The following is a 144,179-nucleotide window of genomic DNA, read 5'->3' as shown; positions in this document are numbered from 1 at the left end:
GGAGTTGAGAGTCCTGACTGCCAAGAGAGGAACTGTTGTGAAATCCCCAGGAAATTCGGTACAAAAAGACATGTACATGTCAAAATGTTTGGCCTGAGATCTTACACCACTACCGGTACTTACACCACTACCGGTTATACAATAGGTGCTACAGTCAAATGTGTCCAGATTAGAGAGTACACTGCACCTACCATACTGACAATCTGGAAGAGCAGCTACTTCCTGGACAACAACTTTAAGATGCTTACTGTTACTGTATGTGAGGTCTCCTCCTCTACAATCCTCCTCCCTGTGTGTGTGTGTCTATGTGTGTGTGTCTGTGTGTGTGTGTGTGTGTGAGTGTGTGTGTGTGTGTGTGTGTGTGTGTGTGTGTGTGTGTGTGTGTGTGTGTGTGTGTGTGTGTGTGTGTGTGTGTGTGTGTGTGTAAATGCTGGTAGCCAGGGCCTTTTCCCCTCTGTACCTCTCTGCTCTGTCACAGCTCATTTAGTGTACAGTCACAGACAGACCTTTCCTGTCCAGACATATCTGACATTTAGATTTGCCCTCTATCACAAAGAAAGGCATGGTCCTGACCCCCGCGGATCACGGTACCCATCATCGAAATCTCATTTACATAAGTACTCACACCATGAGTTTTTGGCGGCGATTACAGCTTTGAGTCATCTTGGGTATGTCTGTATCAGCTTTGCACATCCTGATTCTGGGATTTTCTCCCATTTTTCCTTGCAGATTTTCTCAAGCTCTGTTAAGTTAGATAGGGAGCGGCTGTGAACAGCAATCTTCAAGTCTTTCCACAGATTTTCAATGGGATTCAAGTCTGGGCTTTGGCTGGGCCACTCAAGGACTTTCACATTCTTGCTCTGAAGCCATTCCAGTGTTGTTTTGGCTGTATACTTGGGGTCATTGTCCTGTTGGAATGTAAATCTTCGCCCTAGTCTAAGGTCTTTTGCACTCTGAGGCAGGTTCTCTTCAAGGATTTGCCTGTATTTGGCCCCATTCATTGTTCCCTCTATCCTTACCAGTCTTAGTCCCTGCCGCTGAAAAGCATCCCCATAGCAGGAAGCTGCAACCACCATGCTTCACAGTAGGGATGGGGTTAGACGGGTGATGAGCTGTGCCTGGTTTTCTCCAGACAGCACTTTGCATTTAGGCCAAAGAGTTCAATTTTTGTTTAATCAGACCACAGAATCTGTTGATCTCAGAGTCTTTCACGTGCCTTTTTGCAAACTCCAGGCGTGCTGTCATGTGCATTTTTCTCAGGAGTGGCTTCCGTCTGGCCACTCTCCCATAAAGCCCAGATTGGTGGAGTGCTGCAGAGATGGTTGTCCTTCTGGAAGGTTCTCCCATCTCCACAGAGGAACTCTGGAGCACTGTCAGAGTGACCATCAGGTTCTTGGTCACCTCCCTGACCAAGGCCCTTCTCCCCCGATTGCTCAGTTTGGCCGGGCAGCCAGCTCTAGGAAGAGTCTTGGTGGTTCCAAACTTCTTCCATTTAAGAATGATGGAGGCCACTGTGTTCTTGGTGATCTTCAATGCTGTAGCATCATACCCAAGAAGACTCAAGGCTGTAATTTCTGCTAAAGGTGCTTCAACAAAGTACTGAGAAAAGGGTCTGAATACTTATGTAAATGTTATATTTCTGTTTTTTATTTTTAATACATTTGTAAAAATTTATAAAACCTGTTTTCACTTTGTAATTATGGGGTATTGTGTGTAGATTGATGAGGAAAAAAACTAATTTAATCCATTTTAGAATAAGGCTGTAACGTAACAAAATGTGGAAAAAGTCAAGCAGTCTGAATACTTTCCGAATGCACTGCAAATACACTACCGGTCAAAAGTTTTAAAACACCTACTCATTCAAGGGTTGTTCTTTATTTTTGAAGACATCAAAACTATGAAATAACACATATGGAAGCATGTAGTAATCACAAAAGTGTTAAACAAATCAACATATATTTGAGATTTGAGATTCTTCAAATAGCCACCCTTTGCCTTGATGGCAGCTTTGCACACTCTTGGGATTCGCTCAACCAGCTTCATAAGGTAGTCACCTGGAATGCATATCAATTAACAGGTGTGCCTTGTTAAAAGTTCATTTGTGGAATTTCTTTACTTCTAAATGCGTTTGAGCCAATCAGTTGTGTTGTGACAAGGTAGTGGTGGTATACAGAAGTAGCCCTATTTGGTAAAAGACCAAGTCCATATTATGACAAGAACAGCTCAAATTTACATTTCAGTGATTTAGCAGACGCTCTTATCCAGAGCGACTTATAGTTAGTGAGTGCATACATTTTCATACTGGCCCCCCGTGGGAATCGAACCCACAACCCTGGCGTTGCAAACGCCATGCTCTACCAACTGAGCTACACGGGACTACAAATAAGCAAAGAGAAACTACAGTCCATAGAGAATACCAAGAGTGTGCAAAGCTGTCATCAAGGCAAAGGGTGGCTGTTTGAAGAATCTCAAATATAAAATATATTTTGATTTGTTTAACACTTTTTTGGTTACTACATGATTCCATCTGTGTAGTTTTGATGTCTTCACTATTATTCTACAATGTAAAAAATAGTAAAAATAAAGAAAAACCCTTGAATGAGTAGGTGACCAATAAAATCTGATTTGATTTTGATACTGTTCTCAAACATTATGCAGAAAATGACATTTTTTTCACCTTATGAAAATAGCGTGTCAGCTTTTAGTGATAGTGTAGAAATGTAAGGAGTGTGTGGATAAAACAGAGAGAGAGAGAGAGAGAGAGAGAGAGAGAGAGAGAGAGAGAGAGAGAGAGAGAGAGAGAGAGAGAGAAAGTATACAGATCACAATTCATCCATAAAGTACAGTGAGAAATCAACAGTGTTGCCCCGCGTGTGAGCGTCAACAGAGCCGAGCCGAGCAGCCCTGCGGAGAGGACAGCACATACACTATATATACAAAAGTATGTGGACACCCCATCAAATTAGTGGATTCAGCTATTTCAGCCCCACCTGTTGCTGACAGGTGTATAAAATCAAGCACACAGCCATGCACTCTCCATAGACAAACATTGGCAGTAGAATGGCCTTACTGAAGAGCTCAGTGACTTTCAACGTGGCACCGTCATAGGATGCCACCTTTCCAACAAGTCAGTTCATCAAATTTCTGCCCTGCTAGAGCTGCCCCGGTCAACTGTAAGTGCTGTTATTGTGAAGTGGAAACATTTAGGAGCAACAATGGCTCAGCCGCGAAGTGGTAGGCCACACAAGCTCACAGAACGGGACCGCTGAGTGCTGAAGCGTGTAGCGCATAAAAATCGTCTGTCCTCTGTTGCAACACTCACTACTGAGTTCCAAACTGCCTCTGGAAGCAACGTCAGCACAATAACTGTTCATCGGGAACTTCAAGAAATGGGTTTCCATGGCCGAGCAGCCATGGACAAGCCTAAGATCACCATGCTCAATGCCAAGCGTTGGCTGGAGTGGTGTAAAGCTCGGCGCCATTGGACTCTGGAGCAGTGGAAACACTTTCTCTGGAGTGAGGAATCATGCTTCACCATCTGGCAGTCCAACTGACAAATCAAATCAAATCAATTCAAATCAAATTTTATTGGCCACATGTGCCGAATACAACAGGTGCAGACATTACAGTGAAATGCTTACTTACAGCCCTTAACCAACAGTGCATTTATTTTTTTATAAAAAAGTAAAATAAAACAACAACAAAAAGTGTTGAGAAAAAAAGAGCAGAAGTAAAATAAAATAACAGTAGGGAGGCTATATATACAGGGGGGTACCGGTGCAGAGTCAATGTGCGGGGGCACCGGCTAGTTGAAGTAGTTGAAGTAATATGTACATGTGGGTAGAGTTAAAGTGACTATGCATAAATAATTAACAGAGTAGCAGCAGCGTAAAAAGATGGGGTGGGGGGCAGTGCAAATAGTCCGGGTAGCCATGATTAGCTACACGGGACTACAAAGGAGTCTTATGGCTTGGGGGTAGAAGCTGTTGAGAAGTCTTTTGGACCTAGACTTGGCACTCCGGTACCGCTTGCCGTGCGGTAGCAGAGAGAACAGGGTGGCTGGAGTCTTTGACAATTTTGAGGGCCTTCCTCTGACACCGCCTTGGATAGAGGTCCTGGATGGCAGGAAACCCAAATCTGGGTTTGGCGGATGCCAGGAGAGCGCTATCTGCCAAAATGCATAGTGCCAACTGTAAAGTTTGTTGGAGGAGAAATAATGGTCTGGGGCTGTTTTTCATGGTTCAGGTTAGGCCCCTTAGTTCCAGTGAAGGGGAATCTTAATGCTATAGCATACAATGACATTCTAGATTATTCTGTGCTTCCACCTTTGTGGCAACAGTTTGGGGAAGGCCCTTTCCTGTTTCAGCACGACAATGCCCCCTTGCACAAAGCGAGGTCCATTCAGACATGGTTTGTCGAGATCGGTGTGGAAGAACTTGACTGGCCTGCACAGAGCTCTGACCTCAACCCCATCGAACACCTTTGGGATGAATTGGAACGCCGACTGCGGGCCTAATCGCCAACATCAGTGCCCGACCTCACTAATGCTCTTGTGACTGAATGGAAGCAAGTCCCCGCAGCAATGTTCCAACATCTAGTGGAAGGGGGGACCAACTCCATATTAATGCCCATGATTTTTGAATGAGATGTTCGACGAGCAGGTGTCCACATACTTTTGGTCATGTAGTGTAGTTTTGCATACTAAGTCTTGCATAGTTCGCTTTGTTTCGGTATATTGCATTGAACGTGGCTAATATCGTATTGATTCGATCACAATTCCCACAGTAAAGGGAAATGTTGATAGTGTTAACTAACGGGGAAAGTTGAGTGAAGTTCAATCTTGTGCTTCTCTGCGCGGGCTGATATTTATTCTGCGCGGCAGTTCCGGGGGAGCTGCTTGCCCGAGCACGCGCACAGTTTAGAGGGAACATTGCTGTTGATGCCTATTGGGATTTTTTGACCAGCTGGCATGCAACCTTGTGGCATGTCACTTTCCGCTTGTGGCATGTCTCAGAGTAGGAGTGCTGATCTAGGATCAGTTTTACATATTAAATTAATATAATGAATCAGATTGATATGGAAAGGGTGGACCTGTTCCTAGATCCGCACTGGCCTCTGTCTGTTTGTTGCCTGTGCTGAGCGACCGGTACCACCTCCTCGCCTGAAGTCAGCGAGCTATTATGTGCAGGCAGAGATAACACTGACAGCACGGTCCACAGATGTACACTACACACTACACTTTGTACACTCTTGCCCCTGCACTAAGTGATTACAGTACTGTGTTAGTTCACTTCCCAAAGCATGCAATGCAATCATGCCACATGGCATGCAATCGCAAAGGTGCAGCCAGGTTATAGGGATCATAGTGATGTGGTCCCTAATCTTGGTGTGCTGTGTGGAGAGAAAAGGAGATTCATCTATGCTCTACAAATAATACGTTGTTAAAGCATGTTAGTGGGTCATATTCTACATTCATTTTTTGAGCAATCGCTAAGCAAGCGTGTCTGTCCCCACACACGCACACTCTTCTACCCACAAACACACACACAAAGCCCATCCTAAATACCACCGCCAACCGCCATCAGCTCTCTGGCACCAAAATGCATTAATGAGGTAATTTCTCTTCAGTTTATCCATCCTTAAACAGACAATATCATAGGCTGTTCTATAGCTAGAGGATAATAATTTTTGTTTTAATCTGTGGTTGTCTAGTAGTCTTGTTGCTAGCTAGGGCCATCTACTTTAAGTGCTGCCTGTCTTCCCAGTAGCCTACTTGGTGTGTGAACTGCTGACTGCTCATAACTTGCAGATGATTGTTGACACATCAACCAGGATCAAGGGGCAGGGCAAATTGTGACTGTTAACACTGGCACTTGACTATATTCCCCCTTACTAGCTCGGACTTTGCTGATAGCTACTTTATTGAGGGAAAATGTACTTACTATGACTGTGATATGTGGTTGTCCCACCTAGCTATCTTAAGATGAATGCAAGTCGCTCTGTATAAGAAAGAGTGTCTTCTAAATGACGAAAATGTAAAAATGTAAAAATGCTATTGAGCAGGGAGTAGCTTTAGCTGCTGTGTGATGGATGGTCCCGGGCCTCAGGGTGAACGAAGGCAGCGTGTGTGTGTGTGTGTTTGTCTGGCAGGAGAGGCTGGCTAATGAACTGTTACTGTAAGGCCTGGCTTTTATTGCCTTCTGTCTGGCTGCTTTATGGGAGAGGGGCAACACTTAAGGGTTGTTGGTTTTACACCACACACAAAAACACACACACACACACACACACACACACACACACACACACACACACACACACACACACACACACACACACTCTCTCTACAGGCAATCTCCTCCTTGACTCGACACCATGGTCTGCATGTACTGACACACCCTGGACCAGACCAATTCAATGGGAGTGTGTATGTGTGTGTGTGTGTGTGTGTGTGTGTGTGTGTGTGTGTGTGTGTGTGTGTGTGTGTGTGTGTGTGTGTGTGTGTGTGTGCGTGTGTGTGTGTGTGTGTGTGGTCTATGTATTGGTACAAAGCTGCAGCAGTTTGCTGGAAGTGGAAAACAATCTCTGTTCCCTCCTTGGAGAATAGTCCCCAGATAAGTGCTGCTCCTCTGGAGTTGTGTGCATGTTTTGAGCCTCCCATAGGCCTCCGGTCAAAAGTAATGCACTATATGGGGGATAGGGTGGCATCCGTTACAGGAATATCACATGAAATGTCATTTGAAATCATGTCAAAATATGTGTTTTTGGAACCCTTCACATGTGATCACGTTTTCACACGTGTAGTTTCATGTTATCAACTGTTGCTTTACATATTGTCTCATGTTATCACATTAACTTCCCATGAGATCACATGTTGTCACATTAACTTCACATAAGATCACATGTTGTCACATTAACTTCACATAAGATCACATGTTGTCACATTAACTTCACATAAGATCACATGTTATCACATTAACTTCACATAAGATCACGTTGTCACATTAACTTCACATAAGATCACATGTTATCACATTAACTTCACATAAGATCACACGTGATTACATGAAAACGTGTTTTGGGAACACTTCACGTGTGTGTTTTCTCCGTAAGGGATTTGGGATACACCCATTGATAATGGTAGATGGTGCAGACAGCGGTGAGTGGCTCACTCTGAGAAGGTCCCCCTCTTTGATTGGTCACTCTGAAAAGGTCCCCAACTGCAGTGACACCAGTGGTCAGAATCAATGGAGGTGCAGGGTTAGTGTGTTACAGTAACATGCTTGGGCTGTATCTACAATGGCACCCTATTCCCTATATAGTGCACTACAAAGCCTTAAGGGCCCTGATCAAAAGTAGTGCACCTCATAGGGAATAGGGTGCCATTTTGGACACATCCTTGAACTGTTTATAGTGGAAGGAGGCTCTGCAGTTTGACTGATTAAACACAAGGTGAGGATGCTGACAATAGTGCCACTAACCTGCTGTCAGGGACTGGTGTTTGTGGCAGTGCATTTACAGTTAGGACTAGTGCCACTAACCTGCTGTCAGGGACTGGTGTTTGTGGCAGTGCATTTACAGTTAGGGCTAGTGCCACTAACCTGCTGTCAGGGACTGGTGTTTGTGGCAGTGCATTTACAGTTAGGGCTAGTGCTACTAACCTGCTGTCAGGGACTGGTGTTTGTGGCAGTGCATTTACAGTTAGGGCTAGTGCCACTAACCTGCTGTCAGGGACTGGTGTTTGTGGCAGTGCATTTACAGTTATGGCTAGTGCCACTAACCTGCTGTCAGGGACTGGTGTTTGTGGCAGTGCATTTACAGTTAGGGCTAGTGCCACTAACCTGCTGTCAGGGACTGGTGTTTGTGGCAGTGCATTTACAGTTAGGACTAGTGCCACTAACCTGTTGTCAGGGACTGGTGTTTGTGGCAGTGCATTTACAGTTAGGGCTAGTGCCACTAACCTGCTGTCAGGGACTGGTGTTTGTGGCAGTGCATTTACAGTTAGGGATAGTGCCACTAACCTGCTGTCAGGGACTGGTGTTTGTGGCAGTGCATTTACAGTTAGGGCTAGTGCCACTAACCTGCTGTCAGGGACTGGTGTTTGTGGCAGTGCATTTACAGTTATGGCTAGTGCCACTAACCTGCTGTCAGGGACTGGTGTTTGTGGCAGTGCATTTACAGTTAGGGCTAGTGCCACTAACCTGCTGTCAGGGACTGGTGTTTGTGGCAGTACATTTACAGTTATGGCTAGTGCCACTAACCTGCTGTCAGGGACTGGTGTTTGTGGCAGTGCATTTACAGTTAGGGCTAGTGCCACTAACCTGCTGTCAGGGACTGGTGTTTGTGGCAGTGCATTTACAGTTATGGCTAGTGCCACTAACCTGTTGTCAGGGACTGGTGTTTGTGGCAGTGCATTTACAGTTAGGGCTAGTCCTAGGCTTGGACAAGCTAGTCTGAGGTTTCATACCTCACCTGTTTCAGTGTGCCTCTAGTGGATTGTCTAAACATTTCTCACCTTGTTTCGAGTGATGTGTTGAGAGTAAAAAACTAAAACAAAGATAACATTTGAAACCCTGAAATTGAGATCATTTTTTATCGCACATTAATTGAGCATCATGATATTCATGAAACAGTTTTCCATGTCTAATCCCTTATTCAGTCAATCTGGCAATCATCGTCATTAGATGATTCTGGTTCCTTCTGTGCAGATTCCTAGCCTTCTTCCAAATGCACACCATCCTCTGCCAGAAAGCAGATCTCTTCTATTGCCCAACTGTATTGATTTTATGACTAAAAACTGGAGGATGGCAGAAGGCCTGAAGCTTTTTTCCCTTTCCTTCTTGGGATATGTCCAAGGGAAAAGAATACCAGCACCACACGTTCTGCGTATGACTGTCTTCTCCAAGCATAAAATGGACATCATGTGTAGATAAAGATATGTAACCATCTGTACCTCTATTTCACTACCAATGGCTTGCTCTTAAAACCTATTTTTTTAAATCACTTTCTATTAAAAGATAATGGGCTCTTGATCAAAACACAGTATTATAGTAATTTCATCACTATGTCCCATTTTCAGTTGATTTCTTATAGTACTAGTATAGTCTCATGTTGCCATGCCAACAGCTCTTCCTTTATGGGATGTATGATTGGCGCTGAAGGATGCTTTGAGAACGAGCTCCATACAATTGTCACCGCCACCGCCAAAAACTACCAGTTGTTATATTGCCAGCCAGCGCCTTTTATTAAAATCTTTCATTACGCTTAGAATAGCAGGGGCGAAGGGCAGCCTAGGGACTACTGTAGAGCAAGCTATACCCACTCTCCCCATTATATAGAACACCATGACACAACATAGATCATTAAATAGCCTGGGTTATATAATCAGAGAGAAAGAGAGAGTGTTGCAGGAACGATGTATCTGCAGTATGGTCCAAAATGTCAGAGTTTGTTTTGGATGGTTTCCCACATCGCGTTGCGTGACAGGCAAGAATGACACCTCCATACATTTATACTCTCTTACTCTCCAGCTGCGATGGTTATTGGGCTGTCGTACGCTTTTATTGTCTCAGTTGAACATGATTGATAAGTGCAATGAAAGTGGGGAACGGTGGTGGTGCCAGTGGTGGTGGTGTATGGTGGGTTGGTGGGATGAAGGGATGGAGGGATGGAGGGATGGAGAGATGGTGGGGTGGAGAGATGGTGGGGTGGTGGGATGGAGGGGTGGAGAGTTGGAGGGGTGGTGGGATGGAGGGGTGGTGGGGTGGAGGTATGGTGGGGTGGAGGGATGGAGGGATGGTGGGATGGAGGGATGGAGGGATGGTGGGGTGGAGAGATGGAGGGATGGTGGGGTGGAGAGATGGAGGGATGGAGGGATGGAGGGGTAGAGAGATGGAGGGGTGGTGGGATGGAGGGGTGGTGGGGTGGAGAGATGGAGGGATGGTGGGGTGGAGAGATGGAGGGATGGAGGGATGGAGGGGTAGAGAGATGGAGGGATGGTGGGGTAGAGAGATGGAGGGATGGTGGGGTAGAGAGATGGAGGGATGGTGGGGTAGAGAGATGGAGATATGGGGGGATGGTGGGGTGGAGAGATGGAGGGATGGTGGGGTGGTGGGGTGGAGGGGTGGAGAGATGGAGGGTTGGTGGGATGCTTATCACTGTAATTCAATAGAACGGTGTCATTCAGTGAATGTTATTTCATTATTCCCTGTGTAGCAGATAATGTGGGGCCCATCTGGAAGAGATTTCTCTTTAGGCTTAATTTGGAGACTCCTTCATATCATCATATTCATATTCCCTTCTCACTAGGATGTCATTACAGCCTTGTGGTAATATGGAGTGTTATAGCCAGTAACAGGCTACTCAATATCGCATTACGTTTGCCATTCTGCATGTTACACATATTATCCCTGAGTGGGAGAAGACAGCAAGAGTGAATCACACGATTAAATAGAACAATATGTATGTATCTCTATTGAATTTTGCTCTATGGCATTTGAAATATTGTTGTAGAAATGGGCTGTGTTTCTAATGGCACCCTATGGGCCCTGGTCAAAAGTAGTGCACTACATAGGGAATAGGGTGCAATTTAGGATGCAAAAACAGTAGCAGTAATGGAACTGACAGGCACAACATAACTCCCCTCCACTCGGTCCCTCCTTCCTGTGACTGAGACTGAATAACAACTTTGGTCCATTCTGAGGTAGTCAGTCACCGCTCCACTAATTACAAACCTGATTAGTATTTTAGTGGTGCCTCAGAGATTAGCATAACCATTAAGAGCATAAAAGGTTTTCCCCCTACAAAAAAAACGAAACAAAACATGGCAACCGAAAAAATCCGACCTTTATCTTTGTTTTGCATTAGTAACAGATGGACCATCTCGGTCTAAATGGAATCCGGTGCTGCTATCTATTGGATATCAGCAGTTACACGACTGGAAAGTAATTGGTGTCCATTTCAATGTGCACAATTAGTTGTAATGTCTGCAGATACTGTGGAAAGGGAAGTCCAATTACGGCTGAGGATATGCATGTCCTGCCCTGTTCTTCATTAGCTTGGTAAAGATGCTGATTGTTTGTGGTGACATTCATCATGCATGCTCCTACTTAGATAGAGCAGAGGTCAACAAACACACATCATGCATGCTGCTACTTAGATAGAGCAGAGGTCAACAAACATACATCAACATGCTGCTACTTAGATAGAGCAGAGGTCAACAAACACACATCAACATGCTGCTACTTAGATAGAGCAGAGGTCAACAAACACACATCAACATGCTGCTACTTAGATAACGCACATGCACACCTGCAGCCCTACGCACGCATGTCAGCACACACACACACCATTACCCCGTAGAGCTGGATTTGAACCTAAAATCTGAATATAAGGCCCACAGAATCCCTGGGATGTGAACATCAATATTCCAAATGCCTCAACATGCTAAAAAATCTCCAACGCTAACCTGTTGCGTTACATATTCACATTGAATAAATTAACCGGTCTGATATTTACCAGATCATTGCTTTTAAAATGTACGAGTCAGAATTAAACATGGTCCCTAACGGTTGTTTGGAGCTGGCTGGTGTCGACCCGGTCAACATAAATATGATGTATCTACACTATATGACCAAAAGTATGTGGACACCTGCTCGTCGAAAATCTCATTCCAAAATCATGGGCATTAATATGAAGTTGGTCCCCCTTTTGCTGCTATAACAGCCTCCACTCTTCTGGGAAGGCTTTCCACTAGATCAAGGTTTCCCAAACTCAGTCGTGGGGGCCCCCCTTGGTGCACGTTTTGGTTTATGCCCCAACGCTACACAGCTGATTCAAATCATCGAAGCTTCATAATGAGTTGGTTATTTGAATCAGCTGTGTAGTGCTAAGGCAAAAACCAAAACGTGCACCCAAGGGGGGCCCCAGGACAGAGTTTGGGAAACCCTGCACTAAATGTTGGAACATTGCTGCGGGGACTTGCTTCCATTCAGCCACAAGAGCATTAGTGAGGTCTGGCACTGATGTTGGGCGATTAGGCCTGGCTCGCAGTAGACGTTCCAATTCATCCCAAAGGGGTTCAATGGGGTTGAGGTCACAGCTCTGTGCAGGCCAGTCAAGTTCTTCTACACCAATCTCGACAAACCATTTCTGTATGGACCTCGCTTTGTGCACAGGGGCATTGTCATGCTGAAACAGGAAAGGGCCTTCCCCAAACTGTTGCCACAAAGTTGGAAGCACAGAATCGTCTAGAATGTCATTGTATGCTGTAGCGTTAAGATTTCCGTTCACTGGACCTAAGGGGCCTCAACCATGAAAAATAGCCCCAGAACATTCTTCCTCCTACACCAAACTTTACAGTTGGCACTATGCATTGGGGTAGGTAGCGTTCTCCTGGCATCCGCCAAACCCAGATTTGTCCGTCAAACTGCCAAATGGTGAAGCGCGATTCATCACTCCAGAGAAGACGTTTCCACTGCGGCGAGCTTTACACCACTCCAGCCGACGCTTGGCATTGCGCATGGTGATTTTAGGCTTGTGTGCAGCTGCTTGGCCATGGATATCTATTTCATGAAGCTCCCGACGAACAGTTCTTGTGCTGACGTTGCTTTCAGAGGCAGTTTGGAACTCGGTAGTGAGTGTGGCCTACCACTTCGTGGCTGAGCCGTTGTTGCTCCTAGACGTTTCCACTTCACAATAACAGCACTTACAGTTGACCGAGGCAGCTCTAGCAGGGCAGGAATCTGATGAACTGACTTGTTGGAAAGGTGGCATCCTATGACAGTGCCACGTTGAAAGTCACTGAGCTCTTCAGTAAGGCCATTCAACAGCCAATGTTTGTCTATGGAGATTGCATGATTGTGTGCTCGATTTTATACACTGTCAGCAATGGGTGGGGCTGAAATAGTCGAATCCACTAATTTGAAAGGGTGTCCATATACTGTTGTATACAGTATATAGTGTAACTATGCAAGAGATGTTGTTGTAGGCAGAACACATCGGAGTAGGATTCTATTGCATTGTCAGGCACTACACAGCCCGTACTCTACACAGACTGGTGCGCCATAACCAATCAGAGCTGCAGTAGGCCTATATGCAAATAGACCATTGCCATATATGGATCTGTGCCATTCACTTTGAACTCAACTGTTTTTACAGTTTTGAGATCAAAGCGAGAGCTACATGTAGCGACGTGTGCACATTTCTTTGCTAGTTAGTGAGTTATTAGCCCAGTTATAGATAATTTGTAGTCAGCAATGGGGAATGATTGCTTCTTACAAGAGCACAAAACGCTTGCATTTCTAGACATATTTGAAAAGTGAGTCAGGTAAAGAGCTTTGTTTTTGTCTTAAAGGAGCAGTGTTGTATTTTAAGACAGGCTTGAAAAGCTAAGTAGCCAATTGGCAGACTGTAGCATAATTTGCCTGATTCTCTGTAATAATGGTATGGGAATAATGATGCATTTTATTTTGGTTTCTTACCTCAAACAACACAACAACATGTTCAGTCACCTCCTTGTCTGAAGGACAAGAGGATAAACAGGTTAATGTCAAGCCCTGCATATTTTTTTTCAAAAGTCTCATGGAATGTAGGTCTACATTGAACACCACACATTGGCTGCTACTGTAGGCTGAATGATAGAACAGCTATTTCCATGTTAAAATGTTATGGGATGCATTTTCTCAATAGTTTTTTATGGTATGCCACTCTGGTAGGCCTACATTATGATCAAATAGCCACAGTAGCCTACTTGACCACTATTAAAACTGTAACTTAATGCAGGTACAGCCTCAGTGTTCACAGTAAACGTGAAAAAAATTAGAGGGAACATTGATCAACAGCAGTGTCAGTTAGAGAGATAAAGTTAAGTGGTCTAATATCTCTGTCAACACAACAAGCTGAAAAGCACTTGCACTTTTTGATGAGCATAACATTCCAAATGGCACCAAGTAGAAGCAGAAAAACAACAGTTAATGTTGTCAGAGATTATTCTGTCATTGTATTTGTCAAGCTTGAAACCGTGTAAAGATTGCTCTGGGCAGCAAATCTATTTATTTTTATAGCTAGGATCGCTGCAATCCAATCCCCGAATGAGAACCGCAAAGGAAATGATTCAGGCACAAAGAAAGAGAGAGCAAGAGAGAGAGAGAGAGAGAGAGAGAGAGAGAGAGAGAGAGAGAGAGAGAGAGAGAGAGAGAGAGAAGAGAGAGAGAGAGAAGAAAGAGAGAGAGAGAAAGAAAGAGAGAGAGAGAGAGAGAGAGAGAGAGAGAGAGAGAGAGAGAGAGAGAGAGAGAGAGAGAGAGAGAGAGAGAGAGAGAGAGAAATAAAATGAATGGTCTCACTGCAGCACCTGCCAAATAATCTGTGCACTTCCCAGCTGTGACCAGGACAACCCTTTACCCTCTCCTTTGGGAAGACGTGATACACCCCAGGGACCCAGGCACTAAGAGACACACACAGTTATCCATGCAGAAAGAGACCAAGACACACCCCCAGTCCTCCACAGTTTACACACACATATGCCCTCCCCTACACACATACAGTACACACACACACTCCATCGCAAGGAGCAGGGGCTTCTCCATCTTTTCTGTCAAGGAATTAAACAGGCTTTAATGTAATTAGAGGAGGACTGACATGGGCAGACTTTCTGCTTGTTACTCTGTGGAGAAAGAAAGCAGTGTTCACATGGCATTTGGCAATCTCTAATGACAACACCCCACCTCTCCTCTCCCTCATAATCCTTTCATTTCAGTCCACTCAAGGGAGAGAGGGATGGTGGGAGGGATGGTGGGAGGGTTGTTTGGTGTGGAGGGAAGAAGGGAGGTGGGTGTGTGTGTGTGTGTTCGTGTGTGTGTGTGTTTGTGTGTGTGTGTGTGTGCGTGCATGTGTGTATGTGTGTGTGTGTGTGTGTGTGTGTGTGTGTGTGTCCCCCTTAAATGAACCAATCAACATTAAAAAATCATAAAGCCTCTGTTGTCTAGACAACAGTGTTGATTGACAGGTGGTTTGATCAGGTTCAAGGGTCAAAGGTCAGGTGTCATTATTCACAGTAGGCAGGCCCAGAACACATATGAAACCATAATTAGAATTCCCTGCCATGACAGCGGAACTTTCTAGATAATTTCCCCTCACGTGCAACAGCATGAAGGACATTCACATCCCCTGGGCAGCCAGGTGTAATCATAAGCAGAGAAATACAGTCCTAGAGATCGCTCAGGGGTGGTCATCCCTAGGTACAGATCAAGGATCAGCTTCGCCTCCCCCAACCCTAACCTTAATCATTAGTGGGGGAAACGCAAAACTGACCCAATATCAGCGTCTATGGGCAGGTAGACGGACAAAGTTCAATCTACAGACAAGAGGTAAATTGTGATTACCACCAACCCAAGCTACCTATCTATCTATTATAGGCCTTGATGAAATCTGGGTTGTATCTTTTATTTATTTGTGCCTACATCTGAGATAAAGATATCTATGTGGTCCCTCTACATTGAAACCAGCTTAGCAGAGTAAACATTAAATGTGTTAATTGACTGTGTAAATGGCTGGGGCAGCGATCGATGGAAGCTTTTGAAACACACGATCACAAGCCAGAGCCAGGCCGACAACAGCAAGGCTTCCATTTGACCCTCAGTAGTTTGGAGAGTGGTGCACACATAAACCTGAGACAGACTGTTATACTCTCTCCTTCTCCTTGCCCCCTTTCTCTCTCTCTCTCTCTCTCTCTCTCTCTCTCTCTCTCTCTCTCTCTCTCTCTCTCTCTCTCTCTCTCTCTCTCTCCCCTCTCCTCTCTCTCTCTCTCTCTCTCTCTCCCCTCTCTCTCTCTCTCTCTCTCTCTCTCTCTCTCTCTCTCTCTCTCTCTCTCTCTCTCTCTCTCTCTCTCTCTCTCTCTCTCTCTCTCTCTCTCTCTCTCTCTCTCTCTCTCTTCTCCCCTTCTCATCTTCCTCCCTACTCTCCCCCCTCTCCCCCTCTCCCCACCACTCTCTCTCTCGCTCTCTCTCTCTCTCTCTCTCTCTCTCTCTCTCTCTCTCTCTCTCTCTCTCTCTCTCTCTCTCTCTCTCTCTCTCTCTCTCTCTCTCTCTCTCTCTCTCTCTCTCTCTCTCTCTCTATCTATCTATCTATCCCCTCCACTCTCTCTCTCTCTTTATCCATCTCTCTCTCTCTCTCTCTCTCTCTCTCTCTCTCTCTCTCTCTCTCTCTCCCCTCTCCCTCTCTCTCTCTCTCTCTCTCTTCCCTCTTCTCCCCTTCTCATCTTCCTCCCTACTCTGTTAATTGACTGTGTAAATGGCTGGGGCAGCGATCGATGGAAGCTTTTGAAACACACGATCACAAGCCAGAGCCAGGCCGACAACAGCAAGGCTTCCATTTGACCCTCAGTAGTTTGGAGAGTGGTGCACACATAAACCTGAGACAGACTGTTATACTGAGGTCTGTTTCTCTTTATGTATTTACCTCCCCGCCTCTCTCCTTCTCCTTGCCCCCTTTCTCTCTCTCTCTCTCTCTCTCTCTCTCTCTCTCTCTCTCTCTCTCTCTCTCTCTCTCTCTCTCTCTCTCTCTCTCTCTCTCTCTCTCTCTCTCTCTCTCTCTCTATCTATCTATCCCCTCCACTCTCTCTCTCTTTATCCATCTCTCTCTCTCTCTCTCTCCTCTCTCTCTCTCTCTCTCTCTCTTGCTATCCCCTCTCCCCACCACTTTCTCTCTCTCTCTCTCTCTCTCTCTCTCTCTCTCTCTCTCTCTCTCTCTCTCTCTCTCTCTCTCTCTCTCTCTCTCACTCTCAATTCAATTCAATTTGCATTATTGACATGACGTAACAATGTACATATTGTCAAAGCATACTTTGGAGACGAAGTGAAACATTTACAATATTAACATCATTAAAATAATAATAATCAATATTGTCAACGGGACAACAGTAACAACAATAATCAAGGGTACAAATAACCATCCAATGGACAATAACAATAACAATGGCATAGAGGACATGTGCAGGTTGGTTGGTCTGTCAGACACTGTCCCTCATTTTATGGCAGGCAGCAATGTAGTGCGCTGCCAACCCACAGCTCTCTGCTTCCTCCCCCAACAGGATGGGTAGCCTATTCTCATTGGACAGGTCTTTGAATAAGGGTTTAAAAATTGGGTAAATGACACTATCTAATTGTTTTATCTTTTTTACATTTTGTCAGGAAATGCAGCTCTGTCTCGGGTTCTGCTGTGGTGCAGTGGTTGCACAGCCTTTCCTCTACAGGGAGCCAGGTTTTCCTGTGTCTACCCTTCTCAATGGCAAGGCTGTGCTAACTGAGCCTGTACTTTGTCAAGGTTTTTCTAAGGTTTTGATCAGCAACCATGGTCAAATAGTTTGCCATGGTGTACTGTCGATTTAGGGCCAGATAACACTGCATTTTGCTTTGTGTTTCCCAATAGGTCATGTAGTTTTGTTTTGACTGTGTTGTAATTTGGTTTATTCTGATTGATTGGATGTTCTGGTCCTGAGGCTTCAGTATGTTAGTAGAACAGGTTTGTGAACTCAGCCCCAGGACCAGCTGGATGAGGGGACTCTTTTCTTTGCTCAGCTCTTGGCATTGCAGGGCTTGGTAATGATATGAGAGGGGGTCACTGTATTTTAGATGTTTCCAAACTTAATTGCTCTTTTTTTAGTTTTTATTATTAGTGGATATTGGCTTAATTCTGCCCTGCATGCAATGTTTGTAGTTTTCCGCTGGACATGTAGAATCTTACAGAACTCTGCATGCAGGGTTTCAATGGGGTGTTTGTCCCATTGGGTGAAATCTTGTTTTGCAAGTGGACCCCACATCTCCCTCTCTCTCTCTCTCTCTCTCTCTCTCTCTCTCTCTCTCTCTCTCTCTATCCCCCCTCCCACCTCTATCTCTCCCCCTATCTATCTCCTCTCGCCACCTCTCTCTCACCCTATCTATCCCCCCCCTAACATGTATTCCTCAAAAGGCATCCTCCCTATAGCCCCTGGTAGCCTTGAGCGAATCAGAAAGCAAATGTTTGTTTAACGTTAATGGCAGCCAGCTGCTCGGTCCGGCTCCGGCACCTTTCAGAATGACTGTGGGTCTCATTTGTGGGCTAATCTAAGAGACAGACACACAATGGCTTTGTCCCAAATTGCAGCCTGTTCCCTACATAGTGCCATTAGGGTGACATTTGGGATGCCACTGTACCGCATCAGTACCAACAATACAATACTAGCAACAGTGTTCCAATAATAACATGCACAAATAAAGATGTAAAATTAATTTAAATCAAAAAGCCAGTGACAATATTGTCTTACCAAACATATCCCTGCTTCCAGTTTTTTTTCCATTCTTTAATAGCAAATCGCCAGCAGCGGTTCCGGTCAAGCCCAATCACACATTACATTCAAAACGCCTCCTGAGCAACAACAAACAGAGCATTTTCTTACAGTGTGAGTCCCAAATGGCACCCTATTCCCTATATAGTGGACTACTTTTGACCAGTGTCCTATGAAGGGAATAAGACGAAGAAAGAATGTTTGAACTCAAATTCAGCATTTCCTCCAGTCCACACGATTAGCCTTTGACTAGGTCTACACACCAGGCATCGCAGCCCTGAGGTGACAGCCAGCCGGGGCCAGGGACGCTGATAGCAGCAATATAGTCTCTCTTGCTACATAACCGCTAACAATCTCATTTTCTCAATTACTCCCCCACAACAACAACAAAAAGAGAGGGGAAAAATACAATCTACTCAAAACAGATACAATGTGCCCTGTGGAGAAACTGCTAGGGTAATTCGAAATGCTGTAGTCACACACATCACCTGTTGTAATGTACTGGACCCTATACATCACCTGTTGTAATATACTGGACCCTATACATCACCTGTTGTAATGTACTGGACCCTATACATCACCTGTTGTAATGTACTGGACCCTATACATCACCTGTTGTAATGTACTGGACCCTATACATCACCTGTTGTAATGTACTGGACCCTACACATCACCTGTTGTAATGTACTGGACCCTATACATCACCTGTTGTAATGTACTGGACCCTATACATCACCTGTTGTAATGTACTGGACCCTACACATCACCCGTTGTAGTGTACTGGACCCTACACATCACCTGTTGTAATGTACTGGACCCTACACATCAGCTGTTGTAATGTGCTGGACCCTACACATCAGCTGTTGTAATGTACTGGACCCTACACATCACCTGTTGTAATGTACTGGACCCTACACATCACCTGTTGTAATGTACTGGACCCTACACATCACCTGTTGTAATGTACTGGACCCTACACATCACCTGTTGTAATGTACTGGACCCTACACATCACCTGTTGTAATGTACTGGACCCTACACACCAGCTGTTGTAGTGATGTGAAATGGTACCTTATTCCATTTATCTAGGAATTAGGGTGACATTTGGGACGCAGCCTCAGTAAAAGGTCAGTAATTACAAGCTGCACTTTCATAAACACCTTTTTTTGGAAAACCACCCAGAGAAAATAGCTGTGAATTTATGGAGGACCAAAGTGCAATAAATGTAATATATAAATAAATGAATATATAAATGAATAAATATTTCAATACCACATACTTAGAATGAAACAAAAATGAACAAATAATAAATACATAATGAAATATACAAATATACTTTTTCATAATGTCAATTTTCAAAATAATGTTATCATATTTAATTGTATAATAGTACATTGTATTTCCCAAGGGCTTTTTTCATTAGAACATTTATAATTTCATAATGGCACCTTATCACATGATGTATTTCTAAATTTCATGGCCTTCTTCCTTTCATGGCAACTCTTTCCATAATCGCAATATGTCAATCAATGCAAGTGGGCAAGGTCAAGTAGGTCATTGGTTCAAAGCCCTTGAACAAGATTGCAAGGCAAAAGTAGTGGCCTTTTGTTTTAGGTAATTGTCCTGCTGAAAGGTGAATTTGTCTCCTAGTGTCTTTTAGAAAGCAGACTGAACCAGGTTTTCCTCTAGGATTTTGCCTGTGCTTAGCTCTATTCCGTTTCTTTTTATCCTAAAAAAAAACTCCCTAGTCCTTGCCGATGACATACCCATAACATGGTGCAGTCATCACCATGCTTGAAAATATGAAGAGTGGTACTCAGTGATGTGTTGTGTTGGATTTGCCCCAAACATAACACTTTCTATTCAGGACATAAAGTTACTTTCTTTGCCACATCTTTTGCAGTTTTACTTTAGTGCCTTATCGCAAACAATAATCATGTTTTGGAATATTTGTATTCTGTACATGTTTCCTTCTTTTCACTCTGTCATTTAGGTTAGTATTGTGGAGTACTACAATGTTGTTGATCCATCCTCAGTTTTCTCCTATCACAGCCATTAAACTCTGTAACTGTAAAAAAATAAGATATATATATATATATATATATATATATATATATATACAATTGAAGTCGGAAGTTTACATACACTTTAGCCAAATACATTTAAACTCAGTTTTTCAAAATTCCTGACATTTAATCATAGTAAAAATGCCCTGTCTTAGGTCAGTTAGGATCACCACTTTATTTTAAGAATGTGAAATGTCAGAATAATAGTAGAGAGAATGATTTATTTAAGCTTTTATTTATTTCATCACATTCCCAGTGGGTCAGAAGTTTACATACACTCAATTAGTATTTGGTAGCGTTGCCTGTAAATTGTTTAACATGGGTCAAACGTTTTGGGTAGCCTACCACAAGCTTCCCACAATAAGTTGGGTGAATTTTGGCCCATTCGTCCTGACAGAGCTGGTGTAACTGAGTCAGGTTTGTAGGCCTCCTTGCTCGCACACGCTTTTTCAGTTCTGCCCACACATTTTCTATAGGATTGAGGTCAGGGCTTTGTGATGGCCTCTCCAATACCTTGACTTTGTTGTCCTTAAACCATTTTGCCACAACTTTGGAAGTATGCTTGGGGTCATTGTCCATTTGGAAGACCCTTTTGCGACCAAGCTTTAACTTCCTGACTGATGTCTTGAGATGTTGCTTCAATATATCCACATAATTTTCCTTCCTCATGATGCCATCTATTTTGTGAAGTGCACCAGTCCCTTATGCAGGAAAGCACCCCACAGCATGATGCTGCCACCCCGTGCTTCACGGTTGGGATGGTGTTCTTCGGCTTGCAAGCCACCCCCTTTTTCCTCCAAACATAACGATGGTCATTATGGCCAAACAGTTCTATTTTTGTTTCATCAGACCAGAGGACATTTCTCACAAAAGTATGATCTTTGTGTGAAAAAAAAAAAGTGGCTTCTTCCTTGCTGAGCGGCCTTTCAGGTTATGTCGATATAGGACTTGTTTTACTGTGGATATAGATAATTTTGTACCTGTTTCCTCCAGCATCTTCACAAGGTCCTTTGCTGTTGTTCTGGGATTGATTTGCACTTTTCGTCTCCTTCCTGAGCAGTATGACGGCTGCGTGGTCCCATGGTGTTTATACTTGCGTACTATTGTTTGTACAGATGAATGTGGTACCTTCAGGCGTTTGGAAATTGCTCCCAAGGATGAACCAGACTTGTGGAGGTCTACACATTTTTTTCTGAGGTCTTGGCTGATTTCTTTTGATTTTCCCATGATGTCAAGCAAAGAGGCACTGAGTTTGAAGGTAGGCGTTGATATACACTGCTCAAAAAAATAAAGGGAATACTTAAACAACACAATGTAACTCCAAGTCAATCACACTTCTGTGAAATCAAACTGTCCACTTAGGAAGCAACACTGATTGACAATACATTTCACATGCTGTTGTGCAAATAGAATAGACAACAGGTGGAAATTATAGGCAATTAGCAAGACACCCCCAAGAAAGAAGTAGTTCTGCAGGTGGTGACCACAGACCACTTCTCAGTTCCTATGCTTCCTGGCTGATGTTTTGGTCACTTTTGAATGCTGGTGGTGCTTTCACTCTACTGGTAGCATGAGACGGAGTCTACAACCCACACAAGTGGCTCAGTTAGTGCAGCTCATCCAGGATGGCACATCAATGCGAGCTGTGGCAAGAAGGTTTGCTGTGTCTGTCAGCGTAGTGTCCAGAGCATGGAGGCGCTACCAGGAGACAGGCCAGTACATCAGGAGACGTGGAGGAGGCCGTAGGAGGGCAACAACCCAGCAGCAGGACCGCTACCTCCTCCTTTGTGCAAGGAGGAGCAGGGGGAGCACTGCCAGAGCCCTGCAAAATTACCTCCAGCAGGCCACAAATGTGCATGTATCTGCTCAAACGGTCAGAAACAGACACCATGAGGGTGGTATGAGGGCCCGACGTCCACAGGTGGGGGTTGTGCTTACAGCCCAACACCGTGCAGGACGTTTGGCATTTGCCAGAGAACACCAAGATTGGCAAATTCGCCACTGGCGCCCTGTGCTCTTCACAGATGAAAGCAGGTTCACACTGAGCACGTGACAGACGTGACAGAGTCTGGAGACGCCGTGGAGAACGTTCTGCTGCCTGCAACATCCTCCAGCATGACCGGTTTGGCGGTGGGTCAGTCATGGTGTGGGGTAGCATTTCTTTGGGGGGCCGCACAGCCCTCCATGTGCTCGCCAGAGGTAGCCTGACTGCCATTAGGTACCGAGATGAGATCCTCAGACCCCTTGTGAGACCATATGCTGGTGCGGTTGGCCCTGGGTTCCTCCTAATGCAAGACAATGCTAGACCTCATGTGGCTGGAGTGTGTCAGTAGTTCCTGCAAGAGGAAGGCATTGATGCTATGGACTGGCCCGCCCATTCCCCAGACCTGAATCCAATTGAGCACATCTGGGACATCATGTCTCGCTCCATCCACCAACGCCACATTGCACCACAGACTGTCCAGCAGTTGGCGGATGCTTTAGTCCAGGTCTGGGAGGAGATCCCTCAGGAGACCATCCGCCACCTCATCAGGAGCATGCCCAGGCATTGTAGGGAGGTCATACAGGCATGTGGAGGCCACACACACTACTGAGCCTCATTTTGACTTGTTTTAAGGACATTACATCAAAGTTGGATCAGCCTGTAGTGTGGTTTTCCACTTTAATTTTGAGGGTGACTCCAAATCCAGACCTCCATGGGTTGATAAATTTGATTTCCATTGATCATTTTTGTGTGATTTTGTTGTCAGCACATTCAACTATGTAAAGAAAAAAGTATTTAATAAGATTATTTCATTCATTCAGATCTAGGATGTGTTGTTTAAGTGTTCCCTTTATTTATTTGAGCAGTGTACATCCACAGGTACACCTCCAATTGACTCAAATGATGTCAATTAGCCTATCAGAAGCTTCTAAAGCCATGACATCTTTTTCTGGAATTTTCCAAACTGTTTAAAGGCACAGTCAACTTAGTGTATGTAAACTTCTGTCCCACTGGAATTGTGATACAGTGAATTATAAGTGAAATAATCTGTCTGTAAACAATTGTTGGAAAGATTACTTGTGTCATGCACAAAGTAGATGTCCTAACCGACTTGCCAACACTATAGTTTGTTAACAAGAAATTTGTGGAGTGGTTGAAAAAATGAGTTTTAATGACGCGAACCTAAGTGTATGTAAACTTCTGACTTCAACTGTATAATAATTTAAAAAACATTGTGGCTAAAATCAAAGATATCGCTGAAGTCGATTGTGCAACGGCAGGCTATCTCGTGTTGCCCTACTCTGTTCAACAATATATCAGAGCTTTGAACCAATGGCCTACTTTGAACCAATGGCATTGATTTACATATCTCTTGGAACGAGTGGCCATGAAATGAAAAAGGCCATGAAATTCAGAAGGTGCCATTATGAAATTATAAATGTTCTAATGAAAAAGGCCATGAAATTCAGAAGGTGCAATTATGAAATGATAAATGTTCTAATGAAAAAAGCCATTGGGAAATACAATTGGTTAAAAACAAAGTGACATTATGAAAAAATATTTCGTAATAATGCAGCACTTATTCTTGAATCATGTAAACATATTATATTATATTTAATTATGTATTCATTTATTTATTTTAAATTTAATTAATTAATTGGTCATTTAGCAGACGCTCTTATCCAGAGCGACTTACAGGAGCAATTAGGGTTAAGTGCCTTGCTCAAGTGCACATCGACAGATTTTTCACCTAGTCGGCTTGGGGATTAGAACCAGCGACCTTTCGGTTACTGGCACAACGCTCTTAACCACTAAGCTACCTGCCGCCCCAGGTAAAATGTTAAAATGTCATTCTGAGTATGTGTAATTTAATTATTTATTCATTTATATATTCATTTATTTATATTTAGTACTTTTATCCTCCATATTAATTAGCCAATGAAATGCCTATTATGGCATTCTGTGGACCCCCTGTAGCTCAGTTGGTAGAGCATGGCACTTGCAACGCCAGGGTTGTGGGTTCGATTCCCACGGGGGGCCAGTATGATTTTTATTTTTATTTTTATGCATGCACTCACTAACTGTAAGTCATTCTGGATTAGAGCGTCTGCTAAATGACTAAAATGTAAATGTGTGTAACCTATTAATTGACCATTAGTTAAAGTGGATTGTTTTCCCCACACAAAGACTGGTAATAGATTACTAATACACTACTTATAAATAATAATCAAGTGTTGGACTTGGTACTGCACCATTTGATTTAATAGTCGGAATTCCTCATTGAGGAAATACAATTGAAAGCTGCTGATTCTAACATCAGTAAATGGAATTGCCCCAGCAGTTCTCATACAGAAAAAGAATTGAAAGGATGCTAATTTCCTCCTGTTGAATAGGTTGTCTCTTATTACTGGTTGAGTTCTCCTACAGAACCTGTATTCATAAAGAATCTCAGGGTTGGAGTACTGATCCTAAAATGGCCACTTTCATCATGATAAGAAAATAAAAAATGATACAAATGTAAAAAGCATGTTAAACATCCTTCCTCCCAATGAAGTTTCTATGTGAGAATTGCCAGAACAACCTGAGATTGTATTTTCGGGCTGTCCTGGCGTGGAATCACCCTAGTGCACTATGTAGGGAATAGAGTCCCATTTAGGACATAGACAGTGCCAGCCTCAGCATCATAGTACACCTTTGCTAAGAAAGCACAAATCGTCACAAATCACAGCGGTTTCTCCCCAGTATCTCTTCCTATTTACCTTCCTCTCTCATGACAAGAGTTGACCTCTCAGGGGTCAAGGCTACAGCGTATAATGGACGAGAGATGTTTAAATGATATATGGCATGTGCATGTACATGTGAGACCCCTTCCGTGAAGAGCGTCGGAGAGAGCCGGTTTGAATTTGGAGGTTTAAATCGTTTCAGACAAGAGAGAGTGTTAGATGTGCTGGCAAACTGTACAAAATCGAACCATCGAAGATTCTCTATCCTGCCTAACAAATCATTCTGGATTCTTATGATGATTTTAGAAAAGTGTGAAAGTGTGACTGTTCCAATGCAGGCACAAAATGTGATAGAGCAAAAATATAAACTTTTTCCTAGATTCCTAGATACCTCAGAGTGGTTCAAAGTGCCACTACTATACTGAGGGCCTCAGAAACTGTCAACATTTTAAAGAAAAATCTTAAGCTTTTACTACCTATTTTATTTATTTGATCAATTTCTATATATTGTATTTATTTGAATGCAATAGTCATGTCCACTGCTATGTTATTATTATTTTACTATTTTAATTGTCGCCTAATTTAGAAAACATAAAGTAAAAATATAAATATTTCTCAGCTTTTATTTTATTTGTTAAGAACTTTCAAATGCATTCTCTGTAACAAATGCGCTGTGTAGTGCCCCCCGAGCGGCGCAGCGGTCTAAGGCACTGCATCGCAGTGCTAGAGGCGTCACTACAGACCCGGGTTCGATCCCGGGCTGTATCACAACTGCCCGTGATCGGGAGTCCCATAGGGTGGCGCACAATTGTCCCAGCGTCGTCCGGGTTAGGGGAGGGTTTGGACAGGGGGGGCTTTACTTGGCTCATCGTGCTCTTGTGGCGGTCCGGGCGCCTGCAGGCTGACTTTGGTTGCCAGTTGAGCAGTGTTTCCTCCAACACATTGGTGTGGCTGGCTTCTGGGTTAAGCAGGCGGGGGTTAACAAGTGTGGTTTGGCGGGTCATGTTTCGGAGAACACGTGACTTGACCTTTGCCTCCTGAGCCCATTGGGGAGTTGCAGCTATGAGACGATCAAAAAAGGGGGTAAAATTAAATTTGAATTAAACCCAATAGGCCTATCCTAGAAATGGAAAAGTATTACTTATTGTGACAAAAAGAGACCCCAAAGCATATATATGTCAAACATATCAAGGCCACATACTGTTGCACCATGGGGGCTCCTGCAAAGTGTATAGAACTGTGACATCACGCAGCATTAGTTCCTCTCAGAAGCACAGGGCCAGCCTATAGCTGGACTGTGGATTATCTTTCAAACACCGGTCATGTTGCTGTACATGGTTATATGAGGCCAATGGTATCTCATGACTACAATGGCCTCTTACTAAAAATAAACACATGAATAACTGGTTTACACAAGCAGGATCAAATCTAGCTAAATGTCTTTGTGGTAACATTGATCGGGTATTTAAACAACTGCATCTCTTTAATTCCTCTATTCTAGAAATACTAGAGACACAACAGAACAGATAAGAGATACTTACAGTATAGTACATTGATACAGTAGTTTTTCTATCCCAGACTGGGGGCTTATAATGAGCAACAACACACAACAGCTGGCTTGTTGCGCAGGCATTCAAGATGAAATAACCCCTTATTCTCCTATGTTAATCCTTTACATTTACATTTTAGTCATTTAGCAGACGCTCTTATCCAGAGCGACTTACAGTTAGTGAGTGCATTCATTTTCTTTCATACTGGCCCCCCGTGGGAAACGAACCCACAACTCTGGCGTTGCAAACGCCATGCTCTACCAACTGAGCTACAGGGGACCAACTACACTCTACCAACTGAGCTACATCCCCCATGAATGACAACACAAGGGGTTGAATCTCTGTAAGAGGGAGAGGAGTGAGATGTATAAATCACGGGTTGCATCCCAAATGTCACCCTATTCCCTACATAATGATTGACATAATGCATTACTGTTGACCAGAACCTTAGTCAAAAGTAGTGCACTATGTAGGGAATAGGGAGACATTTGGGACTCAGGCCACATCTCCTCTTATTCCTCCTGAGGGGGGCTAATGAATGGATTTAGATTCCGTGTGTCTCCCCATCTGTGAAGTCTCACTCCTGTTTCATCATCTCCTTATGTTAGCCCCAGCCTCTAACCCTGAGTAATACAACCCACCGGCAAGTCACCCCACATTCACCCCGCAGTTCCAATCCAGAAGGTATAGATTTCAAATCAATAGCGATCATTCACACCGCAGGAGAAAACAATGCTGTATGGGTTTGCCGTGTAAGACGAGATGCACATATTAATCCAATTTCCCTAAGAGGTATCCTGGCTAACATGTAAACATTGAAAGTCACTGAGCTCTTCAGTAAGGCCATTCTACTGCCAATGTTTGTCTATGGAGATTGCATGGCTGTGTGCTCGGTTTTATACACCTGTCAGCAACGGGTGTGGCTGAAATAACCGAATCGACTATTTTGAAGTGGTGTCCACATACCTTTGTATACAGTATATAGTGTACAGTGCCTTGCAAAAGTATTCATCCCTCTTGGCGTTTTTCCTATTTTGTTGCATTACAACCTGTAATTTAAATGGATTTTTATTTGGATTTCATGTAATGGACATACACAAAATAGTCAAAATTGGTGAAGTGAAATGAAAAAAATAACTTGTTAAATTTTTTTTTAACATAAATCACTAAAAAGTGGTGCGTGCATATGTATTCACCCCCTTTGCTATGAAGCCCCTAAATAAGATCTGGTGCAACCAATTACCTTCAGAAGTCACATAATTAGTTAAATAAAGTCCACCTGTGTGCAATCAAAGTGTCACATGATCTGTCACATGATCTCAGTATATATACACCTGTTCTGAAAGGCCCCAGAATCTGCAACACCACTAAGCAAGGGGCACCACCAAGCAAGCGGCACCATGAAGACCAAGGAGCTCTCCAAACAGGTCAGGGACAAAGTTGTGGTAAGTACAGATCAGGGTTGGGTTATAAAAAAATATCAGAAACTTTGAACATCCCACAGAGCACCATTTCCATTATTCAAAAATGGAAATAATATGGCACCACAACAAACCTGCCAAGAGAGGGCCGCCCACCAAAACTCACGGACCAGGCAAGGAGGGCGTTAATCAGAGAGGCAACAAAGAGACCAAAAATAACCCTGAAGGAGCTGCAAAGCTCCACAGCGGAGATTGGAGTATCTGTCCACAGGACCACTTTAAGCCGTACATTCCACAGAGCTGGGCTTTACAGAAGAGTGGTCAGAAAAAAGCCATTGCTCAAAAAATAATAATAAGCTAACATGTTTGGTGTTCGCCAAAAGGCATGTGGGAGACTCCCCAAACATATGGAAGAAGGTACTCTGGTCAGATGAGACTAAAATTGAGCTTTTTGGCCATCAAGGACAACGCTATGTCTGGCGCAAACTCAACACGTCTCATCACCCCGAGAACACCATCCCCACAGTAAAGCATGGTGGTGGCAGCATCATGCTGTGGGGATGTTTTTCATCGGCAGGGACTGGGAAACTGGTCAGAATTGAAGGAATGATGGATGGCGCTAAATACAGGGAAATTCTTGAGGGAAACCTGTTTCAGTCTTCCAGAGATTTGAGACTGGGATTGAGGTTCACCTTCCAGCAGGACAATGACCCTAAGCATACTGCTAAAGCAACACTTGAGTGGTTTAAGGGGAAACATTTAAATGTCTTGGAATGGCCTGGTCAAAGCCCAGACCTCAATCCAATTGAGAATCTGTGGTATGACTTAAAGATTGCTGTACACCAGCGGAACCCTTCCAACTTGAAGGAGCTGGAGCAGTTTTGCCTTGAGGAATGGTCAAAAATCCCAGTGGCTAGATGTGCCAAGCTTATAGAGACATACCCCAAGAGACTTGCAGCTGTAATTGCTGCCAAAGGTGGCTCTACAAAGTATTGACTTTGGAGGGTGAATAGTTATGCACGCTAAAGTTTTCTGTTTTTTTGTCTTATTTCTTGTTTGTTTCACAAAAACAATTATTTTGCATCTTCAAAGTGGTAGGCATGTTGTGTAAATCAAATGATACAAACCCCCCAAAAAATATATTTTAATGCCAGGTTGTAAGGCAACAAAATAGGAAAAATGCCAAGGGGGGTGAGTACTTTCGCAAGCCACTGTATGTACATAGACTGAGTTATGCTTATGTTACGGTGAATACATATAGATTTAAACATGGATACTCAGTTATGCATGGTGCATCGAGACAGACAACAGCAGATAGCAGCTCTACCTGCCTCTGTCGCTATAGTGAGTTTTTACCCAGGGGTCTGATGATGGTCCCTGTGACAATGAACTAGCAGCATTACCATGTTGTCTGACTCTACCACTCCATGTCTGAACCACAGTATATATATATGTTCTAAATGGCACCCTATTCTCTATATAGTGCACTACTTTAGACCTTTGGTCAAAGGTAGTGCACAAAAAGGGAGCCATTTGGGACTCAGCCTCTGTGTTCCTACTAGAAGATGGCTGCTCAGCACACAGAGGTCCTGCCAACTGCAGATCAGATCAGATCAGACCAGAAAACCCTCAATCCACTGACTACATCCTCATTCTCTCAGCTAACACTTTGAACCACAGGCCAGACAGCACCTCTTAGCTATACTCCATTTACCTCAGAGGTGTTAGGGGAGTTTGGACATGATCTCCATATCCCCAAGTTCACACTTCTCCTCCATCCCCAATGGCCATCTGATCCCAACTGCTTGCAGTGTAGTTCCCCATCCCAGAGCGACTTACAGTTAGTGCATAATTTTTTTTAGACTGGCCCCCCGTGGGAATCGAACCCACAACCCTGGCGTTGCAAGAGCCATGCTCTACCAACTGAGCTACACGGGGCCACACATACACGGGGCTACACGCACACCACACCATACCACATCACGCCACACCACGCCACGCCACGCCAAGCCACGCCACGCCACGCCACGCCACACCACGCCACGCCACGCCACGCCAAGCCAAGCCAAGCCACGCCACACCACACCACGCCACACCACACCACGCCACGCCACACCACGCCACGCCACACCACACCACGCCACGCCACACCACGCCACGCCACACCACACCACACCACCCTCCTGGTACTACTGCTTCTGCTGTGTGCATAAAACAGAGAGAGAGAGAGAGAGAGAGAGAGAGAGAGAGAGAGAGAGAGAGAGAGAGAGAGAGAGAGAGAGAGAGAGAGAGAGAGAGAGAGAGAGAGAGAGAGAGAGAGAGAGAGAGAGAGAGAGTTTATGCACGCACATGCATGCAAGTATCTGTGTGTGAGAGACAGAGAGAAAGAGGGAGAGAAAAGATGACGTAATTATGAACCTGTAACGTATGGTATTCCATAACACACCCTTCCCTTCACCACTCTGCTGAGTCTAAAGCTTAAACTGTGTCCACCGTCCTAACAGGTGTCCATCCATGATTAATAGAATTAAGACAGTCATAAAATCAATAACAGAGATACTTGCATGCATTCAAGTACACTAGATATACTGTTTATTCAGTCATGCTGATGCTCCCTTGTTTTTCTATTTTATATGTGTTCATTCTAAAAAATATATATAATTACTATTTAGACCATGGATAGTAATTTGCACTTTTGAGCAGTCTTTTTCCCCCCCTGTTGAATATCATGCGGTGGCAGGATTTGTGACAAATAAAAGGCTTCCAACTGCTTGTAAATGGCTGTCCTTGGCAAGAATCTTCATCCTGACAGCTGTTAATAACACCAATACACATGCTTCCCTTGTCTTGTTTTTCACTCATAGGAAATGTCTGAAATGTCTGTTAATCACTCCTCCATGACAATATTGCTTACTTAGATATATTTCCTGAGAAATATATGAAAATCTTATATCTTGATTAGTACATTCTGAATACAAAAATGTTACCATTTGAACTCAATGGGCACTTTGGCCATTATAGGATTAAACTCATCAATCATCCATCCATCCATCCATCCATTAATTCATTCATTACTTAATTCATCCATCCCCAGGATGGATGTCCAACTGACCGATCAACTGACCTCTCGTTTCAGCTCATATTTCACCCAGGGGAAATATGTCAGTAGTATATTTAATCCTATGGGAAGAGTGGATTCTAGGACTTGCATGCTGTATGCCATTCGTGACCACTTATCACTGTCCTGCTGCTGTCAGACAGATTATACTGTTGTTTTAACTTTTTTCACAGCAGCAAGGAAACACCTGTGCCTTTATGCATTTGAAAAAGCAGTTCGCTTTATAGTGAACAGGGTGTAATTTTGGAGTAAGGACGCAACCTATTTTTTGTGTTCTGTGACAGCATTCCTCCACTTTTCAACCTGACTAGAGTGCTTATCACCGAGATGGGTCTTATAAGTCAATAAATAAATAGTGCAATAACTACCTAAATGCTGGCAGCTATAGAATGCAGCCTGACAAATCAGTTGAAACAGATCAATTAACACCTGGGTAATTTTAACTGCTTAATTCACAACGGAATCAGTCACATCGATCGTTTTGCAAACGTGTTTCCTCAATGAAGATACCTGAGACCATTCACCTCAAACCTCATCAATTAAATCAGCTCGAGTGAACACCGCAGTTTTGGACTCTGACCTTCAACCTGCTTCTACGTTGACAAGGTAACGTGATTTTTATATCATATCCTCGATATCACCTCTCTCGCCTCCTCAATCAATGGCTGCTAGGCCATGCCCGTGCACCCAACCTGGTCCCAGAGCATTTCGTATTATTCTGTACATAAATCCGAGACACTTCATTTAGTATGATATGTTATGAATTGCAATTCGTACAATATTAATTATGTGAGAAATGGCGGTGGAAATCCCATTTAAACAGCTCAATACATTGGAGGTGCCGAAGAGGCATTGTTTTTTCGGTTGCTTGTACGTTTTTATTTAGAACTTTCTATATACTGGCCATAACGGGAGTAAATGAAGATAGTTGCTCAGTGAAACTCCATATTTGGTGATCAACGAACGTATTTTGATATTATAATGTTTGCAGAGCTGGTGAATGGGTGTTTGAATTGGAGCTTTCTGGGCGTTAGAGAAGTCCCTACCGCACAGATACTGGTTCAAGCTGTTTTATGATAACCTACCTTGTTCAGTTATTATAGCCATAATATTTATTTCAAATTTAACCATCAGCTAAATCAATCTTGATAGGCTCCTGTGCCCAGTGGTGTAAAGTACTTAAGGAGAAATACCTGAAAGTACTACTTATATCGTTCCGCTAGTTACCACAGCCACAACGTCAAAATTGGCTATAGCCTATTGTAAAAATTCATGAAAACAAAAATGGGTGTTTTAGTCTTAATTTAAGGTTAGGGTTATGCATAAGGTTAGCAGTGTGGTTACGGTTAGAGTTAAGATTAGGGTTAGGTTTAAAAACACATTTTAAGAAGATAGAAATATGCAGAGTTTATGACTTTGTGGCTAAGTTAACTAGTGACGACCATAATGACTGGCGTTCATTATGACTGGCGTTGTGAAGACGCCAGGTATGGAATATTGTTTTGATTTGATCACGAGCTTGTTGCACGTGCGCGACACCTACTCCAACCACCGCAAATTAACCTGAAATGTTCCTTTTGCTCATGAATTGATGATGACAAAATGTGTCAACATTTAATGACAACAAAATGTAATGACAACATCCGATAGTGTATGCTCCTGTGTTAATGCAACAGTAGCCTAACGTTGCAGGCGTAAAATAACGCAACAGCGGACTATCTCCAGGGATTATACGAAAATAAAAACAAGTTGTGGAACAATGCGCAGATGATGTAGGCCTACCAACTATTTCCAAATGGAAGCGCTGCCTGTGAGCGCTGCCTGCCGGGCTGTGTCGCCTACACCCCCTCACACCCCCACACACACACACGAACAAACACCCCCCAACCCAAAGCGAAAGCACATGTAGCCTATGCTACCAAGGACATGGGGCAGAGTTGATGAATGAGTTTACCTCGGTGTCGTAGATTTTAGTGATGAGTGAAAACTTGTAATTCTGTGACTCTCGTATGTGCTGGATGGCCAGTTGGACTGCGGGCTCGATGCCCTGACTAATGCTGCTCATCAGCGCCGACTCATTCATCGGCATGAGCACCATGATGGGCAACTTCTCATCATCCCCCGAGAACCAGCTGTTGTCCTGACCGTGCCTCGAATAGTCATTGCAGACCTTGGCTAGCGCAGGTTGAAACGCCAAGATGGACAGGAGCAGGCATCCCGACAGAGGCGTCATCTCCCATCCGCAGTGCCTTCGGGACGGGGCCATGCTACCGTGGCGTGCAGGACGACCAAATCAGATCCCACCGAGGTCTCACTGCTCAGGCATCGCAAATTCGGGGTCTTTCGAGGTGGTCAAACAATCCACCCGAGAGGGAAATATAGTAGTGTATATTAAAATGGTCCAAACAGTGAAACAGCAACCGTAGCCTAGGTAGGGGGTTCAACCGCAGCGAGCAACCTGAACCCGATTGTAGCCTATCACAACGAATTTAAAACAGATTTATTATCGATGACAGGTTTTCTGTAGGCTTATTCCGAGTGTCCAGTTTTGGTGTTGCACCATATATGGAAGAAACGGAGACCCGTTCTCTTGCAGAAGGTGTTATTGGCGCTGACGGTTCTCTCTCTCCTCCTGGTCTCCGTGATGCACAAGGTCTCCGCGTTAAAATCTCTCCAACTCAAACACTATCTTCAACCTGGGGAACCAGCGCGACAATGGCACAAGAACATCACAATTCACAGTCCGTAGGATGCTCAAAAACCCCAAATAAGACAACTTCAAGATGACAGAGGTCGACCAGAGTCATCCACTCTCGTTGACAGTTGGATACAAATTCACCTCCCGAGTATTTTCCCCAGCCAAGAGACAGCAGAGAAGCCTAATAGAACATCCGTGCCAGCGCACTACAATATGTAGCCTATTCAGATCGAAGAGAATACGGAAATTGTTCTGGTTAAGAGAGCCTAAATAGAGAATATTCAAAGCAATCTTGATTGCAGCGCGTCCAGAGTGTGTGTGCTAGCTGCCGACGACGCTGAGGCTGCGGCTGCCTGATTGCTTCTGAAAAAGGCTTCACTTATTTAGCGCTGTCTGCTGCTGCTCAGAGCGCGCACGAGTGGGAGCAGCGAAAGAGATGTGGAAAAAGCAAGACAGCGAGATAGAGAGAGAAAGGGAGGGAGGGAGGGAGGGAGGGAGGGAGGGAGGGAGGGGGACTCAGAGGAGGGAATGGATGGTGCAAGCTCTTGTGTAAGCATCAGCTGCCTGACAGGCAAAGGTGATTTAATGGGCGTTCGTGTTTAGCAGAGAGACAGGGTTTCAAACATACAAGAGTGTAGCCTGATTCACTACATGACCAAAAGTATGTGGACACCTGCTCATCGAACATCTCATTCCAAAAACATGAGCATTAATATGGAGTTGGTCCCCCCTTTGCTGCAATTAGTGAGGTCTGGCACTGATGTTGGGCTATTAGGCCTGGCTCGCAGTCGGCGTTCCAATTCATCCCAAAGGTGTTCGATGGAGTTGAGGTCAGGGCTCTGTGCAGGCCAGTCAAGTTCTTCTACACCAATCTCGACAAACCATTTCTGTATGGACCTCGCTTTGTGCACGGGGGCATTGTCATGCTTAAACAGGAAAGGGCCTTCCCCAAACTGTTGCCACAAAGTTGGAAGCACAGAATCGTCTAGAATGTCATTGTATGCTGTAGCGTTAAGATTTCCCTTCACTGGAACTAAAGGGCCTAGCCCGAACCATGAAAAACAGCCCCAGACCATTATTCCTCCTCCCACTAAACTTTACAGTTGGCACTATGCATTGGGGCTGGTAGCGTTCTCCTGGCATCCTCCAAACCCAGATTAGTCCGTCGGACTGCCAGAGGGTGAAGCGTGATTCATCACTCCAAAAGATGCGTTCCTACTGCTCCAGAGTCCAATGTCGGCAAGCTTTACACCACTCCAGCCGACATTTGGCATTGCGCATGGTGATCTTAGGCTTGTGTGCGGCTGCTCAGCCATGGAAACCCATTTCATGAAGCTCCCGACAAACAGTTATCGTGCTGAAGTTGCTTCCAGAGGCAGTTTGGAACTCTGTAGTGAGTTTTGCAACTGAGGACAGGCGATTTTTTACAAGCTTCAGCACTTGGCAGTTCTGTTCTGTGAGCTTGTGTGGCCTACCACTTCACGGCTGAGCCGTTGTTGCTCTTAGACGTTTCCACTTCACAATAACAGCACTTATGCAGAAATTTTACGAACTGACTTGCTGGAAAGGTGGCATCCTATGACGGTGCCACGTTGAAAGTTACTGAGCTCTTCAGTAAGGCCATTCTACTGCCAATGTTTGTCTATGGAGATTGCATGGCTGAGTGCTCAATTTTATACACCTGTCTGCAATGGGTGTAGCTGAAATAGCCAAATCCACTAATTTGAAGGGGTGTCCACATACTTTTGTATATATATTGTATGTGGCTCAATGGGCTAGCCTACATCTTAAAACCACCCTGGTCTCATAGAGTAGGCACAACATAATAAACGTAAATCCAGGACACTCAAATTAGTATGATATGTTACCTTTGGTATGGTTACAGTGGGGGAAAAAAGTATTTAGTCAGCCACCAATTGTGCAAGTTCTCCCACTTAAAAAGATGAGAGAGGCCTGTAATTTTCATCATAGGTACACGTCAACTATGACAGACAAATTGAGGAAAAAAAATCCTGAAAATCACATTGTAGGATTTTTTATGAATTTATTTGCAAATTATGGTGGAAAATAAGTATTTGGTCACCTACAAACAAGCAAGATTTCTGGCTCTCACAGACCTGTAACTTCTTCTTTAAGAGGCTCCTCTGTCCTCCACTCGTTACCTGTATTAATGGCACCTGTTTGAACTTGTTATCAGTATAAAAGTCACCTGTCCACAACCTCAAACAGTCACACTCCAAACTCCACTATGGCCAAGACCAAAGAGCTGTCAAAGGACACCAGAAACAAAATTGTAGACCTGCACCAGGCTGGGAAGACTGAATCTGCAATAGGTAAGCAGCTTGGTTTGAAGAAATCAACTGTGGGAGCAATTATTAGGAAATGGAAGACATACAAGACCACTGATAATCTCCCTCGATCTGGGGCTCCACGCAAGATCTCACCCCGTGGGGTCAAAATGATCACAAGAATGGTGAGCAAAAATCCCAGAACCACACTGGGGGACCTAGTGAATGACCTGCAGAGAGCTGGGACCAAAGTAACAAAGCCTACCATCAGTAACACACTACGCCGCCAGGGACTCAAATCCTGCAGTGCCAGACGTGTCCCCCTGCTTAAGCCAGTACATGTCCAGGCCCGTCTGAAGTTTGCTAGAGTGCATTTGGATGATTCAGAAGAGGATTGGGAGAATGTCATATGGTCAGATGAAACCAAAATAGAACTTTTTGGTAAAAACTCAACTCGTCGTGTTTGGAGGACAAAGAATGCTGAGTTGCATCCAAAGAACACCATACCTACTGTGAAGCATGGGGGTGGAAAAATCATGCTTTGGGGCTGTTTTTCTGCAAAGGGACCATGACGACTGATCTGTGTAAAGGAAAGAATGAATGGGGCCATGTATCGTGAGATTTTGAGTGAAAACCTCCTTCCATCAGCAAGGGCATTGAAGATGAAACGTGGCTGGGTCTTTCAGCATGACAATGATCCCAAACACACCGCCCGGGCAATGAAGGAGTGGCTTCGTAAGAAGCATTTCAAGGTCCTGGAGTGGCCTAGCCAGTCTCCAGATCTCAACCCCATAGAAAATCTTTGGAGGGAGTTGAAAGTCTGTGTTGCCCAGCGACAGCCCCAAAACATCACTGCTCTAGAGGAGATCTGCATGGAGGAATGGGCCAAAATACCAGCAACAGTGTGTGAAAACCTTGTGAAGACTTACAGAAAACGTTTGACCTGTGTCATTGCCAACAAAGGGTATATAACAAAGTATTGAGAAACTTTTGTTATTGACCAAATACTTATTTTCCACCATAATTTGCAAATAAATTCATTAAAAATCCTACAATGTGATTTTCAGGATTTTTTTTCCTCATTTTGTCTGTCATAGTTGACGTGTACCTATGATGAAAATTACAGGCCTCTCTCATCTTTTTAAGTGGGAGAACTTGCACAATTGGTGGCTGACTAAATACTTTTTTCCCCCACTGTATATAAGACTGAAAGTTACTTAAGGCAAAGAAGTAGGGTGGTTGGTCGGTGTGGATGGGTAGGCGTATAACGCAAACGTCTAGCAACCCAAAGGGTGCGTGTTCGAATTTCATCACGGACAACTTTAGCATTTTAACTAATTAGCAACTTTGCAGTTACTCACTACTTTGCAACTACTTAGCATGTTAGCTAACCTTAACCTTAACATTTTACCCTAATTCCTAATCCTAACCTTAACCTCTAACACCTAGCCTAGATAACATTAGCCACCTAACTAATGTTATCGTTAGCCACCTAGCCACCTAGCTAACGTTAGCAACAACAAATTGGAATTTGCAACATATTGTACGAATTGCAATTCGTAAGATATTGTACGAATTGCAACTCGTAACGCATCATACAAATTGTAATTGGTAATATATCATACGAAATGGATGATGGACATCCACAAATTAATACATACCATACAAAACGTAGCGTATCATACTCATTGGAGTGTCCCGGATTTACTTGTACTATGTTACGTCTACTCCTTAGTCCAGGTTGCATGCATGAAAACATAGCCTCTGTATCACAGGAGTCTGCTGAGGGGAGGACGGCTCATAATAATGGCTGGAAAGGAGCAGATGGAATGGCATCAAACACCTGGAAACCATGTGTTTGATGTATTTGATACCATTCCACTCATTCAGCTCCAGACATTACCAAGAGCCCGTCCTCCCAGTTAAGGTGCCACCAACCTCCTGTGCGTCTGCATGAACTTAAAATAATTTACCATGACTATGGTAGCCTATGGCAAAAATTATTGCTTACTGTATATTATGTAGGCTATATAAACATAGCATATGCAGTACATTTCAAAATGGTTTATATTGAATATGTTGAATCACAAGATAGGCAATCGATGGATTCCTTTACAGAAGCGCCGTCAATGCCGGTTTGTAAACTCATAAATTATCTAAAATATGAGAGCAGAAGAGAATGTCGAATGCCACGAAAGTGTCAGAGACACAAACCAATGCATGTTATGGACCGATCAGCAGCAGGTAATGGGGTTATTAAAGCCTTGTTAAATAAACACTGCCACCTAGCATCTTCAAGACGATTATTCCCTCATTCCCTCATACAGTATGGGCAACCTAATTGTGACTTTGACTTTGGTGGGCACTGCATTAAAATGTCTGCTCATTGAATTGAAAACACAAAACTTATTGAAGGTACACTCTGACAAAAAGGATTTTGTTGTCCCGTTTGACTCGAGTTTCTGAGGGATAAAGATGCAGGATGACGCTCTCCACGTCATGTACCACTGCGCTCTCCATGGCACTGAATTAGACACCTTAAGCCTTTTCCGGTTACTGTACCACCCACTGAATTTTGCTCTGCCCAGAGTACCACTGAAGTACCCCCTCATGTGCATTTTACCAGTAGGCCTATGGTCTCATGATTCTTCTCAAGTACCCCCTGTGTCCTAGTACCCCTGGTTGGGAACTACTGGGTTAAGCGGTTGTGTGCAAAGGGGGGTAAACGCCTGCTGTACCATTCCTGTGAAAGCCTTTCACATTCACTCTTTGTTCCCCATTACCTATATGTCGCCGAAGGGCGCTCAATCCCTTTCCAACCACAAACTACCCACGCAAGACTGACTGCATTTCTCCAGCGATGTTTGAAGTCTAACAGAAAAATAGGCAATTATTTGAAATTGTTTGCTGTAGCCTAAACCTCATGATTTTCATAAACAGAGCATCAAAGAGCAATTTGAATCCACCATGCCAGGGGAAACTGCTCTTCTCATGTCATGGATATGAAAGCCTTTCTTTAGTTGCTGTTTTTTTCAATGAGGAACGGTATACAGACCCCTTGACTTTTTCCGCATTTTGTTACATTCCAGCCGTATTCTAAAAGGGATTACATTGTTGTTTTTCTCTCTCATCAATCTACACACAATACCCCATAATGACAAAGCAAAAACAGGTTTTTAGAATTTTTTTGCAAATGTATTACAAATAAAAAACGGAAATATGACATTTACATAAGTATTCAGACCCTTTACTCAGTACTTTGTTGAAGCACCTTTGGCAGTGATTACAGCCTCGAGTCTTCTTGGGTATGATGCTACAAGCTTGGCACACCTGTATTTGGGGAGTTTGTCCCATTCTTCTCTGCAGATCCTCTCAAGGTCTGTCAGGTTGGATGGGGAGCATCGCTGCACAGCTATTTTCAGGTCTCTCCAGAAATGTTAGATCGGGTTCAAGTACGGGCTCCGGCTGGGCCACTCAAGGACAATCAGAGACTTGTCCCGAAGCCACTCCTGCATTGTCTTGGCTGTGTGCTTAGGGTTGTTGTCCTGTTGGAAGGACAAAGACCTTCGCCCCAGTCTGAGGTCCTGAGCGCTCTGGAATAGGTTTTCATCAAGGATCTCTCTGTACTTTGCTCCGTTCATCTTTCCCTCGATCCTGACTAGTCTTCCAGTCCCTGCCACTGAAAAACATCCCCACAGCATGATGCTGCCACTACCATGCTTCACCGTAGGGATGGTGCCAGGTTTCCTCCAGACGTGACGCTTGGCATTCAGGCCAAAGAGTTCAATCCTTGTTTCATTAGACCAGATAATCTTGTTTCTCATGGTCTGAGTCCTTTAGTCCAGACAGACTGTCATGTGCCTTTTACTGAGGAGTGGCTTCCGTCTGGCCACTCTACCATAAAGGCCTGATTGGTGGAGTGCTGCAGAGATGGTTGTCCTTCTGGAAGGTTCTCCCATCTCCACAGAGGAATTCTGGAGCTCTGTCAGAGTGACCATCGGGTTCTTGGTCACCTCCCTGACCAAGGCCCTTCTCCCCCAATTGCTCAGTTTGGCCGGGCGGCCAGCTCTAGGAAGACTCTTGGTGGTTCCAAACTTCTTCCATTTAAGAATGATGGAAGCCACTGTGTTCTTGCGGACCTTCAATGCTGCAGAAATGTTTTGGTACCCTTCCCCAGATCTGTGCCTCGACACAATCCTGTTTCGGAGCTCTACGGACAATTCCTTCGACCTCATGGCTTGGTTTTTGCTCTGACATGCACTGTCAACTGTGGGACCTTATATAGACCGGTGTGTGCCTTTCCAAATCATGTCCAATCAATTGAATTTACAACAGGTGGACTCCATTTAAGTTGTAAAAACATCTCAAGGATGATCAATGGAAACAGAGTGCACCTGAGCTCAATTTCGAGTCTCATAGCAAAGGGTCTGAATACTTATGTAAGTAAGGTATTTCCGTTTTTTTTATTTGAATAAAGGTGCCAAAAAAATCTAAAAACCTGTTTTCGCTTTGTCATCATGGGGTATTGTGTGTAGACTGATGAGGAATTGTTTAAAAATATATATATTTTAGAATAAGGCTGTAACGTCACAAAATGTGGAAAAAGTCAAGGGGTCTGAATACTTTCCGAATGCATGTATATAGGACATAGACTAGCTTGACCTCTGCAATTATAATGCATTCAATTAGGCCTCAATTAGGCATGCAGAGAAACCACACATTTCACCTGTTTCTTCACTTTCTTCAAATGTATGAGCATGTATAAAGCACATTATAAAGAGTGTAATGAAAGTGATTTAACCTGAACTATAGAACTTGGACCATGTATGAAGAGTTTATTTCCAAAACGCTATATCCCCATAGCATTTGTGTTTTTTCATCAGAAAGGATTGTTTATGGGTATCTTCATGTGTGTGTAAAATATTACTGTTCTCAGATTTTTTATTCATAGATTTTAGATGAGTATGAAAAGTTTTTTTTGTTGTTACAAAAATGCTATATATCCATTGTTTAGCTGGAAGGGAATGTTCATATCGTGTATATTTGACAGTGATATGTGGTTGTCTCACCTAGCTTTCTTAAGAGCATCTGCTAAATTACAAAAAAAATCAAATGTACATGTTTTACATACAGATCTCATATTACTGTATTGAATCATAAAAAATAAAAAAATAAAATATTGATGTCACAAATGTATCATTTGTACAGTTCTTTATTAAAAATGTAGCTACTTATTTCTCTGGGTGTGAAGCTAATATATAGCATTTTGCAAATAAACATTATTATTTGTCTCTCTGAAATGAAACCATGAAGTGATAGATTTTAAACAAATACACGGCTATCATTGAACAACCCCATGCCATGATTAGAAAGTGAAAACACACCAATCTGTTTAATAATTTATTTTAAAAATAAAAGCTAATTTACCAAAATGTCAGAAAATGGATGTAGAACATTTTGGAATTAAACTCTTCATATGTAACGTTGTGTTGCGTAAATTAGACAATATGGATACAGGTGTATAGCTTACTATTGAACCAGGTCTACACTGTGTCAGATTTGTGTCAGCCCACTGAACTAAAGTCTATAGGTGTTAATATGAACTAAATCCTATAGGTGTTAATGTAGAACTAAATCCTATAGGTGTTAATATAGAACTAAAGCCTATAGGTGTTAATGTAGAACTAAATCCTATAGGTGTTAATGTAGAACTAAATCCCATAGATGTTAATATAGAACTAAATCCTATAGGTGTTAATATAGAACTAAATCCTATAGGTGTTAATGTAGAACTAAATCCCATAGATGTTAATATAGAACTAAATCCTATAGGTGTTAATGTAGAACTAAATCCCATAGATGTTAATATATAACTAAATCCTATAGGTGTTAATATAGAACTAAATCCTATAGGTGTTAATATAGAACTAAAGCCTATAGGTGTTAATATAGAACTAAAGCCTATAAGTGTTAATATATAACTAAATCATATAGGTGTTAATATAGAACTAAATCCTATAGGTGTTACAGTTTTTTCCAACTGCTTACACACAAAATATTTTCATGTCACACAATTTTTGAAACCTCTCACTCAAAGTGCAAAACTACACACCAAATCTCCAAAACCATAAGCTATTTCTCAGCCTTTGACTCAGTTGTCCATTGCATAAAACACTTTTTTTTAAACACTACACACAATTCTCTACCTAAAACACAAAAATCTAACAGGAAGTGACTTGCTTTCCTTTTCCAAACATAACCAATCAAAATGCTACACTTATTCACCAGGTCACACACACACTCCTCACATGTGCAAACACTAATTGCTTAACTGATCACTAACCAATCACTGCTTTCCTGTTGTATAGGCCTATAAATAGGTCAAAGGTCAGATGACCTGTTTTGAACAATGGATGCCAACAATGGACAGAGAGCAAGAGGAGTAGGAGGGAGAGGCAGGGGACAACAACGAGGACAAATTCAAAGACGAAGAGGAAGAGGAGGAGGAAGAGGAATAAGAGGATGAGGGAAAAGAAGAGAAGGAAGGAGAGCCATCTCTGATGAGATTAAACTATTGAGCGTGCCGTCTTTAGCCAACTCTCTTGCTATCTCTCTCAGAATGACCTTCTTGATCCTAACCAGTCAGGTTTCAAGACTAGTCATTCAACTGAGACTGCTCTTCTCTGTGTCACGGAGGCTCTCCGCACAGCTAAAGCTAACTCTCTCTCCTCTGCTCTTGTCCTTCTAGACCTGTCTGCTGCCTTTGATACTGTGAACCATCAGATCCTCCTCTCCACCCTCTCCGAGCTGGGCATCTCCGGCGCGGCTCACTCTTGGATTGCGTCCTACCTGACCGGTCGCTCCTACCAAGTGGCGTGGCGAGAAGCTGTCTCCGCACCACGTGCTCTCACCACTGGTGTCCCCCACTCAGTTCTAGGCCCTCTCCTATTCTCGCTATACACCAAGTCACTTGGCTCTGTCATATCCTCACATGGCCTCTCCTATCATTGCTACGCTGACGATGCACAACTAATCTTCTCCTTTCCCCCTTCTGATAACCAGGTGGCGAATCGCATCTCTGCATGTCTGGCAGACATATCAGTATGGATGACTGATCACCACCTCAAGCTGAACCTTGGCAAGACGGAGCTGCTCTTCCTCCCGGGGAAGGACTGCCCGTTCCATGATCGGTTGACAACTCCGTTGTGTCCTCCTCCCAGAGTGCGAAGAGCCTTGGCGTGACCCTGGACAATACCCTGTCGTTCTCCGCTAACATCAAGGCGGTGACCCGATCCTGCAGGTTCATGCTCTACAACATTCGGAGAGTACGACCCTGCCTTACACAGGAAGCGGCACAGGTCCTAATCCAGGCACTTGTCATCTCCCGTCTGGATTACTGTAACTCGCTGTTGGCTGGGCTCCCTGCCTGTGCCATTAAACCCCTACAACTCATCCAGAATGCCGCAGCCCATCTGGTGTTCAACCTTCCCAAGTTCTCTCACGTCACCCCGCTCCTCCGCACACTCCACTGGCTTCCAGTTGAAGCTCGCATCTGTTACAAGACCATGGTGCTTGCCTATGGAGCTGTGAGGGGAACGGCACCTCCGTACCTTCAGACTCTGATCAGTCCCTACACCCAAACGAGGGCATTGCGTTCATCCACCTCTGGCCTGCTGGCTCCCCTTCCTCTGCGGAAGCATAGTTCCCGCTCAGCCCAGTCAAAACTGTTCGCTGCTCTGGCACCCCAATGGTGGAACAAGCTCCCTCACGACGCCAGGACAGCGGAGTCACTCACCACCTTCCGGAGACATTTGAAACCCCACCTCTTTAAGGAATACCTGGGATAGGATAAAGTAATCCTTCTACCCCCCCCCTCTTTAAAATAAATAAAAATAAATGTAAAGTGGTTATCCCACTGGTTATAGGGTAAATGCACCAATTTGTAAGTCGCTCTGGATAAGAGCGTCTGCTAAATGACGTAAATGTAAAAATTAGGGCAACACTTGTTGATCATGTGATCAAGCACGGTTTGACCATGAGAGAGGCTGGACTGAGAGTCCAGCCCAACTTGAGTTGATTTACAGTGGCGTCCATAATTCGAACCTTCAGAAATGAGAACAGGTATGCAACTATCTAATGACTATTTTAGCATTACAGTAATGTACTGTAAAATATGTATGACTGCATAGTATTGAATAAACATTTGCAACTCTAAGCCATCCATTTAGTGCACTACATTGAATGAATGAGGTTGGTTATCATGCTGTACAAAAAATTGTTGTACATTGTTTACAGTTCCTATGCTGAACACATACTGTGTTTGAATTCTGTACAGAGTGGAAAGGCAAAGACATCATGGAGGACGAGGACGCTTGTTTACAGATGTACAAGAGACTGCAATTATAAATATGGTTCTGGCCAACAATGCAATTAGGATTCGAGAGATAAGAGAGCATATCTTGAATAATGACACCCTATTTAACAACATCAATGCTGTAAGCCTGTCGACCATACAACGTATCCTCCAACGGCACCAAGTGACGATGAAACAACTTTACAAGGTGCCATTTGAGAGAAACTCTGACAGAGTCAAGAATCTGCGATATGACTTTGTAGAGGTATGTATGCAACACTACTTCCAGTACTTCAGACATACCATATTTACTCATCTGTATATCCTTTTGTCTGTTACAGAAGGTATTGGAGATGGATGCCCATGTAATTCGCCATGAATTTATTTATGTGGATGAGGTTGGCTTCAACCTCACCAAAACCAGGCGTCGCGGAATAAATGTAATAGGACAGAGGGCAATTACCAATGTCCCTGGACAGCGTGGGGGTAATATAACTGTGTGCTGCCATCACTCAAAACGGGGTCCTCCATCACAATGCCACACTGGGTCCGTACAACACCGGCCATATGCTCACTTTTCTGGATGCAATTTACACAATGCTTGTCCCTGATCCAGATCAGGAGCCTGCTAGATTTGTGGTTATATGGGACAATGTTAGTTTTCACCGGGCTGTTCTGGTCCAAAACTGGTTTGCCACCCATCCACAATTTGTAGTTTTGTACCTACCCACATATTCACCTCTTCTAAATCCCATAGAGGAATTCTTCTCAGCCTGGCGCTGGAAAGTGTATGATCGCCAACCCTATGCCCGCATGCCGCTTCTCCAGGCAATGGAGGACGCATGTGGGGACATAGAGGTTGCCTCTGTCCAAGGTTGGATACGCCATGCTAGGAGATACTTCCCTCGATGTTTGGCAAGAGAAAACGTATCTTGTGATGTGGACAAAGTATTGTGGCCAGACCCAGCCCGGAGAAGAGATGAAGCGTAGCTTAGCACTGGTGACTGCCCCCCTCCCACCAATTCCTGGACTGCCCCCCCGGGACCCCACACACACAATTGTGTTCTTCACTGTATGCTAAAGAATATACTGTTGGTTTACATATGTTTATGGTTTTGTTGTATGCTACTGTATACAACAGTAATGTTTGGCCTAATAAATATTTTCTGTTTCTACATTGCATTGGTGTTTACAGTGTACTTGTTACCCCTCTCAGCAGATTACGTTCACTGTAGAACATTGTATTGAAATGTAGATATAAGCCTATGAAAGAGCTTTAGATTTAGAACAACAGTGTTTACATGGTATATCCAAAAATGTATTATGAGAAGTGTTTGCCATTTGATGCAAATGCTTCATTCTGACATGTGTTTATGGCATTTTGAATGCAGTGTTACATTTTGAAGGAGATGTGAGGCATTTTGTGTGTGCAGTTTTGGGAATTGTGTGTAGAGTTTTGAAAAAAGGAGACATGGAACTAAATCCTATAGGTGTTACAGTTTTTCTCAATTGTTTACACACAAATACTGGTACTTGAGACACAATGACCACAACATGTAACTCATGCACCAACCCCCTGAACCAATTCTGCTAAACTACAAGCACAATTCCTGCTGTACACTCAAATTGCAGTTCTACAACACTTTTTTCAAAACACTACACACATCTTTGCATTTGGCACAATTTCCATGCAGAAAATCTCTTGTTTTCACAATGAACACACTGCCATTCAAATATGCACACTGACTCATCACATGGGCAAACACCCGTCACACAGTTTTACAATTAGCAATCAGAGCTTTAGCATAAAAGGGCAACAGGTGAGCTCTTCTGTTTTGGAGCAATGGATGCCAACATTGGAAACAGAGGCAGAGCCAGAGGAGTGAGAGTAAGAGGGGGAGGGGGGGGGGAGGACAAGGACGAGGAAGGCCAAGGACTGTAATCTCTGATGAGATCCGAGCCACTTTGGTTGATCATGTGGTCAACCATGGTCTAACAATGAGGGAGGCTGGGCAAAGAGTACAGCCAAATTTGAGCAGGTACACTGTAGCATCCATCATCCGGACATTCCAAAATGAGAATAGGTAAGAAATCTACTCTCACTACAAAATTTCAGTACTGCATATCAATACAGTACTCAATGAGTACAGTATTGCCTGTGGACTGTTCTGTAGGACTGTAAAAATAAAGTATGTTTAAAGTATTTGGGAAATGTATTTCTACTTTGTATTTACAGCATTTTACTATTTGTTTGGCAGAACTGAAAGATTACCAACACAAGGTGGTCGGGAACGTGTTCTGTCTCCTGAACAGGAAACTGAAATCATGAACATGGTCCTAGAAAATAACGCCATAACATTACGGCAAATACAAAGAAAAATAATAGAAAACAATGAGATATTTCAAAATATTGATAGGGTAAGCTTATCAACACTGGACCGTGTCTTGCGCAGAAATAATCTCAGGATGAAGCAGGTCTACAGGGTGTCATTTGAACGTAATTCAGAAAGAGTCAAAGAATTGCGATATAACTATGTGCAAGTGAGTCCTATACAATCCCACAATTGATGCATACTCTCAACACTATAAATTATACATATTTCAGTATTGTAATCATAATGATTGTGCTTCACAATAGTGACCACTCCATGTCTATTTCTGATATTGTCATGTGTGTTTCAGAGAGTCCTTGAGCTAGAGGTGGCTGCAGTGGAGCACCAGTTCATCTTCATTGATGAGGTTGGATTCAACCTCACAAAAAAACGAAAGAGGGGAAGGAATATCATCGGCCAGCGTGCCATTGTTCAAGTCCCTGGCCAGCGCGGAGGGAACATCACAATGTGTGCAGCGATTACCCACCACGGCGTCATCCATCACCATGCTACCCTTGGCCCCTACAACACCGCCCATCTGATCACATTCCTGGACACCATACACAACACACTCATTCCACCAGATCAGGTAGATGGCCCAGAGCAGCTCAGGTACGTTGTCATTTGGGACAACGTAAGTTTCCACAGGGCTGCTCTGGTTCGTAACTGGTTCACTGCCCACCCACGCTTTTTAGTTGTTTATCTCCCTCCATATTCTCCATTCCTCAATCCTATTGAGGAATTTCTTTCTGCCTGGAGATGGAAAGTGTATGACCAAGATCTACAAACGCGTATACCTCTTCTCCAAGCTATGGAGATAAAGCAGCTGATGCTTTTCATGGCTGGAATCGCCATGCTAGGCGATATTTCCCCCGCTGCTTGGCCAGGGAAAACATTGCTTGTGATGTGGATGAGGCGCTGTGGCCAGACCGCAACAGAAGAGAGGATGCAGCATAGTTTATTTTTATTTTTTTACTGTAACTGTATACATTAAATTATTCTGTTTTGTATGTAGACCACTGTATGTGCAACTTTGTGTTGGTTGGGAATGGGATGTACACTGTGTACATTGTTTTTGTGGGAAAAATGAAATATATTTGTTACCGTGTATTTGTGTGTTCTGAGTATAAAAACAATATTCTCAAATATTTTACAACACACTTATGTATGTACTGTCTGTAGTAATGGCAACACTGAACCAAAAAAAGGCCTAAGTCATTATGATGAATGGAGAAGTGTTTTCCATTCATCATAGTGTTTTACATTGAGCACATCAGTGTTCAACTGGTTCTTATAAATGTCTATTCATATGATGGTTTGTGCGTGTCATTTGAAAACAAAATACAATTTTGATAAGAAATAACATTGTTTTGAATGTAAAGTTTCATTTTGCTGGAGAATTGAGGGGTTTTGCCCATTGTGTGTGTGTTTTTTGATTTGTGTGTGGAGTTCTGAGAATATGAGGCATGCTTTCAGAAAATGTGTGTAAACAATCGAGAAAAACTGTAACACAGACATGTACAGTATGGTAACCTTTCTAGGCAAACTCTCTGAATGTAATATCTTCCCTCATGTAGTAGTATTAACCATACCCACCTTAACACCTCTGTGTGAAGTCCGTAATCAAGATGGATGGACACGTCATGACGGCTGCGTTCCAAATGGCACCCCATACCCTATATGGTGCACTACTTTTGACCAGAGCCCTATAAAGAGAATAGGGTGTCATTTGGAACATGAACCATAAAATTGGTAGCTTAAGCAGAGCCACACCTCTCTGACGTTAGGATGCAACCCAGGTTAGGATGCAACCCAGGATTCCTGCAGTTCATAACTGATGAAAAATAGTGCACTATAAAGACAAAAGGGTCACATTTGAGATGCAACCCAGGATTCCTGCAGTTTCTAACTGTTTAGACCAGGTGAAAACCTCCTACCAGTCCCTCTGACTTCTCTCATCACTGCCAGATGTGTTCTTTTCTGTGATATCCTGATAAAGAACTAGTTCAAGATGATTCTAGTGCCATCTGTTTGTTTCCCCATACGACACCTCCCTCACTGTTCCAACTGCAGCGGAGAGAGAGGGAGAGAGAGAGAGAAAGAAGGAGAGAAAGAGAGAAAGCGGAAGAAAATCAACTAGGGCAAAAATGTAAATAGATAAATGTTAAAAATATGACATTTGAAAAGAACATCAAATCAGAGTGTTTCTGTATGGGCTGACAGGTAGGTTGTCTGAACCCTGTGGCCTACAGTGTCTTCAGAAAGTATTCATACCCCTTGACTTATTCCACATTCTGTTGTTACAGCCTGAATTCTAAATTGATTACATTTATTTTTTTCTCTCACCAATCTACACACACAATACCCCATAATGAGTGAAAACATGTTTTTAGACATTTTTACAAATGTATTGAAAATTAAATTCAGAAGTATCTAATTTATACTGAACAGAAATATCAACGCAACATGCAACAATTTCAAAGATTTTATTGAGTTACAGTTCATATAAGGAAATCAGTCAATTGAAATAAATTCATTAGGCCCTAATCTATGGATTTCACATGACTGGGAATAAAGATATGCATCTGTTGGTCACAGACACCTTAAAACAAATGGGCCTCACAATGGGCCTCAGGATCTCGTCATGGTATCTCTATGCATTCAAATTGCCATTGATAAAATGCATTGTGTTCGTTATCCATAGCTTATGCCTACCCATACCATAACCCCACCGCCACCATAGGGCACTCTGTTCACAACGTTGACATCAGCAAACCACTCGCCCACACGACGCCATACACATGGTCTGCGGTTGTGAGGCCGGTTGAACTTACTGCCAAACTCTCTAAAACAACGTTGGATGTTGCTTATGGTCGAGGAATCAACATTCAATTCTCTGGCAATAGCTCTGGTGGACATTCCTGTAATCAGCATGCCAATTGCACGCTCCCTCAAAACTTGAGACTCGTGTAACAAAACTGCTAATTTTAGAGTGCCCTTTTATTGTCCCCAGCACAAGGTGCACCTGTGTAATGATCATGCTGTTTAATCAGCTTCTTGATATGCCACACCTGTCAGGTGGATGGATTATCTTGGCAAAGGAGAAATGCTCATTAACATGGATGAAATACAAATTTGTGCACAAAATTTGAGATAAATACGTTTTTTGTGCATATGGAACATTTCTGGGATATTTTATTTCAGCTCATGAAACATGGGAGCAACACTTTACATGTTGCGTTTATATCTTTGTTCAGTATATTAATATTTATACAAGTGTTGCTCAAAAGAGAAACTACAAAACAAGTCAACCGGCAAAAATCATGGTGTATTTATGTGTGTTTAAAACGGTATCAGTAAATATGTCGAACTGTAAGTCGCTCTGGAAAAGAGAGTCTGCTAAATGACTACAATGTAACTGTAAATATGATATGTTGCATTTATCAGACAGGGTATAAATCAATATAATCAACGTTTGTATGATGATTTGATTCAATTATATTTATGTCGCTTAACATGTTCCAATCAATGATACAGGGTACTGTATTGGAGCCATCTTGGAAGCGATAGAAATGCATTTATTAAATGTCTACATTCGTTTTTGACATGTTTATTCAATTACAGACACCTTAATGCACACTTTTTGTTTTTGTACTAATGTTACTGTCCCCACAACAAAAACAAAAAAATACTTAAATATATGTAATTTTATCCTTGAAACATTTAATTGAAATACTGTAGAATTCCATTCATTCCTATGGAGGACTGCTCCTACTGGGGAGTGCCAATATGGCCGACCGGTGGCTTCAAAGCCTCTCAATGGCCAATACATAGCATCAGCAATCCAGGGTTTATATACATCATTGGTTCCAATGTTCCAGTGTTCTTATCCTCTCATCCATGTCACAAAGCATTTATCATGTGGTCCTTTATGGCTCAGTTGTTAGAGCATGGCACTTGTAACGCCAGGTTTGTGGGTTCGATTCCTGCTATGCACGCATGACTGAGTTGCTTTGGATAAAAGTGTCTGCTAAATGGTATATACATGTATATCATAAATGATCATCTATCACGACTATGAAATGTTATTTTTTTCCCCCTCAGTGAAATGTCAAACCAAGCTATTAAACAACCTATATTCTGCTAATCGGGCCACAATGGCATGGTACAATATGAAGGGTAAAGCCAGATTAGTATTACACTGACGTACAGTATGTTGATCTATATTGAAAAATAAAAAAGCAGTCATGTATGAAATTGAGGTGATTGGATTTGATTAACACATTCAGTGAAGTGGATCAGACTGTGATTGAATCCAACTTGGACCGGAGTATTAGCAGCTACAGCGCTATAGCTATATTAGCAGCTACAGCGCTATAGCTATATTAGCAGCTACAGCGCTATAGCTATATTAGCAGCTACAGCGCTATAGCTATATTAGCAGCTACAGCGCTATAGCTATATTAGCAGCTACAGCGCTATAGCTATATTAGCAGCTACAGCGCTATAGCTATATTAGCAGCTACAGCGCTATAGCTATATTAGCAGCTACAGCCTATCGGTCTCAGATGAGCATACTATTATCATTCTTTTTAGATTTTTTTTTCACACACACACACACATTCAATAGAGATTAATGGGATGGCCTGAGGACAACCCTCATTACTACTTTGACAATGCACTGTTGGACGCACATTGAATTATAAATGTCAGGTGTTCCAAACCCTTTGAATGAGGCATGATATTTCATATTCTTTCTATTCTTACTGATGCATTTAGAGGATGTTCTGATTACTGGACTGCCTGACAGATCGTAAATCGTGTTTCCTTTTCATTGGAAGGTATTCTGCCATATTAAATCACACAATATCTGACATGAAAGCCATAGACAGTACAGCTTTGGTTTAGTTAACAGTAGAGGCCTAGAAAATAATTGAATTGCAGGCGTATATTGGTGTAGGCACTGAGAGATCAAGAGGCAAGCAAGATCATCTTTCTATATTCAAGAACACGGTTGTGTTATTACCTAGGTAGGCCTCCTAGTTTTTGACTTGCGGAGCTTTATGGACTCTATGATACAGAGATGTAGCTAGTTAGGACCCATGTGAGGGATTCAATTACTGTCAGGTGAACTGAGGGAAATGTCTTATTAAGAAATAAGCAATGCTGTTTTACACAGCTCAGTACCTGAGGTTCTAATGTGGACTAAGGTACATTCAGGGAATTGGATGAACCTAGCAAGATGTCCCTTAATAGGATACTTTAAAAAGCTATATCCTTTTAAACAAGCCCTCTGTACAGGTCTTAATAATTCATCAGAGTGGAGAGTGAGGCTTGTAAAGGATATTAAAGTAAAAACTACTTGTAACAGTGACAGACACACTGTAAATATACTACCAGTATGGCCTGTTTGTGGTCCACCTGGTCTAAACCTGTTTGTGGTCCCCCGGTCTAAACTTGTTTGTGGTCCAGCGGTCTAAACCTGTGTGTGGTCCGCCGGTCTAAACCTGTGTGTGGTCCCCTGGTCTAAACCTGTTTGTGGTCCCCTGGTCTAAACCTGTGTGTGGTCCGCCGGTCTAAACCTGTTTGTGGTCCCCCGTCTAAACCTTTTTGTGGACCCACGGTCTAAACCTATTTGTGGTCCCCCGGTCTAAACCTGTTTGTGGTCCCCCGGTCTAAACCTGCTTGTGGACCCACGGTCTAAACCTGTTTGTAGTCCCACAGTCTAAACCTGTTTGTGGTTCCCCGGGTCTAAACCTGTGTGTGGTCCCCCAGTCTAAACTTGTGGTCTAAACCTGTTTGTGGTCCAGCGGTCTAAACCTGTTTGTGGTCCCACGGTCTAAACCTGTTTGTGGTCCCACGGTCTAAACTTGTGGTCTAAACCTGTTTGTGGTCCCACGGTCTAAACCTGTTTGTGGTCCAGCGGTCTAAACCTGTTTGTGGTCCCCTGGTCTAAACCTGTTTGTGGTCCAGCGGTCTAAACCTGTTTGTGGTCCCCTGGTCTAAACCTGTTTGTGGTCCCCCGGTCTAAACCTGTTTGTGGTCCCCCGGGTCTAAACCTGTGTGTGGTCCCCCGGTCTAAACCTGTGGTCTAAACCTGTTTGTGGTCCAGCGGTCTAAACCTGTTTGTGGTCCCACGGTCTAAACCTGTTTGTGGTCCCCTGGTCTAAACCTGTGTGTGGTCCCCCGGTCTAAACCTGTGTGTGGTCCCCCGGTCTAAACCTGTGTGTGGTCCCCCGTTCTAAACCTGTGTGTGGTCCCCCGTTCTAAACTTGTGTGTGGTCCCCTGGTCTAAACCTGTGTGTGGTCCCCCGTTCTAAACCTGTGTGTGGTCCCCTGGTCTAAACCTGTGTGTGGTCCCCCGTTCTAAACCTGTGTGTGGTCCCCCGGTCTAAACCTGTGTGTGGTCCCCCGTTCTAAACCTGTGTGTGGTCCCCCGTTCTAAACCTGTGTGTGGTCCCCCGTTCTAAACCTGTGTGTGGTCCCCTGGTCTAAACCTGTGTGTGGTCCCCCGTTCTAAACCTGTGTGTGGTCCCCTGGTCTAAACCTGTGTGTGGTCCAGCGGTCTAAAAGGGATGTACAATGCACTGCTGCTAACATGGGTTCTAATCCTCTCTCTTCTTCCTTTCTCACTATCCTGTCCAATAAACAGAAACAATATGAAATGAGTGAGACTGCCCCAGAAAAAAATACATACTATTGATGCCTCAATTCCTTCCTAAAGAAATGTAATCTAACGCCGTCACTAGGGGATATCCCAGGAGTATATTGTCATGAATGTTGAAGTGTAGACTACTGTAATATGCTAATGTTCAAAGTCAAAAAGAGGGGTATAGATTGTTTGCTTTATACTATAGCCAACTGTTTGGTTTTCCTGGCCAGTCTGTGTCAGTGTCACAGAGACTTTTCCATCCTACTACAACTTGGCACTTTATGCTCCTGACGTGGTGTGGGTTTAGCCTCAAATGAAAATGCTCAAAAAGTAAATATGATCAACAATATTTGATCAAATAAATCTTTATTGAGGTTTATAGATTTTTCCAGCTCGCACCTTGACCGTTGTACCCAGTGATTTACAATAAAGAACTCTACATGCCCCCAATAATTTACAATAGAGAACTTTACAGGCCCCCAGCGATTTACAATAAAGAACTCTACATGCCCTCAGCGATTTACGATAAAGAACTCTACATGCCCCCAGTGATTTACAATAGAGAACTCTACATGCCCCCAGTAATTTACAATAGAGAACTCTACATGCCCCCAGTGATTTACAATAGAGAACTCTACATGCCCCCAGCGATTTACAATAGAGAACTCTACATGCCCCCAGTAATTTACAATAGAGAACTCTACATGCCCCCAGTGATTTACAATAGAGAACTCTACATGCCCCCAATAATTTACAATAGAGAACTCTACATGCCCTCAGCGATTTACAATAGAGAACTCTACATGCCCCCAGCGATTTACAATAGAGAACTCTACATGCCCCCAATAATTTACAATAGAGAACTCTACATGCCCCCAGCGATTTACAATAAAGAACTCTACATGCCCCCAATAATTTACAATAGAGAACTTTACAGGCCCCCAGCGATTTACAATAAAGAACTCTACATGCCCCCAGCGATTTACAATAGAGAACTCTACATGCCCTCAGCGATTTACAATAAAGAACTCTACATGCCCTCAGTGATTTACAATAGAGAACTCTACAGGCCCTCATGATGTCCACACTGTCAGTGCCATTGGAGTGGACACAGGTCACTTCAACACCATGGTAGAGGTGAAACTATGCAGATTAAGGATGAGTACCAAATGGCACCATATTCCCTGGCCTATTCAATACCTATGGGCCCTGGTCAAAAGTAGTGCACTATAAAGGGAATAAACTCTGGTCAAAAGTAGTGCACTATATAGGGAATAGGGTGACATTTGGGAAACGACCTATAGCGACAGAGGAGAGGAGCTTCGTTTATCAGTGGTGTGACCTTACAACTGTGTCATCTCACACATGGCTGAGTCCAACCTGAAACTCCAATAATGGATTGTACATCAAACGGATCTGGATGGTACACTGAAATAGGCTACTACTGTAATACCATACCACACAACTTAGAACAAGTTTATTATGAACAAAATATGGTCCTCCTCTTCTTCTTGTTCTTGACACACCTATGGTGCCGGTTACAATGGAGGAGAGGTATTTGAATGATTGATTTTCCAGTCCTGAGAATCCCATGCATGCCAACAAGCTCTATGAGCGATTCTCGCTGTAGTCGTAGCCGTTTGCAGGCGTCGCAGGGAAAATGCAGGTTTTATGAGCTCATATTGCTCTCGTCTCCTTCCCAAGGCATAAGGGGAGGGACACTGGGTTGCCCTCGGAGTAGCCGAGTAGCACTCAATGGAAAAACACAGCCTCATGATGAAAATGTTGTTTTTGTTATCACACTTTATTTCCTGTATTTAGAGATGTCTGTGTGCTGCGTGTAAAACCCCTAGTGATGAGTCATCTCGTTGTCAAGGGGAGTCGAAGACGACAACAGATACATTACAAATATATGCCAGACAGACAAACAATAACAGTAGAATCTATATAACGGAAATGGAGATGAATGGATCCACTGGAACAGAGCAGAAATGCATTCAGGGGTACAGCCTGCTAAGGAGACACTAGGGAGAAGGGTATATTCATTCAGGGGTACAGCCTGCTGAGGAGACACTAGGGAGAAGGGTATATTCATTCAGGGGTACAGCCTGCTGAGGAGACACTAGGGAGAAGGGTATATTCATTCAGGGGTACAGCCTGCTGAGGAGACACTAGGGAGAAGGGTATATTCATTCAGGGGTACAGCCTGCTTAGGAGACACTAGGGAGAAGGGTATATTCAATGACTATTATTTTACATCCAGATGATTACTGTCAGCTATGGTGTATAGGGCTGAAGTTCTTGGTAACATAATTATTGTCTTATAGCTTTGTAATAAGACCACAATTAGCAACATTGTATCAACATGTTGTTACCATTACTGTGGTTTTCAAGATTTACTCGTTTAGGTATCTGCTAGAAGAAGATGACATGGACGGATATGGGTAACATTTTAAAAAGTGGGTAGGCATATCTTGCCTTTCATGAGAAGGCAATCTGGCATCCAGTATCTGGTATCAAGATTAAAAATCCACTGACACAGTTATACCTACTTTGAAATGACACAAACAGGTTATCAAAATATCAGTCTAAAAGTCAAAAACTTTATGAGAGGTTTAAAAAACTTTTGTCATATTTGATTCAAAATTCCATGACGTCGACTTGAGTCAGGCATTGTAGGCAGAATAAATGGTTGAATGTCAATGCATGATTAATATAATTCGCCAATAAATCTCAGGTTAATCTATATCAGATTGTAAAGGGTATCAGTGTGGGGAATCCCCCTACTACACCAGCCTCATTCAAAACGATGTGCATTAAGCAGACAATCTGGAAACAAGCAGCATGTTTACATAACTCAGCCAAAATGGCCCCTGGGTTGACTGAGGTTACTGTTCCCTACCTACCTTATCTCTGTCCAAAGATTAAGACGAGATTATTCAGGAAATGAGAATTTCCAGAGATGAAGACGGGGCTGATGATAGGTCACTGCCTTTGAGGACGTTTTGGCTGTACTGTTTGAACTGAGCATTGTTAAAGGATTACACATCTTGTGTAATCCCAATTCACATTACACTGTATCACATATTACCTACAATCTTACATGCCCTCATAGATTAAGGTAGATTGAAAGAGAGCAGCTCTTTGTAATTTAATGATGTACTGACATATACAAATATTTTTTATGAGGTAACAGGGGGACATTTATGACAGCTGCTGTTCGTCTTTGCGTGTGTGTGTGTGTGTGTGTGTGTGTGTGTGTGTGTGTGTGACACGCGTGTGCACCTGCCTGCCTGGCTGCATGTGCATGCGTGTGTGTGCACAGGACATTATTTTCTCTGGCAGTCATAGCCGATGAACGGGAGGGAGGTAAAACAGTGAGGTTTGAAGCTGTGGCACCATCTAAAGGCTGCTGGAGTGACAGGAAGAGGAGGGAGGTGAAACAGTAAGGTTTGAGGCTGTGGCACCGTCTAAAGGCTGCTGGAGTGACAGGAAGACAGGATGTCAATGTGTCGGCTCTGTTTAGAGGGTGGATGTCAGCTAACCCAGTTCTTAATTAGAGCCTGTAGGTCTGAGAGAGGATGGGGTGACTGGCAGAGTGGAGCTGTGCTCTCTCACATTAGCCCTGGAAATATTATTAAAAACTGCCACTCTAATTAGCGGGTATGATCACACACACACACACACACACACACACACACACACACACACACACACACACACACACACACACACATACACACACACACACACAGTGAGACACAGGCACAAGCACACACACACAGAGAGACACAGGCACAAGCACACACACACACACAGAGACACAAGCACCTACACACACACACACACACAGAGGCACAGGCACAGGCACACACACACGCACAAATGCACACACACACACAGACAGACAGACAGACAGACAGACATACAGACAGACAGACACACAAAGACGTAGACACACACAGACTCTCACATACACACACACAGCCAGAGAGAGAGAGAAAACAAGCGATTACCATCATTTTTGACTTCAGTTATTTCCCTAGCTCGATCTGATGACATGTCATTGAAATCAGGTCAACAGGTTTTTTTCTCCATTTAAAGCCTCAAGGGTCCCAAAGTGTTTTGTGGAATCCAGACGTTTCTGCTTCCGCAACCAATTACAACACTGACAAAACCCATTACAGAACATCACCAGATGATCTTCAAAAAACAACAGTAGATGAACATTAACAGAACAGGTTGGGTTGATTTTTTCCTCACCGCTAGACCTCGTCCCAAATGGCACCATATACCCTAAATACAATAGTTCACTAGTTTTAACCAGAACCCTATCGGCCCTGGTCAAAAGTAATGCACTAAATAGGGAATAGGGTTCAATTCGGGATGAAAAACAGTACTAACAACAATTGTGTTTAATGTGCTGGGGACCGCGGTGACCCATCACACTGTACCAGTTACAGCATTGCACATATCTTTGCTTGTAGCTGTTTGGCTGATAAACAGTGTTCATTAGAGTATGATGCTGAAGGGCTGACTGACCCAGATGCAATACTCCCAGAATAGATAGATGATCAATGTCTCCTCCATTCCCATGACTGCTGTCCTCAAAGCATCTACAGATGACATCACAAGTCACCAAGGAGTCACCTGGACCACCAGGTGCATACAGGGATTAACTCTTGCAATGAAGAACCATATATCTCAGCTTGGGAAAGATTTGGTGACATGACATGTATCTAGTTGTATAGTCAATATGAATCATCCAAAGTTTACATTTCCATGTTAGTTTGGAACTCTGGATATTAAATATACATATGAGATATAAAATCAGTAATACTCTGCCATAGTGATATGTCCAGCCAGGTCATCTGTGATACAAGTCAGTATTCGACATCCATCCATGTCTAAAACATTTTTTCTAAATGTCTGACAATGTCGGAGATAACATGGAAACCAGGCACTAGGGGCAATAGTGAACGCTGTTACGTTCAAGTAGATGTAGGTTTTGCTAGGGTGTTGTGGACAGGGATGGTGGTTGGGTAAGCATCTGACTCTGACACCAAAGGTTGCAAGTTTGAATTCAGCGATGGAAAGATGTTTTTGAGATTATTGTTTAAAGCCTATCCCAAACTTTAACCTAAACTTAAACATGTGGAGTGAATGCCTAAACGTCACCTTAAACACTAAAAAATGTGACGTTTGCAACAACTTCGAAATTTGACGTTTGAGAAACATGGATGAACGTCTAATTCTGACATGAGACTGTGAGAGCTAGTTGAATATGTCACACACACAGCCAGGCTGCTGTATTATACTACATGACATCTCATAGGATGTGTCCCAAATGACACCCTGTTGACTATAGTGCACTATATACAGTTGAAGTCTGAAGTTTACATACACTTAGGTTGGAGTCATTAAAACTAGTTTTTCAACCACTCCACACATTTCTTGTTAACAAACTATAGTTTTGGCAAGTCGGTTAGGACATCTACTTTGTGCATGACACAAGTAATTTTTCCAACAATTATTTACAGACAGATTATTTCACTTATAATTCACGGTATCACAATTCCAGTGGGTCAGAAGTTTACATACACTAAGTTGACTGTGCCTTTAAACAGCTTGGAAAATTCCAGAAAATGGTGTCATGGCTTTAGAAGCTTCTGATAGGCTAATTGACATAATTTGAGTCAATTGGAGGTGTACCTGTGGATGTATTTCAAGGCCTACCTTCAAACTCAGTGCCTCTTTGCTTGACATCATGGGAAAATCGAAAGAAATCAGCCAAGACCTCAGAAAAAATGTGTAGACCTCCACAAGTCTGGTTCATCCTTGGGAGCAATTTCCAAACGCCTGAAGGTACCACGTTCATCTGTATAAACAATAGTACGCAAGTGTAAACACCATGGGACCACGCAGCCGTCATTCCGCTCAGGAATGAGACACGTACTTTGGTGTGAAAAGTACAAATCAATCCAAGAACAACAGCAAAGGACCTTGTGAAGATGCTGGAGGAAACAGGTACAAAAGTATCTATATCCACAGTAAAATGAGTGCTATATCAACATAACCTAAAAGGCCGCTCAGCAAGGAAGAAGCCACTGCTCCAAAACTGCCATAAAAAAGCCAGACTATGGTTTGCAACTGCACATGGGGACAAAGATCGTACTTTTTTGAGAAAGGTCCTCTGGGCTTATGAAACAAAAATAGAACTGTTTGGCCATAATGACCATCGTTATGTTTGGAGGAAAAAGGGGGTTGCTTGCAAGCCAAAGAACACCATCCCAAACGTGAAGCACGGGGGTGGCAGCATCATGCTGTGGGGGTGCTTTGCTGCAGGAGGGACTGGTGCACTTCAGAAAATCGATGGCATCAAAGGAAATGTATGTGGATATATTGAAGCAACATCTCAAGACATCAGTCAGGAAGTTAAAGCTTGGTCGCAAATGGGTCTTCCAAATGGACAACGACCCCAAGCACACTTCCAATGTTGTGGCAATATGGCTTAAGGACAACAAAGTCAAGGTATTGGAGTGGCCATCACAAAGCCCTGACCTCAATCCTATAGAAAATGTGTTGGCAGAACTGAAAAAGTGTGTGCGAGCAAGGAGGCCTACAAACCTGACTCAGTTACACCACCTCTGTCAGGAGGAATGGGCCAAAATTCACCCAACTTATTGTGGGAAGCTTGTGGAAGACTCCCCGAAACGTTTGACCCAAGTTAAACAATTTAAAGGCAATGCTACCAAATACTAATTGAGTGTATGTAAACTTCTGACCCACTGGGAATGTGATGAAAGAAATAAAAGCTGAAATAAATAATTCTCTCTACTATTATTCTGACATTTCACATTCTTAAAATAAAGTGGTGATCCTAACTGACTTAAGACAGGGAATTTTTACTATGATTAAATATCAGGAATTGTGAAAAACTGAGTTTAATTGTATTTGGCTAAAGTGTATGTAAACTGTAGGAAATAGGGTGCCATTTCTAACGCAGCCCTTGCAGCCCTTGCAACACCATGCAGTCACTCCTCAGGACACTCTTACCGCCATGGTTAACATGGCACGTCAGAAATAGTCTTCCAGTCTCGCACTCCTTTGAATTATTGTAAGTGTTAGACATGGCTGGACCATCTAAATCAACCCACCTCCGCAAATCAAGTCTGCAATGATTGCACATTCACAAACACACAGACACACACACACACACACAGATACACACTAGATACATTCTATCTGAATCTCTTAATTCCCTTCTTCTCTTTCTTTTCAAGAAAAGAACATTCAACAGCATAGTTCAGATGCAATCTCAGTCAAATATTCCAACCAGCCCATGTCCTTCCTAACAGGACCAGAGGTAGTATCAGCACTCCACGGTACCTTCCTCCTAGAAACCCTCAGCTCCAGCAGTGATCCTTCTCCTGCATTACAACACCCAATCAGTCTCCCTGCATCCCAAATGACACCCTATTCCTTACATAGTGCACTACTATTGACCAGTAGTGCACTATACAGAGAATAGGGTGCCATTTGGGACGTATCCTCTGTGTGTCTCTCCATTAATGAGAACCAGTCAGACAGCCAGCCAGCCAGCTAGTCAGTCAGCCAGCCAGCCAGCCAGCTAGTCAGCCATCCATCCATCCATCCATCCATCCATCCATCCATCCACCAGTCAGCCAGCCAGTCAGACAGGCAGCCAGTCAGCCAGTCAGTCAGTCAACCAGCCAGCCAGCCAGCCAGCCAGCCAGCTAGTCAGCCAGCCAGACAGAGCCAGCCAGGGAGGGGGAGGCCCAGCCGGTCCGGCCCACGTGCCTGACGGATCTCCCCTCTCCAAGGAGGACTGGCGCTCCAGGACTCCGGCCAGCACCATTAATTATGGAGGGAACCCAGACCACCCGAGTTAATAAGAGTTTGTTCATGAAAGGTTAAGAGCCAGTCAATGATTTATACGTGTGTACGGGGTGAGACAGAGAGAGAGAGCGAGAGAGCGAGAGAGAGAGACAAAGAGAGCGAGTGAGAGAGACTGCGAGGCTGCCGGTAGCACATTATGATAGCTTTTTTCTCCTCTGATTAGACTAATGGTGGATTGAGATGTTCTCTTCCACTCAAGGCATTCAGCCGCATCGATAACTGATGTGATAGTTTGGGAACGCTGTCGGCCAGGAAGCCTAACAAGCTTCCTCTCGTCTGTCTGTGGAGTCTGGAGTCACGTACACATGCACCCACTTACTCACCCATTGAGCTCAGGTCAAATGTAGTGCACTATATAGGGAATAGGATGCCATTTGGGACACAGCCTCACTCGAACCCTGATGCATATATAACGGAGGTGGTGCAGTGAGTAGCCTCGTCTAAGACCAGAAGACTAGGCTTTAGCTCAACGGGCTAACACAGTCAGTAGTGTCCACAGACGACCCAGATTCAATCCCAGCCGCAGTCGGTCACATTTATAGTACACACTGATAGCATACTTAATGCTGTGGGATACCATGAATATCATGTATTCCCATGTAAGCATAAAACCAAGCCACACTGCGACGTTCATATGTAGGTTACTGTATATACACTGGGACGTTCATATTCAGGTTACTGTATATAAACTGGGACGTTCATATGCAGGTTACCATATATACACTGGGACGTTCATATGTAGGTTACTGTATATACACTGGGACGTTCATATGTAGGTTACTGTATATACACTGGGACGTTCATATGTAGGTTACTGTATATACACTGGGACGTTCATATGTAGGTTACTGTATATACACTGGGACGTTCAAATGCAGGTTACTGTATATACACTGGGACGTTCATATGCAGGTTACTGTATATACACTGTACTCAGTCATGCCTACATTAACATCCTCATATAGCGTATACTCTAAAATGCCTTTGTCATGATGTTATTATTATTCCATGATGTAATATGTTAATAATGTCAATATAAAGCAACAGAAGACATATTGCTGCCTAGACCACTGGACCCTCCGATATACACTCTGACAAAAACCCTTCGGTATTGTCACGACATCCGCCGAGGCTGTCTCCCCTCTTTGTTCGGGCTGGTTTCGGCGTTCGGCGTCACCGGCTTACTAGCCACTGCCGATCCATTTATCATCACTCCATTTGTCTCGTCTTCAATCACACACACCTGGTCCTTATTCCCTCACTAGTCATGGTATAAGTGTACCCTCTGTTTCCTTGTCTGTGTGGGTGATTGTTTATTGTGGAGGTTTGTGAAGCTCGGTGGAGCTCGTGTATTGTGTATCGACGGGAGAATTTTCCCATGTGCCTGTTTTGTGCCCTGGAGTGTGTTTGACGCATTTCTGCGTAAACCTGTATTTTGCGGATTAAAGCCTGTTATTCTGTGATTTACCCTCCTGCGCCTGACTTCTTCAACACCACCTCATCACAGATATGCACTCTGACAAAGACCCTCCGATATGCACTCTGACATGAGGGTCATGTGACCAGAATAAAGGATGACTCTATCATGTACCATTAACAAGAACACTGTTTCGGCTCACAGGCTAGAGCCCAGTGCATGACAGTGGTAGAAAAACAAAGCCACAGTACATTTCATTTTCAGTAGACTGAACAAGGTGCTGTGAGAAAACTCTAATTCAGAATCGGGAAAAGAACACCCAACAAATATTTTTGGAGGCAAATAGCTTAACAAATAAAAGTCGTGAAAGATGGATGAGAAAATCAGTTGTTCATTCATATTTGATGGACCGGCTTAAGGTGTATAACCCAACCAAAACCAACAACCTGCGGGCAGATGAGGAGAGAAATGATGAGGTGTGTGGATGGAAGCACCTGCAATATGTTGCTTATATCAGCTCTAACACAGTGGCCAATGATGTGGTTTCAAAGTACTGCACTGTAACACCAATTCAAGCCTGTCTTTTTTCTTATGTAGAAGCACTTATGACATACTACTGTACAGAGATAAACAATCATGCACTCATATGCACACAAATACACTCACACCCAGGACAAATAAACACACACACCTGAGGGGTATACTACTAAGCAAGCTAGATCTCCTCAGGGTTTTCTAAAGCTAACCAGGTTCAGTTAGCTTCACATTCCAGCTCAGGCTTCATCTGTACTACGACGGTGGATATTGCTCGTCCGCCTGCCGCCAACTCTAGCAGGCTTGTAATTGCGCATGCATGTCGCACACGGCTTGTCGAACTCTGAACTCTTCATTGAGACAATGCTGAAACATCAATCCATGGACGAGTCAGTACCACATTTTCATTGGTGCCGAAAACAAAATGAAAGAAAGGTTGTCTTGCAAATTCAGCAGGCTATGGTGTGAAATAGGCTTTTAGAAGAGCTGTCTTTATTTTATTACTTATCGTTAATGCCATCTTTGCTGTGATTTGGTGATGTGCTTATCAATGCACAAGCACCTTTTTTCCCACTCCTATCGCTAAAATAATTGTATTAAGTCACACAAAAGTTTTACTGTGCGTGAAGTTTCAAATGAATTCTGTCAGTACTAATTGTGTAATGTGATAGGTATTTTAAGATTTTTTTTAAATGTAACAAAAACCTTTTCAGTTGTGTTCCTCAAATTAAGTGGATGATGACGCAATCAAGAGCGAGAGAATCTGATATCATTGGTCCTCAAATCGTGGCTCAGACACTTCATTCAGCATAAACAGTCCTGACTAGTTCTGAAGGATTCGTTGCCATATAAATGTACCTGGCTAAAAGGTGAGCCACTTTCGTGGTACCGGTTATCCCGAGTTGAACTCAGAGTTGACCAAAGTTACCTCTGTAAATCCTCAAACCTGGTACTCCCCAGTGTATTTCCTCTCAGTGTGTCATCCCATCAGGTCATTAACGGGCCCAGCCACACATCAGGTGACCGGGTCAATCAATAAAGCTAGCAGACTCTCTTCATTAGAGGTCCCACTGCTAGGTAAGCTGTCACTCCGCTGCTCTGTCTCTGGTTCAGAGCCCCACAGACCACCCAGGAAACACAAGGTGCACTGTCACCCTCTGTGTCTCTTACATCACATCTGTCTGGTGGTGGTGAATAAGCTATGTCTAGGGAACAACATTCAGCTTTTATAATGCAATCCATTAAAGATGTTGATTCAGACGTAGGGGTTAGGGAAGCAGGGAACGGTGCATCAATCTCAGGGTGTGTTAATGAATGACGTTCTCTCTTTGAAATAGTTTACAGGTCTTGGACACCATAATGGCTGTGCACTTCAGCCTGATGATAAGAACTACTGAGCAGGCTGAATGAAGGGAGGTTCTACCTGCACCATTTCCATAGCAATACCCACTGAGTGCTTAGAGTGCTTTGAACTTTCATTAGGCATGGTATTACATGATGTGATGTGTTTTGCATCGTGGGTTAGGTTTGGGACTATTTTCAGAAGATAGTGTAATACAGTATAAGGAATAAACCTATGTGTGACGACTTTGGACATTTCATTGCTATCCCTTCATTGGGCGCCAAATTCAGATTCCAAATGTTTGCAGTTGTTTGTTCATGTTGCTAGAGTTTTCAAGTGCATTCCTACTGCTAGACATCAATTCATGTTAATGGGTGAAATACCTGTTTGGACTTTTGACCTGTTCAGGTTGCTAATTTTGAGTTGAGCATAGGCTGGATAATTATTTGCACTCAAATTTATAGGTGCTCTGCCTAGTTTAATGGTGCTCTGCCTAATTTAAAGGTGCTCTGCACCAGTAAATAAATACCACAATCTGCACCAGTAAATAAATACCACCTTCTGCACCAGTAAATAAATACCACCTTCTGCACCAGTAAATAAATACCACATTCTGCACCAGTAAATAAATACCACATTCTGCAACAGTAAATAAATACCACAATCTGCACCAGTAAATAAATACCACTACTGCACCATTTTGTCTGACTCCTGACACTTCGTACCCCCTGACAGGATGCCTATGGTCTTGCATTCTGTTACATGCAAAGTGTTAAAAAAAATCTCCAGCGACATTGTTTAGAAAACTATGGAGGAGAAAAGACAAGCGCTTAACGTAATTGTGTTACATTCTAACCAAATAATTGACTTTGAGTTGGCCTCAAGTCCTCATGCTACCCCACAGATGCACAGATAGTGAACAGCTGATTACGTTGAAGTAGGCCTATGTATCAAGTTTAACATTTATTGTCAAGTACAGTGAAAGGCCTTTCTTGCCTGCTCTTTCCCAACAATGCAGTAATCAATATCAATAGTAGCCTGCTTAAAGAAATACTAAATAACAAAGTAAAGTAGAACAAAAACACACAAGAAATAGATCTGTAACTACAGTTTTTTTTCTCCTTCCCTACAAGGTTTTAGTACCTCATATTTAGGTTTGGGTAGAAGTCGATATAAAACAATGTTGAATTCAAATGTTCTGCTGACAGGTCCACGACAATATGCCATTGTTGTCTCTTTCAGAAACGGACAGTTCTTTACCAGATACAGCATCAATTACTGCTAAAGACTAAAACATTCTGCCATCACAGTAAATAGACCAGTAGTTTATGTAAAATATGACAGCATGGGTAGGCTACAGTATTGCTGAGCGATAGAAGCGCGACATCATTGCCTATTTAATCTCAGAGCCTATACCAAGGCTGTAAGGTTCTGTATTTATTTTCTTAGTTCACCTTGTGTTCTTGAACGTAGCCCTGTTTCTTTGTGTTCTTGAACGTAGCCCTGTTTCTTTGTGTTCTTGAACGTAGCCCTGTTTCTTTGTGTTCTTGAACGTAGCCCTGTTTCTTTGTGTTCTTGAACGTAGCCCTGTTTCTTTGTGTTCTTGAACGTAGCCCTGTCTTTCATTTTTGTTCATTGATTTCACCTGTGTTAGTTACTCACCTGGTCTCATCAGCTCCTTATTTAGTTCAGTTCTTTCTGTTTGTGCCTCGTGAGGTATTGTTCGTTTTGACTCTACTAAGCCTTTTCCTAGCTCGTTTGTGAGAACCAGTTATAGCCTTCAGTCCTAGTTTTTGATTCTCCTGCCTGTTTGCCTACCTGTGTATGACCATTGCCTGCCTGTGACCACGATTCCTGCCTTCTGTGAAGGCGAAATAAACACCTGCCATGCTCTGCGTGTGAATCTACACCTTTTTCTCCCCGAGTATTCATTACAAAGGCAGGACATAGAAACCCAATAATCTATTGATAAACTAAATATTGAACAACAATTTGTCTTTTGCATGTCGTGGCCTAATAATGCCAATAATTCCAAATTACACAACAAATAAAGGGCGTTTTGTCACCATAAAAGGTGAATGGAGGCATTTTCCAGGCTGGGAGCGTTAATGCTTGTTCATGCGCTCACAGTTTTGCGACAGGTCTGGTTTATAACGGGAAACATGCGTATGTATTGTGCGAGGCAAGTTTATAAATCTCAACATTTTTGTATGTGCAAAGACTTTTTAGAAATGGAGAAAGCAGAAATGTTTTGTCAAATGTATGCAATGGCTATAAATGAGGCCTCTGGGTCATACCATATTAGCACTTATCTCTGACTGTTTGTGTGAGCTTCCTGCCTCCCTTGTCTCCTTCAACTGAGAATGTTCCGGCGCCCCCCAGTGATGAGCCCTATCAATCACCCCCCTTGGAAAAGGTTACTTGACTTTGGCTAGGCACCGGCACCCCCTGCCCACACCATGCTCATCAACACTCCCCACCTACTGCACTGAGGAGATGTATATTTATCTTTGGCTCTCTCTCTCTGGTAGTCAGACAGGGACCTCAGCTGTACTCTGTAACCACTGTGCTTTTAAAACCCCACTGGATGTGTGTCTCTGTGGTACCACATGGTCCATTTCACAAGATGTTGTGGGAATACACTGCAGGCTCAGATACAGGCTTGGTGCAACAGATTTTTCTAAGTGGCTGGAAGGATTTTGTGTGTAATGTAACCATGAAATATGATAGCAACATCGCCTTTCAACACCCAGTAAAAGGAAAAATATTCTAAAGTTACCACCATCAACAACGCAATGACCATAGACTACATCGCTTAAACAAACAATTGTTTGTCATTTTATAAACCAACCATTAAACCAATCATTTTGCCAATGATGAATTTTGTATGAAAAATCTTCCTACAGCTGGATAGGCCTATGGCGCATATCTGAGGAAAATTAAAGTTGTGCTCTCTTACTGGAATGGCTGGCCTTGAGCTTGGTTGATTCCACAGCTCCTCATCCTCTCTGCCTCTGCTACACTAGATAAGATTAATAGGCTAGAATAATTAATTACACGGCAAGCAAATTATTTTCTAAAACACTCTAAAATCCTATAAGCCTGAATATGTATAATGTTGCTCATACTTTCAATTGAGCAGAAGGAGAAACAAATGAGAAAAAAACTAAATAGTGGCCAGGGGCTGGTATGAGGAGGATGCATGCTCACGGTATGAGAGACCAGCTGAAGAAATTAAAGACTGCACTCTGGTCAGCAGTGATGCTATTTTAATTCACACATGCATGAACACAGACAGCAACTGATCTGCTTGTGAAAAACACATACCAGTCCCACCGTCCCAGAGCAAATCCTCTAAGGACAGCAATTACACCTTTACACTGAGAAATGCAATGCCAATAGTCGTTCATTCAATGCCAAAAGTCTTTCATTCAATGCCAATAGTCGTTCATTCAATGCCAATAGTTGTTCATTCAATGCCAATAGTCGTTCATTCAATGCCAATAGTCGTTCATTCAATGCCAATAGTCGTTCATTCAATGCCAATAGTCTTTCATTCAATGCCAATAGTCTTTCATTCAATGCCAATAGTCTTTCATTCAATGCCAATAGTCGTTCATTCAATGCCAATAGTCGTTCATTCAATGCCAATAGTCTTTCATTCAATGCCAATAGTCTTTCATTCAATGCCAATAGTCTTTCATTCAATGCCAATAGTCGTTCATTCAATGCCAATAGTCGTTCATTCAATGCCAATAGTCATTCATTCAATGCCAATAGTCGTTCATTCAATGCCAATAGTCGTTCATTCAATGCCAATAGTCGTTCATTCAATGCCAATAGTCTTTCATTCAATGCCAATAGTCTTTCATTCAATGCCAATAGTCTTTCATTCAATGCCAATAGTCGTTCATTCAATGCCAATAGTCGTTCATTCAATGCCAATAGTCGTTCATTCAATGCCAATAGTCTTTCATTCAATGCCAATAGTCGTTCATTCAATGCCAATAGTCGTTCATTCAATGCCAATAGTCGTTCATTCAATGCCAATAGTCATTCATTCAATGCCAATAGTCGTTCATTCAATGCCAAAAGTATTTCTCATTCAGTGAAACTGGGTAATCAAAAAGAGGGATGCTTTTATGTACTTTCTGGTGATGGGGTAACATCAGGGATGGGGTGACATCAGGGATGGGGTGACATCAGGGATGGGGTAACATCAGGGATGGGGTAACATCAGGGATGGGGTGACATCAGGGATGGGGTGACATCAGGGATGGGGTGACATCAGGGATGGGGTGACATCAGGGATGGGGTGACATCAGGGATGGGGTGACATCAGGGATGGGATAACATCAGGGATGGGATGACATCAGGGATGGGGTGACATCAGGGATGGGGTGACATCAGGGATGGGGTAACATCAGGGATGGGGTGACATCAGGGATGGGGTAACATCAGGGATGGGGTAACATCAGGGATGGGGTAACATCAGGGATGGGGTGACATCAGGGATGGGGTAACATCAGGGATGGGGTAACATCAGGGATGGGGTGACATCAGGGATGGGGTAACATCAGGGATGGGGTAACATCAGGGATGGGGTGACATCAGGGATGGGGTGACATCAGGGATGGGGTAACATTCGATCTCGTTCAGCCACTTGTGAACCACCGCGTTCCTTCTTATTGTCTCCACCGACTCCAGAGTCAACCTCTGGCTGGGCACCCCCTGGTCCTTCCTTCCTGCAGCTCCAGGAAGAGCTCCCTGCTTCAGCCCTGTCTGCCCTCCACTCTTACCCCCTCTAGCAAGGCCCAGCGCTGCCCCGCACGTGGGTGGCCTCAGCTGCTTCTCGGCAACACTACTCGTTTGGACCCTCTCGTGGAGCTTCCTGGGTTCGTCCCTGTTGCGGATCTCCCTCAGCTTCCTGTAGAAGACGCGGCAGCTGAAGCCATCCATCCAGCTGAGGCCGATGTGGTTCTGCAGTGCGGCCAGGCTGGTGTAGAGCAACAGGCACCCAGCGCACCGGTACTGGAGCTCCCCCTCTACCTGCTCCATGGTAGAGGCCATGCGCAAGAAGTTAAAGTCCAGGTGGCAGGGCTCGTATCTGGGCTCCACCGACTTGGACCGCTCCTTGGCTGAAGGCTGAGGTGGATGTGGTGGATGTCCCTGTCCCTGTCCATGAGGGCCGGGTGGGGTGTGCTTCAGGGTGATGCAGGGAGGGTGAGCAGGGATGGACTGGGTCTGTCGGAAGTGCGGCCCTGCTGTCCTCAAAACCGTGAGGGAGGGTGGCCATCTCACTGAGGCTGGGAGAGAGAACAAGAAATGAGGGGAACGCATATGAAGAACCCTGATCTATAAAGACATTGCTAGGTGAACACAAATCAATGCTCCTGACTGGCCTTTGCGCTTTTCAGATTTCTATTCAGTACAGCATTTGAGAGGTAGGCTAAACTCAAGAAAGCAGCCTATTGAAAACATCTGGCATTTATGAAGGAACTGGAGAAGTGCTCTAACCTAGCTAGAAGAAAACTACAAAACAGTTTTGTCAATGTGTGTGACAGAGGAGGCTGGAAAATTCACAAACTAGAGCATTTGTGAGAAAAACATGTTTTTTCTTAAAACATCCTTTCACATTGAATGTTTAGCACATGGAAATGGATTATCAGACTTATTTATATATTTGTTTCTGTTTTATAATCTCGTTTTGTATGCTCACATTTCTCAGAGGTGTGAATTAAATCCCAAGGCGCTGCATGTAACGTTAATGGAGTAATCACATTTGAGCGTCTCCCTATTTTTAGCCAACACATCTGAATAAATGTAAATCTCCTACACAGGCTTGTCATTATGTGTCATCTGCATTGGCTCTGCCATGTCCATTCGCTTTGGGGTAAGAAGAGCCATAGACTCCAGACTTTGGTGAGCAAGTGTGATATGTGTTCTGACTGTTCATCTCTCCGTCACCATGGAGATGCTTCTCAGATTAAATACCAGTAGACGATGGCATAAACTACAAGCAGGGCTTTCTACATGGAAGATATGAATGCAAGGAGACTGTAACCTTTGTGAATGAAAACCTATTCTCATCTCTAAATGACAAAATAGAGTTTCCACATTGTATATTAAAGGTCCAATGCAGCCGTTTAATGTCAATATGAAATACATTTCTCAAGCAAGAATTTTGCTAGGACTGTGGTCTGAGTTGGGAGGGGAAAACTTAAAAATTGCTGTTATTGGCAGAGCGGTTTGGAACTGTCTTTCTTATTGGTCTATTAACTAATTTACCTGATGGTGATGTCACCATGGAAGGGCAAAACTCCATCCCAGCAAAACAGGCAACATTTTCTGGTGGTCTTTTCAAACCAGCTCTTACACTAAAAGGGTATTATCATAACTTTCACAGTGTTATTCCAACCTCATAGTGTGGAAATATATATAAAACACAGGAAAATCACATTTTGGGCTGCACTGTGCCTTTAAGATAATTTCAGATATCCTAATCTCTGAGTAAAACACATACAACTGGGAAGTAGGACACTTATATTATGTTCATGTATTCATTCATTTATTTTCAACACACTCTCAGTTTCAAACACCTAGACAACACAGCAACAATTAAACAGTACACACATGTTCCAATCAACTCCTTAAAAACTGCCTCAGTGAAGCGATGCTGTCACTTCTGTCTTCTGCAGCCACTTGTGGATCATGTCTGCCTTCTTGTCCCTTGTCCCAGGACCCTTCCTCCCGTCAACGTTGGTCGGATGGTGGGCCAGGGCCAGCGAGGCCGACCCCAAGCGCGTGATGGAGGAGCTGGAGAGCTTAGGGTCGATATCCAGGGACGGGCCTCCTTGCTCTGGCAACTCATCATGAGTATGGGCCTGCAGTCCTGCATGGTCTTCAGCTTCCCGTAGAACACCCTGCAGCTGAAGCCCTCCCTCCAGCCCTGGTCGATGTGACCCAGCAGGGTCCCCAGGTGGTCGTAGTACCCCAGGCAGCCAGAGCACCTGTACTTCCTCTCTCCGCAGACTAGTTCTGCAGCCGTGACCTTGCGGATGAAGAGAGGATCCACCTCGCTGCACAGTGACCTCTGGGAGTCGGAGCTGTGGTGGTAGTACATGGTCTTTGGCGGCTGGGGGTGAGGGTCGGTGCCGTTCGAACTGCTGGACACTGCCAGGGTTGGAGTGTCCGGGTTGAGGGAGTAGCTGTGGACCATGGTGTCTTGGTGGAGGTGGTGGTCGGACCTACTGGCGCGGTACTGGCTGCTGGCCGCTGCCCAGGTTGGTGGTGCCGAGCCTGGACAGGAGGTCTGAGAGACTGGGGTTGAGTCTGGAGGGAGTTGTCTCTATAGCCTTTGAATGCACCTTCAGGCAGTCTGTGAGACTCTCACAACCTGTACAGACAGCAGGCAGTTTTCAATTCCAAGGCTTCATTAGAGGTCTAAAATTGAATCAATGAAAGAAAAATCATGTCTGCATGGCCTCTTAAAAGTCAGTCTAAATGGAAATGGTTGGAGTGTTTTCAGGGGTGGAAGTGAGTGGAAAAGGTTACTCATTTGTTCCACAGCTAGAGGTGGAAATGGGTTTGACGAACTACAGTTCACTAAGGTTATGACCTTCATCAAGCAGCAACATCTAATGGATAAATCCATTGAGTCTATCTGTACTTTTACCAAGATCGATTACCAGTTTCCCCTTCAGAAATGTCCACGTCATTGTCATGTCTCCCTGATAAACACTTTTATATGTCGACATTACATCATAACATGACTAGTGTCATAAGGGCAGCAATCTGAAAACATGAAAGCGTAACATACCAGATGACAATATTTGTATTTTTGTTCTTATTCCTCCTTAGTGTCCACACTCATGACCTTTAGTGAATCCTGCCTACACTGTTTCAACAGCTACTTTGAGTAGATGATAACTGTTCATTAATAAATTATATGAAAAAAAATGTAATAAATCATTATTATTATTATTATTATTATAATAACACTTGAGCAATCATCATGTGCATCATCATCCCAGGCCTTCTAGAACAGTGATGTCACAAAGGGAACCCAATCTCAACATTTCACTGTGATTAACATTTTCGATGAACTAGATAAAATCAAAATAATATTGACTGCTATATTGTCGCTTAACAAGAGATGATTTTATCAGAAGTGTCAGAACAAGCATTCCTTTTCCAGATAAATGTTTATAATGTCCATTCCTCTAGCACAAGAATTTGCAAAAATATGTAGGCTACATATTTTGTGGATACCAATGCCAGTATAATCATTTACCTCTCTCTGCAGTCCTAGTGTTATCAGTAAGGTCATCTGTGGTATCATTCTTTGGCGAGCCAAGCTTCCTATAGTGTCCCTTCGTGTGATACCTGGATATATCCAGCTCTAGTCAGACGGATGTAGACACATTACTGAAACACTCAGTGGCCATGACAAAAGGCAAAAAATACTATTTGAAGTGTTACACATTTAAATAAGCAAGGCTACATCAGAACAAACAGAGAATTTGTTTAAATTCTAAACATTACATTGAGATACGAGAGAGTATTGCTGCAATTGAGAGCATGCTGCATGTGCATTCAGGGCCAGATAAATAGCAAGCCAACATTAGCTCAGATAGTCATTTGATTTTATCAGCAAGTGTGTTGACTGTATCCATAAATGTTTGCATAAACAAACATCCCACTCAACTATCAGATTAATTACTTAGCTGTAAATTTACCTTCAATCTTCTTCACAACAAAGTCCATTGGATTTTCCCCATCTACAGTTTTGTGTACAGTTCTGTTATGAGCTCTTGAAGGACTAAAATATTGCATGCTTTAAATACTTTGTTTCCTTGTTCCCCGGGAAACCAGAATTCTATGAGATCAGAGGGTTCCATTCAGAGAAGAGATACAAATTATGTAACAATGTCAGAATGCGCAAGAATTTCTGTGTCCTATGAATGCACCTATGTACGTGATCATCTTTGATCAATCAGGTAGGTGTTCACTTTCCTAGTTCCTAATGTGCAGGTAGTAATTAGATCAAGTGAATCCACTTTTCCTTTACATTCACCACAACAGAATCTAAGCAACAGCTTCAAGGCTCATGAGCACTACCTCGGTACGCAGGTCTTACCTGATTATTGCATCGTCTGGCAAGCCTCCTGAAATTAAAGTGTGTCACCAAATGTATTCAGGTATAGCAGCCGCTCACTGTGCTACTGGGCTCAATGGGTATTGGGGTTTAAGAGAAATAAACTATATGTCTCACACTCAAGACTCGTATGGTTTCTCCCTCCCCTGACAACCAAAGAGCCTTAGCTTCTCAAAGGAGTTGTACTGTAGGAAGCGTGAAATACATGATCAAGGGACATATGCATGGGATGTGGGTTATTGTGGAAGCCTTGCAGCCTCAATGTACAGTTTTCGTGTTACTACACTGAATACAAATATAAAATGCAACATGCAACAATTTCAAAGATTTTACTGAGTTATGGTTCATATAAGGAAATTGAAATAAATTCATTAGGCCCTAATCTATGGATTTCACATGACTGGGAATACAGATATGCATCTGTTGGTCACAGATACCTTAAAAAAAAAAAACCTGTGGATCAGAAAACCAGTCAGTATCTGGTGTGACCACCATTTGCCTCATGCAGCGCAACACTCACTCCTTCGCATAGAGTTGATCAGGCTGTTGATTGTGGCCTGTGAAAAGTTGTCCCACTCCTCTTCAATGGCTGTGCAAAGTTGCTGGATATTGGCGGGTACACGTTGATCCAGAGCATCCCAAACATACTCAATGGGTGACATGTCTGGTGAGTATGCAGACCATGGAAGAACTGGGACATTTTCAGCTTCCAGGAATTGTGTACAGATCGTTGCGACGTGGGGCCGTGCATTACCAGGCTGAAACATGAGGTGATGGTGGCGGATGAATGGTACGACAATGGGCCTTAGGATCTCGTCACGGTATCTCTGTGCATTCAAATTGCCATAGATAAAATGCAATTGTGTTCATTGTCTGTAGCTTATGCCTGCCCATACCATAACCCCACCACCACAGGGCACTCGTTTCACAACGTTGACATCAGCAAACCGCTCACCCACACGATGCCATACTCGCTGTTTGCCATCTGCCCGATACAGTTGAAACCGGGATTCATCTGTGAAGAGCACACTTCTCCAGCGTGCCAGTGGCCATCGAAGGTGAGCATTTGCCCACTGAAGTCGGTTACGACGCCGAACACCAGTCAGGTCAAGACCCTGGTGAGGATGATGAGCATGCAGATGAGCTTCCATGAGATGGTTTCTGACAGTTTGTGGAGACATTCTTCGGTTGTGCAAACCCACAGTTTCATCAGCTGTCCAGGTGGCTGGTCTTAGAAGATCCCGCAGGTGAAGAAGCCGGATGTGGATGTCCTGGGCTGGCGTGGTTACACGTGGTCTGCAGTTGTGAGACCGGTTTGACGTACTGTCAAATTCTCTAAAACAACGTTGGATACGGCTTATGGTACATAAATTAACATTAAATTCTCTGGCAACAGCTCTGGTGGACATTCCTGCAGTCAGTATGCCAATTGCAAAACTCCCTCAAAATTTCAGACATCTGCGGCATTGTGTTGTCTGACAAAACTGCACATTTTAGAATGGCCTTTTATTGTCCCCAGCACAAGGTGCACCTGTGTAATTATCATGCTGTTTAATCAGCCTCTTGATATGCCACACCTGTCAGGTAGATGAATTATCTTTGGAAAAGAGAAATGCTCACTAACAGGGTTGTAAACAAATTTGTGCACAACATTTGAGAGAAATACTATTTTTGTGCATATTGAAAATTATGGGATGTTTTTTTTCAGCTCATGAAACACAGGACCAACACTTCACATGCGTTCAAAATATGTACACTACTGGTCAAAAGTTATAGAACACCTACTCATTCAAGGGATTGTCTTTATTTTACTATTTTCTACATTGTAGAATAATAGTGAAGACATCAAAACTATGAAATAACACATATGGAATCATGTAGCAAGTTTGCACACTCTTGGCATTCTCTGAACCAGCTTCATGAGGTAGTCACCTGGAATGCATTTCAATTAACAGGTGTGCCTTCTTAAAAGTTAATTTGTGGAATTTATTTCCTTCTTAATGCAATTGAGCCAATCAGTTGTGTTGTGACAAGGTGGGGTGGGGGGGTATATAGAAGATAGCCCTATTTGGTAAAAGACCAATTCCATATTATGGCAAGAACAGCTCATAAGAATCCCAAATATAAAATATATTTTGATTTATTTAACACTTTTTTGGTTACTACATCATTCCATATGTGTTATTTCATAGTTTATGTCTTCACTATTATTCTACAATGTAGAAAATAGTAAAAAATAAAGAAAAACCCAAGAATGAGTAGGTGTTCTAAAACTTTTGACCGGTAGTGTACATCACTATTATACATAAAGATACATCTATTTCCTGGAAAAGGTTATCAAGGTCTTTCCGCGTTAACAACTTATGCATTATATTTCTGAGAACGCTGAATTTTTACACATTCCATACACTATTCACAATGGCAAAAATACAATATATACACTATACAAGGAGTGTATAGTACTCAGCGCTGATCTTTAGCTAAAGCAGATTGACATCTCGGCAGCATTAGTGCCTGTCAGAATGTGAAGGGTTCCAGCTAGTCCTTCCGAGAGCGTGTCATTCTGTGAGAAAGAGCCAGCAGCTTGACCCCCAGCTGTGCGTTCAGCAGACTGAAATGTTCCGAAATAGATATCTTATATCTGCTCTACAGATAGACCACAGGTCTTCACTCCATGATTTTAAGAAAATCACATCTTTGTTAAATGTCGGTTTATGAGGTTACAATTTGCAACACAAAGGAACATTTCAGCCTTCCTGAACAGGCCCCAGCTAGTTCCCTTCAGTGTTTCTGTGAGAAGAGAGACAGTGAACACAGCTCTACCTCTTAACTACCAAGGTTCTAATCCCCTTTCTTTCCTCCACTGCCCCAGAGAGCCAGCCTAGGCAGATGACACCACACACAAAGAGGCCCACGCAGGCACCCTATGAAATATCAAACAGCGGAGCTTCATGAATGAGTAATTGAGGAAGACTGCAGGGCATTGCTGAGGCACAGGGGGAAGAGAGGTACTTGGCATGAGCTCGACATTTCACCATCTCACACAGCAGCTGGTGTTAAAACCAATCAAATATGATTTGAACATAACTCTCTCTCTCTCCACAAAGAGGATAATGGGAATGGATCCACCAGCATCAGTCTATATTATTATGACTGGGATGGATGAGTCATATATGGAAAATGTAAATGATATGTGTAGTGTTCTTTTTGGGGGGAGACTTTTTTTTTTTTAAGGTACAGTACTCGAAAAATACCTGCCTGTGTGGTAGCCCACAGCAAATTACATAGATAGGCATCTGAAATGTACATAAATACAATGTCGTGTACTGTAATGGTATGAAGGGGAAAGATGGTGTGAATTCAGGCATTTGTGCTTTGAAGAAAATACATACCAACCAAGAATACAATACTTAAAAGTTTTACTTTGTATTATTATTATTCAGAAATGAAACGTTACACATGAAATACTTTTTCAGAATGGTACTAGAAAATGGTACATTAATATGACTACAAACTCAGTGTCATCAAATCTATTCCATTTGATGATCAGTTCCTAAAAATAAAATAAAAAATATTCTGAATTAATATCTAATTTTCTGTTGATGGTTAAGGCCACTGGTGAATGAAGAACAGCATATTGATTGAACAATCTCTTTAAAAAAAGTAGTGCCCAACATAGGGAACAGGGTGCCACTAGGGACGCACCCAGAGTACTGTGTCCCATACAGACAGAGAACGTCTGGACAGCTAGCGGAACATCACACTTTATGATGTACGGTGATAGAGAAGTGCCTCCCCATTCTATGACCTGCCAGAAAGATATTAAGTAAACCTGGTGAATGGTCACTTATCCAATTTACTGCGGTCATCTACCATGTCAAATTAACATGTTTTACAATGTAGTGACATGCCTGGAATAACAGATGACTAAGGAAACAGTAAATAACACTACTATAACTGAGGAAACATCATCTCATATTTATTCAACTCCCTGGCGCAACAATATGTCTACGTCCCAATTGGCACCCTATTTCCTATATAGTGCACTACTTTTGACCAGAACCATATGGGCCATGTTCAAAAGTAGCGCACTATACAGGGAATTGGTTGACATTTTGTGATTCACCCGGTCTTGATGACACCTTGTGCCCTATAGCAGCCCATACTCAACTGGATCAATCCGGACCCAGAACGGGGTCAATCAGGACCCAGAACGGGGTCAATCCGGACCCAGAACGGGGTAATCTGGATCAAGAAAGGGGTCGATATGGACCGCAGGTCCTGACGAAATAAAAATGATTAATTTTTTGGGAATCTCAGTCGGGATTTCAACTTACTGCTGTTGAGAGTTATAATAATAGAATGCACAAGGTGCAATTTGTAAATGTGGTAGTGCATGGGCAGTTTTCCTCTTGTTATGTCATTCACTGACAGACCATAGAGAGCTATTTATAACCTGTCAGAAATGTCCAGTTAATTACTACTAGTGCATGTCAGCTAGATAGCTGGTTAGCCTAACTTGCCTATCTACATCTTGTAGTTATCTGATTATGTGCACAGGGGCCTCCACCCCCAGGGAGCCCCCATTGATTTTGTTGAGCTACTCAGGTATCATATGAACGAACACACATAAGACACAGCAAAATGTGTAGAATTTCAGGAAATTAGATTTCAAACTGCAACTTGTTTTATCTCCGCCAACAAGAGGGGTGTGAACAGTTTGAACAGTTTTGGGTCGCAACGTTGGGGTTTGTTACTACGTTGATAACCTTTGCCACCGAGGAAATGTGTGTGACCCGACCTCTGTACTATAGTGCACTATATAGGGAATAAGTGGGTATCGTTTGAGATTTGTCCTTAATTTCTTTTAATGAAAATGTGGATTTGTTTTATAATTCCATGGGTATCTTTCCATCTCTTTTTGCATCAGGTAAGGCTTCTGGGTAAAATGGCCCAAATGATGGCCTTAAGGAACGTTTCCTATTTATTGTCAACAATTGTTTTCCCCATTTGTTGTTGCTATAAATAAAGTCAAGTGGATCGATTCACTTAGTGCTGAATTAATAAAGATAGTAATACACGCTGACATGAACGATGATTCATAAGTAAGTAAACAAACATTGAGTAAATATATCATTTAAAATAAACATGAATTGTAATGTAATTAACACACCCAATACACAGTTGAAGTCGGAAGTTAGGTTGGAGTCACTTAGGTTGGAGTCATTAAAACTAGTTTTTCAACCACTGCACAAATGTCTTGTTAACAAACTATAGTTTTGGCAAGTCGGTTAGGACATCTACTTTGTGCATGATACAAGTAATTTTTCCAACAATTGTTTACAGACAGATTATTTCACTGTAACACAATTCCAGTGGGTCAGAAGTTTACATACACTAAGTTGACTGTACCTTTAAACAGCTTGGAAAATTCCAGATAGTGATGTCATTGCTTTAGAAGCTTCTGATAGGCTAATTGACATCATTTGAGTCAATTGGAGGTGTTCCTGTGGATGTATTTCAAGGGCTATTTTCAAACTCAGTGCCTCTTTGCTTGACATCATGGGAAAATAAAAAAAGAAATCAGCCAAGGCCTCAGAAAAAAAATTGTAGACCTCCACAAGTCTGGTTCATCCTTGGGAGCAATTTCCAAATGCCTGAAGGTACCACGTTCATCTGTACAAACAGTAGTACACAAGTATAAACACCATGGGACCACGCAGCTGTCACACCGCTCAGGAAGGAGACGCGTTCTGTCTCCTAGAGATGAACGTACTTTGGTGCGAAAAGTGCAAATCAATCCCAGAACAACAGCAAAGGACCTTGTGAAGATGCTGGAGGAAACAGGTACAAAAGTATCTATATCCACAGTAAAACGAGTCCTATATCGACATAACCTGAAAGGCCGCTCAGCAAGAAAGAAGCAACTGCTCCAAAACCGCCATAAAAAAAGCCAGACTACGGTTTGCAACTGCACATTGGGACAAAGATCGTACTTTTTGGAGAAATGTCCTCTGGTCTGATGAAACAAAAATAGAACTGTTTGGCCTTAATGACCATCGTTATGTTTGGAGGAAAAAGGGGAACGCTTGCAAGCCGAAGAACACCATCCCAACCGTGAAGCACGGGGGTGGCAGCATCATGCTTTGCTGCAGGAGGGACTGGTGCACTTCACAAAATAGATGGCATCATGAGGAAGGAAAATTATGTGGATATATTGAAGCAACATCTCAAGACATCAGTCAGGAAGTTAAAGCTTGGTTGCAAATGGGTCTTCCAAATGGACAATGACCCCAAGCATACTTCCAAAGTTGTGGCAAAATGGCTTAAGGACAACAAAGTCAAGGTATTGGAGTGGCCATCACAAAGCCCTGACCTCAATTCTATAAAAAAATATGTGGGCAGAACTGAAAAAGCATGTGCGAGCAAGGAAGCCTACAAACCTGACTCCGTTACACCAGCTCTGTCAGGAGGAATGGGCCAAAATTCACCCAACTTATTGTGGGAAGCTTGTGGAAGTCTACGCGAAACATTTGACCCAAGTTAAACAATTTAAAGGCAATGCTACCAAATACTAATTGAGTGTATGTAAACTTCTGACCCACTGGGAATGTGATGAAAGAAATAAAAGCTGAAATAAGTCATTCTCTCTACTATTAATCTGAGATTTCACATTCTTAAAATAAAGTGGTGATCCTAACTGACCTAAAACAGGGAATTTTTACTAGGATTAAATGTCAGGAATTGTGAAAAACTGAGTTTAAATGTATTTGGCTAAGGTGTATGTAAACTTCCGACTTCAACTGTAGCTACGTTTAGTCTTAGTAGCTTCACTCGATTAGGAAAATAACAATCTCACTAGGATTTGATTGCATTGACAAGACGTATGTTAGACCAAAAAACATTAAAGTATTCCTTCTTTCAGAAAAGTTTCAATTGGGAGTGCTGACATCAAAGTTATGAATGAACACAACTAAAGACTGGAGTGGAATTTCTCCTACGATCAGTAGTCGAGTGGATAAAGAGGTACTGCGTGTTGTCATAAGCCTATGAGCTGAGCCAATCGAATGTTAAACAGTCCCTCCAGGATTCTGTGATCCCACATATTATGCGAGGGCTTGCAAATTTGACCAATCACCACACTATTTCTGCATAAATAATTCAATATTATCGCATAAAACTGATCCATCACGGCAGTACAAAAATGTTAACCAATCACTGTACATTTAAGCTGTACAATCAAGCTACACGTCAACAAATTGAACAAAATCGTTGCATACTGCCTTGCAAGATTTTTTCCCCGCAAATATCACACAAAAAAACCCCACAAAATCCTGGAGGGACTGGTTAGAGTAGTTAGCACTTATAAAAAATAAAAATAAACACGTATAAAACAAAGAACTTGCTCCCAAAAATACCTGAATAATGTACAACTCGCATCACATCACTGAGAACATGCTGGATGGAGTGAAATAAATCAGCACACAAGATGGAAGCTTTGGCTCTCTCTAGAGGTTGAGTCTGAGATTTACAGCTATAATGTAATGCAAGTACATAAGTGTCTGTCAAGATCAATGCAATGCCAAAAACATCCACTACCAGCTGCTAAGTGGTCCCGTGTTCCAGAGAAAGAACGTGAGAATAAAAAGCAGGTGTGGCTTCAGTCAGATGAACAGATAGGTGGAATGCACCTTGGTTTCACCCCTCTTCCTTAACCAAGGAAAAACAAGCACAATGCCAAGTACAATGCCAGCATGTCATTAAATCCCACACTATACCCTGGATTTAAAAATGTGTCACAAATATCCCAGTCCATTCCCAACCTCCTCCGTCTCCCAGATTTTTAAAAATTGCCACAAAAAAAGATTTGAGAAGTAGATATGTGGTATGCGTTAATATCAAATAATCAAATACGAAAATGTCAACGTTGTCCAGCAAGCACACGGTTGTGCATAGATACAGGAGGTGAGATAACGTTTAGCCTGACCAGGGTCATATTCATTAGGTCAAAACGGTGTGCAACAGAAAACGGAATGATTCCTATTGGACTACTTCAGATAGAACCTCCCCGTTTCAGACCATTTTCTTCTGTTTTGTTTCTAGTGAATATGACCCAGGCCATCTCCACAGCATAAGGACGCTGGACCTGAGTATTGGGGGCCCTCCAGCCCTCTACCCCAGGGTTAAGAGTGTGGTTGACCCTTCACCCCAGGGATTTCAGCTGGCCCGCTCCACTATGAACCCCTCTCCTCAAAAAACCACTTCTGGTTGGCGTGGTCTGAGCAGGGCCGCAGGGCGGGGGCAGGGCTGTCGTTGTCTGTCTTGTCCACGGCCTGGACACACTTCTGGGTCATCACGTGGTAGAGGCTGTCGTCCTAGTGGAGAGGAGTTATAAAAAATGTTACCTTTATTTATACAGGTTATTGAAATACAATCTATTTTACAAGACAGGCCAAATGGACCACTAGTATAGAGTAGGGAAGCAATGTCCTGGTCCTTAAGGCCTATTACCTTATGCTGTTCTAAAATCCTTCCCTTTAACCAGCTAATATCTACCTAAACAACCAAGTGTGTGGACACACTAGCCAACCAATGAAATTTAGCGCCAAGGAGATATTAACACCAGTAGGACTGGATACAGCCCTGGAGTAGTGGAGCTGTGAACCACTGGTGTGTAGACTACATACATACATTACAGAGAGGGGAGCAGTGCAGTGTGAAAACAGCCATATCACAATCCATTCAAATCCTCATGTTTTAATGCGGAGAAGGCCAAGAAACTGTCCCTCGCCTTCTGTCAACTGCTCCCTCTCCCTCCAGCTATTAACATGTCTGGAAACCAGGGGTGCAACTTTGGTTTTAGAAGTGGGGGGACATACATTTATATATGTTTTTTAATCCAGTCGGATAAACACGTGAAACAGCCTACCCGACCGCTCGGAGGCGTCTGCATGGTCCTAAAGCACACCGTTGCCTCGTTTTGTATCACATTCCAATGCTAAAACTGGGGGACGACAAAATGCCATTTCAGAATGTGGGGGGGACGGACATGTCCCCCCCGTCCCCAGTGAAAGTTGCGCCCCTGCTGGAAACACTGAACACATATACCTGTGCTAAACTACCACAACAAGCATGGACTGTACACCCAGTCAATAGGCTACCTCAATGCTTTATGATCCATTGTGTACGAACCTCCACAAAAACACATCACCTGAGATACTTCAAAGTTATCCAGAAGACATTATTTGATAATAATATTTGATAATATTCCATAGAGAGACTAGGGGTATTAAGATCTACTAAAGTGATACTGGGATGAGTCTGTATCTGAAGGGAGTTGGAGTCTGTGGAGGCTAAGGCACTTGAGGGTGAGAGAGAGAGAGCGCAAGAGAGAAAGAGTGCTGAGAGAGGTAGCGCTGAAAGAGCATGAAAATGAGAGAGCTGAGAGGGAGAGAGATGGATAACAAAGCCATCACCTACAGAGAGATTAACCTAGAGAAGAGTCCCCTAAGCAAGCTGGTCCTGGGGCTCTGTTCACAAACACAAACAGACCCCACAGAGTCCCAGGACAGCAACAGGAACATAATTAGACCCAACGAAATCATGAGAAAACAAAAAGATAATTACTTGACACATTGGAAAGAATTAACCAAAAAACAGCGCAAACTGGCTTGCTATTTGGCCCTAAACAGAGAGTACACATTGGCAGAATACCTAACCACTGTGACTGACCCACAATTAAGGAAAGCTTTGACTATCTACAGACTCAGTGAGCATAGCCTTGCTATTGAGAGAGGCCGCTGTAGGCAGACCTGGCTCTCAAGAGAAGACAGGCTATGTGCACACTGCCCACAAAATGAGGTGGAAACTGAGCTGCACTTCCTAACTGCCTGCCAAATGTATGACCATATTAGAGACACATATTTCCCTCAGATTATACAGAAATGTCTCTATTCCTTTGAAAACTTTTGTAAGTGGAATGTTCACTGTTCATTATCTATTTCACTTGCTTTGGCAATGTAAACATATGTTTCCCATGCCAATAAAGCCCTTTGAATTGAATTAAATTGATAGAGGTACAGTGCCTTGCAAAATTATTCATCCCCCTTGGTGTCTTTCCTATTTTGTTGCATTACAACCTGTAATTTAAATTGATTTTTATTTGGATTTCATGTTATGGACATACACAAAATAGTCCAAATTGGTGAAGTGAAATGAAAAAAATAACTGCATATGTATTCACCCCCTTTGCTATGAAACCCCTAAATAAGATATGGTGCAACCCATTACCTTCAGAAGTCACATAATTAGTTAAATAAAGTCCACCTGTGTGCAATCTAAGTGTCACATGATCTGTCACATGATCTCAGTATATATACACCTGTTCTGAAAGGCCCCAGAGTCTGCAACACCACTAAGCAAGGGGCACCACCAAGCAAGCAGCACCATGAAGACCAAGGAGCTCTCCAAACAGGTCAGGGACAAAGTTGTGGAGAAGTACACATCAGGGTTGGGTTATAAAAAAATATCAGAAACTTTGAACATCCCACGGAGCACCATTAAATCCATTATTAAAAAATGCCCACCAAAACTCACGGACCAGGCAAGGAGGGCATTAATCAGAGAGGCAACAAGACCAAAGATAACCCTGAAGGAGCTGCAAAGCTCCACAGCGGAGATTGGAGTATCTGTCCATAGGACCACTTTAAGTCGTACACTCCACAGAGCTGGGCTTTATGGAAGAGTGGCCAGAAAAAAGTCATTGCTTAACAAAAAAAATAAGCAAACATGTTTGGTGTTCGCCAAAAGGCATGTGGGAGACTCCCCACACATATGGAAGAAGGTACTCGGTCAGATGAGACTAAAATTGAGCTTTTTGGCCATCAAGAAAAACGCTATGTCTGGCGCAAACCCAACACCTCTCATCACCCCGAGAACACCATCCCCACAGTGAAGCATGGTGGTGGCAGCATCATGCTGTGAGGATGTTTTTCCATCGGCAGGGACTGGGAAACTGGTCAGAATTGAAGGAATGATGGATGGCGCTAAATACAGGGAAACTCTTGAGGGAAACCTGTTTCAGTCTTCCAGAGATTTGAGACTGGGATGGAGGTTCACCTTCCAGCAGGACAATGACCTTAAGCATACTGTTAAAGTAACACTCAAGTGGTTTAAGGGGAAACATTTAAATGTCTTGGAATGCCTTAGTCAAAGCCCAGACCTCAATCCAATTGAGAATCTGTGGTATGACTTAAAGATTGCTGTACACCAGCGGAACCTATCCAACTTGAAGGAGCTGGAGCAGTTTTTCCTTGAAGAATGGGCAAAAATCCCAGTGGCTAGATGTGCCAAGCTTATAGAGACATACCCCAAGAGACTTGCAACTGTAATTGCTGCAAAAGGTGGCTCTACAAAGTATTGCCTTTGGGGGGGTGAATAGTTATGCACGCTCAAGTTCTGTTTTTGTTGTCTTATTTCTTGTTTGTTTCACAATAAAACATATTTTGCATCTTCAAAGTGGTAGGCATGTTGTGTAAATCAAATTATACAAACCACCCAAAAATAAATTTTTATTCCAGGTTGTAAGGCAACAAAATAGGAAAAATGCCAAGGGGGGTGAATACTTTCGCAAGTCACTGTAGAGCTGAGAGAGAGAAATAGAGAGATGAGAGCGGAGGGGAGGGGAGGGGAGGGGAGGGGAGGGGAGGGGAGGGCTTAATGTCAGTGTTTGTCAAAGCTTTCCTTTGAACATGCTCTGAAGGCCTCGAGGCCGCTCCGACAAGAAAGTCAACAGAACAGACAGAACACAAGAGTGCTTAGTGAAAACCAACATTTAGCTACACCCGTACTGTACTCTACTGTATACAGTGCCTTCAGAAAGTACTCATACCCCTTGACCTTTTCCACATTTTGTTATGTTACAAAGTGGGATTAAAACAGATTATATTGTCAATTTTTGTCAACAATCTACTCAAAATACTCTGTAAAAGTGGAAGACAAATTCTAACATTTGTTAAACATTTCTGGAAAATAAAACACTAATATATCTTGATTAGATAAGTATTCAACCCCCTGAGTCAATACATGTTAGAATCACCTTTGCACACCTGGATTGTACAATAATTGCCCATTATTCATTTAAAAATGTGTTGGTTGTTGATCATTGCTAGACAGCCATTTTCAAGTCCTGCCATAGATTTTCAAGATGATTTAAGACAAAACTGTAACTAGGCCACTCCAGTGTATATTTAGCCTTGTGTTTTAGGTAATTGTCCTGCTGAAAGGTGAATTTAGCTCCCAGTGTCTGTTGGAAAGCAGACAACCAATTTTTCCTCTAGGATTTTGCCTGTGCTTAGCTCTATTCCGTTTCTTTTTATCCTGAAAAACTCCCTAGTCCTCGCCGATGACAAGCATACCCATAACGTGATGCAGCCACCACCATGCTTTAAAATATGAAGAGTGGTACTCGGTGATGTGTTGGGTTTGCCCCAAACATAACACGTTGTATTCAGGACAAAAAGTTAATTTCTTTGCCAAAATATTTGCAGGATTACTTTGGTGCCTTACTGCAAACAGGATGCATGTTTTGGAATATTTGTATTCTGTACAGGCTTCCTTCTTTTCACTCTGTCATTTATGTTAGTATTGTGGAGTAACTACAGTGTTGTTGATCCATCCTCTCCTATCACAACCATTAAACTCTGTAACTGTTTTAAAGTCACCATTGGGCTCATGGTGAAATCCCTGAGTGGTTTCCTTCCTCTCTGGCAACTGAGTTAGGAAGGGTGCCTGTATCTTTGTAGTGGCTGGGTGTATTGATACACCATCCAAAGTGTAATTAATAACTGCACCGTGCTCAAAGGAATATTTAAATGTGTGTGTATGTTTATTTATTTTTTCTACCAATAGTTGCCCTTCTTTGCGAACCATTGGAAAACCTCCCTGGTCTTTGTGGCTGAATCTGTCTTTCAAAATCACTACTCGACTGAGGGACCTTACAGATCATTGTATGTGTGCGGTACCGAGATGGGGTAGTCATTTAAAAATCATGTAAAACAAAATGATTGCAGACAGAGTGAGTCCATGCAATTTAAGCAACGTTTTACTCCTGAACTTATTTAGGCTTGCCATAACAAAAGGGTTGAATACTTATTGACTAAAGACATTTCCGCTTTTCATTTTTAATTAGTTTGTAAACATTTCTAAAAATATAATTCCACTTTGACATTATGGGATATTTTGTGTAGATCAGGGACACAAAAATCTACATTTAATCCATTTTAAATTCAGGATGTAACACAGCAAAATGTGGAAAAAGTCCAGGGGTGTGAATACTTTCTGAAGGCACTGTATGTCCATGTGTTCATCTGGGTTTTCCACTCCACCCTCTTCAGAGGACGCTGGTGGACAGAGATCTAAGAGGACTGGTTCATTGTAATGGCTGAATGGAACGGTATCAAACATATGATTTCCATGTGTTTGATACCCTTACATTGATTCCATTACAAAAGCCTGTCCTCCTATATCTCCGCCAGCCAGCCAGCCCTCACTCTCCCTCTCCCTCCCTCCGCCCCCCTTTTCACTCACTCACTCACTCACTCACTCACTCACTCACTCACTGTTTGCTGTCATGATGTGGGATGAACACACAGTCCCCATCCAGCTCACCTCTCTGAGGACAAACTTCTGGTCCTCTGGTACAGGCTGCCGGGGTTTCCTGCACAGGTGCACGGTCAGGTAGGTGGAGACTGCATCCCCCACAGCGCACCCTGCTGGCTCCCTGGTGTTATAGCGGATCTCGCTACTCTCACTGGAGTACTCAAAGAACTGCAACAGGAGAGACGCAGGGTGAGACCAGCAGAGTGTGGGCAGTGCGTGTGTGTGTGTGTGTGTTGTTTTGTCCCATGCAGCTGACCTCACACACCATGGTACCTGCTTTCCTTACTATCATTTCGGTCCAAATACACAAAGCAATTTTGTACTTATCAATGTCAATTATAATCTGAAGCCCTGAGTCAAATACCGTTTCCATTACCACATGCTGTCTGCCAGGCACAGTTAAAAAACAAATTACCATTACATGCAAGTTCTGTCTCTCCCATTTACTCATTGGTTTTCACGAGCATACTAACCCATGTGGGTGATTAAAAGATGAACGAGCAGAGATTAATCAAAGAAAACTAACTAGGTTTCCCCTTGATTTACATTTACATTTTACAGACGCTCTTATCCAGAGCGACTTACAGTTATCTGTGGACTAATTGTCGGAGTAGAGAACACACGATTTTGTATGACTCAAAATGGGTTAAATTCTACAAAGATCCACCAAAAAAGGACCATATGCATTGCAGGTAAAATAATCCAACAGCAAGCTAAATGTCCATGAATGCTTCATGTGTTTCGACCTGTCCCCAAATTAATATAGTTGGTTCACAGTTGGTTTGATATATTAACCTTCGTGTCATGAATACATCTGGTGGGGATAGACAAAATCAACGGGGCCGGTTTGGTCAAGGTGTTAGGCTATTGGCCATGAAAGCATTCTTTACCCTGACAGCTGCTGAGGCGTTACAGTCGTATAGCAGACCACCTCCAGGCTGTTTTTTAAACAGTAATAACACTGCACTGCTGCTTGGATATAAAGGCCTTTAGACCATGACCTTTAGACCATGACCTTTAGACCATGACCTTTAGACCATGACCTTTAGACCATGACCTTTAGACCATGACCTTTAGACCATGACCTTTAGACCATGACCTTTAGACCATGACCTTTAGACCATGACCTTTAGACTATGAGCTTGTTAGAGCTCAGGCCCTGTGATTTATAACTCTGATTCATGCTGTCGTATGGTTGTATGCACTCACTAACTGTAAGTGGCTCTGGATAAGAGCGTCTGCTAAATTACTGAAATGTCAATGTAAATGTGTTGAAAAGCCGATGGGGGGGGGGGGGGGGAAAAGGGGGGTGGGGCTTGTGGGGTAATACAGAGAGAGCATAAATGGCTTCCTCTATGCACAGCTGAACACAGACACGTAATGGTGTGTGTGTGTGTGGCATTCTGAGCACAGTTCTTTTCACATCAAGGTAACATCAAAGCTAACAACACTAGACAACAATCACTGCAGTCCTGAAAACAATTTATGCTAGCACACCAGTGTCTGAACCACTACTAAATGAAGGACATGGAGAGTAAAGATGGCGCCATAGCTACCTGGTTTTAAATGAAGGACATGGAGAGTAAAGATGGCGCCATAGCTACCTGGTTTTAAATGAAGGACATGGAGAGTAAAGATGGCGCCATAGCTACCTGGTTTTAAATGAAGGACATGGAGAGTAAAGATGGCGCCATAGCTACCTGGTTTTAAATGAAGGACATGGAGAGTAAAGATGGAGCCATAGCTACCTGGTTTTAAATGAAGGACATGGAGAGTAAAGATGGCGCCATAGCTACCTGGTTTTAAATGAAGGACATGGAGAGTAAAGATGGCGCCATAGCTACCTGGTTTTGTCCCATGCCATGACAGGGGTAGAGGATGATCCGGTGGCCCATCAGGTTATGGTCGTCAGGAGGGTTGTAGTCAAAGCAGTAGTTGGACATGCCTCTGTTCTTCAGCTAGAGGGAAACAACATGTAGATGCTGCTGTTAAAGTACAGCTATGAGTGTGGGGAGTCAAGGGAAAGTTCAGTCAAATTGCCTATGATAACTGACATTTGAGTGCACTATCCCTTTAATAAACACAGATTAATTAATGAGGTGCAAATGTGAGGTCGCCTGGGTTGAAAACGATAACAAGTGTTTCTTATTGGACAAGTTCAGGTAGTTTCAGTCCATTTTCTTCAGTTTGTTGCCTAATTAATACAACCTTGGGAGTCAAAATGGCAGCATTCTCCTCACCATTCCAAACATCCCAGGCCTATCCTCAGGGACATGGATATCAGGATAGATGTTCTCCAGGTACCACTTGAAGTCCTTACATCCCAGCTGGGTCCTGAGCCTCCTCCTGTCTGTCACGTCCCCAAAGGCCTCCTGACAACCACAACAAAACAAGAGCCTTTAAAATGATAAAATGATATTTATTTTGAGCCCATGCAGTCATGAGCTCAGAAATACATGTTCAACTGACTTCCTGTCTGTTTGAGTGTCTGGGTATTATTCTGTGAACTGACAGACAACAGCACCATCTATGGTTATTCCAAAGTTTCCCCTAAACCCACCACATACACTGACACTACAAAAACAGAATTTCGCATCACACTCCTCTTCTGTTGCACACAATCTCAACTCAAACGTAAGCACTCCTCCCACACACATAAACACTTCCCACTGGCGGTCCACCACTGCATCCTGGTCACTGTTAGCACAAAGACACTCCAATCCACAGTCCACAGCCTAGGGTTGCAAAATTCCGGTAACTTTCCCCAAAGTCCCAAGGTTTTTCATTAATCAAATGTTATTTGTGACACGCTTCATAAACCACAGGTGTAGAGTAACAGTGAAATGCTTACGGGTCCTTCCCAACAATGCAAAGAGAAAGAAAATGGACAATTAATAGAAAAGTAAATCAAGTTGTAATAAATACACAATGACCAACGATAACTTGGCTTTATACACAGGGTACCAGTACTGAGTCCATGTGCAGAGGTATACATGTACATAGAACTAAGGATAAAGTGACAGACAATAAAACAGTAGCAGCACTGTATGCAAGGAGTCTAAAAAGTTAATTTGCACTAACAGGTGTGCCTTCTTAAAAGTGAATTTGTTGAATTTCTTTCCTTCTTAATGCGTTTGAGCAAATCAATTGTGTTGTGACAAGGTAGGGGGGGTATACAGAAGATAGCCCTATTTGGTAAAAGACCAAGAGGCTATTGGCGATCGACCAGCAGGGTGCATTGCACAACTGGCCATGTTCGCTCACCTGGAGGAGGAACGTAGGATCCCCATAATGACTTACAAAAGCTGGACAAGGACACCAAAAGAGTTGAAGAGATCCTGAGGACAGGCGGATTCTTCCTCAAACCCTGGGTCCGGTCAGGCCAAAGTGGGAGGCAGGAGATCGTACCAGGAGAACAAGGAGCGGAGTCAAGCACAGTACTTATTCTCCCAAACCAGATGAGGAAAGGAGACACTAAAGCCCTTGGAGTTGGATACCTTGTTGAAGAGGATAAACTGTACCTTATGACTTCAATCAATTTCTCAAAGAGGAAAAAGAAGATGAGAGTCGGACAAAATCTCCTTGAAGAAGAGGTGAGAGGGAAAACTCCAAACCCACTGACGAGAAGAGAACTGCTAAGCCAAGTATTATTATTATTATTATTAAGTAGCTAGCCTGTATGACCCAATAGGCCTCGTCACACCTGCCAAACAAAAGGGCGCCATTCTTGTCAGAAAGGCGTTTCAAGAAGGTGGAGGCAAAACTCTGACCCGAAACACGTGGGACAAACCTCTGTCTGAACAATTGACTGTTTGAGGAGTACACACGTCTTGGCCAAATCACCTTCCACAGAAGCCTCACACCAGTCAACTGGACTGGTAAACCTTGGGGAATAACATTCTCTGACGGAAGTGAGAAGAGCTATGGAGCCGTAGTGTACTTCAGATGGGAAACCGAGCAAGGCGTCCAAGTCAGGTTGGTTGAGTCCAAAGCAAAACTCACACCTTTGGACCAAAAGGGGGAAGCAGTGAAAGCTGAAATCTGCGGTGCTGTCTGCGCAGCACGACTTCGAAAGAAAGTTGACAGTCGTTTAGAAATTGAACGATGGCTCCATCTGCTGGACAGTCAAACTGTGGTGGGAGCTATCCAGAGAGACAGTTATGGGTATCAATCTTTCTTCGCGAACAGAGTTGGAGAGATCCAGAAATCCACATCCGTCGAAGACTGGTGGTGGATCCCGGGAGGCCTGAACAGCGCTGACATCATAACAAGAGTGGCAGCCCCGGAAGATTCCATGTGGCAGAATGGACCAGCGTTCCTGCAGAAACCTGTGGAAGAGTGGCCACAGAAGTCAGCCAAAGAAATTGCAGCTTATGCCAAGGAAGGCATAAACAAACTTCAAAGGAAATATTTATCTGCAGCACTGACCAGAGCGCAGGCCAAGAGAAACAAGAATGATGTACTTCCTGAAGTGGGAGTTCAGAAGGAAAGTCAGAGTGATGCACAGCAAAGCAGAGAATGTCTAGCAGAAAGGCTAGGGCCAGAAAGTGCCAACAGATCATGAGTGACCTTCCACCCGAGCGTATAACACCAGCCAGACCATTTGAGTACACAACAGTGGACTTATTTGGATCATATGAAGTCAAGGACGAGGTGAGAAAGAAAGTCAAGCTCAAGGTGTGGGGAATTGTCTTCTGCTGTATGGCATCCAGAGCTATACACACACAGATGTTGTCAGTGACCAGTCAACTGAAGGCTTCTTACTGGCCTACCAAAGATTCACGGCACTGAGAGGGCATCCAAAGTAACTGGGGTCAGATCCTGGAAAGAACTTTGTGGGTGCCAGACCTGCCCTCAAAGAGCTCTACCACTTCCTGGATCAACAAATTACATCTGAGCTTGAAAATGAAGCTTCAAAGCATGGAACAGAGTGGAGCTGGAAGATCCACCCAGCAGACTCCCCTCACAGGAATGGTGCTGCAGAAGCAGCTGTTCGCACTGGGAAATGGGCCTTGCACAATATGAGAGGAGAAGGACTCTTCACATGGAGTGAGTTTCAAACATTTATGTTCATGGCTGCTAACCTTGCCAATGAAAGGCCCATAGATGCCAGTTAGGTGTTTATTTGTGTTTAGAATTGAGACCAATTGTCTAATTTAGTATATATAGTATAATTTAGATAATATGACTACATTGAGATTATATATTTAATTTGAAATGACCTTACTTGAAGTAATGTATATTTATTTTTGTGTTTTGCCTTTAAAGGTTATCAACCTAACTAACTGACTAGCTAACTAACGAACTGGAATTAAATAAAAGAAGTCAGAAGAAAATTGAGTTGTCCCTTGCGTCCTTCAGTCCTTAAAGAGGCCTTTTTCAAGTTTGGGCAAAGAGCTGCAGTGTGAACCATACACAACTTGACATGCATATTATGTCAAGAACAGCTCAAATAAGCAAAGAGAAATGACAGTCCATCATTACTTTAAGACATGAAGGTCAGTCAATACAGAACATTTAAAGAACTTTGAAAGTTTCTTCAAGTGCAGTGGCAAAAACCATCAAGCGCTATGATGAAACTGGCTCTCATCAGGACCGCCACAGGACTGGAAGACCCAGAGTTACCTCTGCTGCAGAGGATAAGTTATTTTGTGTTACCAACCTCAGAAATTGCAGCCCAAATAAATGCTTCACAGAGTTCAAGTCAGACACATCTGAACATCAACTGTTAAGAGGGGACTGTGTGAATCAGGCCTTCATGGTCAAATTGCTGCAAAGAAACCACTACTAAAGGACACCAATAAGAAGAGGAGACCCATCTGGTTTGGGCTTAGTGGGACTATCATTTGTTTTTCAACAGGACAATGACCCAACACACCTCCAGGCTGTGTAAGGGCTATTTTACCAAGAAGGAGAGTGATGGAGTGCTGCATCAGATGACCTGGCCTCCACAATCCCCCGACCTCAACCCAATTGAGATGGTTTGGGATGAGTCGGACGGCAGAGTGAAGGAAAAGCAGCCAACAAGTGCTGAGCATATGTGGGGACTCCTTCAAGACTGTTGGAAAAGCATTTCAGGTGAAGCTGGTTGAGAGAATGCCAAGAGAGTGCAAAGCTGTCATCAAGGCAAAGGGTGGCTATTTGAAGAATCTCAAATATAAAATAAATATATTTTGATTTGTTTAACACTTTTTTGGTTACTACATGATTCTACAATGTAGAAAATAGTAAAAACAAAGAAAAACCTTTGAGTACAGTGGGGGAAAAAAGTATTTAGTCAGCCACCAATTGTGCATGTTCTCCCACTTAAAAAGATGAGAGAGGCCTGTAATTTTCATCATAGGTACACGTCAACTATGACAGACAAATTGAGGGAAAAAAATCCTGAAAATCACATTGTAGGATTTTTTATGAATTTATTTGCAAATTATGGTGGAAAATAAGTATTTGGTCACCTACAAACAAGCAAGATTTCTGTCTCTCACAGACCTGTAACTTCTTCTTTAAGAGGCTCCTCTGTCCTCCACTCGTTACCTGTATTAATGGCACCTGTTTGAACTTGTTATCAGTATAAAAGACACCTGTCCACAACCTCAAACAGTCACACTCCAAACTCCACTATGGCCAAGACCAAAGAGCTGTCAAAGGACACCAGAAACAAAATTGTAGACCTGCACCAGGCTGGGAAGACTGAATCTGCAATAGGTAAGCAGCTTGGTTTGAAGAAATCAACTGTGGGAGCAATTATTAGGAAATGGAAGACATACAAGACCAATGATAATCTCCTCGATCTCACCCCGTGGGGTCAAAATGATCACAAGAACGGTGAGCAAAAATCCCAGAACCACACGGGGGGACCTAGTGAATGACCTGCAGAGAGCTGGGACCAAAGTAACAAAGCCTACCATCAGTAACACACTACGCCGCCAGGGACTCAAATCCTGCAGTGCCAGACGTGTCCCCCTGCTTAAGCCAGTACATGTCCAGGCCCGTCTGAAGTTTGCTAGAGTGCATTTGGATGATCCAGAAGAGGATTGGGAGAATGTCATATGGTCAGATGAAATCAAAATAGAACTTTTTGGTAAAAACTCAACTCGGTCGTGTTTGGAGGACAAAGAATGCTGAGTTGCATCCAAAGAACACCATACCTACTGTGAAGCATGGGGTGGAAACATCATGCTTTGGGGCTCTTTTTCTGCAAAGGGACCAGGACGACTGATCCGTGTAAAGGAAAGAATGAATGGGGCCATGTATCGTGAGATTTTGAGTGAAAACCTCCTTCCATCAGCAAGGGCATTGAAGATGAAACGTGGCTGGGTCTTTCAGCATGACAATGATCCCAAACACACCGCCCGGGCAACGAAGGAGTGGCTTCGTAAGAAGCATTTCAAGGTCCTGGAGTGGCCTAGCCAGTCTCCAGATCTCAATCCCATAGAAAATCTTTGGAGGGGAGTTGAAAGTCCGTGTTGCCCAGCGACAGCCCCAAAACATCACTGCTCTAGAGGAGATATGCATGGAGGAATGGGCCAAAATACCAGCAACAGTGTGTGAAAACCTTGTGAAGACTTACAGAAAACGTTTGACCTGTGTCATTGCCAACAAAGGGTATATAACAAAGTATTGAGAAACTTTTGTTATTGACCAAATACTTATTTTCCACCATAATTTGCAAATAAATTCATTAAAAATCCTACAATGTGATTTTCTTTCCCTCATTTTGTCTGTCATAGTTGACGTGTACCTATGATGAAAATCACAGGCCTCTCTCATCTTTTTAAGTGGGAGAACTTGCACAATTGGTGGCTGACTAAATACTTTTTCCCCACTGTAGGTGTGTCCAAACTTTTGACTGGTACTGTATATAAACATTTTGTTTTTTATTCAATGGTTCACGGTGCACTTTTTGCATAGACAATTATGCAACCACTTTTGTTCTTCAGCTATGTTGATGCAATGTTGCACATGTTTACATTCGAAAGAAGTTGTAATTCATTCAAATTGTTTGTCTCATTTAATGTACATTTTATTTCCTAAGTCGTAGAAGAGTATGTTTGTTACTACGCTGATAACGGACGATATCCATCCGGACCTTTGCCACCTAGGAAATTTGTGTCACTGGACCTTCTTAAAAAGTAGTTGAGTACCCCTGGTCTACAGCTTATCCTGAGGTATTCTAACTCAGGCAAGCAGAACCTCGAGACTTCCTTAATATTACAGATCAGGAGGGAATAAGCAGGAAATCTGGAAATCTGGGGGGGGGGATAAAACAAGGTCGTGGAAGAGAAAGAAAGAGATAGTTGGGTCAGAAACCGACAGATGGAGAGATAGTGAGTGAGAGCGAATGGGTGTTTGTGGAGAGATGAGTGCCATCTGATTCGTTTAGAGAGCCTCTCCCTTTAACTACATACACTGGCAGCCTGGTACCCTGGCAGACTTGGGTTAAAATATTATTTGAAATCTTTCAAATACTTTTTGCATTTGCTTTAGCCTGCCCGGAGTGCCAGATGGGCAGAGTTTGCACATTTTCCAACCATTCCATTGGTTCCATTGTGTCAGGCATGCTCAATTAAGCCCAGCTGAAGTATTTGAAATGATTTCAACTAGTATTTGAACCCAGGCCTGCTGGCAGCCTGGCACCTGGGTTGGCGCGGAACGGAGCATCTCTGACTCACTGAAGGATAGGTGGGTGATGCCCACTGGTGCTGTGTGGAGCTGTGCATCTCGATGGTAATCTCACACCGGACGGAGTGTCACCTTGGGTGTCCCGTCCTCATGCATCACAAGTGTCACTCAATCAGGGGAGCATTTACAGAGCAGCGGGCGGGGAGCAGTGTGTGTGTCAGAGGTAAAATATATGATATGAGGGGCTTTTCCCTTTTTCCAGTGTAAGATAGCAGCTCCAGATAACTTTACCATAGAGGCATGATCCACAAGTGTGAATCCAAGTTGTGCTCCTCCGAGGCTTGCTTTTATGTGAATTTGAGCACTACTTTGAAAAGCTGTGCATTCATACAAACTATTACCACCTATACTATTGCTCCTAACTCTGCAGCCACACATTTTGCTAGCTTTCGCTAGTCCCTGTTCAGTGCTGGCCTACCAGGTGTGCGTGGGGGTTTGCTAGTCCCTGTTCAGTGCTGGCCTACCAGGCGTGTGTGGGGGTTCGCTAGTCCTTGTTCAGTGCTGGCCTACCAGGCGTGTGTGGGGGTTCGCTAGTCCCTGTTCAGTGCTGGCCTACCAGGCGTGTGTGGGGGTTCGCTAGTCCTTGTTCAGTGCTGGCCTACCAGGCGTGTGTGGGGGTTCACTAGTCCTTGTTCAGTGCTGGCCTACCAGGCGTGTGTGGGGGTTCGCTAGTCCCTGTTCAGTGCTGGCCTACCAGGCGTGTGTGGGGGTTCGCTAGTCCTTGTTCAGTGCTGGCCTACCAGGCGTGTGTGGGGGTTCGCTAGTCCTTGTTCAGTGCTGGCCTACCAGGTGTGCGTGGGGGTTCGCTAGTCCTTGTTCAGTGCTGGCCTACCAGGCGTGTGTGGGGGTTCGCTAGTCCCTGTTCAGTGCTGGCCTACCAGGCGTGCGTGGGGGTTACGGTGGTAGTACAACTCCTTGTACTCGTCCATCCAGACCTCGGCAGCACGCACGCTGTTGGCCAGGGCCTTACTCCGCGAATAGGGGGCCTTCTTGGGGAAGACGTGGCCCACGTGGGAGCAGGGGTGGACCTCCAGGCTTCCCCCGCACTGCCAGATCTAAATAACAACAACAACAGCAACACGAGGACATGATTAGCTACACACCATGATTCAATCACGAAGCACAATGCAGCAGCTTTGTGTGTCTTTATAAAAAGGGGAGGTAGTTCTGTTGTTGTATGGCGGTTTTGTTTTCTTTCCCACAGGAAGTAACTGAAGGAAACATGAGCTCTGTGCTGGTTTAGATTCTTCAAACTTTGCAACTTTATTGACTGCAGAACCTTTATTGATGGTGGTAACTTTTGGTTCCGAGTTCTTTCATGTGATTTTGATTAGGGAATAGAAAGGCCGATTTTGTTTATCTAAAACAGCACAGTGATGACCTAGTTTTTCCCATATTTGGGGATCTATATCATGAAAGTGTAAACATTGCAGCCTTGTGTGAATCACCACATATTTCACAACAGTATGATGACCATCGGTTACTGGATTCCAGTGGGTTTTTAACTTATCACAGCAACGTCAGGAAAAAAGCATGGATAAACAGCCCAGAGTTCAGCAAGCCCACATGTATCACTCTCGCTCACACACACACACACACACTCTTTCTCACCTACACTCACCCTAAATGAGAACTCTAGGTTCTCTCCTCCCCACACCTCCATGCCTGTGTCATACGTGCCCAGGTAATGGAAATAGTTCTTACTGACAGCAAACAGCCCACCAGCCATAGTAGGAGACCTGGGACCAAAACAGACACAGCTTACAGAGCAGATCTTGAAAACTTGTTCCATAATTATCAGAAATCATACAGCCTATGGTATGTATAACAATTGTTCATCTCTACATAATATGCATATCAAATTGTTAAAAGTACATCTTGATAGTTAACTGAGGATTAGACTATTTTCCTCTCCGATACACTGAGGTTGTTAGGATACCACAGACCTGATGACATCAATGGCAGAGCGCCTGTTTCTAATATAGGATACCACAGACCTGATGACATCAATGGCAGAGCGCCTGTTTCTAATATAGGGTACCACAGACCTGATGACATCGATGGCAGAGCGCCTGCGTTTCTGCTCGTACTCTGGCACCGAGTGCCAGGTGAAGACCAGCCGCCAATCAAACCCTCCGATCTGGGGTTCCCCGGGGTTGCCTAGATACTGGAAGGTGTTCCAGTCGATGACATCAATGACGGGACACACCACAGCTGACGGCTCCTCCTTAATCCTGGGGCAGAGGGGTGATGAGAGGTGCGGAGGGAGAGAAAGGTCTCACAACAGGCCCCATTTGGAACAGGCCTTTGGAGGCTTGGGATTAGTGTGAAAGGGGATGGGTGGGGAAAATAGTTCACATAGCTACACATATCCAAATCTAGCTACAGCAGCATGATACATTCAACTGCAGAGTATAAGGAATGGAGGGAGGTACCACTTTACATGTGGAAACTAAGGTCCCACAACTAGACTGAAGAACAGTCCTCACCTGGCCCGCTACAGGATTTCTCACCTGTCGAGCAGGGGCTCCAGCCAGCCCTTGTGGCATTCACAGTGGCAGTCCAGGAAGGTCAGCACGTCGCCCGTGGCAATGGAGGCCCCCAGGAGCCTGGCCCGCACCAGGCCCTCCCTCTTCCTGGCCCGGATCAGATGCACCTTCTTCAAGCTGGAGATGTAGTTTTCTAACGGCTCCTTCAAATGAGCTGAGAGGGAACAAAAAGGGCTGTTGTTGACTCAGTTACACCAGCTCTGTCAGGAGGAATGGGCCAAAATTCACCCAACTTATTGTGGGAAGTTTGTGGAAGGCTACCCGAAACGTTTGACCCAAGTTAAAGGCAATGCTACCTAATACTAATTGAGTGTATGTAAACTTCTGACCCACTGGGAATGTGATGAAATAAATAAAAGCTGAAATAAATCACTCTACTATTATTCTGACATTTCACATTCTTAAAATAAAGTGGTGATCCTAACTGACCTAAGACAGTGAATTTTTACTAGGATTAAATGTCAGGAATTGTGAAAAACTGAGTTTAAATGTATTTGGCTAAGGTGTATGTAAACTTCTGACTTCAACTGTATGTATGTATGTATGTATGTATGTATGTATATATATATATATATATATATATATATATATATATATAGTAACCAAAGAAAGTGTCAAACAAATAAAAATATATTTTATATTTATATAAATAGCCACCATTTGCCTTGATGACAGCTTTGCACACTCTTGGCATTCTCTCAACCAGCTTCACCTGGAATGCTTTTCAAACAGTCTTGAAGGAGTTCCCACATATGCTGAGCACTTGTTGGCTGCTTTTCCTTCACTCTGCCGTCCAGTGTGCCTTGAATTCTAAATAAATCACAGACAAGCACCCCCACACCATAACACCTCCTCCGCCATGCTTCACGGTGGGAACCACACATGCGGAGATCATCCGTTCACCCACACCGTGTCTCACAAATACACGGCGGTTGGAGCCAAAAATCTGAAATTTGGACTCATCAGACCAAAGGACAAATTTCCACCAGTCTAATATCCATTGCTCGTGTTTCTTGGCCCAAGCAGGTCTCTTCTTCTTATTGGTGTCCTTTAGTAGTGTTTTTTTGTTGTTGCAGCAATTCAACCATGGCCTGATTCATACAGTCCCCTCTGAACAGTTGATGTTGAGATGTGTCTGTGACTTGAACTCTATGAAGCATTTATTTGGGCTGCAATTGAGGCTGGTAACTATAATTAACGTATCCTCTGCAGCAGAGGTAACTCTGGGTCTTCCATTCCTGTGGTGGTCCTCATGAGAGCCAGTTTAATCATAGCGCTTGATGGTTTTTGCGACTGCACTTGAAGAAACTTTCAAAGTTCTTGAAATGTTCCGTATTGACTGACCTTCATGTCTTAAAGTATTGATGGACTGTCGTTTCTCTTTGCTTATTTGAGCTGTTCTTACCATAATATGGACTTGGTCTTTTACCAAATAGGGCTATCTTCTGTATACCCCCTCTACCTTGTCACAACACAACTGATTGGCTCAAAAGCATTAAGAAGGAAAGAAATTCCACACATCTACTTTTAAGAAGGCACACCTGTTAATTGAAATGCATTCCAGGTGACTACCTCATGAAGCTGGTTGAGGGAATGCCAAGAGTGTGCAAAGCTGTCATCAAGGCAAAGGGTGGCTATTTGAAGAATCTCAAATATGTTGATTTGTTTAACACTTTTTTGGCTACGACATGATTCCATGTGTGTTATTTCATAGTATTTCAAACTTTTGACTGGTAGTACATTATATATGATTGTACCTCTGTCACTATAGTCGTCCACCAGCACCACCTCTCGTAGCAGTATGTCGGGTGAGGTCTCCAGGACACTGTGGACAGTGCGTAGCAGCGTTGACCAGGCCTCATTGTAGAAGGCGATCACCACTGTGGTGGATGGCAATGACCTATAGTCATACTTCAGGTCCTTACAACTGGAGAAGTAGGGATAAAGAGTTCACTTGATATAAATCTGTAGCTAGCCTGATCAAAGACCTAGATATCCCCTTTCCATCATGCTTCTCCTTGTCACTCACTGTCATTGGCATGACGAGGAGTGGAATTATAGCACAAACAGATCTGTCACACTGGCTAATAGATCTGGGCCATTTTTCAAAAAGTGTCTAAGAGTAGGAAGAAAGAAAATCAGTTCTGTGTTTTTGGTCAATGTTGTTGGTTACCATTATGCTTGGACATCTGACTGAGATATGGCCGCAGGACTTTATTAACTCTTTGCACATGGCTCAACAGGCATCTAGTCATTTAATACATAATTCCTTGCGCTGTAGTAAACAAAAGAAACAGCTGTACGAGCTTTGTCAGTGACCTGACTTTATCCAACCTTACAAAATCAAGCACTGCCTTGCCTGTTATTTTGGCATTTAGAAATACTCAAAGGGGTTTGCCACAATGGGTTGATCGCGAGTATACAATAGGGCTAGGCTACTTCATATTCAGTCAGTCATATTTTAGAAAAGCTTTATCAAACACTCTTACGTCACAAGAGAATGTAGGGAAAATATCATAAACACCACACTCAAACTCACTGTCAACTTACAGAGGATTCCATTGTTCAGGTAGACTGCGGTGGAGAGATATCAGATCACTCACATAGGTATTAATCTGGTGTTTATTAATACTTTCCTCCTCTTGTTTCTTCTCCTCGCCGACGAGGTTCAATTTGACAGCTCTGCCCATTTCTCCCAAGGCATTTAAATCCAACGGCGGTTTGTCATAAACAGGCTTTTCAAGCATTTCATTCGCAACATCTTGCTCAATGGGAACCTCTCTTCGACCTGTTCCAGGTATGTCACCGGTATTATGCCTGTTAAAAATAAAATATCCCACTATAGAAGCCCCAAAAAAGCAAACTATCAACTTCCACCGATTCCTTTGCCGGCAAAGTGCCATCGTGTCTCCCTTCCTACCTCGCGAGATGTGTTCATACCCCGTGGGCTACAACAGTACCATGGTGCACAACCAAACCAGATCCACCAAAATCACCATGAACTGGCTTCTGATGATAACTTTGCGCAATGTAAAAGTCACCCTATTTTACTTGATTCAACTTTTTATTTCAAAATGCTAACTGGGTTGACCAAACAAGAGTCACATTTCTCAACTGTCTTTTTCTGTTATCCAGCGATTGGTTTACTTGGTCAAAGTTTATTGAAACATGTCTTTACCGGATTAGATTAGCTGTTTTGATGGATTATCACTAACACCCGGAGAAAAAAATCAAATCAAATCAAAGAGCCTTGTCCAGCGCTTCATTCTGTGCCAGTAGCACTAAATCCTAATCCATTTTGCGCAAACTACTTCTCTCTTCGCGACACTCGCCATAAACAACAATGTAGCCTACATTAACTATGTCACATTGTAGCTCTTTACCTGCAACCTACGCACACACTTCAACTGTTTCCGATTGCGTAAACGCGAGCCGCACAAAATCATTCACGTCGATACATTTGAGAAGTTTTTCAGAAGTTTATCAGTCATTAATCTTTCTCCAGCGTCACGGGTTGTCGTACCAACAAACGACGCTCGTGCGAACAATGTATTTTGCGTTCCAGGCAACTAATTTTTTTTCGTTAAAGTTTAACAATTTTACAGCTGCTTCGTTTCGATTTCCTATACATAATTATGCAAATGCTATAAGCATTAAATTGACTACTTCCGGGTTGGCAACAAGTAGTACAAAAAGTACAATATCACGTGACTGTAGTTTACACTGATGCCAAAGAGACTACTGATATTCTGTATTCTTGTATGAACAGCACTTGTGTTATTGAATATATGATTTAACATTTGTTTAACATTTACGGGTGCAACAAAGTCATCTTCATTGTGGACAAATATTCTAACATTATTTCTCTTAGCACTACTGAATGTCCCTTAGCCCTATATATATATATATATATATATATATAAAAAAGTCAAGTTTGAAGCAAACATCTTTAAGCAAATTAAAATGATCAATAATTGAGGTAACTGTTCAGAGTGGGAAGGTAATTTGAGTGCCATACTGTTTGATTGAATACTCTTATTGTCAAAACAACAAAGAGACAAGGCAACCGGAGGTGTTGTAATAGACCATGGTACACTGAGCTTGTCTGTCTTACTTTCACTGGAGAAAAAAATACATTGGCCTGCATGAGGAAGTTTTCATAAAAAAATAAAATAAGTCAACACTCATTTTGTAAGCCAACAGGTAAATGTATTATTTCTCTTCACCCATTAAAAATAAAACAATATGTAAAACCGAAATACTTTAAATGCAAATTAGATAGTCCATACACTCTTCTCAGACAGTAGTCTATGTAGGATCGTTAGTGTCAAGAAGCCAACTAATATGGTACTACATCAACCTCAAGATAATTGGCTTTATTTCCATGGTGCTTATGACGCAATATCCCAAGGTGCTGTCCAGAGTAATGCACATGCTACAGCATTTCACAAGTGTAGTTTACATAATTTCTGCCAAGCAAAATGTATTTAGGCTTACACTTCACTGAGCCTGAAGATTATGCTACCATTTCACACAAAGCCATGGAGTAATTTGATTGGATAAGTAGTAAACACCTGAGGCTCTGGTCATGTCATGTACTAAAGAATGTTGGCAATCCTGATTGTTTTATTGCTCATGGTAAGGTTAAAGGTTTAAAAAGCAGTTGGGGGGTACTAAGCTGACATATGGAATTGTTTTAAGATGGTCATACCATGGATCATTTAGCTATTTGATTTGGAATTTTAGGACCCCTTTAGGTATAAAAAAAATTACATATACTTTTTTGGGGGGTTAAATGATTGAATTTGGTATTTACTACTATAGCCCATAGAAACGCATTGAATAACACAATAATAAATGGCAAAAAAAAAAGACTGTCCAAAAAATCATCATAAGGAATGAGGTTTTGAAGTGTCTGTCCTATATCTACGACATATAAGAAAGCTCAGGAAATATTTTCGTTTTTTTTGGACACATATTTAGACTTATTTTTGTTGGCACAAAACTACCTCCATTCGTTTGTATGGGTTACCTTCAGAGGAGTCCAGTGACACTTCTGGGGGTCATAGAGCAAAATAGAGAACAGCATCGTGTTCGTAAGATTCTCCCCTTTCCATAGTGGTCATAATAGCCAAACCGTTCGGACGCTACAGACGTTTTCGTGAGAAGATCGATTTTCGGGACATCTCGTAGTCTGACAAACACCGCTGTAGCTCAGCTACCTTTCACCGCAGATGCGGAAGGCTCACATAGGCGAATTGAGATACAGTCCATGCAAAAAACACATCTCTAGCACGGTTGCGTCAATAGACTCAAGGATTAAAAGGGCACCAATATTTACTGAACCTCAAAGGGCATCAATTCCCCCATTTGACATTGAGTGGTTCCTTCCATTGCTACTAGATGGTGCTAAAACAGTACATTTGGAAATACTTATAGTGAAGAAAACAGTGAAGTAAAGCATTTCTTACTTGCTTGTCAAACTTCACTGGAGTCTTGTGTCAGCGCTAAGAGAAACAAAACCAACTCCTTTGGATTCTTGTTTTAATGGTCATTGTTCAGTGAGTTAAAAGGCATTGATCTACAGCAATCCTCCAAAACACCAACTTGATTTTAACCCTTTAATTCTTCACTGGTACAAACAATAGTCACCACCACCTCGTGCTTATTAATCAGTACAGTAGTTCAAATACGCCACCTCCCATTCAGGTCCCTTTATACCAAGAAGTATCATATGAAGCTGGAGTCATTTTGAATGATCAACCAATCATTACAAATATTTGACATAAAAAAATGCCCTAGTGCAAAGGACCACAAAAATACTATTAGGAAAAACGGTGTGCTGCGGTAGAGCTGATTTCAATAATAAGCACTTCAATTGCAACAAACATGGAATCATTGTTATTAAGGCCTATTGGTCCTCGAATCCCAATCAAGGGAACCAGATACTTTAGGAAAAGTTTAGGTTTAGGAGAGAGTAAGAGCAGAGTGCAGGTGTTGATGTAAGTCTGTCAAAACATAACGACAAGGGAATCTGTTGTGTGGCAGGTTTATGAGAATCAAGCCCTTGAGAGATCAACAATTGATGAATGATATAGTATGAATGCTACAGTAAGCAATGCCGTGACATGCTTTTGTTAGCCTCACCATTGCAGCTATCTATGGAAGAGAGCAGACAACATTGATGCAGACCAACACCCATATGAGAATATCGTCACTATGAAAGTGAAATTAACATGTTTATGCTTTTATGTTAGGCACAGTAGATTTTTTTTTTTATATACATTAAAATAAGTGTAAAACAACCCTGACAAAAAAATAAAAAACTTCCGTTTTTGGAGGCACATTGTAGACCCAGTAAATCGGCCTGTTAAAGAATGTTTTTGAATCCACAGCACAGTGAAGACTCCCAGACAACAATGTCAGACATCCCACCACCCTCAGGCAATGGAAAATTGCACTTAGCACAAGCTTAAGTGTTTCAAGTCTTGTTCGAATAGCCCAATTTCATCCTACTTTGAACACAGTCTCCAAACAGAGAGACAGACACTGGTGAGTAGAACACATATAGCCTACTAGCGTGACAGGGTCCTCGTAACTCCAGATCACTTACACAACAAGATGGGGCTTGTATAATAAGTCTCATATGATACAAAGCTCTGGGACTTATTCAGCTATCTCAAAGGTTTATATTTGAGTAACAAACCCCAGATTAACCACACATAGAAAATAGTAATAATTTAGGCCCCTAAACGAATCGTTTTAATTTAGTAAACTTTTTTCTTTTTTTTGACAACATTCAGTTATTTGTTGTGGTCTACCTGTAAAAAAAACAACACCAAAATATTCTATACAAAAACATTCTGTAGTGCAACAGTATTTGTTCGAATCTATGCTGATCCCACTGAATTCAATAACAAAACTCCCATGATGCCTGCTATTGATCCTCTTTGAAACCAGTATTTTAGAACTGATACCACTGGACAATCCTGGACCGTTCGTTCAAGCTTTCTTATTGTTTTTCAACAAAACTAGGGCATTCTGACAGACAGGCATAAATACTGTCACCTCAGGTGTGGACCCCATTTGGTTTGCAAAGGCACTTTAAATGAGGAAGTCTTGTGAAGTCTTCCCACAGGGAACAAGTAGGTAGTCTGTTAAGAGGCTTTGCTGGGTCCCTCTTTAAAAATCCTGTCTCTCAATCATCCACTGTGGAACTGTAATTGCACTTAGTTCAAAGGTCAATTAGGGTTAGGGTGAGGCTAGTTTCTCCCATCCTCAAACTTCCAGCGCTGGTGCTTGTCCCCAGGAGTGCACGTCCTCATCTGGATGTCCGTGCGCCCCTCGGCTGTGCGATAGGAAGTGACACACATGTCTGAGTGAGGGTGGTAGATCGTCCCGTCCTGAAGTGACAATAAAGAGACATCCAGGTAAGGCACTATAGCAACAGTTGAATATAGTCCATTTGTAACTGACAACTAAATGTAGTATGAAGACCACTTGTCGTGCGTTTACAAATTTGATCAGCCCAGTTGTGCATACTATGACAATTCTTTGTGTTTTTCTGTGAGTGCGTGCACGTGTGTGTACGAGTATTCCTCTGCTTACAGTGGGCAAAAAAAGTATTTAGTCAGCCACCAATTGTGCAAGTTCTCCCACTTAAAAAGATGAGAGAGGCCTGTAATTTTCATCATAGGTACACGTCAACTATGACAGACAACTAATCCAGAAAATCACATCTCAGATTTTTTATGAATTTATTTGCAAATTATGGTGGAAAATAAGTATTTGGTCACCTACAAACAAGCAAGATTTCTGGCTCTCACAGACCTGTAACTTCTTCTTTAAGAGGCTCCTCTGTCCTCCACTCGTTACCTGTATTAATGGCACCTGTTTGAACTTGTTATCAGTATAAAAGACACCTGTCCACAACCTCAAACAGTCACACTCCAAACTCCACTATGGCCAAGACCAAAGAGCTGTCAAAGGACACCAGAAACAAAATTGTAGACCTGCACCAGGCTGGGAAGACTGAATCTGCAATAGGTAAGCAGCTTGGTTTGAAGAAATCAACTGTGGGAGCAATTATTAGGAAATGGAAGACATACAAGGCCACTGATAATCTCCCTCGATCTGGGGCTCCACGCAAGATCTCACCCCGTGGGGTCAAAATGATCACAAGAACAGTGAGCAAAAATCCCAGAACCACACGGGGGGACCTAGTGAATGACCTGCAGAGAGCTGGGACCAAAGTAACAAAGCCTACCATCAGTAACACACTACGCCGCCAGGGACTCAAATCCTGCAGTGCCAGACGTGTCCCCCTGCTTAAGCCAGTACATGTCCAGGCCCGTCTGAAGTTTGCTAGAGTGCATTTGGATGATCCAGAAGAGGATTGGGAGAATGTCATATGGTCAGATGAAACCAAAATAGAACTTTTTGGTAAAAACTCAACTCAGTCGTGTTTGGAGGACAAAGAATGCTGAGTTGCATCCAAAGAACACCATACCTACTGTGAAGCATGGGGGTGGAAACATCATGCTTTGGGGCTGTTTTTCTGCAAAGGGACCAGGACGACTGATCCGTGTAAAGGAAAGAATGAATGGGGCCATGTATCGTGAGATTTTGAGTGAAAACCTCCTTCCATCAGCAAGGGCATTGAAGATGAAACGTGGCTGGGTCTTTCAGCATGACAATGATGCCAAACACACCGCCCGGGCAACGAAGGAGTGGCTTCGTAAGAAGCATTTCAAGGTCCTGGAGTGGCCTAGCCAGTCTTGCACAATTGAACTTGCACAATTGGTGGCTGACTAAATACTTTTTTTCCCCACTGTACATGCATGTTTTTGCTTACATCTGCATCACTCACCTCTCTGAACTCCCAGATGATGGTGGGGGGTGTAGGGGTTCTGTCGTGGGGGCAGTGCTTCATCCCAATGTAAGTCTGTCCCTCGGGGACCTCGGCACACAGCTCCGTCACAGAGTTATAGCGGATCTCCTTATGGGTTGTGTACTCAAAGTACTAGAGGAAAGAGAGTGATGCATGGTTAAACTCTGCTTATCTGAATTATAGTAATCACTGTCCTCCTGGGGCATGGATGGATGTTTACTCTTGGCGCTTCTGTTTATCAAATCAGCAGCTCAGATCATTAGCATTCAACGGTTAAAAGAGATTTCACCATAAGAATCGCTTCCTTTTGAGAGAGAAATGGTTGGATCTCAGTCTAAAGTTCTGTCTCACTCACACACACACACACCTTTCAGTAGCAGTGGACACCTGATGCGATGCATCAATGAGTAATCAGAGATATCGCCAGTGGAGATAGACTAGATAGGCAGACCCCGTTGTCTGACTGGACATAAAATATACATCCACACGGTCAGCAAGTCTTTTTGGTTATTAACTATCTACAAACTAACTTAGCCATAAAAGTTATTTAAAAAAACTGTAGATTTAGGCCTAAAATATGCTTTAGGATACTTTGTAGTAAACCAAAGTTGTAGATGTCTCAGCATCTCGCTTGACGCTGAATTGTAGATAGCTGAGGTGGATATTCTCCAGTGGTCACCGGATATCGTTGACATTCAGAGTAACCACTCCGTCCGTCCCTCAGGGAGACGTGGGATCAGGGGGGTGGGGGGGAAGAGAGAGAGAGAGAGAGAGAGAGAGAGAGAGAGAGAGAGAGAGAGAGAGAGAGAGAGAGAGAGAGAGAGAGAGAGAGAGAGAGAGAGAGAGAGAGAACAGACAAGACGTGAAATTTTAATCACCTGGTTGCCGCCCTGCCCATGGCAACCGAAGAGGGAGATGTGCGCCCCCGTGGGACTGTGTTCCGGAGTGTTGTAGTCCAGGCACTCTGAATGGATCCCAGAGCTACGCACCTGTGATGAGGAGAATGATCCGGATTAGCATCATGAGATCAGATTAAAGGAGTCAAACAATTGTGCTTTTTACCATGCTCATTTCATATCTACAAGGAGGCCAAAGAGGTAGGACATAGGTGTTCATTTTGGTCCTGACATTTTATGCTGTTTACATTTTTTGGAGTGCCCTGGTGCTTAAGATTTGGAATCAGCGCGAGAGAGCGAGAGAGCGAGAGAGACTCACCGCCCCGTGCCATCCCACCCTGTCCTCTGGTACATGCAGGTCAGGGTAGATGTTCTTCAGGTACCAGTCAAAGCTGTTACACTTCAGTCTCTCTCTGAGGACCACCCTCTCTGAGATGTCCCCATATGTCTCCTGTGGAAAAACATAACTTCATTTAACACGTGTATTTGAGTAGGGATAGATACACTTAAAACATTGACACCTTGAGTAAACAACATTGCACACTTTAGCGTGCGCCAATTTCCAGTGCTTCAAAAATTAGGCCCACACACAACTCTAAAGATAAACCAGAATAATAACCGGGGCGGCAGGTAGCCTAGCGGTTAAGAGCGTTGGGCTAGTAACCGAAGAGCAGACTGTGAAAAATCTGTCGATGTGCCCTTGAGCAAGGCACTTAACCCTAATTGCTCCCGTAAGTCGCTCTGTATAAGAGCGTCTGCTAAATGACAAAAATGTAAATGTAATTAGGCTCAATTTCACTGCAATGCAGCTCTGGTCAAATATGCCAATCCTAGGAGTGGTTTGATGTGATACACTAATACCACGATTGTACTGGGTGACAACATTAAGTAAACATGTAACTACATCCTGGTCCGTTAACTTGAATCTGTTTGAATCCTGGTTGGTGCATTGCTGTTGTGTCCTTAAGAAAAGTAATTGAAAATGATTTCCTGGATGACAGGTGTGAGCGTGATACCTGTTTAGTACTGACAGCAGTGTAGCTCCCCACCTTGAACAAACCAAAGGGATGGGAATTCAAAACACACGTTGGATTGTGTGACACTAAAGTTGGATTATGATGAACAACTGATGAACAACTGGGGTGTATTCATTAGGTCACACCATAGTAAAACATTTTGCAACGGAAAAATGAAAACAACCGTTTCTTACTGAACAAAATTCAGGTAGGTTTTTTGTTTTCTGTTTCGTCCCGTTAGCTTCTGCTTGGTTCCTAGTGAAAACACACCTGGTTTGTTTCGACAAAAAAATAAAATAATAACACTTTAAGTGGTTTACCAGAATAGACTGTGTCCACATTTCCAACCAGGTACATCTGTATGCCTACATGTACATGACGCCCAAGTGAATTCAAACCTGCCAATTCCCTCTGGCACCCAGTCTCCAGCTCCCTTTGGGAGGGTACTTTATTGTTTGATTAAAGATCCCTGGTATTAATAATGTAATTTACTTCAGAAGTGAAACAAAGATGAACATGAGACTTTGGTATCAGGCAACACAAAGAAAGCCGAGCGGGATACACACACACACACACCTCATCAACCACTGCTGAAACCTAGACAGGTGAAGCAACATCTCCATCCAAGTTACTCCATTACCATACAATATTAATCAAGTCTAGGGTGTTCCATCCTGGTAGAACTATTACAGCTCTAAAGGGCCAATCAGGAGTTGCTACATCCACTTTTTTGACTGTGAAATGAATGATATAGCAGGGTTCCCTAACTGGCAGTGGTTTTATTTGGCCCCCCCCCAAGTTCTGAGCAAAAACTTTTAAAGACATAAAAGACGTTAAAAAAACGGTAAAAACATCAGGAAATCATCTCCAAGTGATTTTAATTTAAGAAATCTGTTCCCAAGTATTCCCACGCATAATAGAGAGACACATGATCGTATACAAATGCAAGAAAGGTTTGAAATTATTATGTTTTAGTCAAACATTATATCTGTTTGGGCTTCTTGTGGTCAATTTGCCAGCTACAAAAGTATTTTTTATTATGTTCCGGCCCCCCGACCGCTCAAGAAAAAATCATCCCGCGGTTGAATCTAGTTGATGATCCCTGATACAGTATATATATATATATATAGCCATCGATTCTTGAAGAATATAACTTACAAATGCTTCATGAGCTTAGTTCAACTGTCATACCCAAAATATAAGCTTGTTTCACTCCCATGTTTGTAAATAAAGTCAATGTAAACAAACACTGTATAGCTTCAAAACATGGTTAAAACTATAATTTTGATATCATGGATGGTCAGTCCAAAGCGCTGTCTATGAATTTAAGAGTGGTTATAGTTCTCAAGCCCCATCAATCAGCGGTTTACCAAAACAAGTGTGGGGGTGGCGCTTTGTTATTTTTTGAACTCCGGATTGGCCCTTTAACTAAAGCATGCTACTTCTTAACACCTGTTGGGATTATGCCCATTACAATAAGTTCCTTTATGGCTTTATTACATTACAATAAGTTCCTTTATGGCTTTATTACATTACAATAAGTTACTTTATGGCTTTATTACATTACAATAAGTTACTTTATGACTTTACAATAAGTGACTTTATAGCGTTATCACTTACAATAAGTTACTTTGTTATTATTATTATTGGTATTTCTACAGCCTGATCTACAATCACTGCATCCTACACTACTAGCTACCTCATATTGACTGTAAGTCGCTTTGGATAAAAGCGTCTGCTAAATGGCATATTATTATTATTATTATTATTATTATTATTATTATTATTATTATTATTATACTGGTGTTTGGGAGAGTTGGCTGTAAAGTAACTTTGTGGTAGCCCCTACAACTCACTGAAGATAGTGTACATCACACTGATCATATGACAATGGGGAGTAAGATAAAATAAGATACACCATTTTATTGTAAAGCGTACTACAGTACTGTACCTTTCTGGCAGGGGGGTTTCTGTTGTAGAAGTGCTGTTTGTAGGTGTCCATCCACACCTCGGCAGCACGGACCGTGTTCTGGAGGAACTTGGGCCTGGCGTAGGGGGCTTTCTTTGGGAAGACGTGGCCCACGTGGGAGCAGGGGTGGATCTCCAGAGAACCTCCACACTGCCACACCTGGGGAGCAGGCAGAAATACAGCCGATATGACGCGTTTTGCATCATATGATATTTCTGGCAAAAATCCAGACATGTTTTCAGCACTTTTATTCCATGACTGATCAAAACTCATTTTCTCATGCTCTCTCCTGTCTCTCTGCAGCAGACATATAGTGAGCAATACGTTTGGAACATCAAATCGCAACAAAAATCACAGTATCGAATTGTAATACATATCGTATCGGTCCCTGGCAATTCCCAGCCGTACTTCCTAATAATTAAACTAGTGCCTAAATGTCCTCCACCCTATGAAATAGGATCCAAACTAGGATGTAAGTGGTGTGATAATGCAGGCAGAAACCAAGATGGACATTGTTTGTGAATAATCAACACTGCCACTCTTCTCTCTCCTCTCCCAGCTACTATGCAAATTACAGAGAATCCTAAATACAGTTTGTTTGGGGACATTTTCACTTATCAAATTTGAATATATTTCCTGCAGGACATTTGATTTATGGTATCAATTGCATCTTATAATTGCTTGTTTTCCACTACAGCCAAGAAAACAGCTTGGGAGAGGGACAGGGTGCTACCTAGCTATTCGCTAATTACCTTTAGCGACATCCCTGAGTTACGCCTCAATTACACAACAAATTCTCTCATTGTAATGGATACTTAGCTCGAACCCTATTCATTCTCATCAAAACATACTAAATCATTTCATTCTTACTTACTCCTTTGTGTTCCCAAAACATAGTTGTAAAACAATTCACAATACATAAATTATGGATGGAGAGTCCCAGAGAGAGGCATTGTATTTCCACATACATAAATCATCATATAGGGTGATACCCCATCCATCTTTAGTTTTACACACAGACGCAAAGTCAAAACACCCGCACGCACACACACTCGGATCAAAAACATGAAATCTGTGCCAATAATGATTGACATGAGCTGAAAGGGACACCAACAACAAGGTAACCTTCATTATCTAAATGGGGATGCAGTGTCCGACGCCATCCGTCCATCTCACAGTCAGCAGACGAGACACCGTGATATATCACTCCACCATCAGCGCCTGCTGAAAACTAGGGTGCCATTTGGGACGCAAGTGTAGACTCTTCTAGGCGACACTCATGAATCAACTGGGGATAGCAGTCTGCCTATATCCATAACGGCAGTCTGCCTATATCCATAACGGCAGTCTACCTATATCCATAACGGCAGTCTACCTATATCCATAACGGCAGTCTGCCTATATCCATAACGGCAGTCTGCCTATACCCATAAAGGCAGTCTGCCTATATCAATTTTCTTCCAATTAAACTTATTAAAACCTTTTTGAGGCATAGAACATACACTATCAGTCAAAAGTTTGGACACACCTACTCATTCCAGGGGTTTTCTTTATTTTACTATTTTCTACATTGTAGAATAATAGTGAAGACATAAACTATGAAATAGCACATATGGAATCAAGTAGTAACCCAAAAAGTGTTAAACAAATAAAAAATATTTTATATTTGAGATTCTTCAAAGTAGCCACCCTTTGCCTTGATGACAGCTTTGCAAACTCTTGGCATTCTCTCAACCAGCTTCATGAGGTAGTCACCTGGAATGCTTTTCCAACAGTCTTGAAGGAGTTCCCACATATGATGAGCACTTGTTGGCTGCTTTTCCTTCACTCTGCGGTCCAACTCATCCCAAACCATCTCAATTGGGTTGAGGTCGGGTGATTGTGGAGTCCAGGTCATCTGATGCAGCACTCCATCACTCTCCTTCTTGGTCAAATAGCACTTACACAGCCTGGAGGTGTGTTGGGTCACTGTCCTGTTGAAAAACAAATTATAGTCCCACTAAGCACAAACCAGATGGGAGGACGTATCGCTGCAGAATGCTGTGGTAGCCATGCTGGTTAAGTGTGCCTTGAATTCTAAATAAATCACAGACAGTGTCACCAGCAAAGCACCCCCACACCATCACACCTCCTCCTCCATGCTTCATGGTGGGAACCACACATGCGGAGATCATCCGTTCAGCTTCTCTGCGTCTCACTAAGACACGGTGGTTGGAACCGAAAATCTCAAATTTGGACTCATCAGACCAAAGGACAGATTTCCACCAGTCTAATGTCCATTGCTCGTGTTTCTTGGCCCAAGCAAGTCTCTTCTTCTTATTGGTGTCCTTTAGTAGTGGTTTCTTTGCAGCAATTCGACCATGAAGGCCTGATTCATGCAGTCTCCTCTGAACAGTTAATGTTGAGATGTGTCTGTTACTTGAACTCTAATGAACTTATCCTCTGCAGCAGAGGTAACTCTGGGTCTTCTTTTCCTGTGGCAGTCGTCATGAGAGCCAGTTTCATCATAGCGCTTGATGGTTTTTGCGACTGCACTTGAAGAAACTTTCAATGTTCTTGAAATGTTCCGTATTGACTGACCTTTATGTCTTAAAGTAAAGATGGACTGTCGTTTCTCTTTGCTTATTTGAGCTGTTCTTGCCATAATATGGAATTGGTATTTTACCAAATAGGGCTATCTTCTGTATACCACCCCTACCTTGTTATAACACAACTGATTGGCTCAAAAGCATTAAGAAGGAAAGCAATTCAACAAATTAAAAACTTTTAACAAGGCACACCTGTTAATTGAAATGCATTCCCGGTGACTACCTCATGAAGCTGGTTGAAGAGTGTGCAAAGCTGTCATCAAGGCAAAGGGTGGCTATTTGAAGAATCTCTTGTTCAAATATTTTTTATTGAACACACACAAGAATGGTGTATAGGTATGAAAGACATGTGTACAGTTCTTATCTAAACATAAGAGAACAGACATGAACAACAAGACCCAGAGTTCTGGACACAAAACAAATATTACAAAACACGACATACAGAACAGGGACAGGTAGAAAGAAAAAGGGTAGATGTAACCCCCCCACTTATACCCCCCTTTATCCCCCCCCCCAAGAAAAAGGGTAGATGTAATCCCCCCCCCTCCCTATCCCCCCCTATTCCACCCTATTCCCCTCCCGACTGCTCGAGTGTCGGGGCCAGCACACGCTGCCCAAAGGTAGATTACAATATGACAATTGAGAGTGCGTTAAAAGGTACAAATTCACAGCACCGACTGGTCCAGGTAAGAGAGGAAAGGCTGCCAGATTTGATCAAATGTTGATAATTTATTGTTCAGAATATATCTAATTCTTTCTAAGTGTACAGTTTTTGCCACTTCGCTGAGCCATAATTTGGTAGAGGGCGCTTCCCTCCTTTTCCAAAACAACAAGATTAATTTTTTTGCTGAAATTAGACTGTAAGAGATTAGTTGTTTTTGGGAGTTGGTTAATCCGTTTAGGGAATCGGACACTCCCAGGATTATCAGAAGCGGGTCTGGGTCTATTGAAGTCTCCAGAACTTCAGAGAGGACCCCAAATATTCCACACCAATAGCCATACAGACTAGAGCATAGGGCAAAGCAGTGGAGTAGTGTACCCTGCTCAGCCTGACATTTATCACACATAGGGGATGTATCAGGAAATATCCTATGCAGTTTAGTTTTGGAATAGTGTAATCTGTGTAATACCTTAAATTGTATGAGACGATGTCTGGAGTTAATGGAGCAGGTGTGGATATACTGCAAGCTATCCTCCCAGTCTGCCACCGAGATATCAGTCCCTAGTTCTTCCTCCCATTTTGCCTTAATGGCATCAGTAGAGGGTGCGCTAACAGATTGAAAAGCGTCATATAGACGAGATATCAGTTTGTCTGAGGTGGGGCATATTTTTATGCATCCGTCAAACATGGAAGGTTTAGCATTCTCAAATGTTGGGAGGTGTTTTCTAACATAGTCTCTAATTTGTAGGTATCTGAAAAAGTTACTTCTGGGAAGGTTATAAGTTTCCCTCAGCGCTTCAAAGGAAGCAAAGGTCCCTCCTATATATAAATCCCCTATGGTACTTATCCCCAACTCTCCCCATCGCTCAAAGGTGTTATCAAGGTTAGAGGGGGCAAAGGAGGGATTCCTGGCAACAGGGAGCATGAATGATATTGGTCTAAGCTCAAAGTGGACTTTAATTTGCTTCCAGATTCGGACTGTGCTATGTATAATAGGATTGTTATGGTAAAGTGACATCTCCAGATTGACAGGTGACAAAATCACGGCACCAATAGAGAAGGGGTGACACTCCTCCCGCTCCATGCGAAGCCAGCTGGATGGCGGGGTTGCGTCATCCAGCAAAAACGTAACAGCGCGGAGGTTAGCGGCCCAATAGTAAAATATAAAATTTGGGAGAGACAATCCTCCTTCCATCTTGGATTTACATAGGTGTTTTTTACCTATCCTGTGTGTTTTATAATCCCAGATGAAAGGATTGATAATAGAGTCCAGTTGTTTATGAAATGATTTAGGTATGAATACTGGGATGTTCTGGTATAGGTAGAGCAGTTGTGGGAGGAAGACCATTTTAATGGCATTAATTCTTCCGAGCAGAGAAATTGGGAGAGTTCTCCAAAACTGTATGTTTGCCTTGAGATTTTGCATCAGAGAAGGGAAATTCTCTTTAAATAGTAAGGAGTATTGTTTGGTAACTACAATTCCAAGGTAGATAAATTTTTCTGAAGATAACTTAACTGGAAGATGTTCTAGCCAGGAGGTGTTTTGCAACCGTATGGGCATTAATTCACTCTTGTTCCAATTTATTCTGTATCCCGAGAAGGTACCAAACAAATTAATCACCTCAAGAATAGCTGGAATACTAGCTTGGGGTTCTGTTACATAGAGGAGAATATCATCTGCGTATAAGGAAATCTTATTTAGAGTATCTTTAGTATTATAGCCGTGTATTGCTGAATGAGATCTGATCGCTTGAGCGAGAGGTTCAATAATTAGGGCGAAGAGCATAGGCGACAGCGCACAACCCTGCCTTGTCCCTCTGTGAAGGTTAAATCGGGCGACAATGATTGGTTAGTGAGTATTCTCGCACAGGGGTTCCTATATAAAAGCTGGATCCAATTTATGAACCCATCTCCAATATTAAATTTCTGTAGGACCTTGAATAGATAGGGCCACTCAACTTGGTCAAAGGCCTTTTCGGCGTCAAGAGATATAACGGCAAGGTCCACGTTAGGTAACCTCTGAGAATACATAATGTTGAAGAGGCGCCTGAGATTGAAGAATGAGTTTCTATTAGGGATAAAGCCGGTCTGGTCCGAATGGACCAATTTGCCAATTAAAGTGCTAAGCCTGTTAGCCAGAGTTTTTGCTAAAATCTTTTGGTCTGTATTAAGGAGGGATATTGGTCTGTATGACCCTACCTCTTCCGGATCTTTACCCTTCTTATGTATAACTGTAATAAACGCCTCATCCAAAGTAGATGGGAGAGCTCCATCCTAATTGGCCCGAACCAACATTTTGTGCAGGTAGGGAGATAGCATGTTGCTGAATGTTTTATAGAATTCACCAGGGTATCCATCTGGGCCTGGGGTCTTGCCACTCTTTAGAGATTTAATTGTTTCTCTAATTTCTTCAAGAGATATTTCCTTATTCAGGAAGTTAGAGTCTTCCTGGTTCAGGGCAGGAAGATTACAGTCCTCCAAAAAGTTTTGCATAATTACGGGGTGGGGATCCGCTTTAGATGTATATAGAGTCTCATAAAACTGACGGAATCTGTCATTGATGTCTTTGGGGGAGGAGAGTAATTCCCCAGATGCAGATTTAACTTTGTGAATCATTCGGTCACTCACGTTTTTTCGAAGTTGTCTGCCGAGTAATTTGTGTGGTTTGTCACCAAACTCAAAATATTTTTGCTTGGCATAGAGAAAAGATTTAGCAATTTTAGCCGAGAGGATCTGATTGTATTTACATTTTAAAGACGTAATTTGTTTATGTTTCTCCATAGATGGATGTCTAGCATTCTCCCTATCCAGTAAGTGAATTTGTCCCTCCAGTTCTACCAATTTTTTTCTGTTTTGCCTACTCCTGGCAGTCTGAAAGGAGATGATAGAGCCTCTCAAATAAGCCTTCAGCGTTTCCCACAATAATGCTGGGGAAGTCTCTGTGTTGTCGTTGGTATCAAAGAAAAATGTAATTTGGTCTTTAAGATGTTCACAGAATGTTGGTTCTGTGAGGAGCTGAGGATTCAACCTCCAGACCCTCTCGTTTGGTACAATGTCATCCAATCTCAGGGAGAAGGTGAGTGGACTGTGGTCAGAGATTATAATATCATGATATCTCACATTACAGGTATAGGGGAGTAGTTTAGCATCAACCAAAAAGTAGTCAATTCGAGTATATACATTGTGAACATGAGAGTAAAAGGAGTATTCCCTACCCGTAGGATTAGAGATCCTCCATATATCAAATAAGTTAGAATTTTTTATGTAGGTATTCAAGAATTCGCTTGAATAGGAGGTAGGTGTTCGCCGGGTAGAGGATCTATCCAAATATTGGTCTAGTACACAGTTAAGGTCCCCTCCAATGACCAGATTAGTATGGGAGATATCTGGAATCAGGGCAAGGACTCTTTTGAAAAAGAGGGGTTATCAATGTTTGGCCCATAGATATTTAGTAGAGTTACAGAAGTAGAATGGATCTCTCCTATTACGATCACATAACGACCCTCTTTATCCACAATAGTGGTTTTATGTAGAAAGGGAATTCCTTTCCGTACCAGAATCGCTGTGCCTCTCGTTTTGGCAGAGAAGTTAGAGTGATACACTTGTCCCACCCACTTACATTTAAGTCTGTTATGAGATTTGTTTTTCAGATGGGTTTCTTGCAAAAATATAATATCAGACGAAAGTGCTTTCAAGTGGGCTAGGACCCTGCCTCTCTTAATTGGTTCGTTTAAACCCTTGACATTCCAGGAAGTGAATGTAAGTCCCGCCCTCCTCTCATTTGTAGTTCCTATGGTGGCCTGCATAACATGTAACTCACTAAAAAGGTAAGAAAGCGCACCAAACCATCACGATCAGCATATGTAGCACCTACACCCGAGCAGTATCCAACCCACCCCTCCCCCCGCAAGCACCTTTACTCTCCACCCTGTTCCCCTACTTTCCCCAACCTTTACCCCCCCCCCATCCACCCACATTTAACAGGCACACACACATAGGACAGAAAAAAATATGAAAATAAAAATAACAAACACATTGTCTGGCCGATGCCAAAAAAGCACGGCGCGACCTCGAACAAGAGGTAAAACACAAATAAAATCCCAACTATGCGCTCACCTCTCACTATCCTAGAACTTCTACTAACATATGAACTGAGGAGGCTCCCGCACTTAAAGTGTTCAATTAGCATCTAATAAACCTAAACAGAATAAGTTGCAACTTAAACATATTGCGCACTTAAGGTTCATCTTGGGTCAATCCCTGAGATAAGCAAGATGTGTCATCACAAGATTCTATTGCTAAGCAATACCGGTCTAAACATAAACCATCAGTAACCGACATAGACAGCAGGACAGTTACATATTGTGGGTTAGGAGAAGGGAACAAGGATTTTGATAAATTGAACGTACCCCCCAATCAAAAAAATAACAAAGTAAATAAAAATGTAAAAAAATTAAAAATGTAAAAATAATAATAATCATAAATTATTTTCAAATAATTTTAAAAAATTGTGATTTATATATACATATGTGCACACATATACATATACACATCCACACACACACACACACACACATACATACATGTGCATACCTACCTACATACATACACACACACACACGTATATATATATATATATATATATATATATATATATATATATATATATATATACATATATATATACGCACACACACACACACATATACACACGTATACACGCACACATACATACACACACCCAAAAAAATATATACATATAAAATAAATATTCTTAAATATATACAGATACATACACACGCATACACACATACATCCATACACACACATCTACGTACACAAACATGCATACCCCAGAATAATAATCTATACAATTTAAAATATACACATACATAATACTAAAATGCTAAGAGAAAATAATAATAAAGTACAAATAATTATTATTATATGTACGCACAGGAATAATGTAAGAATTGAAAAATAAATAACGAAACAAAACAAAACAAAAATGGGGGAATATAAGTATATCCATCCGAAAGTGTCAATGATCCGGCCTGGAAGGCCTCCCAAACAGGCATCGCTCTAAACCCAGTCGGAATGAAAGTGAAATTAACGTTAAGTGAGAGCTCTGACCGCCCTCCATTGGTCAGCTCATCGCATTACATGTTCGGTAGCCCTTGCTGAGACCGTTTAATACGGTTTCACCAGTTATGGTATGGTATGGATTCGAGTCCGTGAGCAGACCTTAACACACAATGACAAGGCACTCTAACCTGTACGGGGGATTGGTGTATATTCCCGGACAAACTTCTCTGCGTCCAGAACCGAGGAGAGCCAGATCTTCTCCCCGGAAGGCGGGGTAATTCTTAGTCTTGCAGGGAAGAGCAAGGCTGGGCGAAGATGGAGTTTGTAGAGTTTGGTCATGACATCTCTGTAGCCAGCGCGGTGCTTTGCCACATCGGGCGCATAGTCCTCATAGACACGAAAGGGGGTGCCCTTTATGTAACAGGTTGCCCCTCATTCGAGCCTCGCGCAGGATAAGATCCTTGGTCTTGAAACTGTGACAACAGATGATTACTGGGCGAGACGCTGGCCCGGTCCAGGCACTGGGACAAGGGCGCGATGTGCACGGTCCAGTAGGGGATCCGACGCCTAAAACATCCGGTCCCATTGCATCCTTCAGTAGCTTGGCGAAGAAGTCGGTGGGGCGAGAGCCCGCCTCCACCCCTTCTGCCAGACCCACAACGCGAAGGTTATGACGCCTGGATCTGCCCTCCAGGTCGACCACTTTCATAGAAAGCCTCTGCACATTATCCTGCAATGACGTGCATAGCTTCTCTAACTCGTCGATCCTACCAGCGCCGAATTCAGAAGCCTTCTCAAGGTCCACAATACTCTGGCCCTGCGAAGCGACCATTCGAATGGTGCTCTCGATTTTAGTGTCCAGTTCAGCAATAGTAGCCTTAAGATCCTCCGCTATAGCAACACGTAGTTCTCCCAAAGCCCAAGGAAGTTCTGTAAGTGTCACGTTGTTACCTGTGCCTTCCGCCATGTTTGTCTCGTTGTTTGGTGGGGAGTAGGCCTCTGATGTGGATTTATTGTCCTTTGGTCGCTTATTACTAGGCATTTTCACATAGAAAGTTACAATATTGTATTAGAAAGAAAAGGTTGTTGTAACAAGTGCAATAAAGTAAGTTAGGTTAGATTATTTCGCAAAAAGTTGCGGGAGCCTCTCACACACAGCTGTTCACTCCAACATGCTAGCTCCGCCCCCCTATTTGAAGAATCTCAACTATAAAATATATTTTGATTTGTTTAACACTTTTTTGGTTACTACATGATTGTTATTCCATAGTTTTGACGTCTTCACTATTATTCTACAATGTAGAAAATAGTAAAAAATAAAGAAAAACCCTGGAATGAGTAGGTGTGTCCAAACTTTTGACTGCCACTTTCAAGGAGCGGGACTCTAACCCGGACGCTTATAAGAAATCCCGCTATGCCCTCTGACGAACCATCAAACAGGCAAAGAGTCAATACAGGACAAAGATTGAATCGTACTACACCGGCTCTGACGCTCGTCGGATGTGGCAGGGCTTGAAAACTATTACAGATAACAAAGGGAAGCACAGCCGCGAGCAACCCAGTGACACAAGCCTACCAGAGGAGCTAAATCACTTCTATGCTCGCTTCGAGGCAAGCAACACTGAAGCATGATGAGAGCACCAGCTGTTCTGGATGACTATGTGATCACGCTCTCCGTAGCCGATGTGAGTAAGACTTTTAAGCAGGTCAACATTCACAAGGCCGCAGGGCCAGACGGATTACCAGGACGTGTACTCCGAGCATGTGCTGACCAATTGGCAAGTGTCTTCACTGACAGTTTCAACATGTCCCTGACTTGAGTCTGTAATACCAACATGTTTCAAGCAGACCACCATAGTCCCTGTGCCCAAGGACACTAAGATAACCTGCCTAAATGACTACCGACCCGTAGCACTCACGTCTGTAGCCATGAAGTGCTTTGAAAGGCTGGTCATGGCTCACATCAACACCATTATCCCAGAAACCCTAGACCCACTCCAATTTGCATACCGCCCAAACAGATCCACAGATGATGCAATCTCTATTGCACTCAACACTGCCCTTTCCCACCTGGACAAGAGGAACACCTACGTGAGAATGCTATTCATTGACTACAGCTCAGCGTTCAACACCATAGTGCCCTCAAAGCTCATCACTAAGCTAAGGATCCTGGGACTAAACACCTCCCTCTGCAACTGGATCCTGGACTTCCTGACGGGCCGCCCCCAGGTGGTAAGGGTAGGTAACAACACATCTGCCACACTGATCCTCAACACAGGGTGCCCTCAGGGGTGCGTGCTCAGTCCCCTCCTGTACTCCCTGTTCACCCATGACTGCATGGCCAGGCACGACTCCAACACCATCATTAAGTTTGCCGACGACACAACAGTGGCCTGATCACCGATAACGATGAGACAGCCTATAGGGAAGAGGTCAGAGACCTGGCTGTGTGGTGCCAGGATAACAACCTCTCTCTCAACGTGATCAAGACAAAGGAGATGATTGTGGACTACAGGAAGAAAAAAAAAGGACTGAGCACGCCCCCATTCTCATTGATGGGGCTGTAGTGGAACAGGTTGAGAGCTTCAAATTCCTTGGTGTCCACATCACCAACAAATTATCATGGTCCAAGCACACCAAGACAGTCGTGAAGAGGGCACGACAAAGCCTATTCCCCCTCAGGAGACTGAAAACATTTGGCATGGGTCCTCAGATCCTCAAAAAGTTCTACAGCTGCACCATCGAGAGCATCCTGACCGGTTGCATCACCGCCTGGTATGGCAACTGCTCGGCCTCCGACCACAAGGCACTACAGAGGGTAGTGCGTACGGCCCAGTACATCACTGGGGCTAAGCTTCCTGCCATCCAGGACCTCTATACCAGGCAGTGTCCAGCCACACTAGTCATAGACTGTTCTCTTTGCTACTGCACGGCAAGAGGTACCAGAGCGCCAAGTCTAGGTCCAAAAGGCTTCTCAACAGCTTCTATCCCCAAGCCACAAGACTCCTGAACAGCTAATCATGGCTACCCGGACTATTTGCATTGCCCCCCCACCCCGTCCCCCTTTTTTACTCTGCTGCTACCTTTTTGGAGCATGGATCATTGACATTTTAAAAACCATTTTGAGACAAAGATCAGAATATATGTGGGTGTTCTTTCTGCATTAGATTAGTCTGTTTTTTTTACCAAGTACCTGAGAAATAGTTTAATTGTGCCAACTGCAAATGCTACTGGCACTGAGATGTTGACACCATATTGAAAGAGTGGTTGCTTCCCAATTGGCTTCATATTCCCTATTCCCTTAGGGCCCATAGGGGTCTGGTCAAAAGTAGTGCACTATAAAGGGAATAGGTGCCATTTGGGACACAGGCAAATTTAGCACTCACCCTGAAGGACAGCTCCAGGTTCTCTCCTCCCCACACCTCCATGCCCATGTCGTATGTGCCCAGGTACTCAAAGTAGGCCTTGCTCACAGCAAACAGTCCACCAGCCATTGTAGGAGACCTGAGAGAGAGAGAAAGCATAGTGGAACATGGAGGTCAGTACAGTGTGCAGTTAACAGTCAGAGGCCATATTAGAATACTTTTAAATGAAATCTATTTTCTCACTTTCTTGAGGTAATCACTTATTTGTATGTGATTAGACCAAACTTAATAAGTGATTAGACCTTATTCAAGGAATGAAGGAGAAGCTGAGATGCATTTCAAAACATTTTAAACTAGGCCAGAAAGGAGAGTATTTGGGATCCTATAAAACTATCACTTTTACAAAACAACTTCTCTTCAAAATATCTCTCTATTTCATTTCCTCCTAAGAGGAGAGCCAGAGGTTATGTCCCAAAAGGCACCCTATTCCTTATATAGTGCACTACTACAGGGCCATAGGGCTCTGGTCAAAAGTAGTGCACCAAATAGAGAAAAGGGTGTTGTTTGAGATGGGCCCAGAAATCCCATATGGAAAGAAACTGATGACCATAGTTTTACTGACCTGATGGGTTCGGTGCGGGACTTGCGTTTCTTGCGGTCGACCTCAGGGAGGGAGTGCCACTGGAAGGTCAGCCTCCAGTCGAAGCCTCCGATCATGGGCTCATCTGTCTGCATGTAGAACTCAAACGTGTTCCAGTCTATGGTGTCGATCACCGGACACACGATGGTGGTCTCATTCTCTCCAATCCTGGATATATGGTGTAAGAAACGACACTCACTGAAAGTCCCTGGAAGGTTTTCATGATGAGACAATCCCTCATTTACATGTGATGAAAGTCATAACCATGTGCCACTATACTTGACCAGGAATGCCAATAGGCCAATCAACACTAGTCTGTTTTTATTGCCTCCAGAATGTCTTGTTGCTATGCAACCCTAATGACCAGTCCCATCCCATTCATAGAGTATTGAATCTGTAATTGAAATCAAATTGTCAATATGGTGGCTAAGTGACAAACACACCTCTCCAAGAGCGGCTCGATCCAGCCGGGGACACACTCGCAATGACAGTCCAGGAAAGTCAGTACGTCCCCCGTGGCATAGGTGGCGCCGATGAGCCTCGCCCTGACCAGCCCCTCCCTCTTGTTGGTGCGGATGAGGCGGACACGCTCCCAGTTACTGATGTACTGCTCCAGCTGAGACTGCAGATAGACTGGGTTTCACACAGAGAGATAGATGGTCAAGGATTCTCTCACACACACACACACACACACACACACACACACAGTACTTCTAAAACCTCATAATGGATAGTATGGGAAGGGCATACATCCTTACTTGGCAACTGTTTTCAAAGTTTATTCGCAGCGTGCACAGGATACAACAGGTGTAAAACAGTACAATGAAATTCTTACTTGAGAGCTCTTTCCCAACAGTGCAGTGATAATAATACAGACAACAATAGAAAATAAAAAGGTATTATCTTTGCACACTGACAGACCAACAAGCTCAATTATTAAAATCACAGTCCCAGTCTCCCTGAAGAGGAAGAGACCATCAGTAGTGTTGAAGAGAACTCTTTCCTCTCTCATTTTTCATCAGTCTCTTGTATATTACAGTTGTGGTTGAGAATGACGTGGCATTTTACATCCTGACTGGTCTAAGAGGGCGGTGGAGAGTCAATTCTGTAATATGTGGTCATTTGACACAAAGAGACAGCAGCTTTCATGTCTGAGCATAGAATTTGAATGAAAAGAACAGACATTCCCCATTCAGGTCAATTATGTCATAGTGGGTGGACTGGTGGCCATTTTGAATCATTTTGCTCAATATATATTTCTCTGTGTCTGAGAAAGCCATTTGTCCTATTCACTGACAGATACATAGAGACCTATTATATAACTACTTTTTCCTGACCAGCCCCACACATAAACACTAGAAACTCAATTTGTACTGACACTGAGCAGTGACTGTGGTGTCTCTACGGTAGAATATGTCCTTTCTCTCTCTCACAGAACTCTCTCTGGCTTATCTCATCTCATGTCAGATATGTACTGATAAGCCCCATAGTTCTGCCTACAGCATTACTGTTCTAAGTACTGATCATCCTGTTCTGTATTACCGTCAACTTTGGGGAGAAACGCAATGCCTGACAAATATTAGCTAGGTATTCATAGTATATTTTAAGCTTTATTTTACTCTCTAACGTTTGTGTTTTCTTGGCATAAAAGATTGTTCATATAAAAACTAAGTTTATCAACCAGATGTTCCCAAATTAAAATATGTTCCATGATGTTTCACAAAATGGACAACTAAAAAGCACGAACTGACGCAAATCCCCAAATGTTTGTAGAGGTGCTGACTAGGCTAACAGAACAGTAAACTGTGTAATAATTACTTTATTTATTATCCCCAAAAATAGACAACGACAAAAAAGGTCTACATGCTCCGTCTCACCTCGGTCACTAAAGTCGTCTATGAGGATGATCTCCTTCAGCAGGACAGCGGGCGTGCTCTCCAGAACACTGTGGATGGTCCTGAGCAGGGTGGACCAGGCCTCGTTGTAGAACGCTATGATCACCGACGTGGTCGGCAGATGGCGGTAGTCAAACTTCTTAGCTCTGCATCTGTACTCAAATGAAAGAGAGAGACATTGTTGTTGTTTATTGGGATTGCTTTTAGCCTATTAAAGGCTAATCTTTCAAAGTCCCTAAATAAATGTCAAGATTAAGGGATGGGTAACAATTTAAGCAATAAAAAGAAACATAAAATAACCCCTCCTATAGATGGATATTATTCTTATTAGTGAAATAAACTATTTTTAGAAAAATAAAAAGTATTATACATAATGATGGGGATACTAATCCCGATATAGGCTGACTGCAAGACAGACCACACAATCAGTCACTCTCTTTGGAGCAGTGTACATGTGACAGTTTACTTGAGAGTTGCTTTGGTCAGTGCAGGAGAGGAGCATTTGGTCTCATTCCTGTGGGGAGTAGTGGAAACGACAAGAAACAGAAATATGAGGGGAAAGAAATCACACCGACGTCCCACATGCCTGAGCCGTTCTCACGGAGAGACCAGAGGACAACATGCCTGAGCCGTTCTCACGGAGAGACCAGAGGACAACATGCCTGAGCAGTTCTCACGGAGAGACCAGAGGACAACATGCCTGAGCAGTTCTCACGGAGAGACCAGAGGACAACATGCCTGAGCAGTTCTCACGGAGAGACCAGAGGACAACATGCCTGAGCAGTTCTCACGGAGACCAGAGGACAACATGCCTGAGCCGTTCTCATGGAGACCAGAGGACAACATGCCTGAGCCGTTCTCATGGAGACCAGAGGACAACATGCCTGAGCAGTTCTCACGGAGACCAGGGGACAACATGCCTGAGCCGTTCTCACGGAGACCAGAGGACAACATGCCTGAGCCGTTCTCATGGAGACCAGAGGACAACATGCCTGAGCCGTTCTCATGGAGACCAGAGGACAACATGCCTGAGCCGTTCTCATGGAGACCAGAGGACAACATGCCTGAGCCGTTCTCATGGAGAGACCAGAGGACAACATGCCTGAGCCGTTCTCATGGAGAGACCAGAGGACAACATGCCTGAGCCGTTCTCATGGAGAGACCAGAGGACAACATGCCTGAGCCGTTCTCATGGAGAGACCAGAGGACAACATGCCTGAGCCGTTCTCACGGAGACCAGAGGACAACATGCCTGAGCAGTTCTCACGGAGAGACCAGAGGACAACATGCCTGAGCAGTTCTCACGGAGAGACCAGAGGAGTAAGTAATTCAAACTCAAGCAGAACAGCGTCTTTTATGGAAAACAGATGAAAAGTAACAAAAACACGAGCTTGTATTCAACCAGAGCGATAATGGTGTGTGTGTTTGTGTGTGTAGTAGCTTGATAATGGACAAGTAGTAACCTGTTTTGTTGCCGATCTTTATGCAAGCAACGGTAGGCTTCACAATAAAGGTCAACAGCACAGTAGGTAGGTAACAAATCTGCTACATTCCAAGCAATTTACATGCCTCACAAGAAGATTAAAGTCTCTGTTATGTGATTGGCCCGATCTCAACTTACACTGTGTGTGTTACTAATTGACGTCATGCTTGCCTTGCACAAAAGTTGGGAGTTGGGTGATTGTATTTGAAGTTAGGATTTGGCTTTAAACGTTTATTTGAGCATTCAACATTTGGGCTAAAATTCTTTTTCAGCTGGGACCCTTTTTTTTCTCTCACAAATCTAATGACACAACCTTAAAATCAGTCCATTTAGATTTTTACATCAACAAATAACCTTAAAATCATAACATTTTCATAAAAATGAAAAGAAACCAATAAATACATTTACTCAATAATATTGTATTTTTCAAATGATCTTGCTCAAAAACGTTAGTATATTATCCCATAAAAAAATCTGCACTCTTAATTATTTGTTCCTAAAAAAATTATCAGAATGTTTGCGAAAATAACCTGATTTTATGTGAGGGGTAATATTATAATACATTATCACATGGGGGTTGAGCTGCCACCATCATCGAGCATCACTTCCGCTGTGAACAGCTGGGAAGATGAAACACAGATGGAGAATTTTTATTGAGGCAATCAATCAAAGTTCAGTCCTCTAGCGTAATGAATACCGTACCTTTTAAACTGAGTCAGGGCAGTTAGGGAAGTTCCCCATTCATCCCTTACAGCTAGCGGTACAGTTAATATCTCTGTCTACATCACACCAAGTTAGCCAAGTCTAATTCAGCTTCATAACACAGATTTGTCTATTTAAGTAGCCATTAGTAAAAGTTGTATGTTTCTGCAATCAGCCTCACTGGACCTGTACAATAAGATGTGGTTACTGGTCTAAACTACTAGTCCAGATGGATTGTATTGCCAGGGGGGTCTCTGTGTGTGCACTGGGAAAATCTCAATAGCATACTCCTCGCATCCTCTCTCCTTGCCTCGTTCTCAAAAACTCATTGGAGGAGAAGGTCAGAGGGGAGGGACATCTGGCTTTCTCATCCAATGGGTTTTGAGAAGGAGATGAGGAGAGAGGACACGAGGAGTATGCTATTGAGATGTTCCCACTGTGTGAATATGAAGATCATTTGCCTACTCACTCCTTCATCCTGTTGTCCTGGATGTGTCGGTGCAGGGAGATCTTATCACTGACAAAGATATTAATAGCGTATCTCTCCACGCTGTCCTCCTCCTGCTTCTTCTCCTCCGGGCTGAGGTTTAGCCTGGTGGCCTTTCCCCACTCCCCGGGAGCGTTGGCGTCCGACGGCGCCTTCACGTACACAGGCCTGGCCAGCTGCTCGCTCCCCTGTTCCTCCACGGGGGATAAGTGCCTGACCAGCAGGCTGCGGCCCCCTCCGTCCTCCCCTCCATCGGTCCCTGTGGAGGAGAAGGAACGGGCCAGGAGCAGGTAACCCAGCCACAGCACCCACAGCAGGAAGAAGGTCTTTGCTAGGAGGCCCAGCTTCCTGGAGCAACGCACCCTCATCGCCCCCAGCAATCACTAGAGTGGAATCTCACCAGCTGCCACTCAAGAGTGCCCAGGCCACACAGCTCTGTGGAAAACACAAACAAACAAACAGGGAGGGCTGAGAAAATGTTTAGGTCCAGTTTGAAGTTTGGCCTATGATGAAAGTATTAAGACACCTTGAGTTGAGTTATAAGTCAATCCATGACAGACTTGATAGACTTGAACCATTACAGTGAACAGTTAGGGCTACACCCCCTACAACAGATGGAACAGGAAAGTGAGAGCAACCACAGGTGAAGTCAATCAAAAATCAATCTGGTTTATTACAAGTTGCAACAGGGAGACACCTCCAGCACAGAAGCAGAGAAAATGTCTAACTGCCTCTTGGAGACAGGCCCTTTATATCGTAATAAAAGCACCAAATGTTCTCTAAAAACACCAGCCGAGAGGCTCGTAGGAAGTCCAAAACAAAAACGCTGTGAACGTCATCAATACAACAGTGAATAATCAGTGTGTCCTCAGTCCTTGTATCTCTAGTCTGGCGTCAATCACTATCAACAGATATGAGAATAAACCATAACAAGTCTTGTGACCTTCAACCTGCACCTTGAGCGTCACAAATAGAACACTGGAAATGATGTGTGTTACAGAAACGCCAAACACGCTAAACATTGTGTTGATCACTCTAAATTAAATGTAAAAATGTTGCAATATTAAATATTCCCATTAGAACAGCTGAATAGTAGTGTTTATAACACGTTTCATGCAGAGCTGTTGATAAGAAATATATTGAGAGATTAAAATTCTCACTCAGAGCGTTCCACATGACAAGGAGATTTGATTAAGCACAAAACGCTTAAAGGCTAATTATTTTATGCTAATTTTATTCCACTCAGCGGCAGCGCTAATGCTCGACAGAGACGTCTGTTTACGGCTAAATGAAAAAACACTGCTAATGATGCCGCTCAAATTGACTAAACTGATGACAATCATCATCATCCAATATCAATAATGACAAACTCAGGGCTGGGCTAGATGCGAGCCGAAATGAAATACAAATAGCAAAGATGGATCACTGTACAGCGGATTTAATTATATAGGCTACTCTGTGGTGGTGAAATAATTGAACTTAATCAAATCCAACATTTTATACAGGAGGCATTGCACATTGCACACCCTAAAATGTTGTATTTAGAACCTAAAAGGGTTATTTGCTGTCCCCATGGGAGAACAATTGAATACATTTTTCACAGAGGATTCTATATGGAATCTAAAAGTGTTCTTCAAATAATTATCCCATAAGGACAGCAGGGGAACCCTTCTAGAACCCTTTTTTTCTAAGAGTGTACTAAATAGCCAAGATTCTCTGAGATGATACGTTCAGGCAACAGTCTAAGCCGGAGGTTGTTCTACTGTTCTCCTAGTGTTAACACACAGGCTTAGAGTCAGACTTCTTCTAGTGTTAACACACAGGCTTAGAGTCAGACTTCTTCTAGTGTTAACACACAGGCTTAGAGTCAGACTTCTTCTAGTGTTAACACACAGGCTTAGATACAGACTTCTTCTAGTGTTAACACACAGGCTTAGATACAGACTTCTTCTAGTGTTAACACACAGGCTTAGATACAGACTTCTTCTAGTGTTAACACACAGGCTTAGATACAGACTTCTTCTAGTGTTAACACACAGGCTTAGATACAGACTTCTTCTAGTGTTAACACACAGGCTTAGATACAGACTTCTCCTAGTGTTAACACACAGGCTTAGATACAGACTTCTTCTAGTGTTAACACACAGGCTTAGAGTCAGACTTCTTCTAGTGTTAACACACAGGCTTAGAGTCAGACTTCTTCTAGTGTTAACACACAGGCTTAGATACAGACTTCTTCTAGTGTTAACACACAGGCTTAGATACAGACTTCTTCTAGTGTTAACACACAGGCTTAGATACAGACTTCTTCTAGTGTTAACACACAGGCTTAGATACAGACTTCTTCTAGTGTTAACACACAGGCTTAGATACAGACTTCTTCTAGTGTTAACACACAGGCTTAGATACAGACAGCTCAGCTCAAAAGACAAGCAGACCAGAGGCAAACCAAAGAGGGCAGACACTGCTAAAACAGTCTCCATCATCACTGCTGACATTGAGTGTAACCGCAGCATTAATATTTCAGCAGGGAGCGATACTCACTACAGCAGCAGTGACTGACAGACTGACGCTTTAGAAAGTCACTTTGATCCACTCTGTGCCTTTCCACTCCGAAGATACACCCGATGATGTGTTCTGTCCCCACACACTCCAGCTTCCTACTGTACCATTGAGATTTTTCCATCATCAAGACTACACCGCTTTACTATCATCAATTTAACTCTGGAAAAAAAATCAGGCAATGATCATGACAGGGAAATTCTGAGGATGCCGGCGAGGATGTTACCCTAAAATTATTTATTTATGCGCCCTATATAGGATGTATATACGCACAATGCAACATAAAACTTTGTTTGTCAGATTCATGTCTGAGGAGACTTTGTATGATGTGTGCTGCAGAATTGTTGAGTCACTAAGCTTGAATCTCCATCTCAGTCCTTCAAAGCGTTACCAGGCCATGCCTCTTTCACACTCAATGCTCTGTTCACTGGCCAAGGGACTCAGAGGCCTGGGGTTACAAAATGGAGAACGCCACTAAACAAAACCTCCTTTATATTAGCCATCCATCACACCTTGCTCCCCACTAAATCTGATAGCCCTTGGTGGGGCTGGGGAGGGAGGGATTTGGACCAGCAGGCTTACGGTGAATTTCTGCCTCTTCTTTGGGGTAAGACTGTGTGAGCTCTGCAGAATCCAAAACAAGTAGGCCTAAGTCACCAGATACAGGAGGCTTTGGGTCCATCGCTGGCTGGCTACACTGCCCCGTTGCTACAGTACCACTAATCTAGATGCCACCTGATCTAGCATTTTCTGTCAGAGGGGGGTTTTAAAAAGGGAGTCTGGACAGCCCTAGCAGTGTTTAATCTTATAAAAAGGTCTGACTGACGACAGAGCAGATGGCTGCTTTACTGTTGTTATAGCAGGCTATAGAGACTAGAGAGTTTAGCTATAGCCATCTGAAGAAGGATTTACATCCAGCCATGATCATGTGTTACTTTGTGTGGTGGAGTAGAGAGAACTTGCATTTCAGCCGAACACTGCACCTTGCCTTCAATGACCTGTAATACTAAATGCACTATACTGCATTTGCACTGCATGGGCTACACCTCTGCAAAACACTGTATATGCACTGCAGGCCTATACACAGTGCTGTGAAAAACTAAGAATATAACTTTGTTCAACAAATAAATGAAATAAGTATAAATTGTTTGTGTTATTTGTACACTCAGGTTCCCTTTATCTAATATTAGGTTTTGGTTGAAGATCTGACAACATTCAGTATCAAAAATATGCAAAAGTAGAGAAAATCAGAAAGGGGGCAAATACTTTTGATACTGAATGTTAAATCCGATCTTCAACCAAAACCTAATATTAGATAAAGGGAAACTGAGTGAACAAATAACAACAATTACATACTTATTTAATTTGTTTCATAAACAAAGTTATGCAACACCAAATGCCCCTGTGTGAAAAAGTAATTGCCCCCTTACACTCAATAACTGGTTGTGCCGCCTTTAGCTACAACGACTCCAACCAAACGCTTCTTGTAGTTGTTGATCAGTCTCTCACGTCACTGTGAAGGAATTTTGTCCCACTCTTTGCAGAACTACTTTAACTGGTTGCAGTCATTGTAGCTAAAGGTGGCACAACCAGTTATTGAGTGTAAGTGGGCAATTACTTTTTCACACAGGGGAATTGGGTATTGCATAACATTGTTCAACAAATAAATGAAATAAGTATAAATTGTTTGTGTTATTTGTAAACTCAGGTTCCCTTTATCTAATATTAGGTTTTGGTTGAAGATCTGATAACATTCAGTATCAAAAATATGCAAAAGTAGAGAAAATCAGAAAGGGGGCAAATACTTTTTCACAGCGTATACGCGTCACGGCAGCATCTCTCTCTCTGCATACAGTTGCGGACAAATATATTGTCACCCTTGCACTTTTCTTAAATAAATCCATATTTCTTCTAAAATAAGTTGAAACTGAAAAACACCTTCGGTCTCCACACCTTATTGGATTTTCAACATTGCAGAACCAATTTTATTTTTGAAAAAGTTAAGTTCCCATTTTTTATTTAGAAAATAAAGACAAATGGCATGGACAAAATGATTGGCACCCCGAAACTAGTAGGTCTACTTGGTTGCATAGCCTTTGGCCAAGATAACTGCAGACAACTGCTTCTTGTAGCCATCAATGAGCTTGCTGCACCTTTCTACTGGCAATTTGTTAAACTAATCAGCAGCAAACTGTTCTAATTCTTCAATGTTTGAGGGGTGCCCTCCACCAACTGCTGTTTACAAATCTTGCCAGATCAAATCGTATTGGTCACATACAAATCAAATCAAATTTTATTGGTCACATGCGCCGAATACAACAGGTGCAGACATTACAGTGAAATGCTTACTTACAGCCCTTAACCAACAGTGCATTTATTTTAAACAAAAAAAAGTAAGAATAAAAACAACAACAAAAAAAGTGTTGAGAAAAAAAGAGCAGAAGTAAAATAAAGTGACAGTAGGGAGGCTATATATACAGGGGGGTACCGTTGCAGAGTCAATGTGCGGGGGCACCCGGCTAGTTGAGGTAGTTGAGGTAATATGTACATGTGGGTAGAGTTAAAGTGACTATGCATAAATACTTAACAGAGTAGCAGCAGCGTAAAAAGGATGGGGTGGGGGGGCAGTGCAAATAGTCCGGGTAGCCATGATTAGCTGTTCAGGAGTCTTATGGCTTGGGGGTAGAAGCTATTGAGAAGTCTTTTGGACCTAGACTTGGCACTCCGGTACCGCTTGCCGTGCGGTAGCAGAGAGAACAGTCTATGACTAGGGTGGCTGGAGTCTTTGACAATTTTGAGGGCCTTCCTCTGACACCGCCTGGTATAGAGGTCCTGGATGGCAGGAAGCTTTGCCCCAGTGATGTACTGGGCCGTACGCACTACCCTCTGTAGTGCCTTGCGGTCAGAGGCCAAGCAGTTGCCATACCAGGCGGTGATGCAACCAGTCAGGATGCTCTCGATGGTGCAGCTGTAGAATTTTTTGAGGATCTGAGGACCCATGCCAAATCGTTTTAGTCTCCTGAGGGGGAATAGGCTTTGTCGTGCCCTCTTCACGACTGTCTTGGTGTGTTTGGACCATGATAGTTCGTTGGTGATGTGGACACCAAGGAACTTGAAGCTCTCAACCTGTTCCACTACAGCCCCTACACGTGACTCGTTTCAAGAAACTAGGCGTATTTCGCACGGCACTACTTCACAGGATTGGCATTTGAACGTAAACATTAATTTTTTATCAAAATGCATTTTTTTTGCAGAAATGCCTTCTGGAACATGTGATCTTTCGTGTGCCTTAATAACAAACTTGTATTCCATCCATAAATACAAATAAAATTGTTACATTACGAGCCTAGTTGGTTTAGCCATGGAAAGACAGGAACCTTCCCGTTAGCCATGATTGGCTGAGATAATGGATGGGCTGAACATGCCGGAAGATGAGTTTGGATTTGTCTGCCATGTAGCATGCTTCTGTTTATAACGTGAGCTGCTCAGTATGTTGATAGTCCTTTCTACCATGCCGTTTTTGAAATATATAACTTTAGCCATCGAAAACTACAAAAGTTTTGGTACTTTTCTCAACAACATTTAAAAAAAACGATTTAACTAGGCAAATCAGTTAAGAACAAATTCTTATTTACAATGACGGCCTACCCCGGCCTCCCCTAACCCAGACGACGCTGGGCCAATTGTGGGCTGCCCTATGGGACTCCCGATCACGGCCGGTATCGAACCAGGGTCTGCAGTGACAAATCTAGCACTGAGATGCAGTGCCTTAATGCCCTGAATTTAGCAGGCGCCATCGACAGATCAGTTGGAAAAAGTGATTTGTTACTTTCTGCATGCCACGGTCAGTGTAAACCGGAGTGACTTGACACAACGCTGGCCAAACAAGATGTAGCTACAAACAAAACAGAGTTAAATGGTTCCAGTCTGCCGTGAAGCGTTCATCCATGTATAAGGGTAAGAGTCTAGCTACATTTTCAGATATTATACGTTTCTAATTTTGCAGAATGTCATTTTCATTGCAAGTTAAAAGCGTACTGTTCGCTAACTAACGTTACGTGTATGATCTGTGTAGTAATATTATTCTAATCAGAAAACCATTTGCATTCTTAGTTATAGCCTAATGTTAGCTAGCTAACATGGAACCTGGTTGGTTAGCTTTAGCTACCTGCAGATTCATACTACAGCTATGACAATGTTTGTATTGGTTGGTAGTAGTATGAGTTGGGATTATGCTGGTTCATTGTTTAGCGAGCTAGCTAGCTACATGTCTAAACAAAACACTTCGCCAGAGGATTACATGACCCATCAAGTTAGCCAGGTGTGTCTGGGGGTGATTATGGCCATTTATTGTATTTCATGAACATGTGTACATGTCTAGACAATAGTGACCCACCCACTTAGCTAGATGTGGCTGGGGGTTGGTTATAGCATTTCCTACACATGACCCATCAATTTAGACAAGTGTGTCAGGTAAGCGTCATCTAATAATTATAAAATATTTTTATCTGGACACTTTCTGTTTTTGATATTGCTATATATATAGTGTGTGTTTACCAGAGACGGTAATGTGAAGAACAACATGACCTGCAGCAAAGTCAGATTAGGATATAGACCAAGGACTAGATAGTGCATTTTTACCTGGAGTTTTTCCTTATTGTAGGCTACTACTTTCACCACTTTTAGTCTTATAATAATATAATATAATATGCCATTTAGCAGACGCTTTTATCCAAAGCGACTTACAGTCATAAAAATCTTTGGTTGTTTACTAAACTAATTACTCTGTTTAGCAAATGGCCTTACGTGAATCCTTAAAGAGATGGGTGAGGCTAAGGCTTAAGAGGGTGTGAACTATGCTGAATGGGTGTGTAAGGCTTAAGAGGGTGTGAACTATGCTGAATGGGTGTAGACAAAGAAAAGCTCTCCAGTAGGTGTACCAAAACATTCAAGGACCATTTTCTGAAAAGTGGGGTTACACGTTTATCAACTTTCAAAGCAGAATTACTTTCCCATTGTTCTTCAACTGCAGTGTATGAAACACCATTTTCTAGATCTGAGTCTCTACTTTTATCCAATGTAAAAAACACAATTTCAAATGTTGCTACATAAGACCGAATCGAGGCGGTCGGTCACATATTTAGCAGATGTTATTGCGGGTGTAGCGAAATGCTTGTGTTCCTAGCTCCAACAGTGCAGTAATATCTAACAATACACACAAATGTTATGGATAGGTTATGGATGTGATTCAGATCTGGACTCCTCCCTGGCCACTCCAGAACAGTCCAGCATTTCTTCTTCAAACATTCCAGGGTGCTTTTGATGTGCGTTTGGGTTTGTTGTCCTGATGGAAGACCCACAACCTTCAATAGAGACACCGTTTTTGGACACTAGGTTGAACATTGGAATCCAAAACACCTGATAATCTGCTGATTTTATGATGCACATTCAAGGCCCCCAGTACCACAGGCAGCAAAGCAACCTCACAGTATTATCAAGCATCCCCATGTATGATTTTAGGGAGGGTATTCCTTTAATTGAATACGTAATTTGGTCTGCGCTATGTGGCCCCCGCTGCAAAGAATGTCTACATCTACACACATATCTACACCCATATATCTACATACACAAATCTACACACATGACATACAGTGAGGAAAAAAAATATTTGATCCCCTGCTGATTTTGTACGTTTGCCCACTGACAAAGAAATGATCAGTCTATAATTTTAATAGTAGGTTTAATTGAACAGTGAGAGACAGAATAACAACAACAAAATCCAGAAAAAAGCATGTCAAAATATTATAAATTGATTTGCATTTTAATGTGGGAAATAAGTATTTGACCCCCTCTCAATCAGAAAGATTTCTGGCTCCCAGGTGTCTTTTATACAGGTAACGAGCTGAGATTAGGAGCACACTCTTAAAGGGAGTGCTCCTAATCTCAGCTTGTTACTGTATAAAAGACACCTGTCCACAGAAGCAATCAATCAATCAGATTCAAACTCTCCACCATGGCCAAGACCAAAGAGCTCTCCAAGGATGTCAGGGACAAGATTGTAGACCTACACAAGGCTGGAATGGGCTACAAAACCATCGCCAAGCAGCTTGGTGAGAAGGTGACAACAGTTGGTGCGATTATTCGCAAATGGAAGAAACACAAAATAACTATCAATCTCCCTCGTCCTGGGGCTCCATGCAAGATCTCACCTCGTGGAGTTGCAATGATCATGAGAACGGTGAGGAATCAACCCAGAACTACACGGGAGGATCTTGTCAATGATCTCAAGGCAGCTGGGACCATAGTCACCAAGAAAACAATTGGTAACACACTACGCCGTGAAGGACTTAAATCCTGCAGCGTCCGCAAGGTCCCCCTGCTCAAGAAAGCACATATACATGCCCGTCTGAAGTTTGCCAATGAACATCTGAATGATTCAGAGGAGAACTGGGTGAAAGTGTTGTGGTCTGATGAGACCAAATTGGAGCTCTTTGGCATCAACTCAACTCGCCGTGTTTGGAGGAGGAGGAATGCTGCCTATGACCCCAAGAACACCATCTGCACCGTCAAACATGGAGGTGGAAACATTATGCCTTGCAGGTGTTTTTCTGCTAAGGGGACAGGACAACTTTACCGCATCAAAGGGACGATGGATGGGGCCATGTACCGTCAAATCTTGGGTGAGAACCTCCTTCCCTCAGCCAGGGCATTGAAAATGGGTCGTGGATGGGTATTCCAGCATGCCAATGACCCAAAACACACGGCCAAGGCAACAAAGGAGTGGCTCAAGAAGAAGCACATTAAGGTCCTGGAGTGGCCTAGCCAGTCTCCAGATCTTAATCCCATAGAAAATCTGTGGAGGGAGCTGAAGGTTCGAGTTGCCAAACGTCAGCCTCGAAACCTTAATGACTTGAAGAAGATCTGCAAAGAGGAGTGGGACAAAATCCCTCCTGAGATGTGTGCAAACCTGGTGGCCAACTACAAGAAACGTCTGACCTCTGTGATTGCCAACAAGGGTTTTGCCACCAAGTACTAAGTCATGTTTTGCAGAGGGGTCAAATACTTATTTCCCTCATTAAAATGCAAATCAATTTATAACATTTTTGACATGCGTTTTTCTGGATTTTTTTGTTGTTATTCTGTCTCTCACTGTTCAAATAAACCTATCATTAAAATTATAGACTGATCATTTCTTTGTCAGTGGGCAAACATACAAAATCAGCAGGGGATCAAATACTTTTTTCCCTCACTGTACATACACATACATCTACACACATACATATCTATACACAGTGCATTCGGAAAGTATTCACACCCCTTGACTTTCTCCACATTTTGTTACGTTACAGCCTTATTCTAAAATTGATTAAATAAATATAAAAATCTCAATCTACACACAATACCCAATAATGACAAAGCGAAAACAGATTTGCAGAATTTTTCGCAAATTTATATATATATATATATATAAAAAAATATACTTTTTTTACAGAAGTATTCAGACACTATGAGACTCTAAATTGAGATCAGGTGCATCCTGTTTCAATTGATCATCCTTGAGATGTTTCTACAACTAAATTGGAGTCCACCTGTGGTAAATTCAATTGATTGGACATGATTTGGAAAGGCACACACCTGTCATGTCAGAGCAAAAACCAAGCCATGAGTCGAAGGAATTGTCCCTACAGCTCCGAGAGAGGATTGTGTCGAGGCAAAGATCTGGGGAAGGGTACCAAACAATTTCTGCAGAATTAAAGGTCCCCAAGAACACAGTGGCCTCCATCATTCTTAAATGGAAGAAGTTTGGAACCACCAAGACTCTTCCTAGAGCTAGCCGCCCGGCCAAACTGAGCAATCGGGGGAGAAGGGTCTTGGTCAGGGAGGTGACCAAGAACCCGATGGTCACTCTGACAAAGCTACAGAGTTCCTCTGTGGAGATGGGAGAACCTATCAGAAGGACAACCATCTCTGCAGCACTCCACCAATCAGGCCTTTATGGTAGAGTGGCCAGGCCACTCCTCAGTAAAAGGCACGACAGCCCGCTTGGAGTTTGCCAAAAGGCACCTAAAGGACTCTCAGACCATGAGAAACAAGACTCTCTGGTCTGACTGAACAGTTTGGCCTGAATGCCAAGCGTCACGACTGCAGGAATCCTGGCACCATCCCTACGTTGTAGCATGGTGGTGGCAGCATCATGCTGTGGGGATCTTTTCAGCGGCAGGGACTGGGAGACTAGTCAAGATCGAGGGAAAGATGAACGGAGCAAAGTACAGAGAGATCCTTGATGAAAACCTGCTCCAGAGCGCTCAGGACCTCAGACTTGGGCGAAGGTTCACCTTCCAAAGGACAACCACCCTAAGCACACAGCCAAGACAACGCAGTAGTGGCTTCGGGACAAGTCTCTGAATATCCTTGAGTGGCCCAGCCAGAGACCAGACTTGAACCCTATTTAACATCTCTGGAGAGACCAGAAAATAGCTGTGCAGCGACGCTCCCCATCCAACCTGACAGAGCTTGAGAGGATCTGCAGAGAATATTGGGAGAAAATCCCCAAATTCAGGTGTACCAAGCTTGTAGCGTCATATCCAAGAAGACTTGAGGCTGTAATCGCTGCCAAAGGTGCTTCAGCAAAGTACTGAGTAAAGGGTCTGAATACCTACTCATTCCAGGTTTATTTTTTATTTTTTACTATTTTCTGCATTGTAGAATAATAGTGAAGACATCAAAACTATTAAATAACACATATGGAATCATTTAGTAACCAAAAAAGTGTTAAACAAATCAAAATATATTTTATATTTGAGATTCTTCAAAGTAGCCACCCTTTGCCTTCATGACAGCTTTGCACACTCTTGGCATTCTCTCAACCAGCTTCATGAGGTAGTCACCTGGAATGCATTTCAATTAACAGGTGTGCCTTTTTAAAAGTGAATTTGTGGAATTTCTTTACTTCTTAATGCTGTTGAGCCAATCAGTTGTGTTGTGACAAGGTAGGGGTGGTATACAGAAGATAGCCCTTTTTCGTAAAAGACCAAGTCCATATTATGGCAAGAACAGCTCAAATAAGCAAAGAGAAATGACAGTCCATCATTACTTTAAGACATGAAGGTCAGTCAATCCGGAAAATTTCAAGAACTTTGAAAGTTTCTTCAAGTGCAGTGGCAAAAACCATAAAGCGCTATGACCCAAAACACACCTCCAGGCTGTGTAAGGGCTATTTGACCAAGAAGGAGAGTGATGGTGCTGCATCAGATGACCTGGCCTCCACAATCCCCCGACCTCAACCCAATTGAGATGGTTTGGGACTCCCGAGTAGTGCAGTGGTCTAAGGCTACTACATGATTCCATATGTGTTATTTCATAGTTTTGATGTCTTCACTATTCTACAATGTAGAAAATACCAACAAAAAAAAGAAAAACCCTTGAATGAGTGGGTGTGTCCAAACTTTTGACTGGTACTGTATATATACACACACACATACACATATATATATATATATATATATATATAAATGTATATTTCTGCTGAGACATGCTTTTAAATGGATAGTCGTTGGCTCAATGACTGGAAGTCTATTGGAACTGCTAGCACGTCATTGTGCTAACACTAGTAGCAATGCACTCTCCCCCCCTACCCTTGCTACCACTGCTGAAAAAAATCCTAGGGGAAACACATTGTCACTGGAATGTATTTGGCAGTTATTCTAAAAGCGGTTATGTTAGTATAGACATGGGAGCGTTGCCAATGTCTTCATCTGCAACAGAAGAGGAAGAAAAACACCTGACACTGACAAAGATCTACAGTCAATCTACAAGAGTGTTGTTAAAGTACAAACATGGAACAGGGCTGCCACTTTCGCTGTGACATCCATCTCAGAGACCAGTCAAACAAAAGTTGCACTGACAACACTCACTGTAACTCAGAACATTTGTGTGAGTACATTTTATCTGTGTCGCTGAATGGTACACCGCAGATAGTTAAATAAAGGTTAAATAAATACAATAAAATAAAAGAACAGCTGGCCAACATGAAATATGAGGGCCAATATGTGAGCGTTTACTCGCTGTTAACATTCGGTCCTCTGTAGCTCAGCTGGTAGAGCACGGCGCTTGTAACGCCAAGGTAGTGGGTTCGATCCCCGGGACCACCCATACACAAAAATGTATGCACGCATGACTAAGTCGCTTTGGATAAAAGCGTCTGCTAAATGGCATATAATTATAATTAATAATTAATAATAAAAACCTCTCACAAAATAGGTGCTAGTACAATTCTGTATTCTACTATGATGGTGTCTGTCTCACTGAATGGTGTACGTTGAAGTTTCCCTTCCAGACGCTGATCTTGGGTCAGTTTGGCATTTCCATCAGTAATAGTTAAGGTTGGAATTGGGGGAGGGGATGCTGATCCTAGATCTGTACCTACAGCTGGCCAGCTTGAACTACTAGAGTCAACAGGCCTATACTCCCTGTAAACATTCAGCACTGAAAAAGCTCTCGACGACAAAAACAACTCTTCAGTTATTTCACTGAGCGTAAACACTATAGTAAGACCAACCGGCCGACCATATGAAACTGGATCAGGAGGTTGATAAATAAAGTTAGGCTATAACATGTCTTCCACATACCTCCTTTACACTGACAAACATTTTCTATAGCCTACAGTGAAAGCTTGTAGTTCAGCTTTACTTTCTCTTTAATGGACTTGATGCATCTTGTCCGATGTTAGCCCACACTGTCAAATGAAAATAGCTGATGTCTCCTTGTATGTTGACAGATTTAGTTTCAAAGACTTTGGGGGAATTTAGGGAAAGTGCTTGTTTTCCCTGATGTTTAGGTTGTGGTTGTGGTCTGGGTGCAGTGGAGTGAGCAGAAGTGGGTGTGTCAGTAAATGGCTAAAGATCCATCTACATTTCTACATCTTCAGCATTAGGCCTACATTTTCTTCCAACAGAGTGCAAATAAATCATAGCTAGTTCGTTGAACTTGACAGGCTTCAATTATAGACATTATCACTGTAATGCAAATATGCCGAGAATGGTGAAACTGCAGTCTAGAGATCACCTTCAGTTTAGAGAAGATGAGGTGTACTGTGAGTGTGAGCTAAAATAACTCCTAAATGGGACTGTGAAGGGTTTAAAAGCATTGCACCTTTAGAATGAACATGTATCCATGTTAAATCTGGGAATAAAAACTGTAGCTAAAACCAATGCATGTTGTTGTTACCAACTGTTTGTTACAAAATAACAGTAGTATAAGTTATTTGCATGGACTGACATGGGTTAGCTATTATTAGGTTCGCCTAACTCAGCTGTCGATACAGACAACAAAGTTAGCTTGTTATTAAATATCAGATATTGAGTCTCTTTGATTAGATTACTAACTAGTTAGCTAGTTAGTTAAGGTTAGTTTGTTACTGACCGGGAGCTGGCTGACCGTGGTTTGAAACCTTCGGGAACAAGATATTTACATCCAACATAAACTTGCTAACATTAACAAGCCACGTTTAGCAAGAACACAAAGTTCCTGTAGCAAAATAACAAGCAATCTTAGCTAGCTACTGTAGCTAGCTAACCTGCTTGGTAGTTAGCTAACTCTGGTCCAGGGCGACCAGAGCTGATCTATGTATTAGCTTGCTAGCCAGATTACACCTGATTAGCCACGTGTAGACATTAACTTCATTCTTACTTTATTAGCTAGTCCACTACATTCCGTGTTCCTGGAAGCTGCTCGGCGTTTTGTCTCCGACTCAACCTCTGGCTTGCATCTGTCTAGCTCGAGCTCAGACTGCAGCTTTCAACACAACCACATCCTCTTCACGTTGATGATGTCTCGAGCGCTGGCTAGCTGGGGCTGTCACTTTTCCGTTCTGGAATTGAGCTTGCCAGCTCTTGTTTTCACTCGATTTCAAAGGAATTCTTGAAGCAGTGTAATAAATTGGACTACATGTATGCGTACTCGTACTAAAAATATTTCTGACCTTGAAACCTCTTGTTATTCACGAAATTCAGGTTTGCTGATTGAACAAGTGTAGATGGTTGGTCATCAGGAAGTTTGCCAATGTGGCGATTTGATCTGAATAAACCACGTGACCAAAGCATTGCGGAAAAAGAATATTAAAGACAGTATACCATTTTATGTTCCAAAATTAACAAGGATGTTTCACTTGTAACACTTTTTCCAATGTCACAAATAATAAAATAATAACAATGTGTGTGTGTGTGTTCGACTTTATGTGACGCTTTACCAGTTAATCCCTACCTCTTTAACCTCCATATGATAGATTCTATCCACACTCTAAAAAGTTACGTTTCCTGGAGGATCCTTTAGGGGTTCTTCAAATTGAAACTGTGGGGGAACCCCTATAAATTCTTCGAATAACTCTTTAAAAGGGTTCTTCAAAGAACCCCTTTCAATCGATCCTCAAGTAACCTTTTGAAGAACCTTTTGGGTTTCATTTCTGAACTACTCCCCCCTCCCCTATTATTATTATTAGTAGTAGTAATACTCATAACAATAACAACAATAACACAATATTTTAGTTGTCAGTGTTTATTAGGATTTTAGTGGCAAAGCAGAATAAAACAATCAAGATATAAGGTAAACTCCCTGCAGAGCCCCAAGTCCAATGGGTATATCCTCTGGCGTGTTGATGTTAATGGATTGATGTTCTCCGTATCCATAGCCAGAATGATTTTGCAGTGCATGGTGATCGAACAGGTTTTCTGTTATATTTTTAGAGTGCATGGAATGAGGTGTGGTTACAGGTTAGAGAGCATGCATTGTTCAATGAGATTTTCATGAGTCCCAGTCTGAACTCTTAATATATCTTTGTCTGGGCGTATGTTTGAAAATATATGATATTGTCAGTTGTGGAAAAAGTACCCAATTGTCATACTTGAGTAAAAGTGACTCAAGTAAAAGTGAAAGACACCCAGTAAAATACTACTTGAGGAAAAGTCTAAAAGTATTTGGTTTTAAATATACTTAAGTATCAAAAATAAATGTAATCGCTAAAATGTACTTAAGTATCAAAAGTAAAAGTATAAATCATTTCAAATTCCTTATATTAAGCAAACCAGACGGCACGATTTTCTTATTTTTTTTATTGACGGATAGCCAGTGGTAGACTCCAACAT

The 144,179-nt window shown here is 42.8% G+C and overlaps 4 protein-coding genes across 5 annotated transcripts in view; all 4 read right to left on the bottom strand.

The window, feature by feature from the left end:
- Nucleotides 1-34,289, bottom strand: part of LOC121586754 (gamma-aminobutyric acid type B receptor subunit 2) — a 382,125-nt gene extending 347,836 nt beyond the window's left edge. Inside the window, exon 1 of the mRNA XM_041903715.2 lies at nucleotides 33,133-34,289. Coding sequence (XP_041759649.1) covers nucleotides 33,133-33,444 — 312 coding nt within the window. The 5' untranslated portion in view covers nucleotides 33,445-34,289. The remainder of the gene's footprint in view (nucleotides 1-33,132) is intronic.
- A 33,762-nt stretch (nucleotides 34,290-68,051) lies between these two features.
- Nucleotides 68,052-73,873, bottom strand: LOC121585675. The gene is made up of 3 exons (XM_041902004.1): nucleotides 73,493-73,873; nucleotides 73,048-73,155; nucleotides 68,052-70,060 (listed from the first exon to the last, which is right to left on the bottom strand). Exons 1-3 carry the CDS (start codon nucleotides 73,587-73,589, stop codon nucleotides 69,348-69,350), a joined length of 918 nt encoding a protein of 305 aa, XP_041757938.1. The 5' UTR covers nucleotides 73,590-73,873; the 3' UTR covers nucleotides 68,052-69,347.
- A 6,777-nt stretch (nucleotides 73,874-80,650) lies between these two features.
- Nucleotides 80,651-102,436, bottom strand: LOC121586753 (polypeptide N-acetylgalactosaminyltransferase 12). The gene is made up of 10 exons (XM_041903714.2): nucleotides 101,352-102,436; nucleotides 100,559-100,728; nucleotides 98,766-98,955; nucleotides 98,301-98,486; nucleotides 97,874-97,991; nucleotides 97,131-97,307; nucleotides 89,811-89,942; nucleotides 89,415-89,528; nucleotides 87,580-87,738; nucleotides 80,651-82,286 (listed from the first exon to the last, which is right to left on the bottom strand). The coding sequence occupies exons 1-10, from the start codon at nucleotides 101,702-101,704 to the stop codon at nucleotides 82,146-82,148; spliced, it is 1,740 nt and encodes a 579-aa protein (XP_041759648.1). The 5' UTR covers nucleotides 101,705-102,436; the 3' UTR covers nucleotides 80,651-82,145.
- A 1,892-nt stretch (nucleotides 102,437-104,328) lies between these two features.
- Nucleotides 104,329-143,107, bottom strand: LOC121586752 (polypeptide N-acetylgalactosaminyltransferase 4-like). 2 transcript variants are annotated; one of them, XM_041903713.1, is made up of 11 exons: nucleotides 143,021-143,107; nucleotides 128,461-128,913; nucleotides 125,789-125,958; nucleotides 124,355-124,544; nucleotides 123,894-124,079; nucleotides 123,293-123,410; nucleotides 111,555-111,731; nucleotides 108,907-109,038; nucleotides 108,570-108,680; nucleotides 107,671-107,823; nucleotides 104,329-106,204 (listed from the first exon to the last, which is right to left on the bottom strand). In XM_041903713.1, the coding sequence occupies exons 2-11, from the start codon at nucleotides 128,844-128,846 to the stop codon at nucleotides 106,064-106,066; spliced, it is 1,764 nt and encodes a 587-aa protein (XP_041759647.1). In that variant the 5' UTR covers nucleotides 128,847-128,913; nucleotides 143,021-143,107; the 3' UTR covers nucleotides 104,329-106,063. The 2 variants fall into 2 exon arrangements, with proteins under 2 accessions (XP_041759647.1, XP_041759646.1); XM_041903712.2 differs by having other exon boundaries at nucleotides 142,729-143,101.
- Nucleotides 143,108-144,179: the final 1,072 nt, after the last annotated feature.

This window comes from Coregonus clupeaformis, chromosome 17 (assembly GCF_020615455.1).
Source record: "Coregonus clupeaformis isolate EN_2021a chromosome 17, ASM2061545v1, whole genome shotgun sequence".
Lineage (NCBI taxonomy): Eukaryota > Metazoa > Chordata > Actinopteri > Salmoniformes > Salmonidae > Coregonus > Coregonus clupeaformis.
Note: the sequence above shows the minus strand (reverse complement) of the source record. Positions and strands in the feature narration are given on the sequence as shown.

Coding starts and splice junctions, on each gene's coding strand:
- LOC121586753 (XM_041903714.2), bottom strand. CDS start 101,704: ATGGCACTTTGCCGGCAAAGGAATCGGTGGAAGTTGATAGTTTGCTTT. Junction 98,956..100,558: donor GGACGACTATAGTGACAGAG/GTACAATCATAT, acceptor GTTCCCTCTCAG/CTCATTTGAAGGAGCCGTTA. Junction 82,287..87,579: donor AGAAGTTTGTCCTCAGAGAG/GTGAGCTGGATG, acceptor CCTCTCCACTAG/GACGACAGCCTCTACCACGT.
- LOC121585675 (XM_041902004.1), bottom strand. CDS start 73,589: ATGCAATATTTTAGTCCTTCAAGAGCTCATAACAGAACTGTACACAAA. Junction 73,156..73,492: donor TGTTGTGAAGAAGATTGAAG/GTAAATTTACAG, acceptor CCGTCTGACTAG/AGCTGGATATATCCAGGTAT. Junction 70,061..73,047: donor CACTAGGACTGCAGAGAGAG/GTAAATGATTAT, acceptor TCTCTCTCCCAG/CCTCAGTGAGATGGCCACCC.
- LOC121586752 (XM_041903713.1), bottom strand. CDS start 128,846: ATGAGGGTGCGTTGCTCCAGGAAGCTGGGCCTCCTAGCAAAGACCTTC. Junction 123,411..123,893: donor TCCCGCACCGAACCCATCAG/GTCAGTAAAACT, acceptor TCTCTCTCTCAG/GTCTCCTACAATGGCTGGTG. Junction 106,205..107,670: donor TCATCTGGGAGTTCAGAGAG/GTGAGTGATGCA, acceptor TTGTCACTTCAG/GACGGGACGATCTACCACCC.